The sequence below is a fragment of the Diadema antillarum genome, unplaced genomic scaffold (assembly GCF_040938485.1).
Source record: "Diadema antillarum isolate AM-2024a unplaced genomic scaffold, OU_Dant_1.0 scf00000142, whole genome shotgun sequence".
Taxonomy (NCBI): Eukaryota; Metazoa; Echinodermata; class Echinoidea; order Diadematoida; family Diadematidae; genus Diadema; species Diadema antillarum.
Genome location: NW_027271031.1, coordinates 1,064,530 through 1,208,708, shown reverse-complemented (window position 1 = coordinate 1,208,708; position 144,179 = coordinate 1,064,530). Strand labels below are relative to the sequence as shown.

At 39.0% G+C, this 144,179-nt stretch overlaps 2 protein-coding genes and 1 pseudogene across 8 annotated transcripts; 2 read left to right on the top strand and 1 right to left on the bottom strand.

Annotated features, from left to right (window-relative positions):
- Nucleotides 1-28,145: 28,145 nt before the first annotated feature.
- On the top strand, nt 28,146-69,471 carry LOC139721395 (nuclear receptor subfamily 4 group A member 2-like). 7 transcript variants are annotated; one of them, XM_071632711.1, is made up of 9 exons: nt 28,146-28,409; nt 33,174-33,954; nt 58,629-59,025; nt 60,080-61,206; nt 62,276-62,405; nt 62,818-62,981; nt 64,049-64,251; nt 64,657-64,835; nt 65,862-69,471. In XM_071632711.1, exons 3-9 carry the CDS (start codon nt 58,917-58,919, stop codon nt 66,116-66,118), a joined length of 2,169 nt encoding a protein of 722 aa, XP_071488812.1. In that variant the 5' UTR covers nt 28,146-28,409; nt 33,174-33,954; nt 58,629-58,916; the 3' UTR covers nt 66,119-69,471. The 7 variants fall into 7 exon arrangements, with proteins under 7 accessions (XP_071488812.1, XP_071488811.1, XP_071488810.1 ...); XM_071632710.1 differs by lacking the exon at nt 28,146-28,409 and adding an exon at nt 32,337-32,791; XM_071632709.1 differs by lacking the exon at nt 28,146-28,409 and adding an exon at nt 32,337-32,810.
- Nucleotides 69,472-81,847: 12,376 nt separating this feature from the next.
- Nucleotides 81,848-122,788, top strand: LOC139721392 (glycerol-3-phosphate dehydrogenase, mitochondrial-like). The gene is made up of 16 exons (XM_071632702.1): nt 81,848-81,896; nt 91,672-91,803; nt 92,612-92,783; nt 97,215-97,339; nt 99,394-99,491; nt 107,640-107,803; nt 109,634-109,795; nt 112,120-112,264; nt 112,609-112,802; nt 113,362-113,496; nt 114,572-114,750; nt 118,335-118,466; nt 119,274-119,432; nt 120,663-120,848; nt 121,311-121,409; nt 122,672-122,788. Exons 2-16 carry the CDS (start codon nt 91,690-91,692, stop codon nt 122,780-122,782), a joined length of 2,175 nt encoding a protein of 724 aa, XP_071488803.1. The 5' UTR covers nt 81,848-81,896; nt 91,672-91,689; the 3' UTR covers nt 122,783-122,788.
- Nucleotides 122,789-137,910: 15,122 nt separating this feature from the next.
- On the bottom strand, nt 137,911-142,735 carry LOC139721391 (dynein light chain 2, cytoplasmic pseudogene; annotated as a pseudogene).
- Nucleotides 142,736-144,179: the final 1,444 nt, after the last annotated feature.

Here is a 144,179-nt window from a genome sequence, read left to right as displayed (position 1 = left end):
TTTTTGTTTCGAAGCGAAAAACACATTTTAGAATGAGTTATCATTTTGAATCGACATTGATTTGTATTACGAGTATAACATGCTTTGCTGCTTATCACAGTATAATGATTTATATATATATATATATATAGAGAGAGAGAGAGTAGCAAAACATGTAAAAAAGCTCAACGTTTCTGCAATACGGCATAGCATCGTCTTGGTATAATTATGAGCATTGCTCATCTACTAGTATCAGTCAGAAGTTAAAAGTATGGTGAACGAGAAAAAAAAAGGACGATATTCATAAACAAGGTGATTTATATATTTCTGGAAAGCTTAATGCCATTATCATTTATACACATTTTCCACTTACAGATACCATTTGCACACCTTGGGGGCAGGGGACTAACACACTGTGTAAAGCACCTTGACAACGTTTACACTAAAGCTCGGGCCGCGTCGAGCCTGGCCCATGTTTGGTGTAACCGGTAACACGAGGCCGAGCGGCGTCCTAATTTAGGACCACTTCTGGAGGTAAAGTCTTAACTGCTGCGGCTATATAGGCCCAGAAATTCACGTTCAAACTTTTCTATCGGTATATCACAAACGCATCCGAATCTGAAATGAAGCGAGGATGATCAACCATCCCCATTAATGTATCCTTTGGCACTTTTAGGTGGAATAGTTTGAAGCTTTCCGAATTACCTGGCGTTTTTAAGTTTACGTTTACTGTTCTTTTTATCGCAGCGTATTTCCCTTTCACTATAAATGCTAGTTCAGTCCCTTCGAACTTTTGTATTGGTGTAAGCACAAACTTTCATCTTGTCGCTTCGAAGTTCAGAGCGAATCGTGCTAATCGTTTTGTTTACATGTAGCGCGCCACGACGGCGGTATCGAGAAAGTCCAACTTGGCCCTCTGCCCGTTTCTCCATGTAAACACATCGGCATTTTCTCCTGCGACAAGGATTGCTCCCATGGAATATCTGCACGCTTAGTCAAACATAAATTCTGCCCACATACGTAACCCTAAACCAAATCCTAATCTTCACATCAAATTAAAGGGGTGATAGAGTAATAGTTGAGACGAGGATTCAGCTTTAAACTTTCTTAGGTTTTCGAAGCTTATTTGATTAATATCGGTTTTGAAATGGCTTAGATGTCCAAAAGCAAAGTAAAACAAAAAGGTGGGTAGGTCCAACGGAATTCCAAAGTAATGTATGTTCTCTTAAAAATAGTGAAATTAGAAGCAACCACCTTGATATTATGATGTGGGCCTGCATTTGGATGGGAAAGTGTGATGATGACACCTCAACAGTTTCTCACTGACTCGCCTTCGCACTATTTTTCATTGAATTTCCTACAGAAAATTCTACGAAGATATTGACGGGTATTTCAAATACTGGTGTTGCAGTATCCTAGCAATGAATTTAAAGAGGGAAAGTGAGTGTATTTGCTATGTTATATGGATGAAAAACATCATTTTGTCATAATTGAATGCTGAAAGTGAAATGGTTTTGAGTTTATGACGTCATAATCCTATCACCTAATTTGCATCAGAATCTGCGGTTGAGGCAAATATCACAATTCCGTAAAAATACATGAAACTTTAAAACTCCATGCATATCATTCTCATTTGGACTTCAACCTGATGAAACTTCTATATTCCGATAAACTCTGTCTGACTTAACTTCAGTAATTTTAGTACTATCGAGCTGAAAGGGGTGCTGTAGCGTGGGTTTTCCCTTTTTGTACTCAAATATTCATACCTAATGCTTTCGTATTTTGATTTCTAGATAGGAAGTTCACATTTTGGTTTACCGTTGTCATCGCTGCATTTTACTTTAAACAATAGCACATATAAAGACATATAAGATATAAACAAGTCCGATATGAATTGTTTTGTTAAAAGTAGGGTATAATTATTCGGTGACGATTAGTCTTCCGAACTTTAACAAAAAAAAAAATGATGCTAGTATACACGGGAGCAGCACAAGTCAGATTTGTGAAAATCAGTTTTCGTCTTTTCCCTGCCTCCTGCGTCACCTTCAGTTTCAAATGTGACCTAATTATAGACGATTACAGCTCGTTATTCAGAACCCTCGGTTATTCATGTTATTCAGACATGTTGTTAATCCAAGGGTTCGTTATTCCGAGTGATGCTCTTTATTCCGAAGGTTCGTAAATCCGAAAATGAAATAAGATTCGTTACTACGAAGGTTCGTTATTCCGAAACAAACAAAAATAGCAAACAAGCACACAAGTGAAACGAAATATAGGGTTCGTTATTCCGAAGATGCGATTGTCCTAAAAAGAAATAAGGTACGTTGATTTGTTTATCAGAAAATAAAAAATAAAGTGAGCAACGATTTTTAACGATTATTCTCAAGGTTCGTCACTCCTGTCGTCTGCTGTACAGGACGTTCAATTGTCAAAAAAAAAAAAGAGAAAAAGAAAAAGAAAACTCTAAGTTAGGAGAGAAGTCCTGTGGCGGATGCGATGTTGTGAAGGGACCCTACACTGTCCCTAAAGAAGCGGCGCACGATGTCAGAACTGCTTTGTGATGTTACAATAATTATTCTTTTGTTCGAAATTATTTCATTTGACAAAGTGACGGTAAGAAGCAGAGCGCAATGTCAAAATTGCTTTGTGACGTCACAATTATTGTTTTGATAGAAATTGTTACATTTCACAGAAACACTGCGCAATGTAAAAACTGCTTTGTGGCGTCACAATTGTTTTGATAGAAATTGTTACGTTGCAAGTGATTGTAAAGAGTGCGTTACGCCAAAATTGCTTTGTGACTTCACAATTGTTTTGTTAGAAATTGTTGCATTTCACAGAGTGACGGTGCGGAGCAGTGCGCAATGGCAGAACTGCTTTGTGACGTCACAATTGTTTTGATAGCAATTGTTACATTTGGCAAAGTGACTGTAAAATTTTTACAGTGACGGTGCGCAATGTCAGAACTGCTTTGTGACATCACTATTGTTTTGATAGAAATATTGTTACATTTAATGATGTGACTGCAAGAAGCAGCGCGCAATGTCAGAACTCCTTTGTGACGTCACAATTGTTTTGCAAGAAGTTGTTACATTTCACAGAGTGACAATACGAAGCAGTGCGCAATGCCAGAACTGCTTTGTGACGTCACAATTGTAAAGTGACTGTAAGAAGCAGTGCGCAATGTCAGAAATTCTTTGTGATGTCACAATTGTTTTGTTAGATATTGTTACATTTCACAGAGTGACGGTACGAAGCAATGCGCAATGTCAAACTGCTTTGTGATGTCACAAAGCAGTGCGCAATGTCAAACTGCTTTGTGATGTCACAATTGTTTTGATGGAAATTGTTACATTTGACAAATGACTGTAAGAAGGAGTGCGTGATGTCATAATTGCTTTGTGACGTCACAATTGTTTTGTTAGAAATTGTTGCATTTCACTGCCTTATGTCAAAATTGCTTTGTGACGTCACAATTGTTTCGATAGAAATAATTGTTACATTTGATAAAGTGACTGTACGAAGCAGTGCGCAATTCGTCAAAATTGCTTTGTGACGTCACAATTGTTTTGTTAGAAATCGTTACATTTTACAAAGTGACTGTAAGAAGCATTGCACAATGTCAAAATTGCTTTGTGGCGTCACAATTGGTTTGTCAGAAATTGTTACATTTCGCAGAGTGACGGTACGACGCATGCGCGATGTAAGAATTGCTTTGTGATGCCGCAATTGTTTTGTATAAAATTGTTACATTTCACAGAGTGACAGTACAACGCTGCGCACAACTTCAGAATTGCTTAGTGCAAACATTCTGACAAAGCTGAAAATACATATAATCACGTGAAGCTCTTTCAACCAATGACTAGAGCATGATTGTTTTCTCCAAAATATGATGATAATTATATCTACAATAGTAATGATAGTAATATGAATAACGGTCTTCTTTATCCATGGTAGTGTAATAGCCTCTGCAGTGTTGCCACTGCTCTACCGGAGGGCCCTGCCATCATTATTACCCTAGCATTCGCAGGCACACATTTATGCACCTGGGTTAAGAGGGACATGGTCAGATGGTGGGTAAAAATCATCCTGTCCAAGGACGTGGGTAATTGATGGGATTCGAACTCGCAACCTGTAATTTAAAGTCAAGAGTCTTGTCACTATGCCACTATACGTAGTGTGCCTACTTGCTTTTCTTCATAGTACCCAATTTGCAACAAATTATTTCTTCAACGATGAAGTATCCGTGAAATGATAATTAAAAAGAAAATGAACAAAGTGAAAATTATATTTCATAATGATGACAAACTTGAAAAATACGATAATTCTGAATCTTAGTGCTGTAAGTCTGACCAGGAAATGATCAGGAGCCATAATCCGTTTGTTTATGGCATACCGGCATACGGTATAATGCAAACAGTGGCAGTCACATTCATCAATCAGTGCGCAATCAAGCCATAGTGCGATTTACACAGCAAACAATAGCTGATATGAGCATGCATGGTCCAAACACCAACTTGCAAGTTTGCTGTAGGGAACGCCGTAGAGATTTTGAAAACAGGACACCTCTTCAGTAAAATATATCTGAATGGGACACACGTACTACACCTATACACACGCACACATACACACACGCACACGCACACGCGCACACACACATTCACTTATCTAACTGCATGTTGCAAACCTACGAGTGAGCAGACAGGTCTCACCATAGCACATCATAGTCCATCCTGCTGTGTAGCTCTTTGAAGTCCTAGCTCTATTCCTATAGAATGACAAGATAGTAAAAATAGGCACCATGGATGGACGTATGGCACAACTCATGACTCCTCCATATCTTTGCAGTGCATTTACAAGCCTGCAATATATACCTCCTGCTGATGACAAGTATAGCTGTTAAAAAAGTGCATCCTTTAGAATCCGACGGTATTCCAGTGCTAAAGATCCATACAATTTTACAACACGGTAATAGCCACATAGCAGACTGGTCGCGGAATTTCGGTTTTCGCACACCACACCGCCTCGAGGTCTTAAGAAATACGATGACGCCGCAACGACGAAGTCGTATGAGAACATTTCTGAGGTAAAATGAGAACCCTCGAAGCTCTTGGGGTAGTGGACGCTTTTGGCGTAGTGGAAGTCTTGGGCAACTATACACCTCCAGAATTCGCCGAAGAAGAACCATGCACGGCGGAAAGCATGCTGATGGAGCTGCTGTTCTGTAGAATGAAGAGTATATAGAATACAAGACAAGCAAGTCATCTTCGGCAGCTTGGAGAGGCGCGTATTTTCGTGTGTCCCGTAACATCGAGGGATGGATTAGAAATGGTAGGAGCTGGACCCTGGTTTGAAGTGACACGTCTTTCTTTCTTTCTCTCTCCCTCTCGTTCTCACCTCCTTCAAAGTAGTAATAGCCTCCAGTTTTAATATAAACACTGTAATGTAGATCTCCTCTTGTAGTGTATGAAAATCCTGTACAAATCTAACACACACACACACACACACACACACACATCCAAACCCTAGGCCCAAGACTCGGCCTGTCTCTGTTGCCATAGCGATGCATTTGCGTCAATCGAAGAGGTACGATGAGGCCAGGGACGCTTTTTCGTTTATAGCTTCTTCCTTTTTCCCCTCTCCCTCGTACCCCGGGAAAGACTCCAAAGGATGCTATTAAGGGACGGGGCAGTTTAATTTAGACTGCATATATGTAGAAGGCTCTACATCCCATGTACATTAAAAAGCTGGTGCAATTATTTCATTGTATAGGGGAATGATGGTGTACTATATACCTTATTCGATACTCTTGAAAGGCACATGTACGCAAACGCACACACACACACAACATATAAATGAAATATACCTCGCTACAGCTATGTGACATTTTTGTCACATAGCTGTAGCGATAGCTACAGCAATATCGTTACAGCATTGTCGTTACCACATTTACAGTACACAATACCAGGAGAATTCAAACATAATTGCATAAAAAGTACAGAATCATTGACAGCTAAGTCTCTAAGACCTGAGCTTGTTTTTGTCTCATCCTTCTGGAACACGACATATCCGGAGTGTCTCCTTTTACGGTCTTGCTCGAAATCTCAGACTGTAGCACGACATGATAGCATCTTCCGAAAGTCTCTGCTGGCATCTAAGGTTCTTGCTGGAATGGTCCCACTAACGCTTGCAAATTGATCCCAGGTATCGATACGTATTTGGTAAGAACAGGTGAATCGAATGGCTCGTAAACACGTTCACAACGTCTAGAGGATAATGCAAAAACATACATTGCCAATCGAATGGGTCGTTACGTGATGGCCTAAGGGAGAGGGTTGGGGGAGGAACCCGTCACTTTACGGAACCTCGATGTCTATGCGACATGAAGTTATTAGATTAGTCCATGCTGCATCCGCTTGATCCTACACTCTCCATCTTCCACTCCTAGCTATGGCTTTGAACCATCTTAAGCACTTCAGAAGATCATTTGCCCATAGTTGCCTTCACTATTGAGCCTGGACGGCTCTAGCTACCAGTTTGAGAGGTAGGAAAGCGGACCACATCTTTACGTGAAGGGATGCCTCGTATAGACTTACTGAAGTCGAGGAATCAGTTTTTGGAGAGGAAGACTTTTACTCAAGCATGTCAAGTGAAAATCCTAGAGACCCTCGAGTCGTACCCAAGTATCTGGTGTTACCCACCCCCAGCCTTGTGGAGTCAGCTAACCAGGCGGGATCATGCTACTAGCTCGACATCCACGAGTCATACAGTTCACGAGTTCGACACTGAAAAAAAGTTCCATGAGTCACACAGTCCACGAGTCATGAGCTCGAAGCAAGGCAGAAAATACACCAGCTCGACACGAGACAAATAAGATCCATACGATCCACACTATAGGCAAATAAGGCCCACGAGCTCAATACTAGGCAAAAAGAGCCCACGAGACTGACACTGCGTACATTAAGCTCCGTGATGTAATATCGGTTTGGGGGGCCTTATTTGCCTAGTGTCAAGCTGGTGGACCGTATAGCTCGTGGGCCTATTTTACATGATATCGAGCTCATGGGCCTTGTGCACTTAGTGTCTAGATCGTGGGCTGAATGACTCATGGACTGTATAACTCGTGAGCTGTATAACTCGGGGCTGCATGTATGACTCGTGGATGCCGAGCTCGTGACGTGCACCCAGCAAGGCTACGTTGAATTCCAGTGCTGTAGGCTCTTGCAGCTAAACTGGAATCGTGTGGGAAGCCTCATATGGGTCTGACCTCCTAAAATACGGAGGCATAGAATGTTTGATGGCATAATTGTAGCAACAGCAGGTTCTTCTCGTTCTTAGACTGAGCGAAGAAATCCAAAGTTGGAGACATGTCTCATAATTACGCTAGTAAATTTGATGCTCTGCAGTGTGACTACAGCATAATGCTAACGATGATAATGACGATGATGACGATGATGATGATGACGATGATGATAATGATGATAATGATATGGATCATGTCGAGATACACTCTAGCTATGAAGAGTTCAATCCACGTGTTCTTATTCACAGAGGACAGCCTCACCAGCGTCAGCACTGCTCCTGCTGTGAGAGAGCAAGACGTTCATCATTCAGGTGGAGAAATTAACTTCACCGATCCCCAAACCTTGCAGGAATATCCATTTTGCACGCATTGCTTTAGAAGAGCACAGGCCCATCCATGCAAATTACCAATATTATAGTTGAAGTTATCTCTCTCTATATATACACACACACACGCACACTCACAAACAGACCCAGCCACAGCAAGCACACACACCCTTACACACAGACTATGTATATGTAGATTGGTAATGAGTTTGTCGTAAGACAAGTACATTAATTTGTTCTAATGATAATATATGTAATAATGATTACATGGTCTTCTTCATCCAGGGTGGCCTCTTCAGTGTTGCCATTGTTTTACCAGAGGACCCTATCATTAATGTTAGCCTAGCGTTACCAGGTACCCATTTGTGCGCCAGAGTCGAAAAGGATATGATGTGAAATCTTGTTCAAAGCCCTGATGGGATTCCAATTCGGAACCTTCAATTGGAAGTCAGCCAGAGCTTATATGCCACAGTGCTCCTGTTCCGTATCCATAGACCTAGATCGCTTGTATGTTCATTATTACACACTTTTATGTAACTGATATGGTAGACACGGACAGTGTATCATTGACTTTGGTATGACTCTTGAATAAGCGTGAGGGCAAAAATAGACTATGCCTACTCGTAAGCATGATATGTTTGAATACGTTCTGTAGTTTCCGTCACGCAAAAGGATTCCTTTTTTTTTCCTACGACAAGGGCGTTAACTTAGCTCAGTCGGTAGCGCATGCCTCACGATCCAAAGGACCCGGGTTCGATTCCCGAGTCCCATTGAGCGATGTTGTGTGTAATCATCTAGTAAGAGGCAAAACACTCTGTCCCTCGGATAGAACATAAAATGGAGGTCCTGTGTGTGAGAGAGTCACAACTCGTGCAAGTATACGATATCGCTTCATTTATTAATTGCAGAGAGCAGGGTGTTTAACCCAGTGAAGTGGTTCCGCCTCATATCCAACTGACCCCATGGAAGACCAGCTATTGCAGCTGATGAATATGGGCTATCCAGCCATCTTCTCAGATGGCAATGAAACAAAAACAAACGAGGAAACAAACAAACAAACACACACACAAACTTTTTGAAGCCATACGGGTGAGTCGTGCAAACACCAAAATATTGAAGCCTTATCATTGCTACTTCAAAGTTGTATCGAAAAAAATCAAGAATCTAACAAAGGTGTCTCACGTCCCTGATTGCGTTTCAGTTGTGAGGCTTCCATGAACATTATAAAAACATCAAGAGGGAAAAGCTTAGAGTTGATTTTCCTGGATACCAAATATCAGTAACCTGTATTTGCGTGTTTATTGATATTGTTTATCTTATCTTAAATTCTTTCAAAACTTTTATTTCGACATTCGCGATCACGAGAATTCTTTAACAGATGAAAAGCCTGCAGTTGTAGTCATGGCAACGTTAATATGACCTCGACTATGACCCACTGTAAATCTTCGTTCGTGGTGGGCATTCATGCACATTATTCAAATCTCCTTCCATTCAATCAGAGCAAGATCTTTCCGGAGGCTCGCTCAACATGGCAACAAACAGTAATGACAAAGTTAGCAGGAATCGTAGTATATGTATTGTACTGACAGCCACATAAACTGAACCAGCTGTTGCTATAGGTCCGCACGGATAGACGAACTATTAATACAACTACGAATGAATATTCATTTGAACACATTAAACTCAATGCAAATAATCTTCTCAAACTTCATCAATATCCTTTCAAAATAATTTGACTGTCTTGAGGTTCTCTCAAAACACAATGTTCGCCTTTATACCGACAATAAAACCGTTGTCAGCAAATCTATTCTTTTGACTTCCTAATTGAGTACCCTGCTTTTCTTTTTTTAAAGCAATTTCAAAATTTCATTCAAACACTGTTAAGGATAGTTGTCAGTCATTTTGCTAATAGTCAGTGCTAACATTGAACAGAATACTATTGGGTATCTCAGGTTGTATATCATCATCGCCACTTTTGTTAATATCAATATGATTATCATTATTATCATAAATATAGCCACTTTATGTTGCATTATCATTATCATTGTTACTGTCATTTGTTTATAGCAATTTTAAGAAAATATATCACAAGTCACTATCAATCAGCGTCCACTGCTTTGGAAGTTTAGTGAGATCATGATTAAAACGAAGAAGTTTAAGTTTCAAGTTTCAAGTTGTTTTATTTCATCTCCAACAAAATGATTATACAATGAAATGTTTGGATGTACAAACAATGTCACGAAATCAGTACAACAATGTTATGAACATAATAACATGTAACAAATATAAATGAATGCTATATGTATCTTCATGGTAAACTCTGAAACAAAGACTGTTGGAAATGGAGGGGACTGCTAAAAAGCAGAGCTTGTGATATTCAGTTCCCTCATAAAAAAGGAAAAAAATCACATTGTAAAACTAAGTTAGCTCTCCTCCTGGCAGAGTTCCTTTATACACTGTTATATGTGTCAGGTGAGCAACCAGAAGTGCGATAGGAGGCGTGTCTGGTGACTAGAGACAATAACCATGGCGACCATCACCAAGAAACGCTCCTCATTCTATAGTATACTCTCTTTGGTATATGACAGTGATTTCGAAACTCGCGATCTCATAACAGGGCTGCCCCTCCTTATTCAATCATAATCGAGCTATACCAGAAAAAAAATATCGATGCTGTCGTGTTTTTGTTTTTGATCTTACCGTATCAATGGATTCTCTAAACAAGTACAAATTCCATCCATTTTGCGCTGTTCTTTCTTATCTATATGAAGAATTGTTCTTACTGCTGTTGGGTGGATTAAGATACACCATAAGAGTCATCCTCTTCACCTCTTCAAAGATGGCTTCCTCTTGTGGTCGAAGATTTTGTGGCTATTGATCTAAGACGGACAAAAAAGAAGAAACAAATATTTGGGATGATTTTGAACCAACTATGGCTTCCGCGTGGTAACACCTTCACTTACGTCAAGAAGACGTACGTCAATGGGTAAATTAATTCGGGGAACCTAAATAATATGGCTTCCCAGTTGTGCATATAAGCGTGACGAAGCCGTATGGGAAACATTATATTCATGTATATCATTGGTTTTTCCTGCCCAGTTTCACCAGAAATGTATTCAAATTCACGAAATGCATGAAATTGGAAACTTTGTAAACTTTGTAAACTTTCTACAGTTCTCACTGTTAGTTTTCACTCTTCGAGTATACAATTTTGTTTAATATCGTTCCTTTTAAATTGCATTGTCATTCAATCTAGACAGGTGTTAAAGAGAAATTCATTCAATTCAACGACGCGAAGATGTCATACAATATTTCGCGCCGGCAGGATAGACGTTCAATTTCGTCTCAAATACCAATTTCTGTTTCATTATTTTATACAGGCACACACTTTTGCATTTTGAACGTTCGACTTCATTTCCCATAAATAAGTTCTGTAGATGTATTTGTAATTCTTACAGCATGGATTTCTTCAGGTCATATTCACCATTTTCACTGTTTTTTTTTATTATCATTATAGTTGCCGTTTCACTTTCGAGGTTTCATTATCAGAGTTTATTTTAAACATTTTTATAAATTTCTCGTTCTACTTAAGCTTTCCTCTCAGTTTCCTTTCATTCCCTAACAGTATAAGGTCACAAAACGGTTGTAACTCATAATTCTATGCAAGTCCACATCCATTTTCACACTTTAGGCTCCACCCCTGGGTAGATTTTGAACTCTCCCCTTGTCCACGTTATACGTCACCGCAATCGCCCCAGTCGGAGACCTCTGTTCTTTATAAGTCTTGCTGGTTATCAAATGTTTCGGCCAACCTAGATTGGTCCGTATTATTTTGATATATTCGTGTACTTTTCTCGAGCTGTCGCCATAATCGTGTATGAATTGTAATGATGTATGAAAGTGGAGTTACATACGAACTGTTACTTCCATGGCGGTTTCTCATAAAGAGTATATACACGGATATCTCCTAAACTTACAGAGCTGGCTTAGCTGAAGAGTGATACATGATTCAAATGAAACTTTGACAATTGAATTTAAAGTACATGATTACATAATTTAAAAGAATAAAAAAGATAAATATGATGTAAAAAAAAAGCTGTAGGAATTACACACACCTACGAAAGTTGTTCATGTTAATCGAATTCGAACGTTCAATTTGAGTGTGAAGGGGTGTGCCTGTATAGGTGACGTTGTAATTGGTGTAGCTATGTGGAAGGAAATTGAACATCTTTCCAGCTGGAGCGATATTGAAAGACTTTGCATCATTAAATCAAATGAATTCCTTCTTTAATCGAATGATCTGCAATTCAAAAGGAATGCTATAAAGCGAAATTGAATGATTAAGACGGATCACAAACACAAGTCATGTAGTATCACCAAATAAAAAGTTATTAATTATTGTTTGGTTGGTTTTTTAAAGTCAGTCGTTTTCAGCAATATTCTCTTTACGCAAGCCTTCCAGTGTCCAGCATGTTTATGATTTACCGAGCTTCCTTCAACACGAGAGCGTAAGTTGTTATTTCGATGAAGTTACCACTGGTATATGTATGGCTTCTGAAGTCATATGACGTTTCATTAAGAGCTACTGGGTCTTAATTAATCGCTTACCCACGGAAACTGCAATGCGAAGCTCAGTAGTAAATCGCATTTCTTGGACAGCTCACTTTATTCGAGGAGAGTCCACGCACTCAGACACCCTCACAAGAAAGACAAAGTGCTCAGGTTTGAACATTTGACATGAATGCAGTTACACTAAGTACGAGAGCGATCACATGAATCGCGCTGACACATACAGAGCGAATTTTAAAGGATGAGACCGTCAGAACGGACGTTAAAGGACAAGTTCACCTTCAGAAACATAAGGATTGAGAGAATGTAGCAATATTAGTAGAACACATCAGTGAAAGTTTGAGGAAAATTGGACAATCGATGCAAAAGTTATGAATTTTTAAAATTTTTGTGTTGGAACCGCTGGATGAGGAGACTACTAAGGCTGGTGATGTCATATGAGTACAACAATATAAAGAAAATGTAAAGAAAATTCAACATATTTTCACTTTTTTTCGCATAATAAAAGAGCACTTCACTTGCCTCTTTCTAAAGTCAATGGGAATAATATTACCCATAACATATGTCAGTAACGAGTCAAGGGAATGTGTACTTTTTTCAAAAGATGAAATTTTGTGAAATTCTCCTTATATTTTTCTTATGTTGTTGTACGCATGTTACATCATACACGGCAGTAGTCCTCTCATCCAGCGGTGACTGCGCAAAAACTTCAAAAATTCATAACTTTTGAACGGATTGTCCGATTCTCCTCAAACTTTCAATGATGTGTTCTACTAATATTGCTACATTCTCTCAATCCTTATGTTAATGAAGGTGAACTTGTCCTTTAATGTCTTCATTAGGTGATCTCGATTTCTTTTGATGATTTCTTGCCATTGCAATATAAATCTGAATTGTATGCTGGCCAATATGATAGGACGAAGCAATATCTGGCAACCATTGAGAAGCAGACAAGAATATTCGAGTTAAACTCAATTACATCATAAGTATTATGATATGTTCTTATTTATCTGTTGAAGTCTTTTTTGTGTGTTATCACTCCTGTTTCAGATGGTCCAGTGGGCATTGTCAGGTATAGAGCCTACCTATTTTTACACCTGGGTGGAGAGTTATGTTACTTCGAAGGTTCGTTAATCGGAAAAAAAAGAAATAAAGTTCTTCATTCTGATGATTCGTTAATCTTAAAATTGAATAAAATGTTCTTTTTTGAAGGTTATCTAAACCGAAAATGAAACAATGTACATAATTCAGAAGGTTCGTCATAGTCCTCAACTTCTTTTCATTTATCAATAACGAACCTTATTGTATTTGCGAACCTTATATTGTATTTAACGAACCTTAATATATTTACGGAATAACGAACCTTATTGTATTTACCAAAAAAAGAACCTTATTTTATTTACCAAAAAACGAACCTTGTTGTATTTACGGAATAACGAATCTTCGGAAAAAAAAGAACACCACCAGCGAGACACAGCGCACGTGGCGGGATTCGTATGGGAACCTGTTTGAAAGACAGGAGTCCGGTTGAGCAGGATCACACTGGCGAGAAAGCTTTAATCTTTAGGGAAGTAGGCCTACCAAACAACATAGAACGACACGTAACTGTTTGGTCCATCGTGAATATCAATGAGGTCAGTTAGGCAACTCAGCGTTTCATAAGTGCAACCAACCAAAGAATCGTTGTGATATTTGTTGTGCAAGTCCATTATCACCGTTGCATGTTAACTACGTAAGACTTTATCCCTTGCTCTGGGCCCCCAAGATCTCACTCAAACCAGCATTACTTGTGCTCTTTAACCATGTCAACACGCAACTGTTCTCCATTTCGCTTTCCTGCCTCCGGTTGCCATTTTTTGTCGCCCCCATCCCCCCCGCCTGTCTTTCGTTCTTCTACTTAACCTGCGTCTTTGCCCCCTCCTTTTTTTGCTCCATTTCTTCTCTATACATTTACTAAATCCCTTACTTTTTTCTGTGTTATTTCTCTTATTTTTTTAAACTTCTTTATTTTCCATTTTTTATATTTATCTATTTATTATAATTATTTTTTTACCGAAGAAGACATTAAGATTCTCCACGATTCTCTCTTCTTTGGACTGCTTTTAGCATAAGCCAAAGAGCAATTTACGTGAGCAAAGGAATCCCATTTTACATCCTGTTTACTAGACAGTTGTTTATTAACCATGTCAAATTACACTCCACACGACTTCTAAAATTTCAGACCAACAGCAAACAACACCAATAACACCAAAACAAGGAAAGTGACTGCTTAAGTGACGTCAGAAATCTATCTGTATGGCTTCTGACATGATAACAAAAATATAAAAGACGACTGTACGCTTTGCTTGAGAAGCCAAACAAAACACCAACAAGGATTCGTGCGGACACTTAACATGTGCTAACCTCGGGTTAATACGTCACGATTCACATTGGTTTAAATTGGTTTAAATTGAATATCATGTCTGGATTCAATACAATTGCCCGGTGTACAATGGCCTCCCGCTAATTTCGTGCTTAATCAAGGGCGTGAGTTATACATCCCCGACTCATCTTATCTTCTGAAGCAAGTGAACACAACAGTTCTCCATAGCGTTGATCTGGCCACGCTGATTGGAAGCTTCGCTGACCAATCAGCTGGCACGATACACCACTGGTCTAGCCAATCAGGGCATTACGGTTTTCCCTGCGTGCCATGTTACCCTCTTCTGTACACAGTAATACTTTCGAAACTACAAAGTTTATTGCTTAGAACATCTATGTTAAAGGGATAAATATAGTTATATATATACTTTCGAAACTACAAAGTTTATTGCTTAGAACAGCTATGTTAAAGGGATAAATATAGTTTTTGGTTGAGATGGGGAATCAGATTTTAACTTCATGCAAGATAATCAGAAACCTATTAAGTGGAAAATCAAAGAACATACAGTTTTAATTCTAAGAGCAATAAAAAGTTTATTTGATGAAAATCAGTTTTGAAATGGCTGGGATTTCCAAAGCAAAGTAAAACAAAGTGGTCCTAATAAAAGATGGGTCTCACTTTTTAGTAGGATCCTTTTTTTGTTGTTGTTGAAAACTATACTATCCCTTTGAGAGAAATTAACAAGCAAGTGGCGAAAACTAAATTGTTCTAAAGAATTTACTTGAAGCTGACGTAGGTGCCACATGATCAATATTTGATTAAAAAGAAAAAAAAACACACACATACATAACGATATACACTGGCACTGTCTATCATTATTTTGTATGTGTGCACAATAGTCATGATTTACAATGCTCGTACGTGACGTGAAGATTCTGTGTACGTGCGTTTGAGTGTTTCTGATTGTTTTATTTTTTTCACGTTCTTTCTCTGGCTAGTAACTCCTTTCTCTTTCTTTTTCTCTTTCCCTGAGAGAGAGAGACATCATTGACTTTTCAGTGAGTTCCTCCCACTATTCACCTTGTCCTAATCTCAACGAGTTAATTTAGATTGTTGGACCAACAACGCGAATGGCTTTGAACCAACAACACCAAAACATTCCTGACGTGAAATAAACGTCATTAGTCTGTCTGTATGGCTTCTTAAATCAACAACAACAACAACAACAAAGAAAGAAAAAAAAAACTCGAATGCCAAACACAAAACAAACAAGGACATGCAAACACTTATCACGTGCTAACTTCTCATTAACACTTCATGATCTACAGTGGTATTGTTTATTAAGTGGATATCACTGATGATCATCTGGATTTACTACAATGGCCTTTTGCCTTGTGGATAAAGCGGTATATGCAGCCGTGACTTTTTTTTTCTTCCAGCGTCTCCTAAAGCATGCAAACACACGTCCAGCTCTACGCAGAATTTATTTGACCTGCCAACGCTGATTGGATACTTCAGCGGCCAACCAGGGAGCGTGATACACGACTGGATTGGCCAATCAGAACATTGGAAATGGCAATATGGTTTCCTCTATACTTACCACGTACTTTTTACTGACCAGTTTGTATACACGCATGCTTTGAAACCCTCTGATCGTCTGTCGCACGCAACCAAGTTTCACTTAAAAACAAACAAAGAAACAAACTTTGGAAAAATGAACGAAAGTATTTTTTTCCTGATTTTTGATTGAATGCTTAACAATGTATCTGACAATCTTATGGACCCAACTCTTGTTACCCAAGAATATCCTTGAAGCGGTTTTGAAACGAAGGAAATTTCTATGTGAGTGACGCTGGGAGTGACGTCAGCAATCTGTCTGTATGGCTTCCGAAATTAACCAAAAAATAAGAGGAAAACAGGACTCTATACTTGACTCTTTTACTTGAGAAGCCAAACAAAAAACCAACAATTAGCGGTACACGAGAACATTACCACCCGCTAACCTCTCATTAACATGTAACGATTCACATTGGTATTGGTCTTAAAGTAGATATCACTAATGGTCATCTGGATTGACCACTACGACCTCCTGAATAATTTTGTGCATGAACCGGCACGAGGCCTAAATACCCATCAGAGTCCATGTCTTTTTCTCCCAGGCAAGAGAACACACCAGCTCTTCATAGAGTTCGGTCCGCCAAAGCTGATTGGGTACTTAATTGGCCAATCAGCCTCCAAGTAGAGACCTACCCGACTAGACTAGCCAATCAGAACATTGGAATTCGCAATGTGGTTTTCTCTGTTTGCCTCGTAGTTTCACTGACCAGTTTTTACGAACTTGCTTTTGAAACTCGATCAGATCGTACGTCTCGCGTTAACCAATTTCCGCTAAAGATAATCTATAGAGAAATAAACGGACTAGTGACGAAGATTTCAAAGTTATCTTGTCGTTATGGAACTCTTAGCAATCTATCTTACAATCTTAAAGAGAAACGTCTTGTTATTCAAGTGCATGATAGAAGCGGGCGCAGTTTTGTTATGACTGCCTCAAGAGTAACATATGAAAAATTACAACAGCAACAGCCACAACAACAACAAAACAACAACATCAGCAACAACAGCACCACCACCACCAACAACAACAACAAACGCACCTGACGATGTACAAAGTAAAATCAGCATAACATGCAGGACGTTTCCGTGTATACTATCTATCATATCTATATAAGTTCATGTATACAATATCATGTAACATGTTCATGCATGTGCTCCAATGTCTATGTACGTACGTTTGAGTGTTTTTGTGTTGTATTGTCTCATGTTTCTCACTGTTAACCTCCCATTTCTACCCCAGGTACCTAGTCTGCACATAATTATACTTATTGGCTTCCCTCTAAGTTCCTACGATCACTACTCCCCTTGACAAAATCTCCACACGCCTTCTAAATTTCGGACCAACAACGCATGCAAACTGCTTTGCAGCAATAACAACGACACATTACCTACGTGAATGACGTCAGCAATCTGTCTGTGGCTTCTCAAATCAACAACAACAACAACAAACAAATGAAAAGAAAATAAAGAGAAGCCAAACAAAAATCCAACAATTAAGGCTTCATGCGAACACTTATCACGCGCTAGCTCTCATTAAAACGACAAATCCTCATTAGTATTGTTTCAGTATAGACATCACTGCTGATCAGTTACTTCAATGGTCTCCGACTTAATTTCATGCATGAACCGCCATTGTGCATCTACGACTTTCATTCCCATCGTCTTTTGTAAAGCAAGTGAACACACCGGGACCCCGTTTCATAAAAGAATGTTTTATACACTATGATATAAGAACTCGTGCTGAAATGGCAATTGTCATAATGACAACAAGAATCAGCTTCATGATTGGCCGTTGTTCTCGAAAGTTGCCATTCTAACAAGAGCTGGGATCTTTCATAACATGTTTTATGAAATGAGAACCTGCTCTCCATGGAGTTTGGATTACTCAGTCTGATTGGATACTTCATTAGCCAATCAGGGGGCAATGTACACGTCTGGACCATCCAAACAGGACTACAAAAGTGGCATTATGGTTTCAGCTGCCTGCAGCCTCCTGCCTAGTAATGTTAACTGACCAGTATGTACTCACGTGCTTTCGAAACCTTTCGAAACTTTTACTCCAAAAGAAGATCTTTAGAAAAAAAATTAACGAAGACTTTAAATATTCTGTTGAATCATTAACAATCTATTTCAAAATTTTATCGAGAAAAATCTTGGTACCCAGGCAGGACTATACTTGAAATGGGCGTGGCAAGTATTGTGACGACTACGTCATGAATAAGATTTGAAAATAGGAACACCATCATACCACCACTAACAACCAATGCATTGTTCAAGCATGATGTGCTACTTATCATTTTTATCACGGCTCTACTTGTCCAAATGAAATCATTATGACAAAGTTTGAGGAAAACCCGACAATCCGTTCAAAAGTTATGAATCTTTAAAGTATCTGCGTAGTCACTACTGGATGAGAAGACTACTATAGTGTATGATGTCATATGCGTACAACCATATAAAGAAAATAAAAAGAGAATTTCACAAAACTTTTCTTTTTGAATTAAGTGAACATTTCTTCGACTTGTTACTGAAATATGTTAAGGGTAATATTATTCCCCCTGCCTTCTGAAAGAGAGAAGTCAAGTGTTCTTTTGTTATGCGAGAAAAGTGAGAATATGTTGAATTTTCTTTATTCTTTCTTTATATCGTTGTACTCATATGACATCACAAGCTATAGTAGTCTTCTCATCCAGCCTTGAGTGAGCAGAAACTTCAAAAATTCATAACTTTTAAATGGATTGTCCGATTTTCCTCAAACTCTCAATGATGTGCTCTACTAATATTGCTGCATTCACTCAACCCACATGTCTATGAAGGTGAACTTGTCCTTTAAGCTACAGGTGCATGCAGAAACCGTGACCAGTAAGCAGTTTGTTTGAGTGCGATAACAATGATATGTAATATTCTTATATACACATAATTCATAAAATTTCCTTTAAGAACTCAAATTAATATCTTAATGAGAACGTTGTTGCTTTGTCACAATGATATCATTTGTTCAAGTGGAAAAATAAAAACAACTGAAACTGATCACTGAAACTAAAACAATGATATAGTAGAACATAACGATCAAACTCACGTACACAATATAGGAGCACATGTATGAACAAAGAATTATGATAATGATAACTAAGATTCAAAATGCTTACTTTTGCATTATTTCGGGCTACTACATAACTTTTACCGGACCACCAAAATTTTAGAATTGAAGATTTAAGTGGCCCGAACGTGCCACCAGAAGAAAAGGTTAGTGTCGAGCCCTGGGCAATGTGATTTGTGATAAGAAAGTGATTCAGTATAAGCTATATTCCTGATTTGAGTGATATATCGCGAGAAGAACTATTGAGTAGTATTGAAGAGATGTATGGATAATAATGTTTGAAATAAACGCATACTTCAGCGTGACAGGGAGCTGCTTACGAGTATATTTATAAGTGAATATTGCGGTTTGCCATGTGTGTATATCTCTGATTTTAAAAGTTTTTAAGCCACGAAACAATAATTCAGTATGTGCTAAGAAACGAGAATCATCCAAAGAATAGTCTCACGACACGTTTCTGTATCAAGTGACAACAGAGAATCTATGTTGCTATCACCGTAGTTTCCCTCGTACATTTGGTGAAGTGAGATATCAATTATTATGAGTGCATTATGTTCTATCTATCTACCTCCTATTTCTCTCTCTTCCCTTTCTCCCAGGACCTATCCTTCACAACCTTGTTAGCTTCTGAGACTTTCTCCTACTTCTCACCTTGTCTTAATCTTCACACACAAACAAAATTTCAGACCAAAGTAAACGAAAACAACAACAAAACTTTAGAAATTGCTATGTGAATGACGTCAGCAAATATGTGTGGCTTCTGAAATCAAGAACATTTTATGTAAAAGCCGACTGGGGGCGTTACTTGAGAAGCCAAACAAAACCAACGTTGCTTCACATGCTAACCTCTCATTAACACGTTGATTCCCTTGTTTTTGTTTGTTTCTCGTGTAGATTTACGTCACTTTTATGTGGATTCACCACAGTGACACCCTTTCTATTTTTTTTTTCCTTGATTATTTGCAGGCATGACTTCTCTCCTATAGTAGCGTCTTTTAGAGCCAATGAACACACCACCTCTCCATGAAGCTTGGCTTGCAGCCGCTGATTGGATACTTCATTGACCAATCAGCCTGCAAGATACACGACTAGATCAGCTAATCAATAAAATGAAATTTACATTATGGTATACACTGAATGCCTGCATATCAAAGTAGATTTTACTGACCAGTCTGTACGCACATGTTTAGACCGTTTGTCCAGCGTGAACGAATTTTCACGTAAAAAAAGAAAGACTTTCGAGAAATTAACAGAGTTTTGAATTTTTGCTGAATGCTTCATCTCACAATCTTTATATAAAAAAAGTCTTGTTATCGAAGAATACACGTGAAAAGGGCGCACATTGTGAATAAGATTGAAAAAAAAAAACGCGAACAGCAATAACAAGAAGCGCCTACGACGATGTACACAGACATACAGACGAGATAGATGAATGGTGCTTCCGTGTATATATAGTATGTACAATCTTTGTGTGTACATAAATACTTTCTTCGTGCATGTGCTCCAATGTACGTGCGTTTGATATGTTTCTTATAGTCCATGGGCCAGGCCAGATATTGGTACCATCTGAGGTGGCAAAACCTTTTTGGTGTCAGGCTTAGTCATAGTAAATGAATTTTTAACCAATTTGGTCTCGTTGTTATATCCCTATACTTCTGAATCGAAACTAACCGCTATACAAAGAAGAGCACTGTCTTCTGTATGTTCCATAGAGCTGTAAAATGCAGCTCTATGGTATGTTCACAGGTGTTCTGTTGTAAACGCGGTGCGCTTAGTCTTTATTTAAGGCAGCGAAGGGAATATCCAAAGGTTATGGTGTCCACAGCGCTTAGTCTTTATTCTAGACGGCGAAGGGAATATCCAAAGCGTATGATACAGTGTGTATCCTTTTATCTAAAAACAACAACAACAAAAGCAATTCCTCGTGAATTTTACCGCATCTTTCAATTATTCATCATTTTCCGGCGAAAACGTTACGGTGAAAACGCTTATACCACACCAATGTCGCTTTATTTCCCTCCAACAATATAAGATAATGCAAAAACAATGTACCGGTACACTACGATACATTATAATGAATGATATTGTAAATGAACAGAGTGATTTTTGTTTAAATCTGATGTATTTGTTGATAGGGTAGTATAAAAACAGTATAGACAATCCCTTTTATGAGAAACTTTAGATATGATAACGGTACATTGGTCTAGATAAAGACTAAGCGCACCGCGTGACAGCTGTGGACATCATAACCCTTTGGATATTCCCTTCGCTACCTTGAATAAAGACTAAGCGCACCGCGTTTACAACAGAACACCTGTGGACATACAGAAGGCAGTGCTCTTCTTTGTATAGTGATTTAATTTCGATTCAGAAGTGTAGGGATATAAAAACGAGACCAAATTGGTTAAAAATTCATTTATTATGACTAAGCTACTCATTTGGAAATGCTATCATAGCTTGATAAGCATATCTATGCCCGACAAACAAACTGACACCAAAAAGGTTGTGCCACCTCAGATGGTACCAACAACCCATTTTTCCGGTCTTGGCCCATGGACTATTAGTTCTTCCTTGCCCATTTTCGATCTCAGTTTCTAGCTTCAGTTTGTGTTATTTATCCACTTGTGCAAACGAAATCATGAAAAAAAAAATCACCAACGTTCTCATCGGAATATTAACAAGAATACTTAAAGAGTATAGACTTAATGAAAGGAAATGTGATTTAATATGCGTATGAATACAAGAACATACAGGGATCGTGTAGTTTTGGTTGAGACCTAATTTCATGTTTCCAACATTTTTTTTTTTTTTTTTTTGCCCTGGTGAGATAATGAGAAACCTCTTATGAAATATGAAAGAGCATGTAATTCTATGAGGAATTCAACGTTTATTTGATGAAAATTGGTTTTGAAATGGCTGAGATATCCAAAAAAGAGCGATTCTAATAAAGTGTGGGACCAACACTTTATTACAATCGCTTTGTTTTACTTTGTTTTTGAATGTTTCAGTCATTCCAAACCCGATTTTCATCAAATAAACTTTAAATTCCTCTTAAAATGGTATGCTCTGTACTATATCATAAGTGTTTTCTTGGTATCTCGCAAAAAGTTAATAAGCCCAATTCTCATCTCCACCGATACTGTACCATCCCTTTAAGGTGCAGGGTGAGGAAACAGCCATCAGTAAACTTGACTTGGATAACTGACCCTGGGCAATGTGGGAGGACTATCCTTTAATTCTCTTTCTAGATAGTATAAGTACAGGTACATAGGTATACAATATTGGTACAGGTATGATTTGTGACATGAGAATGAATCAATAAGCTATATTGCTGATTTGAGTGATACATTGCGAGAAGAAATTTTTTATAAGACAAATATTGAAGAGAAGGACTGAGTGTCAGATCATCAGACAATGAGTTTCAAACGTCAGGTCTATGGTGTCCTACATTTTTCTCCCTGTGATAAGTCTAGGATTTTCTAACTGACAGTCACTTGCGTAACGTGTTGGATATAATTATAGATGGACACTCAAGTTTTAAATGAACGTATCTTTCAAAAAGTATTTTATACGTGAATATTGAGGCTTGCCATGTGTTTTTATTTGGGATTCTGAAGTCTTTAAGTCATAAAACAAGCATTCAGTGTGTGCTAAGAAATGAGAACCATGCAAAGATAAGTCTTAGGACAGTTTCTATAATGACAATATAAAATTAATTTTGCTAATACCGCAGTTTCCCCATACAATGGTACAGTAGGTGATATTAGGTTATAATTATCATGAGTGCATTATGTATCTGTAAACCTCCTATCCCCCTCTCTCTCCCGAGGTACTTATTCTATACAAACTTGTTTATCTTTTTAAACAGGCCCTCCCACTTCACCACGTCTTGTTTTAATCTCCACACGCGGAAATAAAATTTCGGATCAAAAACATAAAACAACAACAGAAACAAGAGAACAAAACAAAAACAGGGGAGAATGCTACGTGAATGACGTCAGCAATTTGTCTGCATGGTTTCTGAAATCAACAACATTTTATGTTTAAAAAAAAATGAAGAAAAACTGGACGCTTTGCCTAAGAAGCCAAACAAGAACCAACAAGGTTTCACGGGCTTACCTCTGATTAACACGTCACGAGTCACCCTGCTTTTTTTTTCTTGTTTATCACGTATAGATATCACTCACTATCATGTGGATTCACTACAATGACATCCCTCCTAATTTCTTGCCTGATTACCTAAAGGCATTACTTCTCTCCAATGTGTTCTAAGGCCAGTGAACACACCTTTCCGTGAAGTTTGGCTTGCAGCCGCTGATTGGATACCTCATTGACCAATCAGCACGAAAGATACACGCCTAGGCCAGCCAATCAGGACAATGAAATTGGAATTATGGTTTCCGCTGCTTGCCTACTAGGCCCCTATTTGACCTGATCAGTTTTGAAAACTTTTCAGACCGTCTGGTCCACGTCAACCAATTTTCACTTACACAGTTCGTGACGTCAGGTATATAGTGCGATATAAAGAAAATATAAAGAGAATACCACAAAATGTCCTTAAAAAAAAGAAAGGTGCACATTCCCTTGACTTGTTATCGGCGTAGGTAGAGGGTGTTACGGATATTTTTCCCTATCTGAAAGAGGTAAGTCCAGTGTTCTTTAAGTATACTAGAAAAGTGAAAATGTGTTTTTTTTTGTTTTCTTTGTATATCGTTCATATAAGACGTCACAATTTGTTGGAGTCTTCTTATCGAGCGATTGCTACGACAAAACTTAAACAAATAATAACTTTTGTCAGACTTTCCACAAACTTTGCTCATGAGTTCTACTAATATTGCTGCATTCCCATGTATATTTCAATTCTCCTTTAAACAATCTTTCGGGAAAGTAACGACGATTTTATATAATCTCAAATTTTTGTTGAATGTTCAACAATGTGTCCTATATTTTACCGAGAAAGTCTTCAATAAGGCTAAATACATTATCCATTGGGAACAGTACAACGCTTACAAATAATTCCGTCTGTCTCACAGTCGTTGGTCAACTAGGAATTGCTATTCTGTCAGAACGTGTAGAATGGCGATGAATGGAAGTGACTTTCAGGGAACATTACTTACAATAAATAGTTAAGATGGTTAACCCTTGGTTAAAAAGGCCAATCTATAATCTATATCAAAATAATGTGGATTAGTGAATCGGACCGCAGATCCTGGTTTAAGTCCACTAGCAGCTGCAATGGTTGTGCCCCAAAAGGCAAGGTACACTCGTCTACATTGTCCGGTCCGTTTGTGGGGACTTAAAACCATCATGGCTGGCTATCATACGCTGACCGAAAAAAAAAATGAAATTATATCTTTTTAACAAAAGAAAAATATACCCCCCCCCCAAAAAAAAAAAAAAAAAACAACAACAACAACAACAAAAAAACAACAACAACAACAACAACAACCCAAAACCGAACAAACATCAAAGATGTTTATGGAATAGATGATTTTAACCAATCGACCAAGATTTCGAAGATGTCATACCAATTAGAACGTAGAGAGAAAATGTTATGTGATTGCGCATGATACCGTTACTCCATCATTCAAATTCGTTTTTGGAGCGTTCTTTCTTGGGCCAACCGATCAAAATTCGCGACTGAAGGGAGAAATTTTTCATATCATATATCTTATGACTATGATTAACAAGTACAACATCTAAACAAGAGTTTAGATGCAAACGGCGATATATCTATTTCTAACAACTTGAGATATTTGAGATTGAAGCTGCTGAAAAGCAAATTGAATAATCAGAATATATTACGTGATAATTTTAACATCTTCAAAATATTTCTTGTTATGTAACGAGTGCAATCTTATCAAAATGCTTTGATTTTACTCTATTCAATGATGACCTTACTTAAAAAGAAATGAAAAATTGCATATATCTGTTCTTGCACTCAAATTCTTCAAGTGCATTTTATTTCATTTTGCTGCTTATAGGATACTCTGTATACATGTTTTTCGAGCAGTCATACTTGCAAAGATATCAATAAACTGTCAATTTGCATCTCTAAATTTCGAGGAATATCCATCAAGTTTGGAAAATTGAGATACAATGTAGCGAGATATACAGATATCTTTCGCATTACCGTTATAATTCCCGCGTTCAAACTCGTTCCGGAGCATTCACGTTTGCATTCGCATGACTGCGGGCTTTGTTATATCATGCATAATTGCCGTCACCAAGTATCTGCTTCGCTTTCATAATTTGTACCAGCCGCTCGGATGCGAATATATTTCTCGTTTTTCTTTTACTTGCCCACAGGTAAATATTTCTGTATATCGTATCAGCATAGTGTATTCTTCGATTTTTCATAATCTCCTTCTTATGTAACGCTTGAACTATCCGCGTGTCTCCTTGAGGATAACATGGCGCAAATGTGAATGATATCTGGATATGCATGTACCGATAGCGAACCGAACAGTGTTGCAATGGAGGAGGAATGGTGTGTCTATAGTCAAATCGCATACTTCTCAAGATGTCTTCAGAACAAAGGTCTTGTATCAGTCATAACTTCGTAGTGTAAACTTTGAATGACTAAAAATATGTTTCCACATCTGTAACTTTAATCATCCTGTTTTCAGTGGGTCAATGCGAATTAAATGAACTAATTACGAACTCGAATGCTCGCGTACAACTTAAAATGCTTAAGCAGACACTCTCCATAAATTCTACGACTTGGACGCTATTGGCGACTATTCAGTTTGAATGATATCAAGCTTAAATTCCTTGACAGAAACGAAAAACGAAGTGCCCAGCTTGAACATGTTGAAAACGCTATCTTATTCCTACCAATTTGAATGACCAAGATATCAATTTTACGAAAACTTACCAAAATGACAGCGAAAACCCCTTTGAGAATTTTGTCTTTTTAGACATATTGTCATATTCCATTCCAGTCTACTTGTATAAATCTTTGTAAGGAAAGTTGTGAGTTTATCAAAATGTTCTTTGATTTTCAAACATTTCCTCTAATCTAATGTTTATTTTCACATCTATCTTATGGCGGTGGTAAACACACGAACATACTATTCAAATGATACGAAAGTGAATGAAATGAATACGAATTCAAATACCACGAGCTAATTCCAAAGCCTGCAAAAGCTACTTTACAAGAATTTTCCGAATTTTGACTGCCATCGACAGAGTTGGCAACTGAAATGTAAATTGAATTCAACATTGAATGAATAGGCTCATGTTATAGGACTAAAAACTTTTGCGAATCTGAATGACTGTCTTATCAGTTCAACGTCATGACCACCAAAACATGTTTCTATCAGTCTATCTATCTATCTATCTATCTATCTATCTATCTATCTGTCTATCTATCTATCTAAATCAATAATTACGCAGTAGGCCTATAGTATATCTTATTAAGCAATAGAACCATCATCGTTCCCTTCCAAAGCTGATTGGCAAATGGACTAAGCTGTGATGTGGATTTTGACTGTACCACGTCTGAAATAGATTACACGAATGATGGAATATTAAAAGCGTTCACCTTGAAGCATACGAATAGAAGTGCCGAATATGGCAAGATCTAAAACAGTAAGTCATTGTGATCAGAAATTATTATACATACTACCACTAGAATTATAGATAAGCGGCGAGAATAAATCTTTATTTCTCTCTTCGGAATTGGTATCATATTCTATATCAGCAGTAGATCGGAAACTATCTTACAAAAATAACGATCATACTAATGGGTCGGAAGCGTGCAGATACCGGAATTCAGGATAGAAGAATATTTGTAAAGTTTAAAAATGGAGCAATATTTCAGAGATTATTCGTGGGACAGTTTATAGCACCGAAGCTGTAAAACGTTAGGACTATATTTGGAATGTTCTCACGGGCACACAACTTCGCAGCAGGTTTTGTCAAATCCTGTCGTCGAAATAAAATCTCCAACCACGAAAAATCCTTAAAATATCCTTTGCTATAGCAACGAGATATTTCTGTGGATCTAATCGGGCAGTGACGTTTGTACGCGCGTGTGCGCACGGGAAAAAGAAGGTAGGATATCCAACTCAAGACCAGCTGCATTTGGGTGGGGTACGATTGCTTTGCCTTTTTATCCTCTCTCTCCCTCTCTTTCTGTCTTTCTTTCTCTCTCTCTCTGCGTAGACCCTGGGAGTTTACTTTCGTTGATTCTTGTATGCCTATAGTTGCCCCAATGCTGTGTAGCCACAGAATCCGAGCTCGGGTGGATAAGCTATATCAGGCTCTTGCGCATACGGGCCCACGAGCGGCAGAGCTTGTAATCTTGCCTTCCCCCCATCAATTACAGCCCCTTCCTTAGTGCGTCAATGCGAACCGCTCCTCCATATTCAGCACACGCAGATGATTATAAAACGGGATATTCGTGATACATCATACCCCTCTGCTTCCATGGCGACCGTGTCCTCTTGGGAACACGTGAGAGCTTTCCCCCCTCGCTCGGGCAAATCTCTCACCGCAAGAGAGGGAGAGAAGCTCGATCTCGGCGAGTATCGGCGAAAGCCGGCCAGGCGCTTACGACTCATTAATATGTGAATGTAGTTTGTGGCAGCGCGTGCGTTAGCATGGGGCTTATCACCGCGAAACGGGCCGTCCGATATTAGATTTGCTGACGTCAGTTGATGACGCGTTAGGCCCTAGGATACGGTAATATCGGGGTGAGGCTATCAACTACTGACGTAGTCACTGACGCACACATGGTCGCTTCGACATCAGCATTTGTCGCAAGTAGAGTCTGGCTCACGTCAGTACGCCGCATCGCGGACAACGCTTACACCCGTTTACGACCGTCTCCCGTAACCGTACGTTTGCTCTATATCCGGTCAGCTATCTTTTTACGGGGGGTAGATATATATGAAAAATTATTCGTAAACAAGCTTTTTGTTAAAATAAAGCAATATCACAAAGGGTCGCGGCTAGATCCCGCCCCCTTTACGACGCTATAGTAACTTTTTGATGTTGCCACCATTTACTCTCCAAACCGGCACAATGGTAGGACAGGGTTGTATTCAACGTGGTTCACCTGCACTTAAACGTGTGCCTTCGCTGCCCATCGGCACCAAAGGACTTAAATCAGTCATCAGCTCCTCCCGAAGAAGACCACAATGTGAAAAGGTAAGCTGAAAAAACACCCATGTCCTTTCTCTCTCCTGCATGGTGAATGGCGATATCTGAGTGTTTGACTGGCTTTACCTAACTACGGGCTCTAGCGTCCATTCTCGATCTCTGTACAGGTTTTGGTGTTTGTGTGTTTGTGTGTGATATTGTTGTTGTTATCATTCTTGTTGTGCTGCTGGTGTATAGCAGGACACGTTTACGTGTATGTAGTGTGTTGTTTTTTTCACGGACGCTGTTGTTTACGCGACATGTGGTAGTAAGGCCACATGGCTTCCTTTGTGAAGCGCGAAACGATATCTAGCGATCGCGAGCCAGACAAAAGGGCGCGAAAAAAGACGACTCGAGCTTCATTCAAATGGTACACTGTCAGGCGTTGAACCAGGCAGCACTGGGGCGATATTTCCTCAATACAAGCGCGATGCCTTTAAAAACCACGGTCAACCCAGATGCAGATGTTAATACGTCGATATACCCAGCTGAATGTATTCGATTTTTCACCTCCCTCTTATTGTACGTAAGAATCCTCAGTTTTCCGAGATTGAAGCTCCATGGGAGAGCTTAACAATATGAATCCAATGAGGTTTGTGGGACCACGAGCAAGAGAAGTCTGAAGTTATGAATATTAAGAGAGAAGGATTAATGTAAACTATCATATCAGGCCAAAGTTGACATATCAAACAAGATCACAATGAAGATACGCATTGGAACAAGACGTACTAGGTGAGGTACCTCCTTGCTTGGGCGATGTATCTTCTAGCATGTTAATCTTACGCTTCGTAGTACTTAAACCTCACACATTCAAACGGACACGACAATTTGACACTGAAACAAGGAATGAGCATGACTGGTGAACTGTGTTTGTAAACTTTAACTCTCTGTAAAGGTTTAAAAAGCAGTATTGTCTCTAAAACCTATCATTTCTTGACACACCCTGGTTCCCTGTAAAGATTAACTGTGTTTCGTGAAGCTCTGAGTAACGGTTTCTCAGGAGAGGGTCGGCCGAACACAAATTTTTGTACTTTGGTAAAGGTACCATGGGCGGATTCGCTTAGATGGTATTTGCATCAACATTGCTGGAATACCAGCCCAGTGCTTTGAGAACATCCAGACATTTTTCTCCTTCTGCTCTCTCTCCCTCTCTCTCTTCTCTTTCGTTCTCTCTTTCTTTTTCCCTCTCTCGCTCTCCCGTGCATTTTTTATTTCTGACCATCTGTCGAGATGTTCGTGGTCAAAGGAGAAAGACAAACATTACGAGTGAGTGAGATGTTCAGACTTAAAAAAAGAAAGCATCGTAAAAACAGCAACAAAGAACACCAAGGGGTTGCAACATGACGTAGGATACGTTATCATAAAACACACACACACTCACACAAACAATGAAAACAGGGCATGCGATCCCGCTACTTCACTGCATTATACATCTTAAGAAGATAGCACGCCGCCCGTGCGGTCAGTGACGTCACGGCCATTGTCCGCGTGCCCTCCAAATTCAAGTAGAGACAATAGCCTCATTGATGCAACGTGTTATAACCTCAGATGTATATATTTTCTATGTTTCTCTATCGCTGTCTTCACATTCTTCTCTCTTTCTCTCTCTCTTTCTGTCTCATTTTTCCTTTCACAGCGGCACTCCTGCAAATGCTTGCACTGCAGTGAAATAGTGTGATTATCCATAGTTGTTGGGAGCTTGACGAGTTTACTTTACATTGTATCTTTATCTTGTTCCCGTATTGCATCACAGACGCCGCTGAGTCAGCGTCTAATCGTGTGTACCAAAGGTAAGGACCATCATGCGTAGGGTATACTATTACAATACCAACGCATCAAATGTCGATTGTGCCAGTCACTCATTAATCAAGCAAAGCCATGCTATACTCAAGCTCACGAACACAGACACTGGCACATGACTAATCAGTAACAGTTTGCAGTCATGCGATACAATCATTTCGTACAAATTTCACACATTTTACTTCACTGCGTTTTATAACAAAATAAAATGGAGATCTTTGAATTACTGGAATTGCGAGGCGCTGCACGATTAGACAAAAACAGAACGACTATCGGCATCGATGGCCTTCGCACGTTAGTGTGTAAACAAGCAGTATCAGTAGGCCTACATGATGACGCAAGACTGTGACGTCGTACATTTCGTCATGGGAACACATGTGGGGCTTCTTGCATCTCGGTTAGATCTTAGAAACAGATCTTCAACGCTCACTTGCGCCCAGCTTTCGTTGCATCAGACTGGGTAGATTTTATTTTTCTCATGTGGTACCGGAGAAGTTGTTGTACTGTAACTGGGGAAACAAACCATACAGCTAGCTATGTCAATATGATGTCGTGTTAAAATCCAACTTAATTCTATCAACAACACCAAGAAAAATCAAAATCACATTAGGTTAGTGATATGCCATCTTCATCGTCGACATAACTTAAGCTGACTTTGAGTTCTATTCTCCATGGGGCAGTATAGAATGTAATTATTATGGCGCAGATTTAGCATCATTTACATACAATATTCCACGATATTATGAGAAAGTCAAAAAGTTAAAGAGAGCAAACAAATGCAGTGTTGTCGATTCTTTAAGGCCGTCAAAAAGGCTGATTAGTTGAAAATGAGGTCATTATGTAAAAAAAAAAAAACGAGCGTCCAGAGAGTGCATCCATACGAGGGCAAGCATGTCAAAGTGAGAACCTACCACGATGACGTCTGTTGATAGGTTTCCTTTACTAGGTCGGAAGGGAAGACATACAACCGTGAAGTTGGGATGTCATTCCAAGCAATACTTACGACCTAGATCTTGAGTTTGGTCAGACTCATAAAGAGAACTTTAAAAGTCACTCCATCTGAGAGGGTGTGGTCTGTTCAAGAGAGAGAAGAGATTTTGGTATAAAGGAAAGCGGGACCTTTCCCAGGCGTTTCACAGTGGCCTAGGACTGCCATACTCGTAACATCATCCCGTAGGTCGGTGGTGTAGACGGCATCATTAACGTCGGCAACTTGCTCTCATACAAAGTCAGTGATATTCTGTTAGATGGCGATCTAGAGATGGGGTTAACGTTACATTTATTTTGTAATGGATCCACTTTCGTTCTCTCTTTTCTTCTTCTTCTTCTTCCTTCTTGGCGCGGTTTCGTAACATATCTGTCTATTTCACTCTAATGGTGATTAGTTGACCTTTTCTTGAGTCTCTGACATTTCGCCATTTTTATGTGGGAGCAAAGCTTTAATAGCTTATCTAAAGGCACTTTCGCTTGATCAAACAGACGAGGACCCAGAATGCCCTGGAGATTTTTTAGTCAATAGCCAAAGCTTGTAAAATGTGGTGTTTATTAATCTCGTATCGATTGTCTGATGAGAGTTGTTACAGTTCGGTTTAATGAACAGGGGCCAATGCAACGCCGATCGTCTGCGATTGAGGACTCGAGCACAATGCCGCATTGTACAGGGAGACATTTAGCGCGGCTCTCGTTTGAATTGTTAGCTCTTGCTCTTGCTGACACATTATCAACGTGGTCTAGCAGTCAGCGAGAGTTCACAGTATGTTGACATTCTGTCTAATGCCATGCACCGTTGTCTTCCACCTGCTAAATTCCTAAACGTCCCTGGCGGGAAGTTGCAATTAGACCGAGGTAAAGTGGGGAAGTCGTCATGGGGGAAAAAGTACGCTTAAAACAATTCGACAGAGACACAGGTCCACAGTGTCACTGATTGTAACTGAGAGGGAAGTCGGCTGATTGGCAACGTATCGGGAGGTGATGGGTACGAAAACACTGATGCTCTTTCGAAAATGTCACAAAAGATCGCACTGCTGGCTTCTGGCATTTACCCCGATCTCTACTCTTAGCAAACATTCCTCGCTGCGACGGCATTTTGGTGGTGACATTATAGACGCTATACCCAGCAGACTGGGACCCTGTCTTCGTGGAGTGGAAATGTCACGGTTAATGCATGTGGCCCCGTGTCATCGTTGGACTGGTATTAGCTGGAGGGAGAGGAGAAGGGGTTTGGGCGGCAGTCTGACGAGATAACCCCCTCTGCTCTAACCCTGGTGGCATTTTGGCGGAGCGTCGAGCAGCACTTTCAGATCGCGGCTTCGGGGCAAAGAAAATAGACAACTGCGTTGGTTTGGCCTGCCTCAGCCCTCAAAAGCAGACTTTTGGTGGATTCGGTCGAGAGGGATTTTTGGGGCCACGGAGAAGACATAAAGTACTTGCGGAGTGAAAACGGGCACAAGTTCGCCCGGTTTGTGTCGCCTTACATTCGCTGGAGCAGACAGACGCAAAAACGAAGCTTGCAGATGCTGTTGAGAACAATTTCATGCTAAGATGTGCTTTGGAATCGTGAAAATGCATTTTTGGGGGGTTGGAAGTGTGATGTAAGCAGACTGCCGAATTGTGAGTGTGCCAAACCACATGCGGATGGCAATCACGACATTCAGTGTGTTATGTTTGTGAGACCATCACAAACACGTGTCATACGTGCTGTAGAGAATGTGTGGTGATGTTGAAGGTGCTGGATCTTTTCAGAAACGTATTATTTGTATTATCGCCACATGATCACCTGATTTTTGTACATCAGATAAACCAAGTCAGCCTGAAGAATTGTCATCTTTCGTAAGGTTATTTATTTGTAATACTAACAACACCTATTTCTGTTCCCATTGCATGCACTAACAAAATCCATGCTGACGATACTGGTGTTCATTCAACATCTGCTATGAAACATGTTTTTCACCTGTACTGTTTCCTTTTTGACAGGTACACATGTGGAATATAATGACCCATATCGAAATGGAATACTTTGGAGCTTACGATGACCATGGATGACCTTTATTCAAAGGTGGTGCTGAACCAGAGTATGTTGAAAGCGGTGGAGGTTCCCGCATTTCTGTGAGCACAAATGTCTCGACGTGGTGCAAAGATAAGTGGGATGTGTGCTGGACTACAACTAAAAGGAGAAATACGTCAAGAAAAACCAGGATTTATGCAATTAAGCTCGGTTGGATGCACATTCTTCGCGGCTAATGAATGAACTTACACTGGATATGATGGATAATGGTGTTTGAGGAACAGATGATAACCCCTAACGTTAAGGATGAGACAACTGCATCAACTGTAAATAGCGCGACTGTGTTTGAACGTAAACATTGAGCACAGTGTCAGTTGAAGTGGCTTTCTGACTTCACACCCCTGGCTTAAAGAAATATGGAATATATATTGTATAGATCTATAGCCGCCTTTTCTCATATTCCTTTTCGCAAACCACAGTCATGGCCATGAAAGACACATTCAAGTATTTTCAAACCCTGGATGAGATGGAGAGGAAAAGAGAAAGAGGGTTTTTTCCCCCTTCATCATCTGTCGTTTGCCATGGTGGATAAATAAGACATACTGGAGCACACTGCCATGAATGAATGAAGCAATACGGAGTAGTCGTAGAATGACGTCATAAAAAAGACAGACTTGCTGTAAGCCAACCCAGGCACATGGCTTGCAACCCTGGGCGCGTGATGTGGGCGTTCCTCTAGCAGCGACTATGGTAAGCCACAATACAATCATTTTTTCCTTTTTTATACCTTTATCCTTTATTTCATCGTCTTCGCGCATGTCGTAACATTCACGTTGTATGCCATCACACCATGCTCTGATCTCATGTGTAATGCTGTAAGCTGCCATATTTGTGAATTACGTGCCAGTGTATCTTATAGTGGTCGCTTTCAATTTTTTTTCCTTGAGGGACTGAAGACGTAGAAATCAGTATTAGTATCAATCACATTCATTGTTAAAACTGCATGTTTCATCTGCACGTGTATGTGGATTGCGCACTATAGTTGCAGTTATGGCGTTTTCTTTTCTTCCTAATCAAAGGCATTAAAGGTCTTTTAAAAGAACCCATCTTAAAGTTCTGGTTGAGATAGGCTTCAGGTTTCCAGCTTTTTTGTGAGATAATGGGAAAACCTTTATAACACCTTTCATCACCTTTCATGAAATATGAAAGAGAATACAATTCTCAGGGGAATTCAAAATTTACTTGATAAAGATTGGTTTTGAAATGGCTGAGAAATCCAAAAAACAAAGAGGTCCTAATAAAAGGTGGGACTCACCTTTCATTAGAACTACTTTGATTTGCTTTGTGTTTGGATATCAGCCATTTCAGGGCCGATTTTTTTTTCCAATAAACTTTGAATTCTTCTTATAAAATTGTGTGCTTTTGATATTTCATAAGTGTTTTTTAATTGTCAAAGTAAAAATCTGAATCCCCCATCTCAACCAAAACTATACCATCCCTTTAATACTGCTCATAAAAATATTTAGGCACTCTGTCGGGGAAAGGGGATGAGAGATGTGCATCAACATGGTAAGTGGAGATTGTTATATAATAGCCACACCTAGCTAGCTGCTGAAGGATCTGGTAAACTTGAATGAAAACTTTCTGTGACATTTCAACATTGAATCAAATAAAAAAGCATACGGAGGAGAAAAGAGAGGTAGCAAAAGAGAGAAGATAGCTAGATAGATAAATAGATAGAAAGAGAGAGGGAGAGGGAGAGAGAGAGAGAGAGAGAACAGGCGCTTTTAGCAATTCTAGCTTTCAATTACTCGTAGACTGCATGAAACTTATCATTAGGGAAAAGAGATGTAAAAATATTGATTGAAACTGACCTTGAAAGTTCGAAGGTGTGCGATAATGGTGTTTCTTACTAAGTACCTATATACATACTGATTATGATATGATATAATTTAACATATATCTCTCCTTTTTTCAACTAATACTCCCAACAGCTCCGTCGGTGTTGTGTATATGTCAAGTGTTATGTGTAGGTTGAAGAATGTATATTTTGAAATTCGAGATCTACCTGTTGCTTCTGTATCGTATATTAAACATATTATATGTATATATATATTTATGTGCGTGTGTGTGTATGTATATAGGCCCCTATCCATATATAAGATTACATATCATACTTTGCTATGTTAAACCAATCACATGTAATTACAGTAAAAGCCAAGAACAAAATAAGCAAACGACCAAACAAACAAAAAAACCCAAACTATCTTGCTGGCATTACGGAAAGCACCCCAATTGTTATTTTCTCCCATTCTTTTTTCATTTTTGTCTTCTGCTCCCATACGCTAGTTGATAATAAAGGTAGTATCTCCAAAATAATGATGATGGAAAAATACATCTGTCACCAGAGTTTAGTGATTGGAAGGCAAGCTCTCGAATAAGGTTTCGAGGTGGGAGATATAAGCGGAGGAGGTACACCAGCTTCTGTGAAGACGATGGGTCTGAGGTCGGCGACATCGAAAATGATGCCGTTGATGAGTCAAACCTGCACACCTCTCTAATATCACCTTTTGTCCCTCCCACCCCAAAGTTTCATCACTATGACATTTAGAAGATAACAAAGGAGAAAATCTCTGTCCATATAATGACCGTTAAGGGGTTGGCGAATTACCAAAGTTTATGCACTCGAAGTAGAGTGATATGGCATTACAATTCTCGAGGTTTTTTCTTTCTTTTTTCTTTCTTTTCACATCAGTATGAATTCTCGCTCGAACCGCTAATGTCAGTAGACCAACTTTGTGTGTCATTGTCCCCAATATATGAATTGAAGAATAGAAATGTGAAGGTTCGTTCACAAAACCAGCAAATGGCGTCGAAGTTTCTACCTAGTTCTGCTCTTGTTTTCTTACTCGTCATTCTTTTCGAAGTCTCGTGGACATTATTTACGTAATATCGGCGTGTGTTTTGCGCAATCAGGGACCTGTTTTGATCCCTTTCAAATGTTTTCTCTGTTCATTCTGCTCAGGCACTTGTTCTAACATCGCGTCTCGCTTTATTTTCACTGTAGAAAACGCAACACTCTGGGAGGGAGCTAGTTAATCTATAAAATTGTAATCAGAGACCATTTCATTATTGAGTAATGCGAGTGCTTGTGCGTGTGTTTGCGTCCGCACCGCCAGATGCATACGTACGTATCGAATTAGCATAACAACGTCTACGTCACTGCCCCCAATCATGTCTTCGCGCGCTATTAATAGAGCGCTGCACACGACACACCGCTCTGGCTTGCCGCTGGCGAGAGCTATCATCAGCTCTCACCCATACGACGCACGGAGATGGGTTATGACGTCATGGAATCGATACACACGCAGAGCATTAAGAAGCGCGCTCGCCACGACGATGATAAGAATACATCACAGGGGCATGCAGATGGGTGGTGCACGCCAGCCGCTTCACTCGTCTTTGTTTAGAAGTTCAAAAATAGTAGAATAGAAAGATTATGAATAGAAGTACAGGGCTTCAGTAGAAATGATAGCTGATTCACCAAGCCCTGGTCCCCGGGCGTTCACGGCGAAGAGATATGATGCGTTCTAAATGCTTGCTGCCCTAGATAATGTCAATGTCACTGTTTTGCTATGCGCTATTACATAATTTGACTTTGTTGAATGATTCTGAGAATTTCTGTGTAATGTCTTCGTGCTCACTGGCACGGATTAAATAGGCAACATTTACGAAAAAATACCTGCTAACTTCTTACGTTATCTGATAATATTTAAAAAGAAGACCGAATCAAAATGAGATCTGATCTTGCCCTTAATAAGGTGAATGAGATCTTACGTAATCCCTTTAATCATGTTCCCAACTCTCCTATGTTTTGTTTTGTATTTCTGTCGGCGCTGAATAACTTATGAATTGCAGGATACATTTCGGTTGACTTGGAGCAATTCTAAATGTTTCTTCTGAGAGAATAGATAGACGAAAACGAATCAGTAAGTCACTGGTGATGATAAAATAAGTTACACAGCAGGTTGATTCACCAAGGTATGTGCCCAACCTCTGTGATATTCAAACACCCCCAAAATCAATAGAGCAGAAAGAGAGGAGAATAAATACAGAAGGTTAAGAAAGTGAGGGAGGGTTATCTTTTACAATTCAACAAAAGATTAGAGTTGTAACCAATTGACTACTCATGGTCACCAGTCGAATACTATATACTATATGACCCCCTCATCCACAGGGGGAGAAAACGTGGCTGATCTACACGTGTAACTGGCCGAACTGACGCCAAAATGCTTTTATGTACCGACGCAGCCGTTAAACAGGAGAGGTTTGATATCATACCTGCATGTAGGTCACTTACGACATCTCGTGCCAAGGCGTTTTGGCGCGCTCAGCCCGGCCTTCATTATGACATCGAATGGGCAAATTATCAGCTTGACATTTCGTAGGACCGCAGATACAAGGTCGTTTCTACAGGTAGTAAAAATACATAAATTTATGAAGAATGATGTTCGTAAACAGCTTTTATTCTGAGTTGGGAGAAGATGACCTCTCTCCCTTTCTTTCTTTCTCTCTCTATCTCTCTCTCTCTCGCTCCTTCTGACTTTTAGAGACCACATGCCGCGAAATATTCGCTCGCGCTCGATGCCACGAGTGCACGAGAGAATACAGAGTTTAAAAAGGGAGCGAAAGAACCAAACATTACATAAAGCAACAGATGTATAAAGCGCAAGAAATACTATCCATACCTCTCAGAGAATATATCATCGTCAGCACTGAAGTATTACGGGCGATGATAAGTCAATGTCAAAAACCCTTTCGTCATATATCTTCGGGATTACGTGGAACAAACAAACCTCGGCGAATCTGTCAAAGATAATCCCATGCAGTGTGAATCACATGCGAGGTCTTCTTTTTCTTTATTGAGCAACGCGCACGTCTGACTCACTGTCGCTGTATGAGTTCGTCTAAGGTGGCAAAGACCAGCTTGGGAAAGAATAATCACGGAATTACATTCAAGGAAAGACTTGGTTTTTGCTAATTAACCCTCGCGTAGGGGAAGCACGGTTTGTCTAGATACGGTGCCCGGAACCGCTCTGAACTTACAGCTTGACTGAACTCGCAGCTTTTGTTTAGGGAAGCTCAGTGAAAAATGATACACGGACAACAAGATGGCCCCCCATTTAGTACTGCCGCTCGGCTTAAATTGAACAGTTCCATCCGTTTCCAAAATTGGTGCCAGGTCCTACTATTTTAGGACCAGGCTAGCCCGCGGTTGCCACCAAAGTCAACCTGGACAGTTACGATGGGGGCGATAGGTGGGCTAAGTTTGGAACAAAGCGGAACCCTGAGGTCTCATCACGTGACTTCGAGCAGTCTCGTGACGTCATCAAACTGTGTGACTGAGTAATTCACTAGACTTGAGGAAGTTTTGATGCAGGCAGTCATGAACCCACTCTATCGGCCAATCAGATCACGGGAAGCCTAAAACTCCTCTCGTCTCGCAGCGATTAGACACGTAATGGAGGGCACTATTTTAAAACCTTGTTTTTCTTTCCTTACCCCTCTCTCTACTAACACAGGGTAGCTGGCTTTCCACTCGTTCCCCCCTTTCTCACCGGATAAGAGATAGGAGGGGGGAAATCGTTAGGGCGATGACGTACTGGGGACTTGTTCTGAACTACTTCGAGACTTACAAAAACTTCCAGTGGGCTATGCGCGTGATATGCCTACCTTCTCCTCACCCATCGTCTCTCTCCGGAACAACATCAGCTCATAGAGGCGGGGATATACCCGTATAAATTTAGCGGTGCTCCTTATTCAGGTGCTAGAATACTTCGGGATTTTTCTCTCGCCTAACGCCTCTTAAAAAATTGAGGCCAGTAATTTGATGGACCTGTTTTATGAGATTTTCCTGCGAGAATATTGTCATGTATTGTCATCGGGCGGATAATGTGTATCACGCGCAAGCGGAACTTCCGTACATGACTTATTTGGCGTGGTCGACAGCTCTAGATAATTATGATTGGTATGACTGGTCGCTCTTCGACGAGTCATATTACGTAACAGGTGGGCAATATTGTTTGTTTATTCTTACACAATGCATGTCAGGTATATGTTTATTCGCTTCTGCTATTTCTGCTTTAGTTGTGAATGTACACAAAGCTGAACTTTACACTTTAGCTGCATTATAATATAATGTTTACGATTTCTGTTTGGAATCTATCGCGAACCCTCACGAACACTTTTTTAACAATTTGTTATGATCTACTATCGCGCATGCATAGAGAAAGCATTTTCACTTCTACATACCTTTTGTTTTGCTTTCGACAATTAGATAATTGCCTTTTTCATTCAATTTATATAGTGCAATTGCTTGGCAACCCTTTTCTCACTTGATTCACTTTGATCATCTTGAATGTTAGCTTTTCGGCGTATAGTTAGCCAAGAGACTTCATACGTATTGATTCGTCCCACGTATAGAATCACACACTACCCTATTTCAACCTTCTTACTATATTCATTAGAAATTATATCAGAATACCATCTAAAAAGTTCTTGAAGCTGTTGATATACGCATATTTAATTGATCGATCTGTCCGAAAATTTCTATTCTTCTGCTGCTTCTAAAATTGGGCTGGCGAATGTGTTGGACAGAAAGAAACTATATTATACATCAAAGTGCAGAGGTGATTCATTTTGACGAAGTAAAATGTTTTAGCTTAAGATGGAACTCAAACTGCCTGCGTGAGGCACACAATCCTAGGCAGTTCACGATAAACGGAATGTTACAATAGGATCTACGTTTGATAATCATGATTTCCTATTCGTTCAAACAAAGATAATTATGACTCTTCCTTCATTTTCCCGGCATGTAATATAGAACAAGTATTATTTCTTTCCATTTTGATTATGATAGTAAAAGTTGAATGTATAGGTAGGGTGGGTCTATACATTGTTATTGTACTTTGCAAGGCAATTAGTTGGCAATAATTTTGTCGAGAGGAATATTGAGTACGTAATACAAACATTTGTTTTCCGTAACAGGTTATGTGTTCTGATATTTTTCATTTCATGCTTAAAACAAAGCATGAATTATAGACATTCATTCATGTTTAAGCGCTAAATGTTTACAGTCACTTGCAGATCAAAATTATGAAATGAGATTGTTATCATACGAGATTGTGTTTTCTGTTCCACATAGTTTTCTTTATTTTTTTATATTTTTGATTTGCATGAATCAGCAAGTAGAAGCCCCCTCCCAACAGATTCTTCCTCATTTTGAAATACACTCACCACACACTTATAAAAGACAGACACGTATACACACATGCTTTACGCAGGCACGCACGCACACACACGCACACACACACACACACACCTACACACAAGCTTGCGTCAGGTCTGTTCCCACCCTTTAAACATCAACTGCAGGGTATGCAGAGGGCAAGCGATGCACTGAGATTTACATTACACGACCCGTGGCGCCGCATAATGCATGCATAGGCCGCCACGATGTGGTATGAAAACACGCACGTTCTATGAGTTGTGTGTGCGTCTCAGGGTTCGGCATGTTGAACGAAAGGCAGCTGCCGTGGCCCATGTATATAATGTGTGTGTGTGTGTGTGTGCGTGTGTGTGCGTGTGTGTATGGCTGTGTGCGTGCTTGTGTGTGTGTGCTTTTGTGTGTGTGTGTGTCTGTATGTGCGTGCGTGTGCATTGTCTGTGCCTTATGTGCGTGTGTGTGTGACCTGCGTAATGCTTGAATGCCTGTGTGTTACATCCAATATACCACGTGCCACGTACTATCTCTCTGGCGGCTTTCTCTCTCTCTCTCTTTCTCTTACTCTATCTCTCCCTCTCTCTATCTCTTGATATCTCGCATTGTTATTCTATTGCTGGTCTTGAAATCTGCAGAAGATATGGAAGTACTGTGGTCATCTCGAACCTGTAATATTATGACAGACCACCCCGATTTCACTATAGATATAAGTTTCATGCAGTGAATTAATGTGATCTTGCCAATGGTAGAGTCGCAGAGAATAAAACACCAGTCGTTGATAAACTGACGAGAACAAGCATGCAAAATAGCGACCTTTTTTTTGCCACTGAACTTCAAAGTTGCTCTGAGTGATGATTACTATATATATGTAGGATTATAGCAGTATCAATTTTAGAATAGAAATGAAAATGAACATTGCAGTGAAATATATTTTCTGATGGATTATTTGGAGAACCAGGTCACCAGGATTATTGCTTTATATTTGTAGAAAGTCCGTTTGGGACGGCGAGACATCGGTTTTAGCGTCGCTAATCGCATGCTAATAAAATCCAGTCCGCATATAGCTCAGTCGACGTTGAATAATTACTCAAATTTCTGGTTGGTCGCAAGCAGACCGTGTGACGTCACACGGCTGTCGTTCAGAGCCGATCCCGTCTGCTTGCCGTGCACGGGAGAAGCAATTAGATCGGTGCGCGCTGATTGGCTGGCGGCGATATTAAGGAATGCATGACGACAATTCTCGCTCGCGATGACGTTGTTCGGGGCGCCTTTTGGGGGGTCTTCGTATTTTTCTCGTCAACCACAGCGATGAATTGCCTTCTATACATATACACAGCGATGTATTGATATAGGCCCGGAGTTGCAGGCCGCTAAGCTTGGGAGAAGCGTCGTTGATTGCGAGCCCGCGTTTTCTGCTACCACGGCTGGCTGCAAGTGAGCCCCGCACCTTTAGCACTGCGATACTCTACTCGTATCAGCCTGTGTTGTGTGGTCTGGAGGGATCCTCGTAGCCCAGCCGCGCGGCTTTTCAGGGAGGTGAATCCACGTCCCTGTTTGCTAGCAGTTTGGTGGGTGGGCTGGATCAGCACTTCCAAGCCCTGCTCTTCCATTGGCTACTCGATTGTCCTCAAAATTTCAAACCTTGGAAGCGGGCCATTTGCCGCTCGTATATGGCGAGTTCCATGCACGTGCTACTTCCAACGTCACAGCTGAGTTTTGGGACATTCTTGAGCGACGAGTCCGAGGAACAGTGGGCAACAGTGGACCGAACCGGCACGAGGCGTTCGGGTGAGATTATTAACCCTTCCGCGAATTCTATGTCAGGTTGTTACAAAATGGGCCCAAACTAATTTGTCCCGTTAATTAATTACACGTATTGCTTTTGGACGCTGCAAAATATTGTTGTGTCTGTTGTGTATCCTCGGGCATGTGAGTTTAAATGTCCACATCTGTTGAGCATCCAGTTACTGCTTGTTATCAAAATGTCTCAACAAAATCCTTATCCATGATCAAGTTTGTTCGTGTATTTTGTCTTATTTTCAGCTACTTTCTACCTGTGCTTTTTTTCCCTCCCCCTTGTGTGCTGGTGTTGCCTTGCTTAAAAAAAAACAGAGTGATGCTATAGCCAAAGCTGAACATTACCAGGGTCCTATGTTGTCAGCATTTAAGCAAAGAATGGGATCTGGCACCAATTTGCATGGAGTTCTCCCGAAGGTCAGAGGATCACTGCACTAGGAGCAATTCTCAGTTGATGGCTCTTAACCTGCCCCCATCCAAACTCTCCCCCGCGGAAGTCTTCCTGCGAGACAGGGGGTTCCTGGAGGGATGATCGACATTTGTTTACTCCCTGACGACGGCATGGCCAGATTAGACTTTCCAAATTTTTTAATATATGTCCACTTTGTGGCAATCTTTGCTAGTCCATGCACAGCACGAGCTTCAAAAGACACCGCGTACTCAATAAAAATGCGTCTACGGTAGAGAGAAGGAGAGAGGGAAAGTGCAGTCACAGCTGCGGACATATTTAGCTCCCCCTCCTATACATGCGGGGCAACCCGGTCAGTGCATTGCTCATAATGCGGTGGAGCGCCCGGCAGAATATTGTGCGCTGTAGGAGAAAGTGATTGTATGCCGCTCTCTACTCTGTGTACCGGGGCCCCGCTATGAGTGTGTATGTGTGTTGTGTGTGTGTGTTGTGTATGTATGTATGTGTGTTGTGAGTGTGTGCGTGTGTGTGTGTGTGTGTACACATGTGTGACGATGCATTCGCATGTGTATGCGTGCGGGTGGGAGTGTGTGCCAACGTGTGTTTGTGTGTGTTGATGTATATTGAAGATGATGTTTATCGGAGGCCAATATTATAGATGGAAGTGGGCTCCCTAAGATTGGATCTGGTAGCCGGGGATGTGTAGGCGGGTATTTTCTCGGCGAGCCTCAATATGAAGGAATGCTGCCTTTTCTAGGGCACTTGGGATGTGCAGACATTGAACGTGTGTAATGCTTCAACGATTACATCTTTTACTTCACTCTATATTAACGACGAACGTTTAAGCATGGAGCTACAAAGAGAATAGTTTAAGTGTAAGTCGTGTCAGAGTAATTCTAGGTCGTGTTTGTTTATACGACGGTATTGAATCAGATTCTATTACAGGAAAAATTATTGTCGAACTCTTCTACTGTGAATGCTACTTTAATCTTCATTTACTCATGCAGTTTGTTTAACTTTCAGTTTGGTAACGAAGCTGATGCAATGAGTGTATTTTCTACCTTTTACGTGCAAAATTTGCTTCTGTTCGAGTGAACTTTTATTTTTTTAGATAATTATTTTAATAGTGCGCAAACAAAGATTAGGAGTGACGGCGAAAATATTACTCTCATCACCTAATGCGAAGGAGCCTGTCTCGACTCTTGGCACATGGAGAAAACGATTTCTTACACAGGGAATAATCTCAGCCCCGGAGCTGCCGGTGATGGATAGGCCAATATTTGAGCACTTTAATCTCATGTCACGTGATCCCCAACCATCCCGTGCGCTGTTTAGAATCTATAGGAGGTAAAGGAGCGGGACGGCGCGCGCACGGGCGAGGATATATAAATCCGCGATGTTTTCATCGCCTGCGATGTGTCACATATATGAATCAACTGATATTTCCTTCGCAACTTTTTTTTTTCTGCTCAAGAATACTGTCATAGACGTGGAATATTGGCAGTGCTGATCGTTCGCAAGGGAAAGGAGATATAGGAGTGTGAGACGGGACCCTATCCTGGGACTGCCACCATAATGAGACGCCGTCGAGCGGGGGTTTAAGAGCGATGCATTAAGATCAGTAGGCAGCTGTTGTGACATATTTGTTTCTTTCATTGCCGGGTCGCGGGCTGCCACCCCAGCTCGTCAACACGTCTGCCGGCACTTGCCGGAACACAGCGTGATACACACGGTGATACCCAACTTTGGCAAACTGGAAGCAAGTATACATAATATCATCCAAATCTGAGATACAGACATTTCTTTTTATTGGGACGTAGCAAAACCGACTCAGATACCAGCTTTTGAAAAAGAAACACTGAAATCCCATTGCCCTGGAGCCTGTGGTTACGACAGAGAAATTTCGGCCGTTTTGTAGCAAGCAAGAAAACAAACAAACAAAAACAAAAACAAAAATCACCTGAATCACTTTCCTCCTTTTGACGAAGGAGGGCGGTTGCCTTCTAATCTCCAAACAGGAAAACTTAACTTTGCTGACGCTTGGCTTTATATTACCAGTTATACAGGTCAGGGTCTCGTAATATCAGTGCTGGCGTTCCAGAGCAAATCAAAACTTGGCATATCTCCCTCCTCAGAATCTCATTCGAAGTTAATTACTAGCACCAACAGTATGAAGTCGCTTTCCAGATTTGGCGAGACCAATATTTGCTCTCCCATGGCGCTCTTGTCTATTTCACTGTGAAATCTAACGCATGATTTAGCATGCTGAATCAAATTAGTCAGGATTGAGATTGGTACATGAAAAGTACTTTGGAGTCAGCGCGCAGGACGGCGGAATATCCGGACATCGCTTCGTAGGATTTCTTGCAATTTTTCTCCCAGACTCCATCTCGTCTGCAACTTGCAAATTCTCTCGCTACCCGCGATTATCATGAAAATGTACTTTGTACAATTATACCGATGCCAAGAGTGTGGTAATCCGGGGGAAACCGACCATTTGCGTTGAGATCAGTCGTTCAGGTTCCTCGTTAACGTACATCCACGCTCTGCCACGGCAATTACGAAGTATAAATGAAACTGGTTAGCTACGCCAGTCCTCAGCCCCCTCTCAGGCCGTAAACTTGGCGTCGACATGATGGGGAGCTGTCTTTAACCCCTACTTTTCAGTGTTATACTTTGAAATGACAATTGATACTCGAACGCTGCGAAGCATGGTTATGATATAGTTTTGTTTGAAAAAAAAAACAACAAGATGATACGCATGCGCACACACACCAACACGCAAAGATTCACGAGGTAATCGTGTTAGGAAAAAAAAATATATATATATATCCCCATCTGCCAAAAGTCTTTGCCTATTTGCTGGCATACACTTCCCGGAGATTCCCGCCGCTCACGAGGGTGCAGTGATTACGCATTTCGCGCAGAACATGATGCAATCTTTGATTAAGAATCTCCATATTTGTCTACTTTTTTTAAAAGAGAAAGCAATTACACAAAGCAACTAAAATCACAACTATTCGTTCACCCTGTACGAAGATGCAATCACCAGCCCAAAGAATGGGCTTGATGTGTCCCCACCCCCCCCCCCCCCAATTTGGGTGTGTCAGGCTGAAATAAATGAAGAGTTTAGTATTGATGTGATGCAAGAGTCTGTAAGCTGTCTAAGAGTAATATCGCCCGATGGGGTGAAGCATGGATCGAGTCACTCCTTTATAATTACCCCTCTCCGCTAAAGTATTTTTTTATCAACTCATCTACAAATTTGTTTGACGTCACAATCATTGCAAGAATCATTCATTATGATATCACTATAGGGAAAATAAGTCTATGTGTTGATCTGAACTTTTAAAAAGTATTATACCATTTTCGGCATCATTTAGTCACCAAACAAAAATGACGTCGATAATCAGCGCTTTTAAAACATCACTTCTTTGGTCATTATACCGCAACGAAGGATGCATGAAATCGCCCAGGTCAACTCAAAACGATGGGGAATGTGGGACAGTGAAAAGAGCAACCTGAAGATGGGGGGGGGGGGGCTGGAACTCCGCCAAACATTTGAATCTACTTTTACTTGAATTTAATAAAAGGCAAGGCATACTATACCACTACGGTATGCAATCCACACGCGTGATCTAGCCATGGCTGGATTTCAATTGCCATGTCGTGCAACCTTTAGTACCCTCTATTTGTCTTAGGTTCGCCGACATTCTTTGTGCATGGATGTATAGGAAGTATACTTTGATGACTTAATTGATTTGATTGGTGCACTCTGTGTGTGTGTGTGTGTGTGTGTGTGTGTGTGTGTGTGTGGTAGAGCCATCTTGCGACTTTGCAGTAATATAGATTGTATGTTCAAGCTCCCAACACGTGTAATGAATTCTTACCAATAATGTGAAGACAATACAGTCGGTGAAAATAACAAAGGAATCTGACGGTCGTCGTCGTCGTCGTTGTTGTTGTTAAAGGCATTGATACTCCCGATCTGTTATTTCGTCATTTTCTCCAAATCTATAGCTGAAAGAGAGTAGCCCACTATCTACAACATAATTAGACCGAAGCTGAAAAGCTTCATAATGTATGTCTCAACTACGCCAACGCCTAATCTTTTTCAGACTTCATGCGATTACCATTACCAGAGATAAACACAATCATATCATTTCAGGTAGTACGCATTCTTTTGGGAAGAGGTTTTTGTAGTTGTTGTTGTTTTTCTTTTCCCACGATATCACGTGGAGTTTCGCTTTATCATGCAAAAAAAACAACAAAACAAAACAGCAACTGGTTTGCATTTGTGTCAAATTATTGTAGCCCGAAAGTAATAGCTGACAGCAAAGGATCGAAAGTCATTCACAAGTTTATTTTCCAACTTATTTTCCCCCTCCTCCCCCTCTCATTTTCGACTCCTATTCCCCCCTCTTTCTTTGTAAGAATTACAACAGCGCAAAAAAAAAAAATGCCCCAGTAATCTGTGGTAGATATAAACTTCTTGATATGACGACCAGTGCTATAGAGCCCAACTTTTGTGTAAGCTGCCTATATCTCTCTATCTATCTCTCCCTCTCTATAATCTGTATATCTCGCTCTTCTATCTCCACTCCTTCTCTCTCTCTCTCTCTCTCTCTTTCTTTCTTTTTTCCCTCTGCATTCATTTTCTTAAAGCATGATATGAAGGCTAGAAATGCATGAAGTCGTAAACAAAAATGTTGTTGACGTTCTGTAAAATGCCGGCAAATCTTAAAGGTCGTCAGTATAGGGCTTCAAAATATTGCTAGACGCTTGCCGATTACGTCTTATTAGTTCAGTCAAAGTGCGAACTTAGCCTCCCTTCCCAAGTTAATAACAGATCCGCTGTGTATACGAATATGGCTTCTCCATATTATACTTCAAACGCTGCAGTCAGCCGTGCACATTCACGGTCTTTGCGAAACGCACGCGAGTTGGGATTGCCGCTTACGAGGGTAACAAAATGGATATGGATACTTTGATTTTATCATGTCCAAAATGTAAACATGCAGCTGGCTTTTTTGTGTGTTTGTTTTTGGTAATAAAAGGGCGCATTAGGAAAACCTACCTTTCGAACTTGGTACCCATGCGTTAGAGCTGCTATGGCTATATGTCATATTGTCAAACTTACGTTGACTTTGTTCTCAACCTCTCGGAAAATCAGTTGTACAATCATGTGATCACATCTAGATATCTAATTATCTAATTATTCAATTATCTAATTATTATTCTATTTTGTTTCTCTCATACTCCAGCTTGGTTGTTTCAGATGAAAACGAAATAAACATGAAAATGTAAAGTTGACTAAACAAAACAAATAGGTGAATGCATTCCGGCTGCCATGCGCTTGTCACGATTTTGGGGTTTAACGAACACGGGTTACGGAACATGTAATGAAGAAGTATAAAAGTATATATATAGATAAAAACATATGAATGATATAAACATATGTGTATAGGCAACTTTCTATCACAATGTTAGCTTATTCAACAATTTTTTGTCTCCACCGCAACCTCGAAGATGTCGACATTAACTCTTTGGATGTAACGCGCTGAAATCTATTATGAGTCGCAGCGGGATCTCCCATATCCTGCTCGGTACGGATCAAAGTCTATACGTATATATACGCCCTGTCTTTACACGCATATGTTATTACATCTTTATCACTCTCATCCCTTCAAAATCAAAATTCTCATCCTTCTATTCTGTAATATTACGAGTGGCACAGGCACCTTCTGTCGTAATGTTCTGTTATGTTCTGACGGGGACCATGCACCTTTAATAGCCGAACATCATTGAGGGAAGCGTGGTAATAGAAACGCTCTCAGAAAGTAATAGAATATGTTTCGAGGCATTAGGTCATAACTTTTGAACGGATCGTCCGATTTTCCACAAAATTCACCTGCATTTACTCAATTCACAAACATAGTTTGGTTTTATTCCCCTTTAGAGGTTAGAGATATGCCGTTATTCTCTTTTAGCATCTGGAAGACAACATATTGGTAAATATTTTGAGGGGGAAAAGAATACTAACCGTCAGTGGACATTCCCACGTCTTGTTTGTCTATTCATATGCAATGAAAAGAATTTAAGGTGATATTGCCACGCTGACAGAGCTAAGGTCACATGACAGTAGTCAAGAATCATTAGACATTGTAAGGCTTCGTGAAAGAAGAAGTTATCAAAGAAACGGTGTTTCACAAGTAGACAAGAGACCAAAATTACGAGACGCCTGTATGTTTACAAACATCGTATTCAGTATCTCAAGCTTCAATACTCATTTTCATGTACGATACTATACAGTAACATTAGTATTTTACCAACACAGTGCTGTAGCTGTATAGTATAAGGTGCCTTTACAAGCCCCCAAAATGTAAACAGTTGGATGGCATTTCACCATTTTCTCACACGACTCAGCTGAGTTCATCGTATGGCTTCATTGCTGTCTGTCTTGAGAGTTTCCCAGTCAAAACTGATGGCAAGAAGCCATAGTGTGTAACTGCAAGTTGTCAAAATCATTTTACCTGCAAGTATAGCATTTTCTGGTGCAAGTGCCAGCGGTGATACCCCGAACTGCATGGATAGATTCATTATGCAATATGAACATCAACTACATGTCATGCGCTCTATCTCAACTCTAAATCTAAATGATAGGATGAACATTCCGAGGTATTATAGAACATAACCCATTCCTTGTCTAAATGACTGTTGATGAACATCGAAATTTCGTTTAACCAGTTACTGAAGAAAAATGTAACTACTGAGACTGATTTTGGAAGGAGGAAGAACGCCAAATCCTTGTAATTACCTCGTCTTGTGAATCACTGGAAAAAAAACACAGACAAAGACAGAGTACCTGAAAGCCCTGGTCATCATGACAGTTGAAAGTACTTCTATAGCACGCATATCATTTTAGGTATAATACTGTCTCCACCTACCGTAGTTTACTCACTTTCCTGCATTTTCCATAGGGTGATACTGTACTATAATCGGTCCTGAAGTGCCGTTATGAACAAAGGTGTAGAATGCGTATGATTTTATGGCGCCATGTTGCTTCAGTTGCTGTCAAGTTTCCCAGACCTATGGGTATAACCACGCAGTAGCCTTATTTGCTTGTTTCGCGAGAGTGGAAACAAGTGGCAGCGATGGCAGACTTTACGTCTTTGATAACCTTTTGCACAACCTCTCACGTTAGTGCTAACAAAAGACCAATGGCACATACTCTTTTAGTCATACCTGAAGCCGTACAAATTTATGTGCGATCCTTCGTGTCAATCGTACACCCTCCCTCTTATTTATTCCTAATTAGCCTCTTCTCACATCGAGACATATCGTGGTCGATGTTTGTTGTGGTGAGCTTTGAGTATAAAAAGGGATTCTCCTCCTCAGATTTCCTCATTCTGGTGGAATCTTGCCGCCTGAACTGGGAAGGAAATCTCGACTTTCTTTTTCGTCTGTCTCACAAGCGATGTTTGGTTTCATGCATCACCCAGCCTGTGGCAGCAGTACCAGTGTGAACAAGTATGTTTGGCCGGTCATTGGTATGTTCCTTGGTAGCTTTTTTTGTACTAACTACCCTAAATATCGCTTGACTAGTGAAACGCCTCATTCTAGACATTTCTTTAGGCTGACCAGTGTGCAAGAGGTATCTGACTCACGGTCACTGCGAAATGCACTCCAACCAAACGCTTTCCTTTTTCATTTCTTTTTTTAAATTTTGCTATAGGAGGGAGAGATTTATACCGGAGCTCTCTACCATTCCCCCACTGTGTTATCTGGTGCCTCATGGTATACAGTGTACATAACTTTGGTTAGACGTTGACCTTTCTCTCTCTCTGCCGTACTTGTATGTAGCACTGATCCGATATCTTAGTCTTTCTAATGACGATTCTTTTTCTTAGTTAAATGTCCTGTTCAAAATGTTCAAGATGTCAAATTTGATGCATATGTATAGGTCTGTGTTACCAGAAAACATCCCACCATATAACATTTTTGTGAGAAAGCCTAAAATATTAGGAAATATCAGTATTTTTCTGAATAAAACGTAACTGTAGACGGTTTAGTCTGGAAACATTTTTATTGTAACTATTGTTCAATTTTGTATATTTAAGAATACTTAAACATCGATTTTACTGATTCAAATTTTTGCAATAGTTGTTTCTATCCCTAACTCACATTTTAGAACTATTTTAAAGCACTAATACTGGGCTTTTGTTTCATCTGCAAATGGCAAATTATGCCTTTAAAGCTGATACACAACTTTAAAAAAATCCCCATCAGATGGCATATGCAGAGTACGAATTGATTCATTTGTCAACAAATTGCATACCAATTATTATGATGTCTGAGTATTATAGATAACGCATGAAGCTCCGATGCCCACTATCGCACCTCGAATCTCATACGTTCAAGCTGTTTTTATCAGTTAGTAAATACTTCTGGCAAAAACGCAAAATAGGGTCATTGATGGCTAGGGTAAATGATATTGAGAGCAAAGAAAATAACGAACTACCATCAGTTATTGATAAGGATATACTTTTTGCATTCGATTTTACTGAATGCATGGTTTGCTCGTTTGTAAGCCCATCGTAGAATGTAGCTAGCTTCAGGCTCTGTGCAGGGGATGTTAATGATCGAATGTAGAAGGGATTTATCACATGGTTATCTAATCCGGACGGAATCCTTATCAGAATATAAAGTTAAGAACCTTTACTTTCCTAATGTAACAATTGAGGGGGTCGGTGCAATATAGTGCTAACCCACACAATAGTCATTTTGAGATAATCGCTGCTGAATGTTTGGAAAGTCCATACCTTGTACATTGATAAAACATGAATGCATGCATTTTTTACCATCTTATTGGTTGAATTCAAATATGATATTTTCACGGAGGTTAGAGTGAGGGATAATGATTATGAAAATGCATGTAACTCAATTTTAACAAAAATGTGGGTTAGCACTATGGATTGCACCGACCCCCTCACAAATCACTACGTGGTTTCGTGATTCGTTTGATTTTCCTTGTTTAGCCGGCTTGAGACAAGTATATTATCTTGCTTACTTGAATTTACTTTTGCTTTAGATTGATTAAAACGTGACAATGCCTTCATTTTCTAGCCGTCACAATTGAAATATATCACTCTTTACTTTGTGACATCATAAGAACTGTAAATTCCTTCGCTTGAAGTCACGAAACTTCTGGAAGTTTCGCATGAAGAACTGAAAGAGGGTACAAGTGCAGGCTTCATTCCTTACTGATTACGTCACGCAAAACATTAAGAGGAGAAAGTCTGTATTTACATTCTCGAAATGCCAAAATGTCATGCAAAACATAAAGGATATGGTTCACCCACGCCTTGGGTATCGTACGTTGTATAGCAAGCAAATGGCATAGGTGACCCAAGAAAACGTACATCGTAAATAGAACAAATCTAATGCCAATGTTATGTTGATATTCACTTATTCATTGTTGTTGTTGTCGTTCCTGGGAGTACATCTACTCGGAGATCGTGCATTACTTATCTTATTTTTTTTTAAATGCTATCAACTCTTCGTGTCCTTAATTCATAATGTTGGACATTGTCGTTTATGGGTACTACTGACATGTCAGGCAAGAATTCTTCTATAAAGTGGATGTGATATAGAAAATATGCCGCACCTACAGACTTTGATGTTTTCTATATTCTAGTAGTTTGTATAGCAACCGATTCTAAATCTAATTACATTACTTTTTTGATGGCTATGGAGTGTTATGAGCTTTTGAAATCCAAGTGCTTGATGTTTTTGGTTAAAGCTGGCTCCCATACACATACAGCTGGAGACAGTTTTCACATGACGCAGTACATACGTTTTTCTAAAATCCCCCTCCCCAATCTGCCATCCAAGTATCATTAGTTTCTTTGGTTGGGCAGTTGCACTTTGGCTGCAAATATGTAGATTCGCACCTGAAATAAACATAGTATAACCATTTGATCATACCGTAATGCTGCTAGTATGTGGCATCCCGATCTTGTGCTTTAAACCGTACAAATTTTCATCGAAACTAGTTTGTTTATAGGGACATTTCTTGTCAATCCTTTTTTTTTAATCTCTTTTCCTTTCCTTCTAATAGTAGTCCATATCATAGCAGTCTAACTTCTCATACAGAGGGAGAGGGAAAACTAAGCTTCGTGCTCATATTGTTATATCACCAACATTGTGAGCTGGATGCGTTTAGCAGCTGGTAATTGCAATTACATCTCGTGTCATACATAATATACACCGGAGCATCTACTACGGACTAGGGATGAGGGGGGAAAACACACAACAGTGCTACGTGGTCATTCCACGGAGCGGATCATCGCGCTGATAATGAGGTCGTCTCCTTTAACGTTGTCTGGTTTCACGGAGCAATTAATTATGTGGTATATCTATTTTTTTACACTGCAGAAGTGTAGAAGATATCACCGTGTTTACAAACACGCCACCATCGAATCTGGTCAACAAGTAATTTTGCAGTTGTTTTTTGTTTATTAGAGCGATTGGATTTTTATTCGGTGTATGTATGTTACCTGAAAGAGCATCTATGTCCATTCATGGATAAATAAGACAGACGTGAGTTTGTTTCTTTGTTAGCCCCAAGGGTTTGAACTTCTTTTATAATATTATAGTCTATACTGTTCCAAGGAGAGGGACTTTGTTTAAAGCACCAAAGGTTAGTCTACATTGTTGCTTTTTAATGACGACAGCACACAGTTATGGTTTGAAATACCCCTCAGAAATGTCATTAGTCTGGGCATTGTCTATCATGCATTGCGTAAATACCATGTGCATGATGAAGGCAAGGGAATTTGGTGTTCACGTTCGAATTTCTTAAGACTGGGTAAAGCGCATTATGTGGCGCACAACTACGGTTGTGTTATGTATACCTTTCGTTCCCGCGCTCGCGCTGATTTTATTTCTCCCTCTCTCTCTCCCCCTCTCATTGCCTTTCTCGCTTTTTTTCACGATCTCCGTAGAGCTGGCAGTGAGATATATTTAGCGCGGCTATTTGTGGAGACGCGCTGCAGCAGCGTCGATTCTGACGTCATACGAGGGTAACCCTCGAACCCTTGTGACGTCAACGCGAACGACTTACACGCGCAAGCCTATGCGATGCGTTGTCCCAGGTCCGCGCTAAGCTCGGCGTACACAGGCTCGCTGCTGATGTCATAACGGCGGCAGTCTACGTGAGGCAGCTTCAAAGCTCGGGGTTTATACTTTTGTAGAGGGACGGAGTTGCTGTCACTCTCGCCTATTCGGCCAGCCGGTAACATCTCGTACTTCAGTCCCTGTCCGTTTAGGATTGAGGAGGGAGTTCGAATGTGTCGGTTTACCAGCAAGAATTATTCATAATTTTCTGCCGCATCTGGCGTGATTAGTCCGTTTTCATTTGCATCCGCCGTGGTGTTTTGGAGATCTGCTTCTTCGAGTACCGTCCTTCGCGAGAAGTTCTTCCTCGAAAAAGTCCAGACGCCCTGGTTCAAGGTGTATATACCTTCTTTTTCCTCTATCTCGGATCCCAATCTGTTTACTTCCTGAGTATACAGGTAAGGAAGTGCTGTGTTATAGCAAGAAATTTCTCTCGTCTTTCAGAATTGTCCTGGTGGAAAATACTCTTGTTTGCCTGTGTGAGGACGACTGGTTTTTAATTCCAGAGGCTTGTAAATCATACTTGAATGTGAATTTCTTTGTGGAAATCCCTCTGTCTCATTATTTCTGGTGCGATATTAGTCTGGCATGTAAAAGGTGATGACCATTTTTCTCTTGTCTAGAGTTATTTACATGGATCAACGATTCAACTGTTTGTACTTCACAAAATCAAATAAGTACTCATTTTTATCTCAACTATAAATAATGATGTTCATTGCTATATGTCTGGTTAGGAAACGGGTTACATGTAATTTGTATGTCAAAGATGGTACTTTTCTCTTATGCAATGGCATATTTTACGAAACACTTTAACGTATTTCTTATGTTTTTAAGGTGTGGTCAAACACATCATGCTTATGTTTCAAAAGTGTTTAGATGAATATTGTTGTCTCACGTTGTGATAATTTCTCAACATTATTATATCTGGCAATGTTTAATGCCAGAATTGATTGATTATACCAAGTTAGTGTTCTGAATTTCGCGTCACAATATTCATTGACTAAAGGAATCACAACAACGTGTAAGCCACTTTGATCAATCTCTGTTGAAGGAAAATAGGATTTTTACGGCAATTTCGTAGACCGTTTCTTGGCTCAATTTCTATAGATGCTTAAGGAATTGGTGAGTCTAAGACCGAGCTCTCTGAAAACATACTAATTGTTCATCATAACACATTTCTTTGGTATTTGATATCTTATGCTGAGACTTTGGTCTACATGAAATATATGATTCACATCGTTATGTAGGTATACTGTCATAAAACCATGTTTATGCACATAAACTACAGGATAATGAATAGATACTAACATGAGTATTACAGGTACACTAAGATACGACAGAATATCAATTGCAAACATGTAAACATAACCATATGTGCTTTTTTTACACGCTGACACACACACACACACACACCCACACAAACCTACACACACTCATACACACAAACACACAAACACACACACATACACACATACACACGCATACACACATAGGCAAATGCATGAGAGGGAATTGGGGGATATCGCGTTGTACAACACCGTGTTAAAGTTGGTGTATAGGGCCCCCCATCCAAAGCTTGCTGCGCATACTTGGAATATTTCTCCCGGCTAATTGAACGTGGCGTGCGGTGGCCGTCGGCGCATAGGCTTGCTTTATTGGTAGGTCCGCCACACGGACACTGTTTACTATAATGCAATTAATCATTTACATGAGACACTGATGTGCCATGTATGCGATGATTTTTCATATTGCAGCGAAACTCGCTCCCCTGTCTGATCTCCGGCCATGTTGATCAGAACACCTACCCACTCTGTACATGTTCTTATATCCAATACTCGCGATGGTGATTGAGATCTTTCATGAATGAAACCTAATCTCACAGTGTATGCGTGTGTGTATACATGTGTAATGATATACGTTATGTGTCTGTTTGTAGTTGCGTTCAAGTATACGAATATTCATATTTACGAATCTGTCATGCAATTTGCAAACTACAGGGAATATGAGTTAAGAAAATACTGTTATTATGCAGCAAGCATGCGTCATCATTCAACTTATGTATGTTATGATGATGTACACTCTTTAAAGACATGAATCATAGCTTATATTCCAGTATCGCGTAGGAATTAATGTCTTCAACAGAACATAATTCATTAGTATTAAGACAACGTTTGTTCATAAATCGTTGCTTTTATTACTGCATATATATTGCGTATAGACCCGCGTTTACAACCGCGCTCTCCAAAGAGGAGAAACACGCCCAAAACATCACGTATGATATATGGGGAATGCTAATATTGTACGGACTTGGACTGAAGCTGAACTGCACTTGAACAATCTAATTATGAGCTTAGTCCCTCGCCCAGTCATATCGCAAAATGGTTCGGGGATTAAGCCTTGGTAGATAGGATTCCATCGAATTATTCCTGCAGATAATGGAGGGAGAAAAATAGAAAATAGTCTCTCTGATGGTGTGATATGTCGTAGAACATAGGAGAATGGAAAAGAGAGCAGCTAACTTAGTGTATGTGTTTTTTTTTTTTTATGCAGCCGGTTAAAGCAGGTCACTATAGATGCAAAGTTATGGATCGACGTTTATGAATATTCGTGCAAACACTTAACCCACCTTTATTTCCCCAAATCCTTTACCTGTTTAGGAACGCCATTAGATTAGCACACAACACGGGGTCGCACCGTGTTGGTTTGCGTAGGCAACAGTGTATGCATTGCATACATCATATTGGTCGCCCCTTCAATGTAAGCCCGTTTAGAGTGTTTGATCATTTTTCTTCACTTCATAAAAAAAAAGAGTGAAAAAAAAAAATCCGCTGGCGACCTGTGCATAAATATGTCCATCTCTTGTCCCAATGTGATTTGCCGCCCGAAATCTCGGCGATTTCAAGGGTTTGTCAAACGCAAGAGCCAACGCAACGTTTACATCCAACATCAACCCATCCATCATCGCGGGAGAGCGAGAGAGAACAAGAGGAGAAAGAGATATAATATATGAAAGAAAAGTGTGATAGAACCACAATTTGTATGTGTGTGTCTGTGTGTGTGAGTGAGAGAGAGAAATAATGAGAGAGAGGGATAGAGGGAAGTGTCGCCACTTGGAGCAAAGTTTATGAATGTGTGCACTCTTGCCAATTCACAACCCGATCTACCTACGCACTCTAAAGCTATGGATGTTGTTGAGAGAAAAAATATATATATTTCTCCTCTTTCATTCATGCCCAATTTCTTCTGGATGCCTCTATTATAATCGGGAGGTATCTATGGAAGACGCGCTGTTACAGGGCAGACATCTTCTTTTGGCGCGTAGTGAATTGGCGAGCGATTATGTGTTTCAGCTATCGCCTGATTGGGCTTATTGATCAGAATCATGAATGTATATTCCAAATTTGACATCCATATACGTCTGTGATACAATCCCAGTAACTGTATGGTCTGTACTATTTTTGCCGTGCGCCCTGTCATAGATACATGCATAAATGTGGCAAATAGAGCAAGCGCCGTCCACTGAACTGACGTGATGTCTGATTAAAATTGGATTTCGTATTTTGATCGGCGAAGAAGAAATAACATACACACCTGTGTCATAACAAAACGAATAAAAGACAATAGAGACTTGATATGTGCTGACGAGTTAGACTTGCGTCAGTCGTTTTGTTTTCAGCTCTCTCAATTACCGCTAAGAATACACGCCTGTGAATGAAAACACTTGAATAGCGTATAGCTGCTTTGTATGTCTCGCGTCAACTATAGCTCGCTGCGCCCACGTCACTACTGAATGCTAAATCAGTTTTTCGGATCTCGGCGCGTTTTTTCCTCTGCTATTTACGTCTTTCGAACGAACGCATTTAGCAGTCTCTTTCTACGAATGCACCTGATATAGCCACTTCTTCATTCATCTCTCGCTGCGTTTTCGTCGGCGTTGCAACAGCTCTCACCCTCTCTTCCCCCTCTCTCTCCATCTCCCTCTTTATCTTTTCTCTCTCCTCTATCTCTCTTCTACCATCTTGGCATAACCAGTCTGATTGTCTTCTCCACTGACTTGGAAACTAGATGCCAGTTCATTCCCAGTGCATCTATGGCAGGCCGCCTGGTAAAAGCCGCCGCGAACCATACTTTCCTATGAAAGTTTGTTGTGAATATTGGAGACTGCGAAGTTGTTTTGGGATTTCATGATTGCACAATAAAATAGTGCTGAAAGAACACTTCACAAAATAACGAAAAATGAAAAGACACTCTCAGAGAAAATCGAATGAACCTCGGAAAAAAAAAACATTTCACAAACTTCCATTGACCTGTTTTAGAAAGTCATTCTTTTTCTTGTCCTGTATTTTCATGAAAGTTGGAGAAATCAATTATTAGATTATCAAGATAATAATATGACTGGATGCTTCATTTGGATTGATCCATTGTATGGTATATCACACAGCCCTTGTAATCCGAATGGAATGCGCATTCCGAGAAAGGACTAAGCATTTAAATCTCGTTCTGTAAGGTTTCAAGTAATTTTTCAACGGAAAGGAAACATAAATAAATGATTTAAAATACATATTGATATTGCCACCTCTCTGATCACAATGATTGTCGCATGGGTTTTTTTTTTCTTTTTTTCTTTATGACTTGCCCGTTCAATTTCAGCTCATGACATTGTGTACTCCTTTTGAATAAAACGGGGTGGTCAGAGATTGAGTACGTGGACATGTGCTTTAATGTACACCCACCTCTGTGCATACAAACATCATGCAGGTTATTAACGGAACCAGACGTTCTCGAAGTGCATGCCGGGAACTTCACGCGGATTCGGTGCTTATAAAGATTGTCGTCTCAGCCCGCGCGGACGCCAAGTGATAGTCCCGCGCGCACCGAATCCCACCACTTCGGCTCAAATCGCCGCTGCAACTCAGAGGGCCAGCTGTGGCTCCGAGCACTACTCCGTCAGGGATTTCTTCTCGGCTTGCCCCTCAAACCCCCGATCCCCAAACGGCTTCACGCGGGGGCGCCATCAAGGGAACGTACGGTTACCCGAGATTGACCATGATGTTAGTGGGTGCACCCACCGCCTTTGGGGCCGGCTATCCCCATTCCACTGGCTACCAGTACCAGACGTACAACTTTGACTTCAGTGATTACGACGCCTACTCAGGTGCCTAACTTACTTCACCATCAGTACTCTCTGTTAGGTGTTTTACCAAACCTGTTTAGTGCTCCCTCCTTGGTCTTCACCAAATCAATGCTCCAAGTCCAGTAGTCCATTTTGAACACTATTGTCGGTTTCCGTACGTGTGTGCGTGTGTATGTGTGTGTGTGTATGTGTGTATGTTTGCAAGCCATAGGTGGTAATATACTGCGCTCCAATATCTCACCAAGGTGGCTATTCGTTTCATCACACTAGCAGTACACAATCACTTGCTCATCACTTTCCTCTTTTGTGCAATGGTTTCTTTTAATTCGCTGTTTTCATCCATGGATCATCTTTGCGCGGGGTGGATGGGGGGGGGGGGGTTAATGTCGTTTTTACGGGTGGAGAGGGGGTACATTTACGCTTACAATCAATTAGTGGCGTGGTCTTTTTGCGAAATTATCAAGATTCTATCAAGGGCTTCGATATGCCAGTTTGCAGTAGGGGTGAGTTTGGGACTTCTTGTAGTGATTAAGGTGGTTGCCCTCCCACGATCGTTCCCCCTTTCCCCATGCTTGTCAACTAATGTTCCCATGATTAAATATTGTGACCCAAGCCACGCTATAAACAAACAACAAAAACCCATCCTTTTCTTTACATCTTTAGCTCACGCTTTTGTTATGCTCTGTGAATGATTCGCATGCAGAATGTATAAGCTTCGCCTATAGTGGTCATGTTGTGCATGTTACTTGAAAAGTGTTTCAGTTTTTCTTTCATGATCTCTTTCTGTTTGTGCAAAGTAGTCTGTGTCTGAGAGAAAGAAGGGAAATAAGCAATGCCGTGCAGTTTTCACGACTCATTCATCCATTGTCGTTACGTTTTTGTATGCAGATGTCTTTGACTTGATATTAGGATTTCGGGCTTGAAACCCTTGTACAATGCACACATTGTAACTTCAAACAAGACATTGGTAAACCGATATAGCAATGTTATCATAAAATGTTTGATGGCAGCCGCTTTGTGATGTATATGTCATATTCACTTTTCTCATCAAAATTTTATTCTCTCTTTCTGTCAGGCTACGTTGAGCCGAACGCGGGTTCGTCCCAGTACAGTGTACTGGAAACCAAGTTGCTTGAGAGCCTCCCAAGTTCGCAGCAGCCAGAGGGCAGCCCTGTAAGTCCGCCAATCAGCGCCGACTCGACCCTTGCCTCGCAACAGCAGCAGCATCACCACCAGTCGCCGCCCCACCACCAGGCGACGCAGCCGCTACCTCCTCCACCGGTGCAGCACCCGCAGCCGCAGACCTCCCCTCCTCTGCCGCAGACCTCGCAGCAACAAGCACAGAGAGTTGCAGCAGCGGCGGCGGCAGCAGCGGCGCAGAACCACCAGCAGCACACCCCTCACCAGTCCCCACAGAGACAGTCCCCCGTTACCCCAATGCCGGCCAGTATGCCAACATATACCCCAAAGCAGGACGCATCATCACCGCCGTGTATTGTACAAACGCCTGAATCCTTTTCTCCAAACTACACCAGTACGCCCTCGTGCACTACCACCAGCAGCAGACTACCCAATTTCCAGGACTGTTTCGGGCCTCCAGGTTTGAGGCCCAGCTACGAAGACCCCTCGCCAGACTTTCCGCCATTCAGCTCTATGACTGAGTTTCTCCCCAGCGCGACGCAGACCGAATCGTACGACCGTGAGGCTTACCAGCTCCCAACAATCCCCTCCATGTCGGATCACATACCATACCAACACACCTACAGCCCAACTATATCTTGCCCTACGTCCGTCACCACATCCCACAGCACCTACTCTCCCGTAGCTCAGCCGAACGATTATTACGAGAGCCCTTTCCCCCACGATGTCTCTCCTATCCATGCCGTAGACTCGAGCGTCCCTCCCCACTTTGTGTGGGGTCACACACAGGACAGTCAACTTCCCACGTGTACGGAGTCGTCGATCCTGGAGGGCAAGCACCACCACTACCCAATGCCACCGAATCCGCCCATTGGGTCGCACCACACCATCATGGCAGTCGCGAGAAAGTCCAGTCCCATCATGTCCCTGTCGCCGGAAGGACCCATGATCACCCCGCCTAGGACGCCCTCACAAGAAGGGATGTGCGCGGTGTGCGGAGACAGCGCGGCGTGTCAACATTATGGCGTCCGAACGTGCGAGGGATGCAAGGGCTTCTTCAAGGTATGTTCCATCCTGTCTTGACTGAAAACACGCTATTACGAAAGTTTTTCTGACATAAATAAACCCATACATGACATCATGAATATGTTTGCAAATTTATTGGAAATCGTTGATTTAAATTGCATCCCTGGTAAATGTCAGGAGAATATTTAGAATATATGTGATAAGAAACATCAACAATGTTTCGAGATACAGGCTGCAATTGAAGGTGTCAGAAACCTGTAATTTATCGTCTGTAAACGCTGCTTGAACTCTCTTAATACGTGAGCAATTAGAGCGAACAGCCAAACAGGAGATCCCATAATATAGGATTATCCAGCAAACGGGGAGGAAGACTGGTATGTCGTCATTCTCTACCCGAAACACCCAAGAGCATGAATATATGGTCCTGTAGAGGAAATAACAAGTCTAGGAATCCCCAGCGGAGATTCGTAACGCTCCTTCGCGGTTTTTTCCACGACGTGTATCTGGTTACTGACGTCATGATTCGCGGCAGTGGCTCAATTGAACGGTTCCGGAGAGGCAAGTCGTGCCTGCCCTGGCACCGTGCCACCTTGGCAGGGCCGACCGTCTTCTGAGCCGACAGTTATGCCGCCGGGAGAGGGGATCGGAAGGGTAAGAACAGGAAGTGGCAATCTCGGCGCTCCTGACGGATGACACAACGTTGCCAGGGCAACAGAGCTACAGACCCAAACCAAAACACTCGCCCCGACGCTTCAGGACAGTGCTCAAGATTACAGCCACTAAATTTAGGATGTCAGTACGTTGACGTCCCAAGCAAATTCCAGATACGACATTTGTATACAATGTTTGGCTCTTTAGTTCTGGCTAATCTTAGACTCTTTGAACAGCCTGTCTCCGCTTGTACAGAAAATAATGTATAATTTGTCTGACACCAAAACCAGCCTAATATGGGGAAAAAAGGAAGAAGTGAGATGTATCACAAAACTTTGAAAGAAGTTTCAAGTTCTTTACGTTACATTTGAATATATATATGTATAGCCTTTTATAATATTCTAATGGGTTTTTTTTTTTGTCTGTGTGTGTATCTTTGCGTCCGTTCTTGCAGAGGACAGTACAGAAAAATGCCAAGTACGTGTGTCTGGCCAACAAGAATTGCACGGTCGACAAGAGGAGGCGAAATCGTTGCCAGTACTGTCGGTTTCAGAAATGTCTAGCGGTGGGCATGGTCAAAGAAGGTGAGTTACGTAGAACATTAAGGTGGTGAATACTCCACATTAATTTTGTCTCTCATCTTTCTCGTGGAAAGAGTTGGAAGTGTAATAACCTATCTGGACTTGAAACCAAGGTATCAGGCTGATATCGTGTTCTTTCGTATACAGGCATACAAGTATTTCAGCAGTTTTGGCTGCAACGATGAATTATAAAGAAGAAAGAAAGCAAAAACATGTAAAAAAAATGACCACCAACGAAACGTTTTGTCAATGTTATTTAGTCATAATATTCAGGTAACATTTTATATAGTTATGTTCCCGCGCTGTACTTGACATTAGCAAAATACTACTGAACAAGAATGAAAATACCTAAAAGACAAATGCCAGTGTCGTGCGAATGAAAGTCTTTGATTGTTCATTTCCTTTTGCCCAATAGTTGTTCGAACCGATAACCTGCGCGGGCGCCGGGGACGATTGCCAACGAAGCAGCGAAACGCGCAGGACCTCTCCCCACCATCACCGCCGGTCAGTCTCATCACTGCCCTGGTCAGAGCCCATGTGGATGCCTCACCAGCAAAGGCTAATCGAGATTACAGCTCGGTAAGTCTATTCACTTTTTTCTTCCTTACTTCGTAGCAGTAAGGGGGGGGGGGGCACTCTCAGTACCCACTACCCCAAAATTTCAAAATGTACTCCTCTTTGTATTCCATAGCCTCGTTTTAAGTCACGATGAGGTAAAAAGCTTTGAAGCCGTCTCTTTAATCGAACTATAATTACGACCACCGTGCAACAATTCTAATAATATCTGTATTTAGAGGTTTGACGTCATCGGGCGGCAAACATCATTGATGCCCCAAAATATGGTATTTGGCACAAGAAAATGTCATCCTGTTGAATGTCAAAAGTGCCATCGAGAGTACATGTTGTGCCGTGGGGAGAGACATGTTTACACACGAGCTAGTCGTGCTCCAAAGAGACACGCTTCCGTTCCAGCAGAAAGTATTCTTAGCATCATGAGGAATGTCCTCATGTGAACAAGTCACGTTCTGCCTTCCAAAGAAAAAAAAAAATCAGTGATGCTCACCGCCTCCCTCTGAGACTATCAAAGAACCATTAATATTTGAATAATTTTCATGTATGAGCGGCATTGCGGTCGCCTTGCCTAGACTGGGACCGGAAGAGAAAGAAAACACCATAGATGGGGCGGCCGAACAACCCTGTTACGTTCACTTCCAATTATTAAGCCGCGAGGCACCCTCACACGCACTGATGAAGTGATAAATCTCTTGCCTTGATGTGACGTCAATGTCCGCCGGTGTGACGTCAATCGTTTCACTTGGAGGGAGAGAGGAAACGAAAATAAACACAGATGCCGCATCGCTCCCTTGCCAAACGAGAGGGAGGGGGGGGGGGGGGGGCGAATTTGCCATGACGTCACACCGCAATCAATTTCGCTTGGCAAAGCCTCTGAAGGGAGGAACGGCTGCTCTCAGGAAAGTCGGCCAAGCGAATGACGAGCGGGTATCGAGACATTTTTGGGTCGTAGATAAAAGATTAATCAAGTGTTCCGTGTCCGCCGCACTTGGGACGTTGTGGAATTACACAAGCCTTCCTCTCCCGCCGCATCTCACCGAGCCTCTCCTCCCGTAAATCTCTCTCCTCCGCAGTTCCGACTACCGGGTGACGTCATTACACCGCCACCGGACAACGAGCAGCTGCAACTCTTCTACGACAACTTCTGCTCCTCGATTGACGTCATCAGGTCATGGGCGGAGCGTATACCCGGCTTCAGCGACCTATGCAAAGAGGATCAAGACTTGCTGTTTCAGTCGTCCTGTCTGGAGCTCTTCGTACTTAAGATGGCGTACAGGTAAATACGACTTAACGCTTCTCCGGTGCACACTTTGGGACTCAACTAAATTTATCAACAGCTTATCTGGAAAGCAATTATCAATGAAACATATTTTCAATTAAAGCATAGTTTTATGCAATGATTACTTATGCTGTTTTGCACCAACGAACCATTCAGAGTAACGTCGAATACTTAATTGATATTTATTGTCCCAATATTAGATTATTCTTCTTAACCCACTCGCTAACCAGCAGTCTTTATTTTTTTCAAACAGTCCTACTTGTACTAGGGAATTTTAAATTCTAATATTGTATTTTCTAGAGTATTGGTAGACAATGTTCAGTGCTCTTGTCATCAGTGGCGGCTTAAAAATGATCAACACTGACCTACTTGCCCCCTCCTTCTACAATCTATTTCGCACAGGCTGAATCCTGAAGACCCGTACGTCGTCTTCTGCAACGGCAACGTGCTACACAATCAGCAGTGCGAACGCGGATTCGGCGAGTGGCTAGATGACATCCGGGCATTTTCAAAAGTACTGTCGTCACTGGAGATCGACATCTCATCTTTCGCCTGCCTATCGTCACTTGTCCTTGTCACAGGTAAGAAGGTGGGGACAGAAGAGGGGCGGGGCAAAGGTCACTTTATCGAATATTTCCTTCCTCCTCCTTACTAAGGGCTGCTGCTGCTGCTGAAACAACAACAACAACAACAACAACAACAACAACAACAACAACAACAACAACCGCAACACGGCCTAACTGGTCCTAGGTGGTTGATATACCAAAGCCACATTTTCCACTAGAGAGTATCTTCTCTTTATTTCGGTGTAACCAGTATCGTGAGCTAAAGTCTAGTAAAACACCATAACCATCGCCATACCACCACCAACAGTAAAAACAAGCATCAGCTATTGTAAGCACATATTTCTCTTAGCTTTGTTGACAGTCCGATCTCTGAAGCCAACTGTCTGCTTACTGAATATCAAGGGGAAGCCATTTTCTTGAGCGAACAGTCTTGAAGAAGGGGATTCTTGTTTTCTTTTCTTGGAAGTTGGATCATGTCCACTGTTTGTCATCTCCGTCGCTTGATGATTGATAGAGTGACAGAAGTAGCTATAGCGAAGCCATGTACAGACTTCTCCCGAGAATAGAATTCGGAGACTTGTTCGGCATTCAGCTATTTTGCATTTTATGTGGCAAAACAACGTACATAGTTTGATTGCCATAACTGTTATGTTTTTGACGTTTCTGCCAGGGACTTATGTTTGTCAACGTAGAGAAAAAGAGAAAGAGTCTTACGAATGAGTGAAAGAGATAAAATTCGAACATGGAAGATTTCGGCTTGTTAACTGCAGATGATGCCGAAAACCCTTACAGAAATATTATTTTACTTATGGATTTTCCTTTTGAATTATTCATCGTGAGAACGACTAGGAAGTGTTGAATAAGCATGGTTTTTCGTGACTGGGGAGAGGGGTTCTGCGTTTTAATTGAAGTAAACTAATAGGTACGATTGTGTTTGAACTTTCAACAACATGTTTTTATTTTCCATAAGCAAAAAAAAAAAAAAGAAAAGTATCGCTTTACCTTCATCCGTCTGTTTTGGGTTTTTGATTGTTTCTTCAGAACGCCATGGCCTCAAGGAACCGGAGAAAGTCAGCCAGCTGCAAAACAGAATCATCAGCTGCCTGAATGACCACGTGACCTACAACACCAGTGCGCAGACGCGCGCCAACTTCCTCTCGCGTATGCTTATGCAGTTACCGGAACTCCGCGTCCTCAGCAAAAAGGGTCGCCAGCGGTTGTGCGCCCTCAAGGTTGAGGGAGCCGCACCCGTGCCGGGAACCATTGAGAAAACCTACGAGCCGAACTTGCCTTACTAAAACTTCGGGGTATCAAATGAGTGAAAACAGAGCACTTTATATATCGTATTAGATTACAAAATGATAGTGTTATTGCTTCTAAACACATGATTATACAAACCTGTGATTGTCACATGTCATTACTTTTTTTTCTAATCGAAATTGATACTTTTTTAAGTTTTTTCATTCAATATTGTTAAATTTTTAGTACCAACGTGGAAAAAAAATGGTGTCCTCAAATCATATAACCATAGATTGTCTGTTCTGATTGGCGAGGAACAACCAGGCTTTATGCAAATCGTTATAATATGCTAACTGCCATGCACAGTCTGGTGATCTCGTATCAGTGTTGTGTGTACCAATTCTTTTTTTTTTTCTGGTGTGTGTGTGTGAGATGGTGTGTCTGTGCGTGTGCAAACGTATATTTTGTGAAAAGGAGTATACAAAGTGTGTGTCTCGGCGTGTGCGTGTGTGTATAGTTTGGCGTCATACCGTAGTATTCTTTTTTTTCTCTTTTTTAATAGAAGTTTTCTCTGTTATTTCTGGATGAATGATGCAGCATTGCAATGAGTGGCTCTATTCTGAGTACACCGGATAATTAAACCTTATTGACAGGGAGAAAAAAAGAAATCGGGTATTCGCAATATGAAATTGAAGCGCGGATGAAAAGCAGATGGGCAGAAATGGTCACGAAATGTATTCAGGGCGCTAAAATCTCATGGAAAAATCTGAAACGTTTTCAGTGCAATCTTAAAGCGAATTATAGAAGTTGAAGAATTTCCGTACAGGTGAAAGGGTTTTGCGGCGTGTGACGTTGAGGGCGGCATATTGGAGAATACAGTATGCCCGACATGATTATTGGCACGAAAGCATTCCGTCTCCCGCGATTCGAACTAACAGCGGGGAGAAGAGCTGAAGTTTTGGATGTGATTGAAATTGAAATGCAGGTTACAAAGAGGTCTTTCAGAAAGGAATATAAGAGTTTATATGACAGTATAGTATTGTAGCACGTGGTGCATAGAATATATCAAAACGTCTAATATGGTGATTTTATATTAAAAAAGCATCGCTGCATTACAGTGCTAACTTAATTCGAGTAGAATGATACATTTTCTTATTGTCTATCGTAAAAATCGACAGTCAGCTTTTTTCTGAAACTGATAGTACATTGTCCTGGTCGACGTTAAGGCTCAGAAAAGTAGATAGCAGCTGATTCGTCTGCTTTGCTTACAGAGTTAAAATCACTTATAAGATTGATGACGAATGATCTTTTATTTTAAGTGTTGCCGATTTGCAGCTGTTTGTATTGTACACTTTATAGATCGCACGACAGGAAATGCGTCTTAAAATACTCTGAGCTGTTGGGTAAAAAAAGGAGAGATCCAGTAGTCCGTTATCATGTCTGCACGTTTTTTCTGCAAGAGATCTGATTATGTTGTATGTAGTTTTGTACATGTCGATTTTGTTGCTGATAAAAAAACGATGTGATTGACTAAGACTGACACCAAAGGATTTAAGTTTTTAGAAACATTTAGATGTGCCAGATATTTGAATAGTTCTTATAATTCATGTGATCACTGTATGATATTTGCAAGAGCATCTCTACCGGGAACCGAGTTGTACATATGGGAATACATGAGGTCATATAGACATACGGGACTGAGCTGTGAGAATGTAGATAATTTTATAGAAGGTATTCTCAGTAAAAATATTGCAGTACACACAAAAAACAACGTTCTTTATGCTACAAACACTGAAATGTGCGTATTATTATATCTATAAGAAATGGTACATTAATATACATTGTATACCTGAAAAAAAACTTTGTTACCGTTTTGTTTACGAAAAATCTTTGTTCACCGAAATCTGATAATGATAATTTTGACAAGAAAATTGTAAACATTGCACGAATATACAAATCTGAATTGTTGGCGGAAAAATACTGCCAAGCTTTTGTCATTAAATTCTTACTGGTTCTGTAGGATAGTGATTTTATACAATTTTGCTATGAAGAGAAAGAGAGAGAGAAAAAAGTTGCAGTCTTTTTACATTGTCGCTTAAGTGAACACGTATGGTGGATGTTACAAAAAATTATATAATCATGATACATTATTTAGATAAAAATTTGTATGAGTGTTTTGATAATTCGACTAGTTGTCAATTGTTTGTAAACACTTGGACGTGAGAATTTTCCCAGCGAAGGAAAAAAAATGGGTAAAAAAGACAAAGTCGTAAAAATGACACCTCTAACGGTTGGCATTCTTGCATGATTGAACATTCGCTGCTGGAATTAAAAAAAAAAAAAAAGAATGATACGTGATATCGTTTCGGCGTTTATACATTCTAGGTATAGATTCTAATCACTCTAGCCATCGTGTCTTTGCCACATACTATCATGTCTTACATTCATGTTTGCACGTGTTTATACCGGTAGAACCTGCATTTAGATTATATGATTGCGTAATACTGGTCATACTCGTCCTACGGCAGCTTTATCATTTTCTAAAGCTACTCTCATTCGTTTGAGAGTGAGCACAAACACACACACACAAAAAGAATACTGTGAAAACTGCCAAATTTGTATTCGCGTTGAAAAAGGTCACTCTGAAAACAGTTGAAGAAGAAGGAGAAGAAAAAGAAAAAAACAAAATCCGAACAGTGACATCGGTATATATTTTTGTATTATGGTGAATTTGTCCAAAAAATTTGCTGTGCAAATTTGCGCAAAATGTTGCACCTTCAATTTTCACACATCTTAGAACTGGGTAGCGTTTTGATGTGATTCTTTTTTTTTTCTTCTTTTTATCGACACTTGTTCTTTTTTTCTTCACGTTTTTGTTTGAGCAGTATAAATGCACAATGAAATACTGCATCACAGATTACACAATCGTCACTGGATGTCTGTGGTGAATCGAACAGCTAGATTATTTTGATGGTTAATTGTTGCGCTGGGGGAAAAATCTAAAGTGAATTATTTTCCTAAGTTTGACTTTGATATTTTTCTACACACTTTAAATGTTTCCGCTATGTGATCGTGTTCGATTTGTCAAATTGTGATAGTTGCTTCTCCTTTCGGAGACTATTTGTATGTTTATTACTAATTCTGAAAGTGAATCGTCATATGAAAAAAAAAATCTATAGTGCAATTGTCGACCCAGTTTTGTATTGAAAAATGTGTGCAAAAAGCACGATTATATGGAGTCTTATAGTTAAAAATGAAAAAAAAAAAGCAGAATGAATTTATTATTTTTCTACGTATTAGTGTGCCGGTATTGTGTACTTATAGCGTTCATTCAGGAACGGATATCACAGTTATATTTATTTATTGCTCATATTATAAACGCGGCAAGCCCCTTAATAATATAACTTTATGTTTTTTTTTCCCATTTTTTTTTGTTAATTGATCGCCCACAGTATTCTACTCTTCAAAACGTAAACAGAATGTACTTAAACAACACTGTCTGCCGGCTCCTCTCTCGTCGAAATGGGGATGCTTTGAGAAGTCGAGAATGCTGATGCTGTCTTCATAGATAATTATATAAATGTGTTTTAAATGTAACGAATACCTTGTCTGATAACTTAAAATCACTGAATGGAGGCAGGAATCAAGACGTGGTTTCTTTTACTTTGCTCGGTAGAGGACAATGTGTTTTATGCTAACCTTTTTTTCATTTGCGTGACTCATCACGACTCACGCTGTGGGCTTGTTGCTATGTTGATTGAAATACCTACAAGTACTGTTAGGCTAACGCTCTGAGTGTATATGTTCTTCAAAGTTTTATATGACGTTCTACGACGTAAACGCTAAATAAAAACGTCCACTGACACGAAAACACGGTTCCCGATTTGCCGCCATTTTGATTTGCATATACTCCATAAAGTGCCGAGAGAGATGAGATCTGGGCCCCATTTCACAAAAGATGTTAGGATACCAACTCTTGCTGGAATGGCAACTTCCAATAGAAACAGCCAATCAGGAAGCTGGATTCTTGTTGTTACTATGACAATTGTCATTCCAGCAAGAGTTGCTATCATATCAACTTTTTATGAAACGGGGCCTGCTGAGTGTGCATTGTTTGATGCTGCATTTTGTAGTGCAGGACTTATCAAAATCCCAGCAGCAGCATAATCATGCATATAAATACATAACATTATATATTTACTTACACACACACGCACACAGGCACACACACACACACATAAATATGTAATATATAGTATATAAAATATATGTTATACTATGATATATATATATATATATATATTACATATAATCATATATATATATATATATATATGTATATATGATATGCATATATGTGTTACATACAGTGAATGATAGGGCATATTATGACACCTATAAGATATCAATATGATTAATATACTAGTACTACATCGGTGTGAGTTTGTTAAGCGAGAGATAGATATATGGATAAATATAGATAAGCATGTAGTCGTTAGCATACTCGAGACAACTTAGGTTAACACACATATATATATATATGTATATATATATATATATGTATATATATATGTATGTATATATATATGTATATATATATGTATATATATATATATATATATATATATATATATATATATATATACTATATATATTGATATTGAATTGCCGAAGAGTTCAGTGAAATGAGTTGAAATGAAATCCCACATACGGAAATGATTTTCTTTTATGAGCCATATAGAAATTGATTTTCCCAGAGACTCACAATGGAGGAAAAAACAAAGATGAAAGAAAACAAATCTCTATGCCGCATTTTTCTGTTACTTTAGTGACGAATAAAAGGTTTTTTCGTTTACATTTATATGAAATGTAAGGCAATGCTGATTTGAAAATAAGAAAAGAAAAGAAACGAAATTACTATTTCCTTTTCTTATGGCGGAGAGTTTCGGCAGGCGGGGCCATAAAAGAGTGATGCGTTACTCGGTTTTAAATCATCGTCTCATCGTTGGATATATCAATTGTATTTCAGTTTCAGTTTGTTCTATTTCACCCCTCGTACAATAAGACATCATCACGATCATTATGACAAAATCAACAATTCATTTCATCAGAGTCTAAACAAGAGTACTCAAAAGAAATAGATACAATCATATAATATACGTATAATCATATTCTAACGTATCTCACTATGGGGGTGTTGCAAAAAAGTTGCAATGAATTGCAACTCCCCAATATCTATTGCAAATCCTGCAATCAATTGCAAGTTCCCTTCTTGCAATTGCAACTTGCAATTGATCGCAAGTTGCAATAGATCTATCTATTGCAAAGTTTGCAATAGATATTTGCAATTGATTGCAGCTCGACTTTCTTGCAACACCCCCTAAGACATACAGGACGTGGAGGAGACCGTGAATTGCCAATAAGCAATGCGCGTTGCTTGGATAACGGCTTCTATGCTATATGGTTTCTCACAATATTTTTCACTTATTTCTAGCTGAAGGAGCAAACCATGTATACACAGACAACTAACTTGAACACTAACAACTTATAAACAACTTGCATTTTTGATATAGTTTGACTGAGGAGGACAAACACAAGTCGAGCAAACAAGACAGAAACGAATTTCAAGGACAAAGAAGGGGATGCCTATAACAGATAGGAATAAGCTGAGGGAAGGAAATATCAAATGGCTTCTCTGAACGGTAACCCGCAAATGACTGTTTTTACATCAAGTGTCTGATGCAGGTCCACGTGACATTTTATCTAACTCTCTGTCCATAATATTGTCCGTCTGTACATTCGATCACCTTTTTTTTTTTTTTGGGGGGGGGGGAGGGGATTAAAATAATCCATGAATTTGATGACATTCACGCGCCATGCGAAATTTACAATTATACGGTTCCCTTGAACGGAGTCCCGAATTAGCAGTATCAGATGTCTCCATTCCTTTGATTTCAATGACGATTGCAAATTCACAGAATCTTTATCATAGTAAATTTTCTGTGTTTTCTTTAGCTACATTTGTTTGATCTTTTTTTTGTGTGTCTTGTTGTATTCATTTCCCCTCAGTCCTAATAGTCTAATTAATAGAAATAAGTGCCCCAAATATTCTTATATCTCATTTCATCTTGGGACCTACGAGTGAACAAGCTTGCTTTTAAGTATTAGGCCCCATGATTTCTCGTACTGTAAACATAGCCCCACATACTGTAGACAGATATGTGCCTTCTATATTGAGACAGACTGTAGTACATTCAGATGAAGTTTCACCTGATTTGTATTTTGTTATTTATGTATTTGATAATTGCATTTTTTCCGTACCGTTTTCATGAAAAATATGAACATAAATTGAAATTGAAAGTATATCAACAGTGATATCTGTACATACATGGAGTTCATATATGGAGTCCTTGACGGATCTTGAGGTGCCCTCATCTCCCAGAGTAATTCACAAAATTTTCAAGCTATGCTTCTCTTGTGAATATCTCTTTTCCATACACAGTAAAAAAAATAAAACTGTATTTTGCATACTTGTTTATTTATTGAAATACAAAGCTGATAATTTATCATAATTGTGTCCATGATTTGTTGAAGCTTGTGTGATTCAAAATTCCTTAAGATGATCTGTACTCGTGTAAGCGTTATGAGTATTACTTTGTATTAGTTTATATGGAAATAAAATCATTCAATTTGAATTTGAACACCAACTAAGGCAACAACTGTAATGATGATATTCTCAATAGTAATACCAATCGCAATGATAGTCATCGATAGTATTGGTAATCATCATCATCGTCACCATACTCATAATAATCGTAATAACAGCATTCCAGTAATCAAATCAATATCTTAAATGAAAGAAAAAAAAACACACACACACACACGCACACACATTCACACACATTCACACACACTCCATCCACAAAAGTATTACACCCTGGACAAGAGAAGAGCACCTTACAATGCCGTCATAAATACGGGTGCTACTCGTTATTCAGAAGGGTCGCTATTCCGAAGAACCCAAATTGACCCATTCAACATCGATGCCGAGCAGTAAAAATTGATTTGACACATTCTGAGTGATTTTTCAAGTTGATATGCTGCCATCAGAGTTCTTAGAAAGGAGTTCATGTTTAAGCTTACATTTTTGAATGTACAAAATTTATTGTTGTCAATTGGCAGGGTCTTTATAGAAATAAAAAAAAAATGTATATTCCTTTATTTTTCTAAGGAAAGACTCTGAAACTTCAAACAGCTCATGCACGATTATTTATTTCGTGGATCGAAGATCCTACATTCATAAGATAGAATTCATCAATCTTAAGAATATACATACTTCAAACAAAAAAATCGATAGGGGTGCTCGCGTAAATTACGAACATAAATGCATCTAAAAATTCTCTTTTGAGTAATCAATATTTGAAGAGCTTGCTTCCAAAAGGCGCTAAATCCATCATTTTTCAATAGATTTAGCGCCTTTTGGAAGTTCTTCATTTAATCAGTATAGTTCTTGGCAGAGTTTTCCAGTGAAGAGTATTTCATAATTCAAATAGCTTGGTATCATTCATAGAATACATTCTTGATGATATTTCAATCAGAAAATTGTTTTAATTTGTAATATAGGTAACTCCGTGCATTTCTTGAAACATTTTTATTGAACGAGTAAGGTGGATGACTTCCAGTGTGTCCCTCAATTTCGTTAGGTGTATTCTACTATCTATGGAAGCTTGATTAGATTCAATTTGACCATTCAAGTTATCTAAAGAGTAACTGAATAATGTGAGATGTTGTTGTTGTTGTTGTTGTTCTTGTTCTTGTCCATCCAAGGATAGTTAGTTAGCTTGAATCATAAATTGAATTAGCTCACTGTTGATAGTTTAAAGAAGTGTATTCCATTCGTTGTGAGAAAAAAAAAGATAGTGGAGTCGTCGATGAATAAAATGAAAAGTCAAAAGTTGGATTGAGCTGTAATGCTGTTAATGTAGCAACGAAAAAGGAGGGGTCCAGTCAGTGGCGTATCTAGGGGAAACGGCGCCCGGGGCAAGCGCGAAAATTGCGCCCCTAATTTCTGAAAAAGTGTTCAACCCCAACCCCATCCCGGTAGGGACTTTAAACAAAGTCTACATGATATGCTTTTTTCAAGCACTTAAAAGGGGTCTTTTGAGGGTGATTTAAATGTAGCGAATTTTGATAAATTTTGGCGAGCGAGCGCAGCGAGCGAGCCGAAAATTTGTGTATTTCAGCTTACAAAACATGGAATTCTAGCCATTTTTTGCTTACCAAATCTTACAATTCTAATCAAGATATAGTGACGGCCTTATAGATAACGATTTATACCAACAAACTGAGGGCTTTAAAAAAATACTCTAAATTAGTGCGCGCGAGTGAGCCGAAATTTGTATATTTCTGCGTCATCATCACGTTTTGTTCTTATCTCTCTTATATATATTGGCGAGCGAGCGCAGCGAGCGAGCCAAATATTTTTGTATTTTAGCTTACAAAACATGGAATTCTTGTCATTTTTTGCTTATTAAATCTTACAATTCTAATCAAGATATAGTGACGGCCTTACAGATAACAATTTATACCAACAAACTGAGGACTTAAAAAAAATACTCTAAATTAGTGCGCGCGAGTGAGCCGAAGTTTGTATATTTCTGCGTCATCATCACGTTTTGTTCTTATCTCTCTTTTTTTTAATAATAATATATATAAATTTTGGCGAGCGAGCGCAGCGAGCGAGCCGAAAATTTCTGTATTTCAGCTTACAAAACATGGAATTTTTTTCATTTTTTGCTTATTAAATCTTACAATTCTAATCAAGATATAGTGACGACCTTATAGATAACGATTTATACCAACAAACTGAAGCCGAAATTTGTATATTTCCGAGTCATCATTACGTTTTTTTCTTATCTTTTTTTGATTTTTTTTTGCGCCCCCCCCCCGTATGTTCGAAACCGTTGGCGTCCTCTTTTGATCCAATCGGCGATCGCCTTCAGAACGAAAGAAATTGCAGCCGCTGCTCAGTGAAACATTTTGCCTGCTAAATACTAAATGACATGTGTGAACACAATAGACATTGTCATTTTGTCCGCGTCGTCGCGTTTTGTTCTTATCTTCTTCTTCCTCTTTTTGATAAATTTTGGCGAGTGAGCGCAGCGAGCGAGCCGAAAATTTTTATACTTCAGCTTACTAAACATGGAACTCTTGTCATTTTTTGCTTATTGAATCTTACAATTCTAATCAAGATATAGTGACGGCCTTGTAGATAACGATTTATACCACCAAACTGAGGACTTGAAAAAATACTCTAAATTAGTACGAGCGAGTGAGCCGAAATTTGTATATTTCCGCGTCATCATTGCGTTTTGTTCTTATCTTGTTTGATTTGGGGTTTTTTTGCGCCCCCCCCCCCCGTATGTTCGAAACCGTTGGCGCCTTTTGATCCAATTGGCGATCGCTTCAGAACGAAAGAAATTGCAGCCGCTGCTCAGTGAAACGTTTTGCCTGCTAAATATTAAATGACATGTGTGAACACAATAGACATTGTCATTTTGTCATCATCATCAAGTTTTGTTCTTACCTTCTTTTTTATATATATTTGACGAGCGAGCGCAGCGAGCGCGCCGAAAATTTTTGTATTTCAGCTTACGGAACATGGAATTCTTGTGTGAACACAGTAAACATTGTCATTTTGTCCGCGTCATCATCATGTTTTGTTTTTATCTTGTTTGATTTGGTTTTCTGCCCCCCCCCCATCATTCTCCCTCCCCCCCCCCCTTCCGGGCGAGTTTTTTTTTTTCTTCTTCTTCTTCTTCTTCTTCGGGTTTTTTCTTCTTTTCTTCTCTTTTTTTTTTTTCGTTTTTTGCGCCCCCAAGGAGTGGCGCCCGGGGCACGTGCCCCCCTTGCCCCCCCCCCCCCACCTAGATACGCCACTGGGTCCAGTTAAAGGACCCTTGGGGTACACACACTCTCTCTCTTCTTTCTTTAAAACACAGCAACACTTGGGGCACACACGTCATGAAATGTGTTTAGAAGGAGATTCTATTCTAGTATTGGCCATATTATACTGCTGACTGCCTGACAAGTATCGTTTTAACCCCTCAAAGGCCAGCATGGGTTTATCATAAAGGTCCAGATTGTGAAGAAAGTTTTTTATGGTTACGAAGGTTTTTAAAACCTTGGAGGACTCCAGAAGAATACTTGCGGTGTGTTTATGGTTATCAATAGCAGCTGAATTCTTTCAATTGAATGTGATATTGGATACGAGGTTGAATATTTCTCACGAAAGCCAAATGAATGCGTTTCAAGAGGTATTTTGTATTTTGAAAAAGAATTATTTTGTCAAGTATCTTAAAGGAATGCAAATTTTCAAACGCTCCTATTTTTCCTTTTCCCCTGTCCATGTGTGCACATAATACTCCTATCGGTTCTATTTCTTCCTGTCCCAGAATATCACTGGGTGTGAAAATTGTGAAATTGTGTAGCTAGAAACCATAGACAGGGCTCGACACCAACGGTGGCCCGGTGGCCCGGGGCCACCAAAAATGAAAGTCGGGCCACCAAATTTCAAAAAAGGGCAAATTTGGTGGCCCGCCTCGGGCCACCAAAATTTTTTGAAAAGTATATCAATAAATTCATAACTTTTTTGCGCCGGAAATTAGCAGTTAAATTTGTTCAAAGGATGGATGAAAAGGACTGAATGAATGCCTAAGAGTGAATGTTGCAAGTTTGTTGAAGTTTATTTATGAGTAGATATGTCCAACTTCTAATTCTTATTATCATAAATCTTAAATATTTGACTCATTAAAAAAAGGACTTTTAATGTTTTTTATTGTTTTTTTTTTCGGGACACCAAAATTTTCTCTTGGGCCACCAAAAATTGGAAATTTAGGATTTTGGTGGCCCCATCGGGCCACCAAACAAAAAAAGTTAGTGTCGAGCCATGCCATAGAGTATAATACTGACACAGTATACAATGTATTATGCTCCAGGCTAGAAACAGAACAAAAAAATTGAAATGCTCATGCATTGCATGTCATAAGAGGGCGCTATTTCAGTTACCCCTAAACTAGACTGGTATTTCTAACTCGCCGAGTGCTGCAGTTGTACTGTGTGCAAAATAATACCTGAGTGTATTTCCTACTTTGTTCACTTGTTTGTTACCTTTATTTCCTTTTCTGTAATTTCTTACTCTTTATTTGTCCACACATGACATTAATGTAGTAGAATATGGTTTTAAGGCTTTTTTATTCGCACTTGTAACAATCAACAACTGATAGGGGCAACGTTAAACGCCCAAAAGTCAATTTAAAGAAAACATTTTACAGAAAGTAAAGTTAAGGTCACCGAATATGATCACTTTTCAACGTTGTCATCATAGAGATTGAAGTGAAAGTGCAGTGTTCTTGATACTGATAGTGATTATCACTATAATTCAAATGCTTCGCACTCACAAACATAGCTGGACTCTAGCCCTCCCCCATTTATTTGTTTATTTATTTGTTTATTCATTTAATTATTTATTTATCATTCATTTATCTATTTGTTTATTTATCATTTATTTATTTATTTTTCATTTATTATTCTTATAGGGAGATAACTTCTTGGAAGACAAAGTGTGCTTCAAACGATACGATGAGTTTGATCGAAAAACGGGTTAAGCGCCTTTTTAAGATGTTTAAAAGTAAGTCCATTGTCAGCTAGATCAAAGAAAAACCTTTCCAGAGAAACCTCTTTCCCCTTGTCCCTCGGATAGGATATAAAATGAAGATCCTGTGTGTGAGAGAGTCACAGCTCATGCACGTAAAAGATCCCGCTTCATTCATTCATCGCAAAGAGCAGGGTGTTTAACCAGGTGAATTTAATAATCCCGCTTTCAAATCCCATGGACCCCATGGAAGACCAGCTATATAGCACCTGAATATGGGATATCAAGCCATCTTCTCAGATTGAAATGAAACAAACAAACAAACTAACTAACTAACAAACAAACTAACTAACTAACTAACTAACTAACTGACTGACTAACTAACTAGTTAACAAATAAACGAACAAAAAACCCTCACTTATTCAAGTTTCTCAAATGAACATAAATTGAGTCAACTTTTTTTGCATAATTCTTCATAACAATATAGATGTAGTTGAGTGCTCCACGTCCTACAAGCTTTGCCTTTTAAATTAGTGGATCACTCTATTCGATCACCACATTTAAATTTCTTACCTTTGTAACAATTGCCGCTACAATATGATTCGTACAATATGTTCAATGTTTTGTCCTTTCAAGTTGTTAGCAATTGAATTGACAAAATACTTTGTATTTTGAATCCATTTCTTTTTATTGATGAAATGAAGAAAAAAAATCAATTTAACTGAAGCCCGTCAAAGATAATTACGCGAATGTCAAGACACTGTTTTTCCTTCAGGCCAGAACAATGTTAAGTAATTTCCCTTATCTTCGCTATAATTCTCCTGAAACAAAACTAGACTGGAAAAGACAGTGATAAGAAGTGTAAAAACGAAACTCGTAAACTCAAACCCGAACTATTATACGTTCATCGTTTCTCTTCATAAATTTCTTTCTCTAGCCAGACATTGTTTCCGGTGAGTTGATAAAGTAAGCTTTTATGCTGTATAAGTTTGCTCTGTCAAAATGTCCAGTGACTTTCTTTCTTCTCAATGCCACTGATCTCTTAATTTCTCTCCTTTCTTTATACCCCCTTTTAATTTTGTAAAGACGCCACCCCCCTTTACGGAAATCCTGGATCCACCCTGCCTTTACAACCATGACGCTGAAATGAAACCCTGCAGTACTATATGTAAAAGCTTTCCTTGACCATACAAGGAGACAATAATCCATTCCAACATGGAACTTTCATTCAGGAATCTAGGAACGTCTCGAAAAGAGGCTATACTTATACTTTTTTGGTTCGATATGACCTGTCAGAGGTAGAAAATGTCACTACATGTATTCAAAAGAACTTAACGGTATAGGTCACACTGTGGTGTGAGAATTAAAACCTTCAAGTGTCCGTGTGGCAGAGGTACAGTTTTCGTCAGCAGTATAGGCCTACAAATGGCAAAATTAAGGTAAACTACGTCAGAGGTGAAGAGGTCAGAAGTAAAAGCGTTGTATCAGAAACATAAATGAATGAATGAATGAATGAATAAATAAATAAAGAGATGAATACATACATACATGCATACATACATACATAATACACAAATGCATAAATAGATAAATAACTGAATGAATGAATGAATGAATGAATGAATGAATGAATGAATAAATAAATAAATAAATAAATAAATAAATAAATAAATAAATAAATAAATAAATAAATTGATTAATTAATAAATAAATGAATAAATAAAACATGTTAGATTTCAAAGAGATAAGCAGAGGTAAACGTGTCAGATATGCGAAATGTGACATAATGATAGAGCTGTACAAGGAATGTAACTTATCAACCTTTCAGGTATACGTTGCTCAAGTATAGGTATAAAGACGTGTTAACGAAAACATCTCTATAAATATGATAATCAGGTGATTAAAAAAATAAAATTCATATGCGATGATGCCGTCTAGATCAGAGTCAATATTTTCGCGTGTCTTTAATTTCGCGAATAGCAGCTGACTCGTGAAATTCGCGAAGATAAAAACCGCGCGAAATATTCGGCGTAAAAAACGTCGATAAAACAAGACCACTGCACATTCGCTCACGCACAAACATAATTACATGCACACACACATAGTAGACACACGCACACACGATATTAATTATGTAATCATAATTATGGTTAGGCCAATATCTGTGTGCGTTCGATCGTGTGTGTGAGTGTGTGTGTGTGTGTGTGTGTGTGTGTGTGTGTGTACGTATATGTGTGTGTGCATATGTATACAATGCGCCATGCATGCTTCGATCTATAAAACCCAAAGGAAAATAAAGATATGGGGGGGGGGGGGTATTGCTGTTTTAGTAAATGCCAATAGGCCTATTTCTGTTACACGACATGGCATGAGGTTGTCATACGACTTGCACAGACGAATCACTTCGTTGATTCGTGATCACACATCGATTCTCTCGGTCACGTCTCGCCTGGCGAGTACCAATAAAAAAAAAATCAAGAGACGATAGGAACTAGCAAGTGTGGCCATGTTGTGACAGTTTGAAAAATTCACATGGTCGAAACCACAGTTTTAGGAGATTCCACAACGGACATGCTCACCTCACAATGCAACTCTCATGTGTCTTTGAGTCACAAGGCCTTAATTTTTGTCGCGAACTTTAATTATGACGTCATTAATCCCCTGCAAACACTCCCTTCATAACGCAGAGTATTGATTCGTGCGCTGTTTTTCCGTATTACAGATTTGAAATAAATTACTATTACGTATCTTGTGATAGATGTTCTAATCAGTCCTTAAAGTTTGAAATGAAAAAAGAGGTTTGTTCAATTGATGGCAACAGAGTATAGTACCAAAGTGTGATGTTAGAACCTCTCATCGCCGTGGAATCTAAGTTCCAAGCACCCACACCTGGTTCTAACCACAACTATAACCAAAGACCGTGACATCATCACTTTAATACTATCATAACTCGATTTAAACATTACAATTGATATTGAGTATAGGATGACTTTATGATAACGGTAACATAGTTGAAATGATGAATATGATGATGCTGAAAAAGATAATAGGAAGAAAGTTGTAGCGATGTAATCATAATAGTGATGGTGATGATAACGGTGTAATATATAGTCGACAATCCTCACCTGGTTCCAACCACGGCCATGACAAAAGACTGTGACAATTATCATTTCGGTAGTCTGTATAAGAATTATTGCTAATTTGATTTAAACATTACAACTGATAATGAGTACAACACTACTATACCGGTAACTCAGCTGAAATGAAGAATATGATGATGCTGAAAATGATAACGGGAAGAAAATTATAATGATGGCAAATATGATGAAATAATGATATACTATGATAATAATCCTCACCTGATTCATATGGCTATAACAAAAGACTGTGACACCATAAATTCAGTATTATTCTAAATAAGATTTTTTCAAAATTCCATTTTACATTACAATTGAGTATAATGATTATTATAACATTAAGATAGATGAAAAGATGAAGATAATGATGTCGGTATTGATAAAGGAAGAAAATTATAATGATGGTAAATATGATGATGATTATGATGATAATGATGATGATAATATTGATATTAATAATAATAATTACAATTATTATTATTATTATTATTATTATTATTATAATTATTATAATTATTATTACTACTACTACTATGTACTACTATAATTATTATTATAACAATAATGAGGTAGGTCTAATGATGAATAATGATGATTATAATCAGAAAAGTTGCAAAAATTAATTAACTACATTCAGATAATGAAAGTAATGAACATTATGACATAAGTAACTATAAAAAGAAGAAGATTTAAAAAGAAGAATAGTTAATTTGCCGGTACTATGTTAGTGATCATCGATAACAAATTAAGCGAATTTTCCGATATAATGTCTAGAGCACAGACTAAGTTTATCAAATGTATATCACGTTTTAAAAGGTGTGCCTTCCCGTGGCCCATGCACAGTGTGGACGGTGGACCGTAAAAAACAGAAAAACACAGCCTACTGAGCTGATCATTCGCTTACGTCGTGAGTGGCGCTGGACCACTGCAGCTGCACGGTGCCGCGGTTGGTCGGTCGGCCGCGCCGGTGATGAAATAAGACAGCTGATGAGAGTGATGGCCGCCGGTCTCGCCCATACCAGGCCAAATGTATTTTCGACGAACATCGTAAGTAAATGTGTAGAAACTAGGTTCTTAAAACACGTATGACATGGGTTTTATAACATTTGCTTCTTTTTTCCGTTCTGATCATAATGTTCTATCAAATACGTTGTGTTTAGTATAGCATGTACTTGACAAATCTGCAAATTTAGGTGCTGCTGCTGCTGCCAAACACCGGGTTGCGTTGGGTTCGACCGCTCCAGCCAGGCGATTACTATACGTTAGTATGGTCCATCCATGGCATGGACTCAATATTCTGCCATTCTGGGGCACCTTTTGTATTTGAATACGGAATGATGCAACGCATACGTCTTTGTTCCTCACAGTCGTTATCCTTATATCTGTTAAGTGTTAGTAAATGAGTGTAGGCATTATCTAGAGGATGCGTAAATGGAGATATTCTGTTAATCTCGAGTTGCAGTTCTAGATCATGTTCACATGCCATGCATTTTGCCACTCTGCACTCTGACCACAATACAGTGCGAGACGCGGAAGTTAATGAACGGGACTGTGAAGGGTACCGCCTTGATAGTGTTGCAACACAAGCCTACAAGGTTGTTAGAGTAGTTCACGGTCTCAGCAGAAGGCTGAACAATGAACTTACTGAACTTACTGAACTTACTGAAGGGCCGCATCCGTCTTGGTAGTGTACCAATGTAGTGCGGCTAGGGTGAGGAGGGCTTTTCGCCCTTAGTAACCCATTGATAATCTTAATTCTGTTTTGAAGCTGTTTATTGATGTTGCGTGGACTGCTGCTGGGGGGAGATTGTTCCAGTCTTGAATTACCCTTTGACTGAACGTATATTTCCTGGCGTCAACTCTCATGTGTTGCTTCTGGATTTTGAGTTGGTGTCCTCTTGTGCTCTGGTGTGTTGCTAGTTGGAAGATCTCTGTTGGGTTGATTCTATCAATCTTGTTGAATATTCTGTAGGTTTGGATTAACTCTGCTCTTTTGTGTCTATCTTCTAGTGTAGTGAGGTGGAGTTTCTGGAGTCTTTCTTCGTACGGAAGGTGTCTTATGCTTGGGATGAGTTTGGTGGTTCTTCTCTGCACTCCTTCCAACAGTTTGATGTCTTTTTTTAGATGTGGTCTCCACACTTGGATACAGTAGTCAAGATGGGGCCTGATCAGTGACTTGTACAGTTGCATGATTATTTCAGAACTTCTGTATTTGAAGGAGCGTTTGACCATGCCAAGCGTTTGGTTTGCTTTCTTGGTTGCTTCTGCACATTGTTTTGCAACTTTTAGGTCATCTCTTATCCAAACCCCCAGGTCCTTTTCTTCTGTTACACTGTTCAGTGTTTTTCCATTGATTTGGTACTCTTGTTGGGGATTGTTATGACCAATATGCATTACAGAACACTTGTCGACATTGAACATCATTTTCCATGTGTCTGACCACTCAGTAAGTTTGTCTAAGTATTCTTGTAGCCGTTGTCTATCCTGATCTTTTGCAACTGAGTTGGAGAGCTTGGTATCGTCCGCAAACTTACTAACTGTACAGGTGGTCCCATCCTCCAAGTCATTCATGTAGACTATGAAACACAGGGGGCCCAGGACTGAACCCTGGACAACAGAGCTGTGTACTGCACTTTCTTCTGACTTTGCTCCCTGTATGACAACTCTCTGAGGGGTAAGTCCAAGATAAGGTCCCCTCAGAAGGCAAAATTTCATCTTTGCTCAATATTGACATGTTTGGTGTCATTTTGAAGCTTATGAGTTGAAGTTTTGATTTCCATGAAGGAAAAAATGATATTATGTAAATTTACACAAATTTCAAGGGCTTCATTTGCATAAATGTGAAATACAGCGTTACGTATGGGACATTTATAAAAATTCATATTTATTCAAAGGAAAGCAAATGATATTTGATTAATATGTGGACACAAGAAGTTCATCAAGTAGTTTAACTTGGTATGAAAATTTAGAGATTATGCAAATGATTATGCAAATTAGCTCGTGTCCTATCATGAGATGTCCCATACGTAACAAATTGAGGTCATTTTTTTAGGTTTTCTCTGAAATTTCAAAAGTTATTTGAATGCCCTTTTGGAAAGTTCTAATTTATTGTTTAGAGAAGTTAAATACCATAGAAAGAAGCAAAAATAGTAAAAGAAATATTTTTTATTAGGGAATTAAATAATGTTACGTATGGGACAAATGTGTTACGTATGGGACATCCTCATACATATTGCATGTGAATGCATGTACACGGAGGGTCTCTCAGTACACAAATGGTCAATCATCCTGAAGAAAGCATCCCAACTTTGCAGCTATTTTTGAGTTATAGACACTTGAAACAATACATGTACTTGACTGAACAAATTTCAGAAAGGGGGAGGGGGAGATGGCAAAATACACAATGAAAATCAGCATTAAAGGGATGATATAGTTTTTGTAGAAATGCGGATTCAGTTTTCAACATTTTACAAGATGATTGGAAACCAATTATATGAATTACATGTATTAAAGAGCAAACAAATCTCAGAGTAGAGGAATTCAAAGTTTATTTGATGGAGATCCAATTTGAAATGGCTGAGATATCAAAAAACAAACAAATACAAAGTAAAATGAAGTGGTCCTAATAATAAATGTGACCCACCTTTTGTTAGGACACCACGTTTCAGAATATCTCAGCCATTTCAAAACAGATTTTTGTCATGTTAACTTTGAATTCCTCTTAGAATTGTATGCTATTTAAATATTTCATAAAAGAAGTGCTAATTATCTTGTAAAAGTTGAAATCAGAATTCCCATCTGAACCAAAACTATACAGTCCCTTTAGGATAGAGACCTCTGATTTAAAGGGTACTGAAACCGTATGTTATACACAAGCAGATTGAAAAATTGCAGTTCAACTACTAGTATATTGGGTAATGTTCACCACTCAATGTAGAGCTCCAGCTACGTTGTAGCTGCATTGTATAACACACGTATGTGATGATAATGAAGATGTTACTTCAAATTAGTGTTTTTTGTATCATTTTCTTTTATTGCAAGTGATAAACAAATTGTCCTCATTCAGTTTTCAGTAGTAGCCACGACAAAAATCATGGGTATATACTCATACTGAGATATGACTCGAATCAATGACCTGATTACTAGACAGACATCATCTACACGATTACTAGGGTTCCACGCAGCAGGTATTGCATCTTTAGTAAAATTAATATTTCTTGTGTCAAGTTGTTTTTTATTGAAACTGAATGGTAAACTGTCCTTTATCAATGGAAGTAAACACTTTACTATTCAATTTTTAGTAGTGACTATCCTGATAAAAATACAGGGCATACATACATGTACTCAGGTTGGTCATAAAAATATAGAATATGATTAAAGATTATGATTGTAAATATTTGGGGGATATTGTTCCCTTGACAATCTGGATCAGTATTTGAGTAATTTCAACTGATTCTACCCCAATAATTATGCACAAATTTGTTTATTGGTATTTTGCAAAATTATTTTGCAAAATACCCATAAACATGGTTCTCCACACACTAAACGAATGGGGGACAAAGGGCATGCATACTCAGGTTGGTCATAAAAATATGAAAATATGATTGAATATGATTATGATGATAAATATTTGGGGAATATTGTTTACTTGACAATCTGGATCAGTATTTGAGTAGTTTCAACTGATTTTACTTCAATAATTATGCAAAATACCCATAAACATGGTTCTCCCCACACTAAACGAATGGGGGACAAAGTGTCCCATACGTAACTGTCCCATACGTAACACGTCATGTCTGTCTTTAATCAGAACCTGTAATTAGAGCTTTTTGCCTCATGACATGAAACTTACCTCTCATAATCTTGAGTGTTGTGGCTTTCATCACAGTGAGTTACAAGTTGTAGAATAAAATACTTTCAGAGAGTTTTGAAGTTGAAAAAAATGTTCAAAATAACAAAATTTTTCTGGTCCCATACGTAACGGCACATATTTTCTCTTCTAGAATATAATTGTGAAAGTCATTTTTCTCAATTTTTTACATGATTATACTTCTCCTAGATATCAATCACCATGAAAAATTTCAATTAGATCAAAGGCCATTAACACTATTTTTCAGGTCATAAAAGTCTCTGAATGTCCCATACGTAACGCGCGCGTTATCTTGGACTTGCCCTGAGATCTATTTGCTAGCCATGTTTGGATCCATGCCAGTACTTGTCCTCCTATTCCATGTGCACTTAGTTTCTCTATTAGCCTCTTGTGAGGGACTTTATCAAATGCCTTGGCTAGGTCAAGATAGATGACATCAGTTGGCAAATCGTCAGCTGCATGTTTAGTTAACATTTCCATGTGTAGAATCAAGTTAGTTGCACATGACCTTCCTTTCAGAAAACCATGCTGTGTGTCCTTGATGAGTTGGTATTTCTCAAGGTGGTCACTAATGCGGTCACGGATAATCTTTTCAATGGTTTTACATACAACAGATGTCAGGCTGATGGGGCGGTAATTTCCAGCCTCTGATCTATCTCCCTTTTTGAAAATCGGGGTTACATTTGCAGTTCTCCAGATTTCCGGGATACAACTTTCCTTCAGAGATGAATTGAATATCAGGGCAAGTGGCTTGGAGAGTTCTGTTGCTAATTCTCTCAACAATTTTGGTGCTATGTCGTCTGGACCGGCCGCTTTCGAGGGATCCAGCTCTTGCAGGTATTTTTCTACATCTTCTGGCGTCACCGTAATCTCTGTAAGCTGGAGTTTATCTTCGTACTGGAAAGCAATTTTTACAGGTGGTGGGTCGCCAGTCTCTTCTGTAAATACTGAAGTAAAGAACTTGTTGAGTTCGTCTGCTGTTTCTTTCCCTGGTGGTATGATGTCACCATTTTCATACTTCAGTGGACCAACAGTGTCTTTGACTTTCCTTTTTGATCTCATGTATGAATAGAAACTCTTGGGGTTTTGCTTTATGTCATCGGCGATCTTTTTCTCAAAGTTGAACTTTGCTTCCCCTATTTTCTTCTTGGCTACTTTTTCACAGGACTTGTAGTACTGGTGGTCCTTCTTGCTTCCAGATACTTTGTACTTTGTCCATGCTTTCCTCTTTTTTCGGATTGCTTTCATTGTAGCTCGGGTCATCCACTTGGCTTTGGTTCGGTTTGTTTTCCTTTTCATAGGGACATACTTTTCAACTAGGTTGTTCAGTTCGTCATGTAGTTTAGTCCATGCTTGCTTGGTATTGTAGCCTGTGAATTCTTCCTCCCACTTTATACTGTTCAGTCTGTTTCTCATAGCGCTATAGTCACCTTTGTTGTAGTTTCTAGTATAAGACATTGCTTCCAGTTGTACACTACAGATCATGTTAAACTCTATAATTCTGTGGTCACTGCTGCCTAATTTGTCCATGACCTGCAGGTCTTCAATCATACTAGGCTCTGACGTCAACACTAGGTCCAATATGGAGTCTCCCCTTGTTGGTGTGGTGACATGTTGTGTCCATAGATTTTCTTGAACAATTTCGAGAAATTGCTCTCCTTCTTTCGTCGTCCGGAGCAGTTCCCAGTCGACTTCTCTGAAGTTGAAATCTCCCATCACAACTGTTTCTTGTTTTCCCGCTTTTTCAAGATCTCGGTACATTTTCGCAACATCTTCATGTGAAACAGACGGGGTTTTATACACTACACCAATCAGCAGTTTGTCTCTGGTTCTCACAGATTGGTTTTTGTCACTGTTGTTTGCACTGTCCGTCCGGGTTTGGCTAATGTCATTGTTGGTGTTCCTTATCGTCTCTCTCTCGATGTCACATAACTCCACCCAGACAGATTCATGGAATTCAAAGTCCTGTCTTTGTATCACATCAATGCTCTCTTTAACATATAATGCAGCTCCTCCACATCTGACTGTTTTACTTTTCCTGTCTGCCCGGAAAATGTTGTAACCTGGCAATTGTATCTCAGCATTGCTAATTTCACTGTCCAGCCAGGTTTCAACGATGCCTATCAGGTCTGGGTTTTCATTCTGTACTCTGCACTCCAATTCCTCAAACTTATTTACAATGCTTCTTGCATTAGTAAATAAACACTTCAATTTTGTCTGTCTTGGAAGCTTACATTCTCCATATTTGGGTGATAATTGGTCAGCGCTTTTTGGTGATTTTCCAAAGTTCTGGTACACAACTTCCTTTGTTCTGGTTTTGGGTACTGCCGGATGGCTTTCTGCAGTATCTCCTAAGTGGTATTCTACTTGGGACTCCAATGTTTTGTCAGCACTGTGATAACTTTTCGCCTTGACTTCATAACTGACTTTTTTATGCTTTGTTCTGAATTCAGGAGCTGTTGGGTAGCTTTCCTCAATAACTCCTTTATAACATTCCGCTCTAGACTCCGTGGTCCCGTCTGCACAGTGATGACTTTTCACCTGAGCTTCTTGACTAACTTCTTTGTGATTTTTTTTCCTTTTGTTGAGTTCGAATACTGTAGGGTGACTTTCCTTGATCTGGTGCTCAACTTGAAACCCTGAAGTCCTGTCTGCACGGTGATGGCTTTTCACCTCAGTTTCTTGACAAACTTCTTTATTCCTCATTCGAGGTTCAGGTATCGTGAGGTGACTTTCCTCAACGGCTCCTCTCTGGTGCTCAGCTTGAAATTCTGAAGTCTTTTCTGCACGGTGATGGTTTTTCACCTCAGTTTCTTGACAAACTTCTTTATTCCTTATTCGAGGTTCAGGTATTGTGAGGTGACTTTTCTCAATAGCTCCTCTCTGGTGCTCAGCTTGAAATTCTGAAGTCTTTTCTGCACGGTGATGGCTTTTCACCTGAGTTTTTTGACAGACTTTTTTACTTCTTGCTCTGAATTCAGATACTGTGGGGTATAATTCCTCAATATTTCCTTTTTGGTACTCATCTCTGAATTCCATGGTCTTGTCTGCATAGTGATGTCTTTTCACCTGTGCTTCTCGACTAATTTCTTCATGGTTTTTACTGAGTCCGGGTGCTGTTGGGTGGCTTTCCTCAATAGCTACTAACTGATACTCATCTTGAGGTTCGTAACATTCCTGAGTTTTGCCTGCACAGTGATGATTTTTCACCTGGGCTTTTTGGTCGGCTTCTCTTGATTTCAGATGTTTGCTGTTGGTGCTACAATGTAGTTCTATTTACAGTGCACTGTTCTGAATTGGTTACAAACTGCGTCCTTCGCCTGGCGGGTTGAGAGTGGGGTTGTACATCACAATTTTCCCTCTCACTATTTTCAAGTTTTTTTCTCCTTTTTTTCTTCTTCTTTTCAGTTCATCACGTAGTTCACTATCTCTTTGCCTTTGCTGGTATGTCATGTCTGGACGGATGTATACATTTCCATACGTAGCCTGGATGCATTGCTGAGAATTTTCTTTTTCGCAGACTTTGTTTTCAATTGCACTTTCACAAGATTCCCTTTCTGAGTGAGTAGCTTGTCTATGGTAACAACCTCACTTGGCTCAACTTGCAACTTAGTCTGGAATAAGTCACGTACTGCCTTCTGAACTACCCTTTGTGTGCTGCTTGGTGTGGCTTCAGGCAGGTTACTAATGACTAGGTTCAACTGCCTTTTGTCCTGTTCGATAGCTTCTTTCACAATCTTGTTTAGTTCATCACTCTCTACAGGAGACTCTGATCTTGCCTTGTCTAGTTTGGAGATTTGATTTTTCACTGTTCTCATCTCATTCTCTAGTTTGTCTTGCCTTCGTCTGAGGTCAATCATCTCTCCTAACATGGCTTTAGCATATTTCCTGCAGATCTTACAGTGCCATGGAATATCACTTGATCCCTGTGTGCCATACCTGGCAATGATAGCAAACAGTTCTTCTGTGAGGCCCCCACATGTTTGGTGGTAATAGGTTTTGCATATATCACACTGTACTACAGCCGAGTCATCAATCATTTTGTCACAGATACCACATTTTTCAGCCTCAATATTGGAGTGTTTTGTGCCACTTTCACACTTTGGGTCTTGAAAATAACCACTTTGGTATTTCTGTAGACTAGTTTTCTGCTTGATAAAGGTGTACTTAAGCGGTGTACGCTTTTCAGAACTCGTTTCACTTTCCGGTTCACTCGAACTTGCCTCATCGTTCATGTCTATGGCGTCCGCCATCTTGGGTTCCACAATGGTCACGTACAGAAAAAGTAAGTCATCAAAATATAAAAATGGGTTACATATTTCATCCTCTACCCTAGCCAAACATTGCACTACAGTCTTAAGATACACTTGGTACTTGCGGTAGCTTGATATTTTCCGTTTTCAGGCAGATGTAATCAGATTGGAAAATTGGTGTCAGGAGACCGGTCACAGTGCGTCCATCATCGCCAACAGCGCCCTCTAATTCCAATGGTACACTTTGTGAGATGTGTTGTTTACACACACACACACAAAAAAACAACAACTAAGAAAACAAACCGGTGTAGTTTATACTGGTATGCATGTCAGTTAACCAAAAAGGGTGTGTACAGTTCTGGTTGAGGTGAGGATTTAGCTTTTAACGTTTTGCGAGATACTCTGAAACCACTCTATGAAAAGTATGAGATGTCAAAGAGCATGCAATTGTAAGGGGTATAAAAAGTTTGATGAAAATCGGTTTTGAAATGGCTGAGATATCCAAAAACAAAGTGAAACAAAGAGATCCTAATATTAGTAATTAAAGGCGTGGCCTGTCGCCTTTTATTATCACTTTTTTTTTATGTTACTGTACTCCGCCACTTGCAAACCAATTTTCATCAAATAAACATTAAATCCTTCCTATGCTCTTTCGTATTTCATAAGAGGTTTCTCATTATCTCACTTAGGAATGTTCAAAACATGAATCCCCACCTCAACCAGTACTGTGCAGACCCTACAAAATAGAAAGCTGTGTGTAACAATGAGTGATTATTAATCCTATAGACTCTAACCGTTGCATCTGAAGTATCACTGCACTGGAGTAATCAACCCAGTTTGTGGCAGGGTGCCTAATTCTGGCAGGGGCACTTTCATTCATCAATAAAACAGCTAATACTAGTAATGAACATCATGCTTAGTCCCACAGTAGAACACAAGCAGGAGATACAAGTGTTGAGGGAAGTTACACCTAGCACTTGATTGCCCCTTTTCATCAATGAATGAAATGGCCCTTGCTGCAAATAGAAATAGGCACCCTGTACAAAGCCTGCTGCTAACGGGATACCATATTTTACTGTACACTGTAGTGGTACTGTATCAATTGCAGTGGTTGACAGTAGCTAGTTGTAGTAGTGTAGACGTCTTGGTAAAAAAGAGAAGTTTCAGCATGTACCGGTATCTAGAATTTATGGAGCAAGTAAAATCTAGTCTAGCACACAGTCACAGATGTAACCGGGTCAATTTTACACACTCTGTTTCCGTGTTTCTCTCTGCTGGATATGAACTAGGCCTAAGCTGGAATTAATTTTTTGACCTTTTGGATGGAATATGACAACTCTCTTACCTTCCACTATCTATGAACAAATTGAACTGGGGTTGAATACAATACAACATGTTGGAGCAAGAAAGTGATAATCTCAAAATCGGTCAACTCTCCAGGCCACATTTTTCCTAAACCCAAAAATGCCTGATGATGGGGCGATCTACTTAACAAAGCAAAGTCATGTTGTGCACAGTACCTTATCGTTCCGCAAATGGAAAGTTTATTGGAACTTGTACGACACTTTGGGATTTTAAGGTACAACATGTACCGGTACCTACTTTACAGTTCAGAAACATTCCTGCAGGGCTATTCAAGGGTGTCCTGTTTCTATTCTTATTCTGATCTCTTCCTCTTTATTTTGTTCCTCCTCGACAGTGGGTTTAGGGAGTAAGCATGGTGCTTAGCCATCGGTTGAAGCGGCTCTTGGTAGGGGGTGCCCTTCTAGGGGCCGGAGCAGTCACTGCAGGCTATATTGTCTCCCGCAGCAATCAGAAGAAATTGGCCCAGGTAAGGACTTACTCTGTCAGTTGAGATACATTTGAAGAGTTTGAATACAAAACAAGTTAACTCCGTTCATGTTAATTTGAGATGTCTGTGATTAATGCTGCTGGACTTACTTTAAAATGTTTAAAGATTGCGCTTAACCCATTTCTCAATTAAACTCTTACTGGAAAAGTGAATGTTTTCGTGCTTGGCCAGGTAAGATGAATTTTGCGTGTACTTGATTCCGCAGTATCAAGACATAAGTGGTGGTATATTTAGCAAGCAAAAATGTTGTGTGCTTTTATTTTTGCGTTACTTTCTGATCATGAAAATGTTCACTTTAGCAATGATTTTAGCTTGTGAAAAGACATCTTGAGCCAAACTTCTTGGCTTATGTTTGCAGCTAGAAATTTACTAAGAATTTTCAAAAAGTTGTCCACTTCTTGTAACTATACTAGACTGTAGTTATGTTTTTATTTACTTTTTTTTTTAGAACAAACTGTAGGTAAAGGGCTTCATGATATTTGCAGTTCACATAGCAACTATATTCCTAATGCTTCATAATTTTTTATGTTGATGTTTATATTTTATATCCGTTGCAGACATGTCAGTTACTTTTAATATACACACTTGACGACATGAATGTGAATATAATGCATAATTTGTACTTTATATGTTGTGTATTTTCTCTTTTTGTTTGTATGGTTTTTATGAAGTATTGAATAAATAAATCCAAATCCAATCCAATGCTGCATCTGTATGTCTAAAGCAGACCTAAGAGAAGTTTGTGACACATTTATTTCATTTTTTTTTTCAAATCTGTGACTGACAGAATCGTCAAGCCCAAGTGGTGGCAGCGGAGCTGCGCAATGTCCACTACATCTCCTCCCTCCCGACGAGGGAACAGCAAGTGCAGTCACTACAGAGCACTCACGAGTACGACGTCCTGGTGATAGGGGGCGGGGCCACGGGGTGTGGAGTAGCCCTTGATGCCGTCAGTAGAGGTGAGTGACTTGATGTGGAATAAAGAGTCTGCACAGACATTATTACCTCCGCCAAGGAAAGAGGGGGTTAAGTGATCATCGCCATCGGTTTGTCTAGTTGCAAAATCACTCAAAAAGTTGTGAACGGATTTGAGTGAAACTTTCAGGAAAAATTGATGACACAAGGAACAGATGATTCAATTTTGATTAGTGATCCGGGAATTTTTATGGATTTTCGATCTTTTTTTTCTGATAGCGTCAATGAACTTTGGAGCTCAAGCTTGGCGTATTTAAGGTCTGCATACTTGCTCTAAAGCTTGTGCTTGTGCGAGGCGCTGTGTAGCTGGAAGCAGATGACGTAAACAAAACGCTTCTTTATTGGGAAATTGGGCAATTTTCAGCGTGCATGAATAATTAATGGGTGGAAATAAGCTGTGTGGCGGAGGTCTGCGCTCTACGAGTGCTTTATTCTCTGCTTGTAGTGGTGTAGATATTCATCTTAGCAATGGCCCTAGTGAACGTTTACTCTCTGTCAAGTAGCGAAAATGTAGAAAGGGCTCCTCCTAACCACTTGTCAGTCCTTTTTACAGCTTCACTCTATTGTTTTTTAATGTATTATATGAAGAGTTCGGTTTCAAAAGGTACTACATCCATAATTTCAAGTTCTGAGAAAAACGCGATTTTTTTATTACCAGTATCATATTTAGCAAGCTCAGACTGGAATGATATTTCCCCCTATTATACTGCTAGATGATACAACACTAAAACCACTCTCTAAGAAAATCCAGGTCCATTCATTTATTTTTTATGAATTAAACATTTTTATATTTTTGTGGATGTAGTACCTTTTGCAACCGAAAGTGGATGTAGTACCTTTTGAAACCGAACTTTCACATGCCAGAGATACGCGAGTGTATATTTCATGTGATGTTATGACATGTTTCGCAGATTTATTTTTTTCAGCAACGGTGTTGATGGGGATGGGATACGAGGTCAGTAGGGCCTAGGTAATTGACAATGCCCTGCCCTATTTACAATCAAGAATAACAAACCAATGTGCATTGCTAATGCCCCACTTCTCCCTTGCTGACTAATATTTTGAATGAATGACTGTCTTTGGTCATAAGCATGTGGGGGGGGGATCCATTATGAGTGAACGGTTATCGATGGGGAGGGGTCACAATATCTCACCAGGTGATTTCTCTTTTCCGTTTTCTCCTTTTATTTTTCTCTCACGAGCTTTATCTCAAGATTTCTTATCTTTTTTCTCTTTGTATTATTTTTTTGGCCATTTTTCTCCCTGTGAATTCTCCCTTCACGTGTCTCAAGAATACTGTATTCCTTAATTTTTCTTTATTTTTTTTCAATGTAACTTGGTGGAAAAGCAGCATCTGAATGTGCTGAATTTTCTCAACGGTGTAATTAAATTCATTACATGAATTTCATTCTTGTATGTTCTTTATCAGGTAAGATAAATCTGATAATCTAATAGCTGATAGAAATCAAGACCTTCGATGAGTAATATGACCACCTATACTAAACGCACATTTGGTATTACTTTTGTGACATTGTATAAGTAAAAGGTGTCATTCACAAAAATGAATATAAATCTAGTGTTCAAAGCTGTATGTCACTATGTACTTTCAAGCCCTGGGGCCTGGTACTTGACATCATGCACGTATAGAATTGCACAGCATACCCACAGGTAAAGCACTGTTTGTAGGGATGTCAGAATTTCATGCCATTGTATACATCTAACAAAGTAACTTTGCTTTCAGACTAGTTGTCAAACACTTATTAGCTGTTAAGCAATTTATGTAAGAAATAGACCATACCTACAAAGTGTCTGTACTTTATTCTGGGGACAATTAATGGCTCAAACTCAACACCCTAGCAGTAACGCACGGTACCAGTAACTAACAGTAGATGCAGTATGTGGGACTACATGAGAGTCACGTAATTTCTCCAGATTCTCCTTTGCTCTTGTCGACTGCCTTTAATTCACGATCCTTCTCCTGGGATGGTTTGTTTTGTCAATGAGTTCTCCTTAATTTTCCTGCATTGCTTGATAGAAATGTGATGAGTTTTTCAAGATATTGGTCAGATTTGCGGGGTGATTTTAACAGAAAGCCAAAAAGCCAAAAGCCAACTTATTTTGTTTACGGATTAAGTCAGTAGACAATGGTAGAGGGTCAAGCCAATGCTGCTCTCTGATTGGTCAATTTCCCGATGATGTCATTGGAGTGGATGTAGTACCTTTTGCAACCCTACTAAAATGGATGTAGTACCTTTTGCAACCGAACTGATTTTTAAATGTAATTTTTTAATACTTTCTGGTTGGAAGTTCAGCTTTTCGTTAATATAGGTGTAAAGAGGTCCTAAAAATGAGTACATCAAGACCAAAAAGTGGATTTTGATGGAAAATGGATGTAGTACCTTTTGCAACTGAGCTCTTCATATCTAGTATGCATTTTCTCCTAAGAATTGTAAAAAGTTCAGTTTTTACTGAAATTTGATTATCAGCATTGTTAGTATGTGCAATCTATCCCTTTATTCAAAACAGAATATGATCATGTCTCCCAGATTTGGTTTTGTTTGCTTGTTTATTTTTTACTTTGTTTTTGTTTGTTTTTTATTGGGGGGGGGGGGTTGTTACTGTGCATGAGTATGCTTTTTTGATCTGCAGAAGTTGACAGTCTTGCCTTTTGTAGAACCATTTTATGGGAATAATTACATGTGCTTTGTGCATCAATGCCTCAGCCATGTAGTTGTATTGTGTGCAAAAGTATTACACTTTCCAGATGTCACTCCTCGTGTAATGTTAAAGGCACATGGTCCCGGTGGTTTAGTCGAATGCGTACGCGGGCGCATGGCGCAAGTTTCCTATGGAGACCTACGCTATCGACTCCTCTTTAGCGCTTACGCTATGACCCATTTCCCCGAGTCCGAAGAAGTCCCATCCACTGTAGTCAGTGGTCCGTTCACAGTTTGGCTCATGAGTCGGCTGAGGGGGATGATAGCTTTAGTAAACTTCTTTTGTTATGTCATACTAAGAAGCACATATGCACGCACCCTGGCATTACTATCGACTGCGTGATGCGCAGAGAAGACAACGAAGGCAACGTTAACCTAGCAACACCTACGTCACAAACGTGCTTTACTCTTGATGACAGCTCAACTTCGGCAATCTTTGTATCAGTGCTAATGGTGATCGGCAGTATCATCAACAGCGCCCTCTACACTACCAGGACTATGCGCCTTTAAGAGCCTTCCTTTACATTTAGGTTCTGGCCATGTAGTAATATGAACAGCATTGGATTTGTTTTTGCTTGCCTGGCCCTTCGTTAAACCATTTACAAAATTGCAGCCCTCCTGTTAAAATATTGACTGTCTTGGCCTGAAATGGTACTGCAGGTGCTTCTCTTTAAATATTTCTCCTTTTCTTTCATTTGTAATCTTTTTTTGTGGGACAGCCAATTTTCCAGATGTGATAGCTTGACAATCAAATTTGGAAACAAGAGCAAATTAACCATAGATTTAGCATTCCTTTGATGGACGTGTGTGTGTCTATATGTGTGTACTTTTTGCATGTTGATTTGATTGTAATCAGTACAAGCATTCTATTCCTCCTTATATTTTTTTATATTCTTCATTTAGATACCATGAGAAATTTCCATGGCTAAGAAGGCCCTATTATAAAACATATTATTCTTGATAACATTGAAATTCAAGGGTTTAAGAAGATGTGTGCTTTGCACGAAGGAGCGAATAGTCGTGTTTGTTGTTCAGATGTACAGCCACATTTTAAAATATCACTGGCCTTGTGGCATAAATATGTAAATTATTTTTCCCTGACTTAAAAAATAGAGGTCTTGTGTTTCAAGCTTTTGTGATTTCCACAAGACTACGATAAAAAGAAGTCACCTTGCATTCAACAGCAGCACAACCTTTGTCAAAACAAGAACATAATACCCCCATGCTTGAAGGAGTCATTCAGGGTTTCTTGTGCACAAATGTAGAGCAAGCAACAATCTAAAGCAAGAACCAACTATTACAAGTGAATTTTTGTTTTCACAATCATGTTATCTTATCATATGTATGAGGGCGCTTCAAGAATGAAAGTTGTGAACTACGATCAAGATTATTTTACATGATCTTTGATTTCAAAATACTCCAAAACAACTCAATATTCTGGCAAATCATGTCAGCTAGAGCAGCCAGACCAGCCAGACAGATGATTGCAAATCAATCTTATTGTAATCAATCAATTTTAATCATCCACAGATTTTTGTTCATCTCGAAACCCCTTTTACATTGACACACGCTAACAAAAGCAAAACTGTGTCATAATTCACATTCTTGTCATTGAATCTCAAGTGTTACAAAGTTCAGCCCCCCCCCCCCAAAAAAAAAAAAATTATTATGTCTGCTTTTCTTTTTTTTTCTGTGAAGGTCTGAAGACGGCACTGGTAGAGAAGTATGACATCTCAAGCGGAACGAGCAGCCGGAGCACCAAGCTCATTCACGGTGGAGTGCGTTATCTCCAGAAGGCTATTCTAGGACTTGACTATGATCAGGTGAGCCTTGACAATAATTGCAACAATGAAGGCCTTGTCTTTGTGTTCTGTTGTGTGACGATACATGACAAGCTCAGAATGTATGTCTCTACTTTTTGTGTAGTCACATTTGGTATTCTATGACTTTAGATTAAATAAGATATATTTCAAGTGTACATAAAATATGTCTGCTTATCTGTCAGGCTGTGTGTTTCTGTACATGTATGTATACATGTTTGTATGTATGATGTATGTATGTATGTATGTATGTATGTTTGTTTGTATGTATGTATGTATGTATGCATGTATGTATGTATGTATGTTTGTTTGTATGTATGTATGTATGTATGTATGCATGTATGTATGTATGTATGTATGTATGTAATGTGTATGTATCGTAGTGTGTATGTATGTATGTAATGTGCAGAGACTCCAACCCCAAGCACCTTCTGATCTGGAGATTCTCCCTCCTGAAACCCCTAGCAAACGGGAGACTCCAAGTTGATGTGTGCGAAGCGCGAAGTTCCCAGGGTTCTAGATGCTCTCTGGTGCTATCTAAGGCTTATTTTTTCAACATACAATAGCAATTTAAAGTAAGAAATCCTTTCCAACGGGAGACACAGAGCGAGGGCGGGAGATATTAAATCTCAAGCGGGAGAACGGGAGATTTTGCAAAAATGGGTTTTCGGCGGGAGATCTCCCGTCGAAAATGGGAGAGTTGGAGTCTCTGAATGTGTATGTATCGTAGTGTGTATGTATGTATGTATGTATGTGTGTGCATACAGTATGTTTATGTGAGTGTGTCTATAATATGTATGTGTGCATGTATGTGTACATATTTCTGCTTTTCATGTAATAATATTCAGGTATTGATTGTTGCGTGTTGTCATCTTGACTTGTGTACTCGTAAAGTCTTGTCTTGATTGCTCGATGTTCCTGGAAATGAAATGGAAAGATGAAACAAAGAAATGAATGAATGAATGAATGACTAAAATAATAAGTAAGTGACTGAATGAATAGATCAGTGATTATAGACAGATGAAAAAAGAAACAAATGTTATGTTCAGTGTAATGCAAAATGATACGTTTACATTATGTTTTGTTTCTTTGGCTAAAGTCAGTGACTTAGTTCTGTGAATCCATGGTGGTATCAATACAGCTTTACCCGTAGCCATGTTGCTTCATTGATCTAATGTTCATTCTATTTCTACCGGTACTCCTCCTATCAGTAATCAAATGTTGTCACACACTGATTCCATTTCATGTGCTCTCTAATGAATACCCCTAGGGCACACACACTCCCACTTGTACCAGGGTAGCACCACTGATGAAAGCCTATGATTCGACCTGTTCAAAATGTGCAAACAAAATTGTTAAGATACTTTCCCAGGTTTTAAAATTCATGCTAGCCAAAAGAAGTATGAAATATGCGAAAATTAATGTACGCAAAAATCTCTGCGTTTACAGTATGTCAGAGTTGGTTACATCTAAAGTTACTGTATCTTAAACTCCTTTGTTAATTGGAAACTAAGGGGTCCTGTACAAATTCTGTTTAGACTTCACATTCTGAGGTGGAACAGGTTAAGGCACTGAAATACAATGGCCCGAATTCATGAAGGTGGTACAATTGAAACCATGGTTTAAACCATGGACAAAGACCGTAGTTTTGTATGGGGCGCCAAGTGGGGCATGGCCTATTTCGGTACGAAATCAGTCATTTCGTTTAGAAATGATAACATTACGTCAACGAAATGATCATTTTGTTAACGAAATGGTCATTTCATCAACAAAATTACTGAATTTGTAATGAAATAGGCCATGCGACACTTGGCGCCTCATACAAAAGTACGGTCTTTGTCCATGGTTTAAACAGTGGTTTCAATTGTACCACCTTCATGAATTTGGGCCAAAGAGTCTTTTGTGCATGTGTGTCTGTTTTCTGTCTGTCTGTGTCCTTGTGTCTGTTTGTGTCTTTGTATACCTATAGATGTAACCAAGTAATTTTGCTTGCATCCTGTATGCACATCTGCCTGTATGAAGTTGAAACCATTTTCCACACCCCTCTTGCTTTGCAGTACAAGTTGGTGAAGGAGGCGTTACACGAAAGAGCCAATCTCCTGGACATTGCACCGCATTTATCCTACCCACTGCCCATCATGCTGCCTGTATACAAGTGAGTTTATTTCATATTTCTGCATCTGTCATCTTCATTACCATAGTACTGTTAAAGGTCCTGTTTACCTTTGGGAGCAGTGATTTAAAAAATGTTTAAGATGTCACTTTTGATGCATATGTGTAGGTCAGTTGTATCACAAAACATCCTACCATATAAAATGTTTGCAGTAAAGGTTTAAATGTAAGGAGATATCACTATTTTTCTCATTAAACCATAACTGTAGACGGTTTAGTCTGGAAACATTTTTATTATAACTATTGTTCACATTTTGTACATTTAACAATACTTAACATTGATTATACTGGTTCAGATTTTTGCATTGGTTGTTTCTATCCCTAACTCACATTTTAGAACTATTTTGAAGCACTAATGCTGGTTTTATTTTTTCATCTGCAAATGATAAATTATGCCTTTAAACAGCATTGATACTATTGTACAGTCAAACCTGTCTTTGCGACCACTTGTCTATAGAGTCCACTAAAAGATCCCCCGCATGAAATTGCTGCCTTGTAGACACTTTATATAGCGGTTACCTGCCTAACGCGGCCAGCGGGCACTTACAGTGCACTCCCGTTACAACGAACACGATTGTAACGAAATTTCGTTATAACAAAGTAAATCTTCTGGTCCCAAAATTATCACCATTAAAGTCTATGGTACAATATTCGCTTTTATAAAATGGGTTCAAGAATGTAGCCAATAGGAAGCGCTGAAATGAGTCACATGTGCTTTGGTTTAATACTCCGTCCCATTGCACTGCGTGTTAAATCCTATTGCCGATCGTCTGTGCGCGCGGCGGCTCCTTTGATTTGCATGCATACGCGCTGTCAATCCTGTAAACAACTTCTAGTTCGGACTGCCGGCCGGCCTTTCTTTCTTCCCTTGTGCATGCATAACATGTGTGGCGTACGTATCATACGTACAGTGTACAGTAGACCAAGCGTTGTGGGACCGGACGCGTACATGGAGTCACTTTGAAGGGCAAATCCAACAATTTAGCAGGTTAATTCTCACGCCGTTTTCAGAGTATGTTGTCTAGTAGGCCTATATGAGGAGTCTATATCAAGTCTTTAAGGTAAAGGGTGCATATTCTATGTAAAATAAGTAAGTTTTCATGCGGGAACTTAAGTGTCCGGAAACCCAACCCCCCATAACTTATACTGTATGTGCGGGATTTCCGAGTGCGACGTGCGTAAATGTTTGGGACGAACATCTTCGGACGTCTTGACCCACAAAAGTACGTGAAAAACGCTGAAAAATGCAGTTAGTTTTCGAATTTTTGACCCATTTTATAAAACAAATGATGCACAGGATTATTTCGTGGCATTAGTGGAGGCGTAGCTCACTCTCGAGTATTTACAATGTAGTGCAACATGCACTCGGCTTCGCCTCGTGCATGTTTCACAATTGTAAATACCCTCGAGTGCACTATACGCCTACACTAACGCACTCTATCCTGTGCATCATTTGTATAAAAAACGAACACGGTTACAGCGAAATTTCCATTATGACGAAGTCTTTTCCGAGCGCCACAGACAAAGAAAAACAAAAGAAATGTGCTCCGTTATAACGAAATGCGAATTGCTTTCGAAAATACGTAGCGGAACAAGCATTTATAGCGTCTCTGCATAGGTGCACGCTTCACACCACCGTGTGTTTGCTCCTTGTGTCACGCACAGTTTCTGAGGGGAACTTGCGTTTATTATTGTAATACAGTTATCCCATCACATTTCACATAGCTTTCCAGTGTATGATGAGTATTCAGCAAACACGTACGTGGTTCCTTGTTTTCGTTATGTATTGTATTTGTTCGGTTATAACGAAATTTCGTTATAACGAAAGAAAACTGCTGGTCCCGAGCATTTCGTTATAATGGGAGTGCACTGTATTTTGCATCCTGTGGTGAATATATAATTGCGTGTAGCAGCCACAAAAATTTAGCTGAACCGTTTAATCAGCCATGAATACGTTGGCGTTTTCGTTCATTGTGTGAATTCTACCAAGTCCTAGCTTAGTTACAATCACACAGACATGATTGACAAATGCAGCTCTTCACCATGAAAAGCCATCTTACCACTAACTTGATTACATAGATCCAGGCTTCAGTAATGTAATGCTGCCCTGAATACATGCTACAAAGGCAAAGACAGCTCCTAATGACATCTTAGAATTTTACCAAAATGCTGACTAATTCGTGATTGAAATCCCTTTAAATAAGGACAGTAGGATGCTTGTCTGGGTATTGCTTGTTGTTTACATCAGCTTTGCATATTATCGATCCCCTTGAACTCGCTGATAAACCAATTCATGCAAAACCAGTATGAACCAGTTTTTCCAGGCTCAAAATGTTACAGAAGCAGGCTAAAAGAAAATTTAAAATGAAATAAAGTTTACCAAAAACACCCAAAAAAACATCTCCATATTATAGCTGCTCATACAAACATATTTGCTTGTCTTTTTTTTTTCTTTTTAAAGAATAACATGCTGTATTCTATGCTATTATACAATGCAAGTGTTGAAATTGAAAATGGCTACCGACCAGTCTGTCTATAGTGGCCACTTTTGTCATTTCCCTTTGGTGGCCACTATAGACAGTACATATATACAATTGTAGAAATAGGAACAGTAATGATACAAGTATAATATCGATTGATTAATTCTTATAAAAAGTAAACTATGATGATAATGATACTGCTTCTACTACTACTACTACTACTACTACTACTACTACTACTTCTACTACTACTACTTCTGATACTGATACTACTACTACTACTACTGATAATAATAATAATGATAATGTGATAATTGTAATAGTGATGATAATGGTGGTGGTGATAATCATGATAGTGATAATGATAATGATTAGAAGAAGGAGAAAAAGAAGAAAAGAAAAAGAAAAAGAAGAGAGAATGGTAGTGATGATAATGGTGATAATGGTAATGAGCTGTATGAAATGGATGTCAAATCACTTGATCACTTGAGAGGACTCAGATTTGTCTGTCCTGTGAAAGCTTGCTCAGTAGTGGGGGGGGGGGATGTGTCTGAACAAAAACACAAAAACATGCACACACACACACACATACAATGTACACTCATACACACTTGCTCTCACAAAAGCATATCATGACAGGGCAGCCATGGGCAGTCAGGGGGCCACATGGTTTGAGGTCAAGAACTAATGGTTTAAACACATGCCATGTGAATAGTGTAGTATGTCAAGGCCAAGTGCTGTGGCATTCAACAATTTACTGCCTTTTGATGGTCTCCCAATAGGACAATTTTATAAGACATTTCCATATTTCTTAGAGTATGTTTGTGAATCCACCCTTCCAGGGGCCTATTCCATAAAACATTTAAAAAAAAACCACTCTTGTAAGGACTGAAAACTTGGTTTAGTTTAATTCTGAAAGAGAGAAAGAGAGAGAGAGAAAGAAAATTCTGTTAAATAGTATCAGGAGCTTTCATCTGATAGTAATCATTTATTGCTGCTGGAATGATTGTGAATAACGAGATACTGTATACGCCATATATTTCGCGAGTCTAAATTTTTGGAATCGGGACTTCATGACAATTTCGCGAGTGGTTAAATTCGCGATCTTGGGGTCCTGTACTTAATGGAGAAATGTGTACGCATACGTCACATTCATATCGGCATCAGAGTCAATATTTTCGCGTGTTTTTAATTTCACGAATAGCAGCTGACTTGTGAAATTCGCGAAAATAAAAACCTCACGAAATATTCGCCGTATACAGTACTGTGGGATACAATCATGTGTTTGAATGAGCCATGTATCTCAAATGCGTGATTGTAAACAGTAAGCTTTTTTTTTAAATTTAACTTCATGGGTGCATAAGGTCAAGGGTTACAAGTTCAAGGATTCAATTGTGTGAATTTCACAGTGCGGTAGATACATGTACATTTGTATAAGGATCTTTCTTGATCAGCTATGTCAATTTCGCAAATAAATTGTTGTTTTGTAGACTATTTGCATACTATAGTAGTGCTACACTTCTAAGAATCATTATCCCTGATTATTTCATATTTAAAAACTTCTGTTGGCCACTTTCTTAATCTCTGGGGTCTGAATTTGTGAAAGTTGTTTAGATTTAGACTATGGTTTAAATGCAATTTCTTCTGTGTAAGTATGCGTGATAGATTGTATGAAACAAATGCACTTTGATGCATGTCAAAGGTCCTATTTCACACTTATTTTCATAGTCCATGGACTAAATGTAAACCATGGTCTAAATTCAAACCATGATATAAATTCAAACCACCTACACGAATTTGGGCCTAAATGAGTTTGTATCCCAAGTGACTGCTGACAGCATCCCTTCATAAATTGCCGCTCTTCCTGGTTTTATATCAAGCAGCTTCCCGGCTGGCAGACCAAGCCAATATACTGTAGGACAGTCGTATGCATGCTGCAATGTCAATTCTTGTTTGTTTGTTTTTTTATTTGTGTTTTTGTTTTGTTGTTGTTTTTTCATTTTTTTTTTTTCCTTTTACCTGATAAAAATGTGAAGATAATATCATGGAAAAAGAAGTGAAGAAAACAATGAACTCTGTGATACTCTTCATGTAGCAGTGATTCCAAAACCCTTCTTCCCATGAGACAAACTGAAGATGAGAAACATATGACCCCCCCCCAAAAAAAAAAAAAAAAACAACAACAACAACTTAGACAAACCTGCACAACATTTGTGTCATCAAGTACATGAGTCTGAACCTCTCCTTCCTACACCTTCGACCCCTTCCTCAATTTGCCTCAGACCTGTCAGGTAATTGCGTGAATGAGCTCAGCTAACGTAGTGCTTAAAATATTACAGTTTACTGTAAAACACAATATTTTCGCGGCATGAAGTTTTCATGAATTGGAGCCGTCGGCCTTTTTCGCGGCGTGAAATTTTCGTGCGTTGCCTCTAAACATTCAATGCATGTAGTGTAGACAAGAACTTTTGCGTGCATTAATTTAGCGACTCGTGGCTCGCGAAATTCACGAAATTACAATGTACAATGTATGCGAACATTCTTCAATTTACAGTAATTGTCAAAGTGATATGAGACATGCACCCGTTGTACAGTTTGCAGTGAAGTAGCCATGGCCAGCTGTGCAGCGCTTTGCCCGAGCAGAGCATGCTCTTATAGTGCGTATAAACCTCTGGTTCATTGACCTTATACATTGTATGCCAAAAGATGAAAAATCCTTTAAAAATCCATAGAATAAGAAATTCCCGGCTCACTACCAAAATTTTATCATCTGTTCCTTGTGTCATTATTGACTTTTCCTGCAAGTTTCATCCAAATCCATTCACAACTTTTTGAGTTATTTTGCAATTTACCAGACAAACCAATGCTGATGATTATTTTACCTCCTTCCTTGGCGGAGGTTATATTTAGATTTAGGTAAATGGTGGTTAAGGAAGCTGGCTATTTGTGTGGTTTTTCATCCTCAGATTAATTTTTAGGCAAAATGTACTCGTTCAAGACTTTCACTGGCTTGCTCCTGTGACATCTAGGCTTGTGTAGAATAGAATTACATTGTAAGCTGACTAGAGGGCTGTTCTTTACCTGTGTCTCAAGAGCGCTTCCTGTATTATGGGCAGATGGCATATGTATTAGCTGAACGATGTATATACTACAAAATTGTACATGTGCTTGCCATTTTTGTGAGCTGGCTGGGTTTTCCCTTCTTGCAATCTACTTTTCTTCATGCAATCTTTATTAAGTGTGCAACAGGCAGTCTAGACAGTTGCAGGAAATGATCTTTAAATCTGTTTTGTGTTTTAAGAGCTGGTTGGCCCAGGAACCCCCATGTCATTGTACAGGCTGTCCAAAGTCCCTGGCGGAGGAAGGTTTAAAGGGATGATATAGTATTTGTGGAGATGAGGATTGAGCTTTTGACTTTTTGTGAGATACCGGCACTAAGAAACCATGTATGAAATATTACAGAGCATACCATTCTAAGAGGAATTCAAAGGTTATTTGATGAAAATTGGTTTTGAAATGGCTGAGATATTTATTAAAAAAACACAAAGTAAAGCAAAGTGCTTGTGTCTAATGAAAGGTGGCTGAGGTTCCACTTTTTATTGGAAGCTCAGCCATTTGACAACCAATTTTCATCAAATAAACATTTGAATTCCTCTTGGAATTACGTGCCCTGTCATATTTTATAAGAAGTTTCTCATTATCTCTCACACACACACACATACACACACACACACACACACACACACACACACACACACACACACACACACACACACATTAAGAATGTGAAGCCAAGTCTTAACCAAAACTATACCATGCCTTTAAACTCATGCACCAATGTTGCACCATTCTCGACAGCAAACCTATACTTGCAGTACTGACATGACAGCGATCAATATTCACATATACCTCAGTTATGTGACGTTCATTTCAGTTTATTTCAACATTACAGCATCATTCACTCAGTTTTACTATCCAAAGGTAAACATGACGATCATTATGGGGTGCCCATTAAAGAAAAAAAAATCCCCCAAACTAAAATACAAAACTACACGGCAGCTGGCACCGAGATATTAAATGTGACTTCAAATTTTATGTGAACAGTAAGTAAAGATATTAAGAAGCGTGAGCGGGCTCTTGCAAAAGATAAGGAATTCAGGTGCTTTCTACAGAATTGTGACATGACATTTACTCTGTTGACAATTGCTGCGGTCTTATTTTCTCCAAGGACTTACAATTGTAGGGTTTGGGTTAGGATTGTGATAGGGTTTTAGGTTTAGTTTGATATGAGGATTAGGATGAGGGTCAGGGTTATGTCTGGATAGTTTATGGTTGGCTTATCTTGCAGATATTTCATGGGAGCAGTTGTCGCAGGAGCAAATGTCATGGAGCCCTACAAAATATGCAGATGAAATTGTTTCTAAATGGCTTTTAGGATGTTGAGATAGTTTTGAAAGTGTAATAAAGGAATCATAATATTTTTGTACTCTCTGAGGTAATTATCATCACAGTGAGAAATGTATCAAAATATATGAAGCAATTAAGTATCTATATAGGAAAATTTGTCCGTAAAACTGACATGGTGCAGTAATATATCCCATACCATTGTGTGAGCCTGTGTAGGTCTGATACATTGTACTTCAAACAATTTGTTTTAACTAGTGATTAGAACTCTTGATTCAGGATAAAATGTGTGATTTTTGTCATTCCAGCATTGTTAATTCCTCTTTTCATTCCATAATTGAAAGGTCTTTCCTAAAGTAACCGGAGGAATATGATTATGAAATTTTCATTTGAATTGTATTTTCAGCAATTTAAGCACACATTTATCATGTGATTTTGAATTGATTGTCAAGAAAGTTAATGTATGTTTATAAGCAAGCAGCCATTAGGATGATGGGCTTCAGTCCCCTTGGAAGGACTTGGGCTGTGAGGATAGAGTGCCTTGCCTCGGGACACAATTACTGCTGTCAGGGGGACTTGAACCAGAGACCTCATGATTGAGTGTCCATGGTCAAATCCACAGAACCACAATAGTTCCTCTACAGTGTACATGTATTGATTTAAAGTGCCCTTAAACATTATGCTGGAAAACGCCATTAAAACATGGTCAGTGGAACACCAGTTTCATCTAATAAGTGGTGCATGTACCTCATTTTGAACGTACCTATTAAAGCAGAGACCACCCAAATACAGTACTGGGAAATCTTGACCACAGACTTCACCTTGTAAAGTATTAAAGTAGTTTCTCATTGTAAGCAAGCTTGTTAGTCTAGCGGGGTTCCCCTGTACTGTACATTGTAATTTTTAGAATATCAGCATGAGTCCATGGCTTGGTATACGACTTAACATGAAATTTGATTGCTTTAAATGGAAGTGATTGTGTGAAAGCATTGCTATATTTGAATGAGCCATTTTTACATTGCTTCTTTTGCATGAAAACCCCCCAAAAAAACTTACCTATGAACATTACAAATCGATGGATAACCTACCTGTATACTGGTAGACCATCTAACATTATCAATGAGATCCTTTCTATAACAGAGTGAGTATATCAACAGTGTCTGAAAGTTTTGGTTTTAATGCAATAGATATTTTGAATCTTGCTCATTCCTCTCTGTTTTGTGATTTGTTTTGTTTTTTCCTTTCAGACTATGGCAGCTCCCATACTACTGGGCGGGTATCAAGATGTACGACCTCGTCGCAGGTCGGCAGAACCTACGCGCCAGCTACTACCTTTCCAAGGAGCGCGCACTGGAGCGCTTTCCGATGCTGAAGAGGGACAAGCTAGTCGGGGCCATAGTCTACTATGATGGTGAGTCGGTGACGGTGATGGTCAATAATTATTCAATATTGGATATTGAATGGGATACCAGTGAATATTGCATGAACCGAAGATGACTACAATATATTTGCTTATACGAGTGCAATATTCCCTGGTAGTCCATTAAATGAAGCCATCCAATATTATTATTATCATCGACGTGTAATCATTATATAGAGAAGGCAAAGTCTAAAAGTAGGTCCTACAGTGTAGTTATAAATTAGAATTTGAAGTAGACTCTGCACTTCAGAGAAAAAAAAAATGACTTGCACTGCGAAGCGAGAGTTTGAACACTTGTAGCAAATTAAAGTTTGTGCACTTTGAAGCATTTGCGCTCTCTCCAAGTGTTTGCATAGCATATGAGACAAAATACATTGTATCATTGCACGGCCATAAGAAATCATGGGGCATTAATACACTAATGTGTTTCTCTAAATATGCTTTGATATTGCACACAATGAAAATGAAGTGGACAAATCATTATGTTTTTAAAGTGCAACTGAAATGCTTTTTACCTGTACATTGTAGATGATATTTTTGAGCAATCAGAACTCATTCACGAGCCTTCATATTTGTGAGGAAGTGCAAAGGGCGTTTGGATCGGAGTGTTTTGTATCAGAGTAGCATTTTGTTAAAATTTAACCCAGTTTGCATGAGTAATTACGATAAGTATATTAAAAGGTGTTAGAGTGCTTGCAAATGTGTGCGAATTTGTGATAGGTCTAATGACTATTCTCATTCGCTTTGCAGTGAGTGAAAGTGTGTTCGACAGGACTGGCAGTAATCATTGAGCGTGACCATACCATGAGCGCTGTGCCGTATTTTGCCATAATGACTTGCTATTGTCGGGCTTAGTGAACCCATCTTCCTTTATAGAGACTAGGAGTGTTCAAGCAACTCTCCTTTGAAAATCAGTGAGAGAGAGAGAGAGAGAGAGAGAGAGAGTGAGTGTGTGTGTGTGTGTGTGTGTGTGTGTGTGTGTGTGTGTGTGAGGGGGAAAGAGAGAGAAAGTGTATGGGAGCATTGTCTGAAATATTGATGAGCCAACTGAAGCTTGAATGAACTGTCTATGGGATATTGCGTACCACTGGTTTTATTTTGCCATGACGCTAGCTGGTGTGCCATGTATAATTAATCAGATTCTTTTCTTGTCACAAGAAACAAGCAAATGGCTGAAGTTTCCCATAAGAATGAGGATAGAGTAAAAGAAAGAGCCAAAAGAAATGATTTTCATTTTTCCTCATTACACAACAGAATGATGTTTTAAGCTTGAATTGCCAACATTTTGCTCCAATGTCACATACAGTTTTCATTCAAAAATTTGATGGAAACAGTGTTTTTTTTTTAAATAAGTAAATCTTATATATAAGCCAATGAAGCACTTTTCTGCAAAGGAGAATTCACATTATTTTATGTCAAATCATATAATAAAAAATGCAGAAAATGTAAAATGTATAAGGTTTATTGCACAATGCACATTACACAATGAGTTGAAGTCTACTGAAAAGAATGGTCACTGAAACATGAAGCTCTGCTATCTTCTTGAATTGAAATAACTACAGGAAATCTATTGGCAAAGTTATCGTCATGGAATGTGAAAAAAACAAAATCCATTAATTGTCCCAGATCCAACATCCTTCGGTCTTAACCCATTGAGGACGAGTCCCGTCGAGTATAATCGAGCAAGTGTCCATGGGAAATGTGTGTTGTAGCAAACTCAGCCCGTTCTCAATGGATTCATTGGAAGGCAAGGTGATTTTGATGTGTAGCATCCCAAAATGCATGTGTGAATATCAACGTCTTCTATCTTCTGATCCCTAGGCCAGCACAACGACGCCAGGATGAACATGGCGATAGCCCTAACAGCGGCGCGCATGGGCGCCACCATTGCCAACCACACTGAAGTGCTCGACCTCATCAAATTTAACAACGAGAAAGGGGAGGAGGAGGTGCGCGGGGCCAGGTTACGAGACAGGGTCACAGGTCAGTCATCCTCACTTATTTATTTGTTTGTTTGTTTGTCTGCTTGTTTTTATGCCTCCGCCACGAAGTGGTGCCGGAGGCATTATGTTTTCGGGTTGTCCGTCTGTCCGTCCTTCCGTCCGTCCGTCCGTAATGAATTTTGTGGACAAGGTAACTATCAAAACCTGTTGAGGTATCCTAATGAAACTTGGCATGTGTGTGTATTAGGGGGTGAAGTTGTACCTATCAACTTTTGGGTGCACATGCTGAAGGTCAAAGGTCAAAAGGTCAAGGTCAAATACATAAAATTTCACTATTTCCACCATATCTATTGAATGCCTGAAGATATTTTCTTGAAACTTAATGTATACATGCATTACCCAATTAAGATTCTCTGGTGATAGTTTGGGTCATGAGGTCAAAGGTCAAAGGTCAAAAGGTCAGGGTCAAATACAGAAAATTTCACTATTTTCACCATATCTATTGAATGCCTGAAGATATTGTCTTGAAACTTAGTGCATACATGTATTACTCAATTAAGATTCTCTGGTGAAAGTTTGGGTCGTGAGGTCAAAGGTCAAAGGTCAAAAGGTCAAGTAAAAATATTAAAACTTCTTTTTTTTCTCCGTACCTTGGAAAATTGTTCAGGGTATCTTCATGGAACATAGTATATACATGTACTGACTGGAAGTGATTATCTAGAGAATGTAGGGTTCATGGGGTCAAAGGTCAGGGTCAAAGGTCAAGTGCAACACTTCAAACTTTTACTATTTCCCTCATATTTATGCAATGCCAGCAGGGTTATTTTTTTTACACTTGGTGTATGCATGTGTAACCTAATAGAAATTCTCTGGAAAGTTTTTTTTTTTTCTTCTTTTTTTGCCTCAAAGGTCAAAAGGACAAAGGTCAAGTGAAAGTGCAGAACTAACTTTTTCCTCCATATCTCGGAAGTGGCTCAAGTTCTCTTGAAACTTAGTACATATTATGCATGTTCTACCTGAAAGTGATTATCTTATGGATTTTAGGGTCAAGGGCCAGATGAAAATGGTAACAATTTACTATTTAATTCAGAAATTGCACTTTTTCTCCACACCTGTACCTTGAAAATTACTCAATGCCTAAATGTATGAATGGGTCAAAGTCAAGTTAAAGTCCTTAAATCCCTAGATACATAATCTCCTATTCATCCAATTAAACCTAGGTCAAGGAAGGTGAACATTCAACACATTTGTGACAAACTTGTCATTTCAATATTTTGCCAATTTTGTGAAAATGTAATCACACATTGTCCACATGTACTATCTACACCTATTAGGAAAATCATGCATTATGGCGGAGGCATACCAGTCGCCAAAGCCACATTTCTAGTTGTATGTTGGTATTTATTTTATGTGTGTGTGAGAGAGAAAGTGTATATAATTTGTGCATACAAATGTGTGTGCATGTGCATGTATGTACATATTTATTTACTATGTATAAGTATAGATATTTTATAATTATAGACAATGCATGTGTTTGTATGTATGTACCATAAAACAAGAAGCATTCGCGTCATGTAACTTTTACAAATGGGAGCCAACAGAGTTTTTCTTGCATTTAACTCAGGCGAATCTTGGCTCCTTGCAAAATTCATTAAAATTTTTGGTTTTACAATATGTATGTATGTATGTTTGTATGTATGTATAGTATAAAGTACATAAAATTTCAGAAATCAAATATTACCTAAAAAGGTACTCTGACAGCTTTGCAATTTGAGAATATGTACATTGTATACAATGTATGAATGCTTTTGTATTTAAGTGCACTTGGATGTATGCATGTATACTTGCTTTCTTCATTAATGAATCTATTTATGTTATGTTACGTGATACTGTAAAAGTGGATATTTTCGTGCGATTAATTTTTCACGCTTGGCTGTGTAAAAAGACTTTCGCGTGATTTTAATTCCGCATGAAAATTTCCACTTTTACAGTAATAGTTTGATCTTGCAATCCATAACTCTGCACCACAAAAATTAGTATGCTATATATGCATGCTACAAGTGGCCACTGTACTATCATTATTAATATTAATATTATATTATATTATTTAATATTAAATTATATTATATTGTATTATATCATATTATGTTATATTATATTATATTATATTATATTATATTATATTATATTATATTATATTATATTATATTATATTATATTATATTATATTATATTTTATTATATTATATTATATTGTATTATATTATATTATTATTATGATAATTATTATTATTATTGTCATCATCATCATCTTCATCATCATCAATATAAGGTACTATATTCCCTTTTAACCATCTTTACTAGGCAAAGAGTACAGCGTCCTGGCCAAGAGTGTAATCAATGCCACTGGGCCCTTCACTGACAGCATCCGACAAATGGCTGACCCAAGCTGCCCAAAAATCTGCCAGCCGAGTTCAGGGGTTCACATAGTACTCCCAGACTACTACAGGTGAGTAAAGATGGATGTTGTTTCTTTTAACGTGTGTGGTTATTTTCTCATGGTTTTAAGAAATACGACATATAAGACATATGACATAATAAATAACAAAAATTTTGTCAAATGATGAGGGTGAGATTTTGAAGTTAATGTTGCTATTGTTTCAGCTTTTGATCTCTAAATACTCCAAAAAACTCATTATCCAGGCAAATCCTGTCAGCCAGAAAAAAAAATTCTTGGTAGACTTTTTTGATATATATTTGCAAGCAAATTCTGAATACTGGAGTTATTTTGAGCCCTTCTGAGAATTACGTTTTACCTCGTGTCTATTATAATTATCCCCTCTTTCTCTATAGCCCGGAGGCAATGGGTCTCCTTGACCCGTCCACCAGCGACGGACGGATCATCTTCTTCCTGCCATGGGAGAACTTCACTCTGGCCGGCACGACTGACCGACCCTGCGAGATTTCCCACAGCCCCTCGCCCTCGGAGGCGGACATCCAGTTCATCCTGCGTGAGATTAAGGACTACCTCAGTAAAGATGTCACAGGTACGCTTGAATGATTGCCATGCATGACTTGTGTGCGTTGGTGATTATTAACTGCACAGTTATTTGGGTAGTTATATTGTGGTCATAGTGGTTGTTGCAGTGGTAGTGGTTGTAATGGTAAAAGCAGTAGAAATAGTTGTAACAATAGCAATGTTAGAAACAGTAGTTGTAATAGTAGTAGTAGTAGTGGAAGTAGTAGTCTTCGTTGGTAGTAGTAACAGTAGCAGTTGTAGCAGTTGTAGAAGATTAAGAAGTAGTAGAAGTAGTAGAAGTAGTCATAGTCTAAGACATTGTAGTAGACTTGATAGTACTAATGTGATATATATTGCATGTTCATAGTTTAGATAATATGGAAATAAAATTGAATATGAGTGGAAAAACAGCTTGCACTCTTTGTTGCTTCTCGAAACAGTATTTTGCACTGAAAAATGTGGAGACAATTGTGTGCCAGTCCATCTGTGGATGATAGTGAGATCATGAGAGGTGCTGGCCAAATAACCCGGGTTGGACTTTTCACGACGAATTTACAGGTGTGTCTTTTTTTTTTTGATCTGCACAGTGAGACGAGGCGATGTCATGGCAGCGTGGAGTGGCATCCGGCCACTGGTCACCAACCCGAACTCGACCAACACTGAGTCAATATCAAGGAACCATGTCATCGACGTGTCACCGAACAAGATGGTCACAATTGCAGGTATATTGATAGGGAAATTCAAAATGTTGTTCAGTTTTTTCACTGTGACAAGATTTAAATGGATTTTATCTGTGCAAATGTGCAAGTGATTCTTGGAAAGTGCTGGTCATTGTGGTCTGTTGTTCTTTGCAGCTGTCAATTTCTATTGCAAATAGTATGTAATGCAAATAAGGGCCTAGTCCCACTGGCATTTAGGAAGATTGTTTAGGAATTGCGCATAAAATTAGTTTATATTTACTAAACGTCTGCAACCAAAATTTGTGCAGCTCAAAAATCCTGGCAACAGAAATACGTGCCCTTGCGGATAATTGCGGATGTGTGCAGATGTTGGCTGACTCATACAAGCATGTTTCACGAATATTATAGATGTTTAGCGAATATAATCAAATTTGTGTGCAATGCATATGCAAATCTTCCTAAATGCCAGTGGGACTGGGGCCGAAGAAGATCAAAATGAAAGGGGGACTGTAGTTATGTGTAGATGTGTATCTCGTGTTGCAGTATTTGCTCTGATGTGCTGTTTAACCTATGAATGTGTCATTTTATGCCACCTTGATCCGATCACCAAATATTCCATTTGCTATTCTTATGGCTCTGTTACCTATTGTAAGTACATTGAAACTTGTGGCAGGTTCTACCTTCCTAACCACCAGGGGCATAATACCACTTTCTGAAACACTATGTGGTATTGTATCCAGCCACTATTACGTTTCTGCTTTCTCTGGAGTAACCGTTCATGAGTCAGGGGGGAAAAGAACTGTTGCAAATAAAGTCTAAATTCTTTAGCTGTGTAGGTACTTGCATAGAGGTCAGTGATAAAGGCTGTACACAATTTGTTACGGGGATTCTGGAAATAGTAATCCGAGCCGGGCCAGCTTTTCCACTCCATGATATCCTCATGCTACGGAGTCTCTACGTGCAGTAGTGGGACTTGAATCCTAGACCTTTTTACTGAATGCAGAGTAGGCAAACCACTTGACCTTTACGCCTCTGTATATAAGGTAGTGGTCTATGGCTGTCCATTTTTCTGCACGATGTATTCAGTTCCATCCATGCACTCATTTTATCATGACAGGTGGAAAGTGGACAACGTACAGGAGTATGGCTATCGATGCAGTGGACGCTGCCATCGAGGCGTGCGGGCTGGAGCCGAGGAACGGGTCACTGACCGAGGGACTGCTCCTAGAGGGGGCCCACGGCTGGACCCCTACCATGTTCATCCGCCTCATCCAGGACTTTGGTCTGGAGAATGAGGTAAGGGTCGCTGTTTTTCCCCTTATGTTAATGACATGTGCATACTAATTGGGCCATAACACCCCCTAAGACAAATGTGGTATCAAAATGTGCGCAAGACTTCAGGGGAAAATGAAGCGAGAATCCGAAATTCCCAGCGGTCGCGATGCAATCGCCAAAAGTATGGGGGGGGGGGCAGGCCCCCCCCCCCCCCCCCCCCCCCAGTGCAGTTAGGGTTAAAAGAGTATGAAATGGAAATATGTATGTGAATTGAGGGATGCCGCAATATTAGTAGAACACATCAGTGGAGTTTGATGAAAGCAGCGTTTTATCCCGTTGAAGATGGGCTGATTTTGCTACAGCACGCATTTCCCTTAGACACCTGCATGGGTATACTCGGGACTAGTATTCAACGGAGTATAGAAGATACACATTTTTATAAAGAAAGTTCAACATATTTACACTTTTATAGCATAATGAAAGAGCACTTGACATACCTCTTTCAGAAAGCAGGGGACTGATATCCTTTAATAACAACTGTCAGTTTAATTTTATGGAACATTTAAAGAAAAAAAAAATAGATTTAGTGGAATTCTCTTGATGATTTCTTTATGTTACTCTACATGTGTGACATCACAAACTGGAACAGTCTTCTCATTCAGCAGTGATTGTACGGAAATCTAAAGTGCCATAGATATAAAAAGATGGACCGATTTTCCTCAAACTTCACTGATTCTGTTAATATTGCTGCATTCACTCAATCCGCATGCATATTTGGGTTTCATTCCCTTTGATTACAGAACGAGTGATTATATTCAATTGCGGAATCACTGATTCCACCACTTGAGTTAAAGGAACAGCAACAAAAGATGCCACATTCCACATCAGTAAACCGATAAGTACTTATCAAAACCTAAGTGCTAATCAAAGCCTAAGCACTAGGGTAAAAAGTCTGTTCAAAAGAGTGGTGTGTTTGTGAATCATTTAGACAATCTGGAGCCTGTTGCATAAAACTTTTTATCTGAGAAAATTCAGATATTTATAAACTGAGTTTTTTCCTGTGTTGCAAAATCAATGGCACATTTATTCTAACTTGAGTTTTCAGTTCTTACCAAGAGATTTTCTTGATTAAAAAGGGTTCAAATCTCAAGGAAAAGATTCCACGCAAACAAGTAGGCCTATGCATGACCCAGTCTGTATTTTTTGCATAGTGTCCATAATGCCATTCCAGCAGTTTCGTATGCAATGCATCAAATAGGGCATTGAGTCAGTTTATGCAACATGCCCTACTTTCTTTCTCTCTCTCTCTCTCTCTCTCTCTCTCTCTCTGCCCTTCAAAAGAGAGCAGGACAAAACAACAATAACCACAACACAGATGCCACACTGGTGTACTGTCATGCTTTTAAGCCAGTCGGGGTGTGTCTGTCGCCTTTGAAAATTACTAGACCGCGTCTTTCTAAAGTGACTGTTTTGTAAGCTGCTACAAGTACCTGTGTTGGTGCCACACATTCCCTAGTGGTTTGATGGAATGTCGTGCTATTTTTTTTTCTAAGGAAATCAAGCCAGACTGATACAATAAAAGCCAGTGAGGTTGGATAGCATAGTGTGTGTCTGTGTGTGTGTGTGGGAGGGGGGGGGGGGGGGGGGTGGTCGGCAGCAGAGTAAGTAAGAAAGAGAGTGAGAAGAAAGAGAGAAAGGTTAAAAAAACAACAACAAACAAACCTTGAGAGAAGCTGACCTCCCTGTGGAGTGGCTTCAGTATTCATGGCTTTGTCTGCTTGTGACTGAAGCCAGCCATTGAGTACATGGTATCAGTTTTTGACTTGGCCTTGAAATCTAGCAAGGGAACATGTGAACATACCTACATACATACATACACGCTCACACACATACGCACAAGTGTTTTGATTTTTCACTATACGTATATTCTGATACTGTAAATGCTCATACAGTGCACCTCTTTTGTCCTAAAGAATATCAGAAGTTTGGGGTGCACCTTATAAACGAATGCAAGTACCTGAAGTCGTGTTGTTGTTGTTCTTTTTTTCTGCCCGATGTCCAAAGTCGGGTGCACCTTATACATGAGTGTTTACAATGATTTAAAAAAGAACTATGGTCATTATGTGCGTTTCTAGCATTTATTGTATCCCTGACAACAAATGCTCAAATGCTCATGGCAGAAAAAAAAACAAAGAAAGATGACAGTAAAACAAAACAGAATGTGTCCCTTTTCAAAACAGAAACATGGCCTCTGTGGAATTGAAATAATACATGCACCATTATTACATTCATGACCACTCTCAGTAATAGATTTTGATTATAACTGTTCACATTATGGTAGGAAAATGCCTCAAATCTGTATGCTAGTGAAACACTTTTAGTGCACTCTAGGCAGTTTATACCAAGTACACTTATAAACAGACGATACTCAATGTATCACAGAAGTGTTCTAACTGAAAAGAGATCAATGATAGTTTTAATGAGTAAATGGCTATGCTATAGATTTTGATAAAAAGCAGGGTGCTCAGATTGATTGATTTTATTTTATTTCCACAAAATTAAAATATGTACATCACTTCTTATTGAATAATTCAAAGAAATTATCACAAAAGTACATGAAACTGCGGCTGGATGGCCCTCATGGCAGAGCTGTTCTACCAAGGGGTCCAGATCCTGCACAAGGGACACATACTTGATGATTGATTATTTTTAGTGTTATGTGTTTTTGTTGGGTATTATTCCTTCTTTCTTTTTTTCAAGAAAGAACATATTATGTGACCCTGCATCACAAGACCAACAAAAAGTCGCCAGACATGGATTTTTAGTTAAGAGCAGATTCTGAAAGAGCAGACTTTGAGCTTTAAAATGATGTATATCTCAATTCAATTGGACTCTCCTAACTAACCTATCTAAATAGTGGAAAGAAAGCACACACTCCGGAAAAGTGTGAACTGAGAAAAGAGGCTCTGAAGTACAGGGTCTATTCATGCGCTTAATCTCTCCCAAGCTGTGCTAGCTGTGCGATGAATGGGACAAAAAACAAGATGTAAACCACTGAAGCAACAACAATGAAGGGATTATCAGATTAAGCTGAAATTGAGTATGCTTTATTAACACATTCTGTCTATGGTTAATGCCAACTTTCAAAGCAATAGCATCATCTTTTTGAAAGTAAATAGAGTTGAAAATGAAGAGTGTATACAAGTTTTATAAGAAATCAGAAGGGGACTTTATAAAGACACACCTAATCACACTATTCTACAAAAAGTGTTTAAGAAAAACTGCTAAAAACACAATTTCCCATTCGTTTTATGATCCCAAACTTTAGCATAGTGTTGAAGAAGACTCCCTCTTTCAGAATATATAAAAAAAACTCAAGATTAGCTAGGCTGACCCATTTCACATATTTTCAGTCCTCGCACAAAAACAGTGCGTGCGACTTTTTGTTGGTTTTGTGATGCATGGTCACATATAACTCTGCATCAAAGGGATATGTATACCCAGACTTGACAAATGTTTCTTTCTCTATTTTTTTTTTCATTGTGATAGCAAATTGTTGTTTCCAGTTTACAATTACTCAATGTACTTTGAAATTGCGTGTTCAGGTTGCCCAACATCTGGCCAACACATACGGAGACAAGGCGGTAGAGGTAGCACGGATGGCAAGCTTGACCGGCAAGCGGTGGCCAGTAGTGGGCAAGCGACTGGTAGAAGACTTTCCCTACATTGAAGCCGAGGTACAGGGTTCAATTTGATTCAAGTCAATTCAATTCAATTCCATTCAAATTTTATTTTTTCCAAAATTACAGAAATTCCTTCAAATACAAGAATTATTGGAAGTCAGTGGAATAAAAAATATATAAATGTACACTTAAAAGTGGAAGAAGAAAAATAAGCATGTGCATAACCCATATTCTTCTATGTTAACAAAATTACTATGCTGGTGGAAAAGGAGGGGTCCAATGGAAGCCTGCAAAATATCCCTGTGCATAGTAAATTTGTGAAGAGACAAAAGAATTCAATGGTTTCGCTGAGGAGCCTCTTTGAACAAATCATTTGAGTACGAGTTTGTGCTAAATGTTTGTGATGCTAAAAGTTAATTGCTTGTTCTTGATTTTTGTTTTGTTTCTGTGGTAGAACAGGGATCTATAATGCTTGTTTATGAGAATAAGTCATATCAAATGGGTCTTTAAGTTTTATGTTAGATATCAAGTGCAATTGTTCATTCCGAACATATTGTGGAATTATCAGATGGAATCAGAAATGTTTAATTTGCAGTATATGGGACAGAGATAGACCAAAGAGAGAGCTAGATGGATAGATGAAGAGAAAGAGATAGTGAAAGTGTGCGAGAAAGGGAGAAAGTTTGAGAAATGATGTAGACGATAATGAAAAGTTAAACTTGTTAATGAGCAGTGGGCAAGGAATTCTGACGTTTCCACTTTCAGTAGCTGTATCCAACTGCCTATGATATGTCTTGCTGATTCTATCAAAGCATATTCCTTATCCCATTCCCGAAAAAACAACAACAACAACAAAAATAGGTCATCTATGCTGTCAAAGAGTATGCGTGCAAAGCGGTGGACGTGCTGGCCCGCCGGACACGCTTGGCCTTCCTCAACGTCCAGGCGGCGGAAGAGGCGCTGCCGAGAGTCGTGGAGATCATGGCCAAAGAGCTCAACTGGAGCAAGATGAAACAGGAGGTAAGACGGCGCAGAATGAGATATGTACTGCGAAAAACTGTTATTTTCACCTACAGATATTTTTGCGAATGAGGAGGTCATAAACTTTTTCACGAAAATTAAACCATTGCAAGAACAGCAGCTTTTGCAGTATACATCAGATGGGGCGGGTGGGCCGGAGGTAAATGGATATTGTGTTAGAAGAAGATTTGCTGCATGTTAATCCAGAGGTCTGTAGCACATTATCCCCAGGTACTTGGCTTAGGTTGATACATTTTATACAAGTGGTCTTGACAAAGTCTTGTGATATAACCATGTAGGCCCTGTTTTTGTTTTTTGTTTTTACTTTTTTGAGAGGTGTTAGTCTCTGAAAACACATGTACATATAGTCATCATTGGGTAGAATTTATTACATTTAAGCGCTACATTTGTATGCAGGTGCATAGAAAGTGAGATTCATGTTTGAACCAGCAAAGTATCCGAATAGTAAATTGAAAGAGACGTGTTAAAGACATGTTCCATTCTAGTGTAAAGTTTAGGATGATTCCATTGTTGCCTTTATTTGTTTTCTACACTTGTGGTTGTAGGACACTTCATATCCCTATGTAATTTAAAATGGAAGTCAGCATAAAGTTATTGAAGTCACTTCAAAACTGCTAGGTTCAAGTACTGTACGTGCTGAATAGTGCATTGTGCCACAGTTGCTGACTTTGTTCTAGGATGTTTCATGCTTGTTTGGGTGAGTCTTTATAGCAGACACCATTTTCAGCAGCAGCAGCAGCATTATCGTTGCAGTTATCATTATCACTATTGGTATCATTGAAGTCATCATTGTTGCTGGTATCATTGTAATCGTTATCATTGTTATTATGGTCATCTATGTTTTTATCCATATCATTGTCATTGTCATCATCATCATCATTTCCTTTCATTACAATTGCCATCAATGTTATTCCTCGTCACATCAATCATTGTCTTCATCATCAGCATCATTATCATTATCATTTTCCTGTTATTGTAGTCGGCGTCAATTTTAATTTTTGCCACATTAATCACCGTCTTCATCATCATCATCATTGTCGTCGTCATCATCATCATCATCATCATCATCATCATTAACATCAAGCATCATAGTCATCATCAAAATCATCATTAGCTTCATTATCATCATCGTCATCACTTGATTTGATTAAGGGATCATCCCATCGAACCTGTCCTTACCCCAATGCATGTCTTTTTCTCTCCCACAAGATGGAACTCGCGGATGGTCGACGCTTTCTCAACCAGGAGATGGGGTACAACTGCCGCACCTCGCTCATGACTGTGCCTATCAACTTCACGGACCACGAGCGGGAGAAGTACACCCAACGCTTCCAGACGCTGGACAAGCAGAAAAAGGGCTACATCACCCCCAACGACCTGCGACAGTTCTTGGAGGTGGGTTGGTCTTCCTGACATAGTTACCTGTCTTTTCCCTCAATCTTGATTTTCAAAACATTTGCAGCAGCTTCAGATACTTTGTTGTCAATCGTGGCCACTTGTCGTATTCATTTATGGTAATTGTGAATATGTTGTGTGACTTCTTGTTAGATATTCAAATGATTATTTTGTCATGTGTTGTTTTATTTTTTTTAATTTCTATTCTGGAAATATTGCTTAACCCATTGAAGGCTAATCCCGAGTATACTTGAGCAGGTGTCTATGGGAAATGTGTGTTGTAGTGAAATCAGCCCATGCTCAGTGGGTTAAGATACAATGCTGTCACTATGTCTACTTGTCTACTCTTCTACCTGTCATAAAAGTTTGTGGTGATAAAATTGCGGTGACACATTGTTATGAATAGATGACTATCAAACATCAAGCATTGTAAAGTGCTATGTTACCTGTGTTATGCTGCAGAGTGTTGGCGATGACTTGACGGAGGATCAGCTACGCAGCATGATGAACGAGGTCGACTGCAACAAAAATGGCAGAGTGGAGCTCACTGAATTTCTCCAAGTAAGTTGTTTCCTCTTGAAATGTGTAGGATGTGATACTCTTTAATATACAACCTCATCCTCTTCCATGTGGTGACATATTATTATCACCTTGCACTTGCCCTTGCCTAAGCACTATTTCCAAACATCAAAATTGCAACTTCGAGCGCCCTGGGCTCAAGTGAGCTATTGCATGAACATTTTTATTACCTCCGCCAAATAAGGAGGTTATGTTTTTTGTCGCTGTTGGTTTGTTTGTGTGTAAAATAACTCAGAAAATTGTGTACAGATTTAAATGAAACTTACAGGAAAAGTTGATGACATAAGGAACAGATGACTAAATTTTGGTAGTGATCCGAGAATTTTTATGAATTTTTTTGTCTTTTGGCAGATAGGGTCAATGAACTTGGAGTTCAAGATGCGCGTATTTGAGGTTGGCATACGCGCACTAAAGTGCGTGCTCTGCTTGGGCAAGGCGCCATGCAGCTGGAAGCTGATGACGTATATAAAAAGCTTCTTTATTGGGAAATGGGGCGATTTTTCTGCATACACATGTATGAGTAGAAATTAGCTGCTTGGCGGAGGTCTGTGCTGTCTGAGCGCTTTTCTAGTTCTTAAATATTTTACTGTTGTTTCTCATGCTGTTCCTGCACAATTGACATCATGTGAGAATAAACACGGGTGAACCATCAAAACGAACCTTAAAGGGACTGTACAGTACTGGTTGAGGTGGGGATTATGTTTTGAACATTCCTGAGTAAGAAAATGAAAAACCTCATATGAAATATGAAAGAGCATGTAATTTTAAGAAAGATTCAATGTTTATTTGATGAAAATTGGATTTTAAATGGCTGAGATATCCAAAAAAGTGATAATAATAAAAGGCGACATGCTGCGCCTTTTATTATGATCTCTGTGTTTCACCTTGTTTTTGGATATCTCAGCCATTTCTAAACCGATTTTCATCAAATAAACTTTTGATACCCCTTAGAATTGCATGCTCTTTGACATCTCATAGAGTGGTTTCTGAATATCTCACAAAACGTTAAAAGTTAAATCCTCACCTCGACCAGAACTGTACACAACCTCTAAGAGTTTCTTGAAAAATCAATCTATTACTGTAAAACATGAACAGATATTCACGTACTAGGGGACATATATTTGTGTCAATACTGTTTAACGGTTGTATTTGCGGGTAACCATGATCGTGATAATATAAAATTTGAAGATGTTTGAAGTGAAATACCCTTGTTGAAAATTTTCTTGCCACTCTTTTCCCCGCAGCTCATGAGTGCAATAAAAACCGGAGCCATGGCCAACATCCGCCTCGAGCTGGCGCTGAGCAAGTGGGAGCGCAAGCACATCCCGACGTACCGCAGTGGAGGTGGAGTATAAAACAAACAAACAAACAAATACTCAAACAAGCACCGAGGTCGCTTGACTCTGTGTGTGTGTGGTACCTGTCCATTTCCCGATTTGACGTGGCCGCATGGGTTGCCCCCTGGAGTGTCTGCATCATCCAAGTACCCGACATCTGGGTCTCTACCCATCTCTAACCCGCACCATATAACACCAATGTTTATCAAAGTACCCACAGTGTAATGTTGTGGGAGAGTAGGACGGTGAACTAATGTATCAAAATGATTATAGTATAGACATCTCCGCCTACCCCTCTGCCATCAGTCTGGATTACGTATCAACTAACTACTCAGGTAACCTGTTCCTACTAGGTGCATCTCAAGGCTTAGAATCCGAGGCAAATGATATCAGTTCTTGATATTCTGGGCAATCTATCAGGCTTTCTAATTCTGTTAAAAACTACCTTAGTTATATTATCAAACGGTTTGCGTAGAATTTGAATACCAGTGTGCTGGAAAAACTAGACTATTAGACAGTCTGTGCTTAGCTTTGCTAACTGCAAACTTGTCATAGTGTAATGCACACATACACACAAGCACACACATGCTCTCCCTCTCTCTCTGCCTCTTCTATCTCTCTGTCTTTTTGTCTGTCTTTTTCTCTTTCATTCTACCTATCTCTTTATGTACATGTGATATATATATATATTCATATATCTCTCACATTCTTCTCTTTAACCTCATCTACCATTGTTTATATTCAACCCCTTTTCACTTTCTGTTTCATAATCCTTTCATAAAAGTGTGTGTGTGTGTGTGTGTGTAAAAACTTAGTGCATTCACTTTCAAAACTCAAATCGAAATTTTTACTCGTGCCAATTGCTGTCGTGATGTATCTGTGTTGAGTACTCTGTTTCTGTCTGTGTAGAGTTGAAAAAAAAAGCATATGCTTATAGAAAACCATAAGGAAACTGCTGAGCAGTGTCAAAAGACGGTTGTAACAGATAAAGGGCAACTAATTCCAGATATGAAGCTAAGTCTGTGGTAACTCTCATAAAGTGTGCCAGACATGTAGTGTAACATAAATTTGACATGGGTGAGCACTATGGTGTAATTAGGTGTAAAGCAAAGTTCAGAGGTGTACACTCCATCTGTGTAAATGTCTCTTTGTAATGTGTATCAGACAACATGTGGTGTCAAGTGCAGATTTCTTGAAAGCAACTAGAAAACTTTGCTTTTAATGACAGAAAGATATGATAATTTTTATTATTCTTTTATGTTAATGCGGGGAGCGATAAACAAATGGAAGATGAGCAGAATTTAGGCTTTCACTTTGTACACTTCTTGCCACTCGGTCTGCAGTACCCTTGCATGGTGTCCAAAGACTTCTCAGGTTTTGTGTTTGTGAAGATGCATAAGGGGTTAACACCCCACTCCACTCTACCCCGACCCCAGTTACAATGGCCTTGGAGTGAAATGTTCTTTCTCGACATCATGACGTTGACTCATAATGTAAATCTTCATCCCCCTTGTGTTCGGAAATATTTCTTGCCCACTGCAGGCATGTGGACTGATTACTACATATCCTTTGAGTTTGGTCCCATAATTGTAAGGCCTTCGCAGAGAAAGTATGGCACTGTATGTACTGATATTTCCAATAGAAACATTTGTTGCTAGTGGCAGTTGATTGGACACATTCAGGAATTGTTAATTTTGCGCTCTCGAGTCTTCTCATTATCAAATGTTAAGAAGAAAGTGTGACTTTGCAAGCAAACTGTTTTGTTGGAACGTAGCTTGAAATGAGATAAATCTCTCAGGGGAAAGTACATTGTACTAATATTATGGCATAGGGACTCTACTACTAGTAGTACTGGTAGTCACTTGATATTACAACACTAGTGTGCTGGCCTGGGACTAGGACATTGTGTGCAGAGGAAATTACTTTTGTTTTCATTATTGTCAATATTTTTGCCTGTTGGTATTCTTGCGATCGAGACCCTATTTGTGGTCGATAGCCTATTTGTGAAAATCACAAAAATGACAGCACCGTGAAAATTTCGGCGCATGTAGTATGTCCCAGAGGTTTCTTGCCCACTGTCGGCTCACAGAATGATTACGATTCTATGGCTAGGGTCTCCTGCTTTTGTGATGTCAGTGGATCTTTGTGTATCAAGAGGGTTCCATTTTAGCCACTTCTCCATGTTTTGTTTTTTGTCCAGAGCTTCGTGAGTAAGCTGTTCCTTACAAGAACCAGTTTTGTCAAGTATTTTAATCCTATAATTAATCCTAATTATTGCATCTCAGAGTCTACGGGTTAACGTTACTCAGTCACCACAGGGGGCGGGTTTGCAGTGCGCTCAAGTCTGGAGTTGGCTATTTGAGACGAGTTGTGATACCGTCGTATCGAGTTTATATGCAATGGTAGTTTGGAGGCTTAGGCTGCTACTAGCTGCAAGTATTGCTGAAGAAGGAAAAACGCAAAAAAGAAAAAAAAAGAAAAAAAAATGTGCCAATAAGATCATATGTTTAGGAACAGGAATTCCTCTTGTAAGTATGTACAGTCATTACTTGAATGACCTCGAGGGAAAGGTATGTGCAAATCTATTTCCTAGAATAGAAGGGAAAGGAGAACATTGGATGGAATGGAAGTATTTGCAGACATGTGTAAATTTCATAGCAACATGAATGTTGGACTCTGTCCAAGTTTTCATGCAATGTAGTGTAAATAGTTGTGATGTAGCAAACTTAGTACTTGTAAGCAAGAGTAGATTAAAGGATTTAGCAACAAAGTGCTCAGGAGGTGGGGGTGGGGATGGGGAAACTATAGAATCCTACCTAAATCAGCAATTATGAGAATTGTTTTTGTTGTGTTTTTTTTTTCTGGCTTTAAGTCTTAGATTCCATGTGATTAGAAACTTATTCAATCTCTTTCATTCTAGTTCCTTTGATCATTTCACATTCACGAGAACCAAAATAAAAGAATCTCCGGTTTTAACATTAAGATTGTGTCATATAATCGTCCGTTAATATTAATGGAACTACCTCTAAGGCCTTGAATGCAACCAAACATATGGAGCAGAAAATTCCTTGGAAACTTGATATAATGTCAGGAAGTTGTGGAGACCTTCCTGTAAGTAAAGGTATGGCAAAATGGCATCAGAACGGTCCTCAGTGATTTTGCTATCATAAATTTGTGATAAACCATTGCACGACTTTCAAAGATATAGCTCATTCCATGAACTTGTAGTCATATCCTTGATTGAAATGACATGCACATTTGTTTCCTCGAAGTTACATTTTGTCTGATGCAAACACGGACTTGATTACCATAATCTGCTATTACTGGGACAGGGGCCAAAGTTAGGACAGTTGACATGGTGAGTTTGGAAGTTGATATGAGTGAGTGGACTAACAGTGAGTCGACATTCATTCAGAGACTTTCCTTTTTTCAACTGTTCAACTGCATGCAAAGTGCTTTTCACGTGAAGATTTTATTTTGTATGGTCCAGGACTTGTGTATATGATGAAACCTGTCCCCATAGCAACCCATCTGTGGCAGTCATGGGTTTTGTTTGTCTGCTGAAAACTCCCTCAGAAAGGATTAATGTGATGATGACTCTGCTATGTATAGCCACTTGTCCATAGTATCCCCCTGTCTATAAGGGCTATCCTGTCTTATTTCCCTTTAAAGGTTGCTGAGAACAGGTTTTTAACCATATTTAGTCATTAGGAGCAAACTCTGGAAGAAGTTTTAAAGAGATTAGCTAGCCCACTCTGAACAAGGTTTTTTCTTTTTGTTTGTTTTTGTTTTTGTTTTATTTTGTTTTTTAAATACAATTGATGAATGTAGAAGAGCATGCCATACAGAATGAATTTAAGTACTGAATGTAACCTTGAAAATGACAGGGAAAATTGTTCAAAACATTCTTATCTATTTTCTTGGAATGTGTAATAGCATGTTTTAATCTTTTATTAGGTGTTTGCCTTCCAAATATATTATTGGCAATTGAATTTGTGTGTATCTGAGATGCTCATTTGATTTTAATTGGAATGCAATATCAAATGATTTGTGTGTAACATTAGACTTGGAACTTTGTGTAATGGGCACATCAAACCTGTGCTGTGGTTGGTTGTAAATTTTGTCAGGCCTATCTGATATAACTCATAAGGTATACATGTATCTTTCAATCATATTGCCTTGTTATTATGCTTATCTATTTTTCATTCACCACAACAGTCGAAACATGTTAGTTATGGCACGTTTCTATCTCCGTAAGGAAGTTACGAGGCTTCTTTGATGTAGCAAGGGATATACATACATATTCAAAGAAATTTGTAGATAAGCCAAGGTGCAACCTACTAAGTATTTGCAAAATATAAGGAAATATGATATTGTGCAGGTATAGTGATGACATTGCTCGTCTCAGAATCTGGGGGAAAAGCTGTACTAGACTCAGATGAGTGACTTAATGCCATGACACTCAAAACAATTGTAAAACTGACAGTGATTGGCAGTGTTGTAGGCGCAAATATCATTTAGTATCACTAGTACAGGAATGAGTCAGTCAGCAGTTGCCTTTTGTTTGATAACGGATCTACAGTGTATTAGTATTTCGAGTGCCATACTTCATTCAACACCGCACTCTTGTTTGTTGCAGAACTGAAAATAATATTGACCATTTGATGAGGTGTAATATATTTCTGCATTTTGACAAAGACCTGTAGAACTTAAAGAACAAGTCTTTTTTTTTTCAACGTTTCTTCATACTGACGAATAAGAATATGTCATACATATGTCAAAGTGCTAAAAGTAGTGATAAAATAAGAATGTAACTTCAGTAGAACTTTGCTGTTTGCCAGTATGAAATAACATCTCATGCCAAAATCGTAAAAAGTAGGTACTAATTTGCGTATATATACCAAATTGAATAACTAAATGTCACAAACTTCTTGGCGTTGTTTATCCCTGTTTTTTTAAAAATGTGTGTATTCAGTTTCGAATGCAAATAAATGGTTATATCCTCTGCCTGTTCAAGACCTATGCTATATATTAACTACCATATCCATTATGCATCATGCGGTGTCGGTTTACTATGCATCATATCACAACTTGTAAGAATACGTCACTAATTTATTTTTTGTGTAACATGATACTCAGTATATTTCTCACTTCCGAGAGTAAGACATTTTCATAATGTATTCAAATGTATGTACTCTGTGCTTTTGGAAAATGCTCAGATATATGTTATACATGTGATATTCCTAATTTTTGTGATTGTCATTCTTTTGGATGGCAGACACATTCTTTTCAGCCATCAATATTATTGTAGACATTATCTTTTCTCACTTCGATGACTCAGAATATAGAATTCAAATCTGTGTTAAGATCACAGACATGTTTTCTTTGTAAGTTTTGATATTTATATTTCCTTGCTTTTTTTTTTAAAGATAACATATGGAAACTAATTTGTCCAGAGTTTGAATACATTATGAAAATGTTCTTGTATATGGAAACCTGTATAGTTTACCCAGTCTTTGTAAAGCCGTAGTTTCTTTGTAACATGTAAAAGTAAATAATATGGTTGTGTAGTGATAGGCTAGCACTGAAATAGAGCCGAAACAAATATTGTCTTTCTAGCCCAGCATAGAGAAGAATCTGAATGCTGTTTTTTTTTCTTCAATTTATGAATGTATCATTTTCACTGTGTTAAATTTGCAATGTGAAGACACCCACTGAAGGAGCAGAAGAGCATTTGACTCAAAGTCAATGGAGCTAAAAGTTCCATTCCTCACCATATTCATGTTGGCTTTAATGAATAGAGTACAATCCAGCAAACCAAAGTGTCAAAAAAAAAGAAAAAAAAGAGAGAAAAGTTTCATCAAAATTGGATGTAAATGAAGAAAGTTATGGAATTCTGGAGTTTCACATGTCTTCATGAAACAGTTGGGATGTTTGGGGCAACTGTGTATGCAAATTAGATGAGGTAGTGATGATGTCATGACCTCACAAGTCTCTCATTGGTCAGCACCATCGATGATACACGCTGGATATAGCAACAGCGCCCTCATCATGAAGCCAGCGATAGTATCTTAAATGTATCTAGAGGTACATTGTACTCCCCCAAAAATAGAGTGTTCCATTCACATGCGTGTAATTGAGTATATTTAGCACTTTAGATTCTCAGAAAGTATAATTATGGCATCTAGAGTTTAGTTTGAGGGAATGAAAACGTAGTCTTTTTTTTTTTTTTTTTTAGCTATTTACTCTCATTTTCAAAACGAATGGGAGTAGTTTCAGCTACTCCCGCTGGCGTCAACATCGTGCATGCAGCAATGTACAGCGTGCTATATCCAGTGTGTACATATCAAAGATCTAAACACGGGTGTTCTATCATTTACTATTATTGTGACAAAAATTTAAACAGAAAACTTTTTTTTATCCTTTGCCTCAATTTTTTTTTTTGAATACATATATTTCAATAATTTGGCACAGATGAATGTACAGGGAAAGGGAATCATCTGATGAAAGTATGCTATTTATGATTTTTTTAAAAATGCACAAATCAGTTGGAAAATTATTAATTTATGACTGTCAACTGGATCAATTACCGGTCATTTCTGTGGTTGCTAGCATGTGAAACTCGTAAAGATTCCCCTTTTGTTACTGTAAGCCCAGTTTTGATGAAAACAAATTCTACCATTTGTTTTGTATGAGTGTGCTCTGTTTATCAAAGACAACTTGAAAATGAGGCTGGAATTGCACTTTAATAGACAAGTTCACCTTCATAAACATGTGGATTGAGTGAATGCTGCAATATTAGTATAACCCATCAGTGAGAGTTTGACGAAAATCAGACAATCCGCTCAAAAGTTATGAATTTTCGAAGTTTCTACTCAGTCACTGCTGGATGAGAAGACTACTACAACTTGTGATGTCACGGGTCATGTGTAGAACAATATAAAGAAAATATAAAGAATATTCAACATATTTTCACTTTTTCCACATAATAAAAGAACACTTGACTTGCTTCTTTCAGAAGGCAGGGGGAATAATATTACCCTTAACATACGTCAGTGACAAGTCAAGGAAATGTGCACTTAAAAAAAAAATTGTGAAATTCTCTTTATATTTTCCTTATAATGTTCTACACATGTGACATTGTAAACTATAGTAGTCTTCTCATCCAGCAGTGACTGTGCAGAAACTTCAAAAATTCATAACTTTTGAACAGAATGTCCAATTTTCCTCAAACTTTCACTGATGTGTTCTACTAATATTGCTGCATTCACTCAATCCACATGTATATGAAGGTGGATTTGTCCTATTTATTGACCTCTTGTTCCTCAAATTGATGATTTTTACGTTTGACCGTGAGTCAGTAACGCACAAAATGCTTATCAATATGCATGTCTGTCGATATATTGATATTGTGCTGATTTCCTTTTTTTATAACATATACAATGTGTGTATATATAATCATATACAAAATGTTTCTTATCTCAATACATGTGCACCATTGCATTGTGACTATTGCATTGAGAATGTAAACCTTTTTCTTGTGTGTCATTATTTAAGTTGAAGTGTGCACCATGCTATGAAACATCTACTGGCGTGAAGTAATGAAACCTATTGCCAACAAAGTGATGTGTATGAATTTAATTGGAAAAAAAAAAAGAATTATAAAATGGAAAAAAAAATAAATAAAATGAGATGTGAACTATCAAGAGGAATTGAAGTTTGGGTATTTTTTGTAGACAAGATAATTTGATTCAGAGAATCGCATGAAAGTGTACTTCAGAGGAGTGCTCGGGAAGTATTTTGAAAAGAAATTACCAGATTCGCTTTTATTGCATGCATTAAAAATTTATTTGGGCCTCCGTTCCACAGGTGACCAGAATGTAACTTGCATATAGTTTTCTGGCTTTTTTAATTCCGCTAGGTATAAGTCCAATAATGATGTTGTTTGGCGAAATGGATATGAATGAATGGGAAAAATGTTCTTTTGTGTAGATAGGGTTAAAGGTCAATATTGTCGGTCTCGGTGGTCTAGGTCTATGAGCTCTATGAAAACGTAAAATTAATGATCGCGTGAGAAGTAAAGGTATCCTAGTCTTTGAGCCATAGTCGAATTGCTCAAGTTTACATGGCGGTGAAGGATAATTAAGTGAAAGATTTTTTTTTTTTTTTTTTTTGGGGGGGGGGGGGCTTAACGTTTTGAGATTTGAAATGCAGAAAGAAAGATACACCAAAGATCCGTTGACTTGGTGACATTATTTTGACTGAATATTTAAAATTCTGCGGGGTTGGGGCTTATCAAAAACAGGATTTACATCATCAATCAACGCGAAAGAGCGAGCGCAAGTTTTCTAACTCCTTGAAAGTACATTTCGTAGTCAATTTATCTGCATTCGTCAGGATGAGACTCATCCAGTTTAAAGTTACTCCACGACAGGCTTTCTGAAAGGCACTGATTAATGACAAAATCGGTGAAACTGACTTTTGCGCCCAGCGCATATACAACTAATTAACGTGTTTGTTTCATATTTATGCATTAACATTAAAAGATTACTTTGTTCTACACCTATTTCTTGCGTTCGATTTCTGTACACTTTACCCCCGTCCTCTTGATTTAAAATGCATTTCTACTTTTCTTTTACTGTCATCGTCGTCGACGTCGTTGTCATCTTTATTATCATCCATTTTCTTTTGATTATTTTTTGTGTGCTTTCAGGAGGAGCATAGAAGTTTGATTGACCTCGGCAGCATCGAGATCAGAATTCTGTCCGCGTTAAATGCGTGGACATCAGTAGCAGCAGGCTACGTTGAAGACGTTGGATTGAATCTATTACCCTAGAACTTCGCATCTCGCACAAAGCAACCTCTGAAGTTTGGTGTTTCCGCCGATAGCTTTGATGTCGTAGTATGATTGCGTAATCTTTGTTGGTCGTCTTTGTTTCAAGAATGTTGCAGAGCTTGCGAGTCTCTCTAAAATTCGCAGGAGACTCTCCCCAAAGAACAGAAAAAACCCTACCTCTTTCCGTCACGACAAACTGAAAATTAGAAAAGGCTCCCTAGTTTTAGGGATGTCAGGATTGCTCCTCGATTGCAACTGATTTTGGTGTCTGAATGTTGGCAGCCCCAATGTTGCTTGTTCATCACTGGATATGAAAGTAGTATCATGCAGGCAGTATCATTGTGTGATGCACCATGCTATCAAATGCTTAATTTCATCTCCAGGACTATAGTTCAACCAGAGAGTTTCAACACTGAGTAATAACGGCAGTGTACATATAGCGGTATATAGTGCTTGACCCGATATACTGCATTAACTCATGTTCACACGGAACAGAACACACTGTAACTGTACTAATGCCGTGAGATGTTGACGTATGTACACAAACAACCGGACACATTACACACATTTACCTTAATTCTCATGGCAGAGTCCAGCTGAATGGATCCATAGAGTTCAATACTGGTAACCATGGCAATAGCATTGACTTAGATTACCACAGTTGTATAACAAAGTAGAGAGCAGCGCATTGCATTGCCAGGAAACGTGTGGTGTGCGCTTGCAAGTATTATTGAAAATTGTAATTATCACTGTAGTACATTTTTTTTTAGCAGTTCCATGTTTCACATAGGCCTACATTATGCCGGCCAGGTCCTTTGTCAGATGACGGTTTCGTTGAATTCCTTTCAGCGTGCTTTTGGTCATAACTATATTTTTCGTTATATAATTGTATGAACACATATACGGGTAAAAGTTATGCCATTCTCTTTGTAGTCTAAACCTTGTTCGAAAATTTTATAGATTAATGACTACATGAGAAAAGAAAGACCAGACACATGTATGAATATGAGTGTAGGCATACTTGTATACTTTAGGCCTACATGCACCTATTCACACACACTCAGGCACGCACACACATTTACTCTATGTATAATACACGCGCACACGCAAATGGCTCATGGATGACATTATTTGCTACTGCGACAACCCATTGCTCTAATGAAATATCTGCACGCTAAGCCAAACATACTGAGCAGATGTATTCTTCCTACAAACAACCCTAGCACTAATCTTAATCCTCACATCAAGCTAAACCTAAGACCCTATCACAAACCTATAACCCTAACCCTTTAACCCTAAGCCCTTGGAGAAAATAAAACTGTCGCAGGAGCAAATGTGTCACCAATGACAGTACGTCTGTCTCCTCTCAGGATCAACATTGAAAGACCATGCACAGAATAGACCACTTCCACAAACTCAGGAAAGAAAAAAAAAACTTTGTTATTAGTTTGATTGTTATTGTTATTGTAATTATTATTATTATTATTGTTATTATTATTATTATTATTATTATTATTATTATTATTATTATTATTATTATTATTATTATCATTATTATTATATTGTCCTTCATTTTGTTATGACCATCACTATAGTGATATTTATAGATAAGCAGAGCAGTTTAACCTTCCAAACTTAGCGAGAAACTTTTCGCCCAATCTTCTTCATGAGGCGTTTGACTGCACACGATTAAGTCACCTTGCACTGTGCACCGTTATGTAGTGTCACTTTAATCACAGCGCATATTTATATCGTAACCAAGCACATGGAAATTATAATAACACGTGATTTTTATTTGTCCGAATATTGAAGCGAAACTCTTCTTGATCTACGTCAAGTCTTGCTTTATGTATGTCGATGAAAAGAATAGAATCAAACATACTGAACTGTCAATGTTATCTAAATGTGAAATAAAAGTAGGAAATATCAAAAAAAAAGAAGAAAAAAAAAGAAGAGTACAATAGTTCCACAAAATAGTGGTCATCAGTCAGAGCTTGCCATCTTCACTGCAACTGTACTAACATTGCATATTTCACTACAATAAACCTCATTCAAACTTGTAACCAAAGTGGGATGGGTTGTTATAGGGGGGAAGACGTTTCTGAACATGACAATAGAGCTGGTATTCGTCCTTCAAGTTCAAACATTACGTAGTTGGTACTACTGCGCCCTTTTGCTTCACCTTATTTTTTTTTTTTTTGGGGGGGGGGGAGGAGTGTTGTGGGTTGTTTTGTCTCCTTGTGTACAGAAGGAAATAGTAACGTCACGTACGAAACTCGTTTACTTGTAAACGCTTGGTATCAATGAGGCTACGCTTATAGGCTGACGGCACAGTGTAGAGAACGGATATGTGCTTGGATGAAACTTTTATAGGCTTTTGATACCGTGTAAAAAAGAAAAACATAATATCAACATTACCTTGTCGGTAGGAAAAGGCGGTTCACATCCTGACGCTACACTCGTGATAGGTTGATGCATCATGCATGTGTGAACACACGATTTGCAAGCTGTTATATAAATTTGAATGCGATACATGTCTCAAATTAAGTGTTGATATCGCTCGTAGTTTGCACATGATTGTATATCACTGAATTAACGATTAATCATCCTTTTCCTATGATGACTTGTTTTCTTTCACTGTCGTGATCTATCAGTATCACGTACCAAAAAGTAATAAGTTGTTCTCTCGTTTTCATTTTTTCCGTGCTTGTTTTGGATATTTTAAATATAAGTGTTTTACGTCTTTTGTTCGTGACTATGATGTTCAGGTCTTTTTGCATTTTGAACATAGTTCAAAATGTAATATAAATCGTTACAGGGTATTCATGTTACTGTGTGATTCATTTGTAGTTTTTCATGTAAGCGGCTTTTCGCGTGGAGATTATATAGTTATGGAGTGGGGTGTTATTAATTTGATAAATCTATAATATATACATGCTTTAGTAAGACTTTCTTATCGTTGAGAACCACGGTGTCGCATACTGTGTGTATATAATGCTTGCGTATCACTGATTGCAATGTATGTCACTACACTGTATCCACGTTGATACACTGTGGGAAATCCCGATCACAACCAGATACAATACCAGTATAGTGAAGCGAGTGTGCATTTTTCTTGTACTTGCCTGAATAACAATTAATTTTGTCGCGAACATGGCACGTTGACTGCACATCATTTTGACGTTATGTGAAATAAAACCATTTCAGTGCTCTTCTATATTGATATCATGTATGTTCCCTATATACGGACACGTGGACAAGGGTAATGATTAATTTTCGTTGTATGCATGAATGTGGTTTTAATATCAGAGCACGTATACGCTGCCCCGAAGTGGATAAATAGGACAGAAACTATTCAATGTGACAGAAACAGGTTCTTTATGTCGGCTAACCAATATTTATGCCAGAAATACCCCACGAAAAGGCGAAGGAACTCTGTTTATTTGTTTGTTTGTGGACTTTTTGACTATTGGACTTATTGGGAGACTTTTGGTTAATTAATGTATGAGTGCCTACAATGTAGTCAGGTGTAGAAATTCGTTGAACGTACTGCAAATGACAAATGAAATATTTTATAGGCCCTACTTCACATATTAAGTGCCACCTAGTAATAAACGATGATGATATTCGTTAAAAATGAGTTGTTGGGATGTAGTAGGATGCGCTGGTGTAAAACCCCTTTACAGACTGTTTAAGACTAAGGTCAAAGAGCAGAGCGAATTGTATCTACAGACCGTTTCCTGTCTTTATAAAATGATAATAATTTTGTACGTGTATTCAAAATCAACATCTTACTCTGTATGCCTATTTCGCGTTAATGACGTAATAATATTCTTGTACTTACACTTTCAAGCGAGTGAATTTACCTCTACCACTACACTGCGAATAACGTGGTCTCTTTTCTTTTTAAGTTCTTGTTTATGCATTTCATATGTACTGTTTCATGTCACTTTCTAATCCATTAGGAACGACGTTATGAGTGAAGTAACCACTGTCCATACTTGCAGTAATGCGAGTGTAACAAATAATAGAGAGGGAAACGTTAATTGATTCTCATTATCATGACCATTCTGCTTTGGATAGTAGAAGCCTACAGGTGTATACATGATTGTAATGAAAAGTGTCAGCCATCTCGCATTCGTTTGTATTCCTATGCCTTGGCGTGGTCACACTCCAAATTATGGAGAAAATAAACAGCAAGGTATAAAAATCCGTGTGATCATAATAGTTATTCATACATCGTATAGTGTAAAATCATAGTTTTGACTGTGAGCCACATTATTTGTCTAAGGATTGTTTTCCAACGAAAAATAAAATCAAGAATCAAACTATAGTTCAGCAGCAGTTTAGCTTTACTTGTGAACTACATGCACGTGAACAATAACTGGACGCATAGCCCCTTCACCTCCCTGGCCCCTTCGACTAGTACAGCTGGACATGCATAAGAATTTTGCATAAAATAGATGTCTATACGCCGGGAGAAGATACTGTAACACCTTACTGCGTTCTTCTAATCCTAATGGAGCTTTGACAAAATTTCATCAGTGGAATTACTTTTTAACTTAGTCAGTCTTTGCTACATGCGTTCTTAGGACAAGAGTCGTGTGAAATATGTGTGTTCTTGCTTGCAAACGTATCAGTCATGTGCGGAAGATGTCTACGATTTAATGTCAATGCTGGACGCAACGTCAGCCGGGTCGGAATTATCACTTTTACGACAGTGCTGTCGTTTGCCAATTTCTATCAAATCTTCACTCATCAATTATTGTATTTATTTCGCTTTGGGATGGCACGTTTTCGTACAATGTTGTCTTGTATTTCTCTTGTTGATGACGTGATAAAACACTGTTATGACGTGCAAATGATATGTTGTATGATTATTGTACATGTATGCATGTGTCGATGTTTTTTCCTCCCTCTGCACCAGAACACATCAAGCAGCGTCGAGGTCCCACCTGGGAGCATTGAGATACGGTGCGGTAGGGGGCGCTTCACGACGGGACGTTGAAGTAGACCGTCGTTTTCCACTGACTACTTTTTTTTCTTTTTTTTATACTCATTCTTGAAGTTATCCATGAGGGTGTTTGATTTTAATCTGTGAATACATAAATACTCTATGTGCATGTTCAAAAATTAATTTTACAGGTTTGTTTTGACTTTGAGGTTATGTAGTCCAGTGCAATGTATAGACCTACTTCTTTTTTTAGAATTGAATTGGTGGAAAAAGAAAAAGTGTTTATTAACGATAAAGCAGAGCAGAGCACTATTGTAGAATCACTAACTAGTGTATACATGTATGCACAATGCACCATGAGTCTTAATCATACATATCATTACAGCCATACCCATGTGCACTTTACATGCATGTTTTAGTCAACGCCTTTGAAGACTGAATTTTCTGAACACATTTTTGCTAATTACTGTAGTTCTCTGATAGTGGCATACAATGCTCTACGTACGGGTATCTTTGGATCGTTTTATAGTCATTAAAAGGAGTTGTACATTACGGAGTACTAAGTAACTGACGTCATTGTAGTGCTTCTTCAGTCTTATTGAGTACAGGTTACAGTATGGTGAATGTTTCGAGTCGTGTGGATTGTATTATGAGAACATTTGACAAGTTAACTTACGTCTTTCCCATCGCTGCATTTCTCTCTCACTGGAAGAACTAAAGGTCACACCAAACTTTTTTTTTTGTTTTTACCATGTACAATATATTATAGTACACGTAGTATGCTTAAAACATATACCTATGTACATTAAAGGTAAACTGTGTACTGTTGAATATAATATACGTACATACGATGCATGATAACTCCACTTCTACATAAAAACACGCAATTACTCATGAAGGAGAAAGAGGACTACCGAAAATTTGGCCTTTAAAACATTTTTATTTTTTCTTTAAAAAAGAATCACATACACACGAAGCTGACACCAGAGGCTATTACCAATAGGCGTTGTACAAAATACACTATTCATAATCGTTATCACCTCCACTACGAGACATTTTTACATAAAACGTAACGACACTGAACACGTTCCTCTCGCAATGTAAATAAGTGAGTTTTGCCTGATACCATCCGTGAGTGTGTGAAAATAATACACGTATTGTTACTGATTGTCGTTCATTTTTGCACACTTGGAAAGCGAAGTAATACGCGCCTTCACATTATTTATGCATTCATGTTCAGCTAAATTCTGATTAGAACAGAGAAAAGGAGTTTTCTATATAGGCCTAGGCAATATCACTGCATTAAAGAAGTTTTTGTTTGTTTGTTTGTTTGTTTTACACCATACATGCCTAAAACATTTGTATGTGAGAACATCACGTCAGTGTGTCGGAGAGTAAAGCTGGATATATCGGTACACACATCAAGGAATACTGGGCACATAATGTACAGTGAATTTAGCATTTACAACTTGCAACGGACGTGGAAGCGTGCGCGTGAAGTGGCGCCCTTTCGTAAAGTGGGTGTGGCACTTGGGAAGAGAATTTCGTTGCTACATTGCATGGACTGAAATGACTCGCATGGTAACTCCAAATAGTGTTTTATTAGATTTTTTTTCCATCAAAATCTTGCGACATATGTAGCTTTATCGGAAAAATTCAAAGTATTTTACACACAGAGCACCAATTCGATTGATAAAGGCTCTATGAAGAACAGTATGTAAAAGGTATGCATAATTATGTATCTCTATATCTTTATTTTCTTATTCACCACGATGTAGAAACCCCTTACAAAATACAATCATAAACTTTATCCATGTCGTGTGGGTAGAGTATACGTTCACAACTAGCTGGCAGATGGGTGTGGAATACAAATTACATGTGTACAGTGTGTCTGCACTGAGCTGTGGCCGAAGGTACATGTGTATAGGAATACTGAATGATGTCAATGCATAATGAAGTCACTTCGCAGATCTAGGGACCGATATACAGTAATCTCATGTGGTCTTCCATTAAGCTACACTAGCAAAAGGTGCAGCGAACTACAAAGTTGTACAAGTGTACTGCAAAAGCCTTTCTGTCGTCTTCTTCCACAGCAGCATCTCAGCACGTGACCAAATCAGCTATGGCCGAGATCAGCAGACAACGTGGCCACGGAAGCCACAAATGCCACGGTCCCATGCGCAGCAGATAAAGTAGTTAAGGTTTGACTTTTCGGACGATTTTACGTAAGAACCGCGGTCGGTGCAGGACTAATATTTATAGAGTCTTTTAACCAAAGTGTCTAAAGAGTTGGTTATCATTATGGTGTTTGGCAGGACTGGGGCAAGCAAGCCTCCAGCGAAACTTATCACATCAATTTTATCCAGACTTGAAGAGGAGGACGGCGACCTGTCCAAGGTAGAAGTAGATGAAGTGCTTCGTTTCGTGTGTGACGTAGCTGCCGAAGTTCCTACCCACAATGCAGTGCCAGGTCGGGTTGTACTTCTTGTCGAACTCCTTCTTGATGTAGGCGGCGATGTCCTTCTCGATGTTGAACTTGTCCATGGCCTGAGTGGCGCACTCAACGGCGTCCTGCTGCATGTCCTCCGACATGTCGGCGTTCTTGATTACGGCCTTGCGTTCAGACATGGTGGCTGGTCTTTAATATCTGCAAAAGATAATTAAAAATGAGACCGAACGAAGAACGTAATTAGGTATGTGTCATGGGCTTAGAATTATTATCCACACAGTCCAATTAAGGGTGAAGTGTGACAGATATAGTACTGCAGTGGCGGAACCAGAGAGGAGCCCACCGGGCGCGCCCCCTCTTTATTTATTTATTTTTTTAAACAAAAGAAACAAAAAGAAACAAATGGGGGTGGGGGCGCCTCCCTTTAATTTTGTAAAGGCGTCTCCCATTTACGGAATTCCTGGATTTGCCCCTGGTACTGTATATTATCGCAGCGGTCAAATCAAACACCATTGTATAATTTGTAACTTAGAAACATATTCTAGACCATGCTTCATTTTAATACGACATAATACATGTCCTGGAATGATTCTTTCCACCCCCTCTCTCTTTGCAATATATAAAGGCAAATTCTTTAATAAAATAATAATTACTTAATACTTGTGGAGCCATTTTTTCTAATAGGACAGAAACCTTGAAAACATTAAATTTCTTTTGAGAACTCCCCTTTTCATCCATCTTCCTCATCTCTTTCCTATAAGTTCTGTTCTGATTTTTTTTTTCGCTATTTGAAATATCCCACATATTATAATTTCACGTTTAATCTTTATAATAAAATGACATGAAATAAGGTGGTGCACAATATCGGATTAATGATTTCTAAAACAAAAAGTTTCGCTTGAACAGGAATAAACCATAAAGGGAAATAAATATGCATGGGAAAAGTTGTGGGGAAAAAAGAACGATGCGAGTGGGGCTAATGTGTCACTACACCTGATGGGATGGGATTATAGTCGCGGCTACGCCTCTTGTCAGGGAATACACTAGTTTAGTAACCTTTGTCGCTAAGTAAACGAACTGCACGTTGACCGAAGTGAACAGTTTCTTTTGAGCCCATATTCTGAGTAAACATTGTGGATAAAACGAGACCAACCTAAGAACACTTATCTAGTTTGCCGTTCCCAAAGAAGAAAGACAAACTGGGCGTTGCTTAGATCGACGGAATGTGGTGATTACAAAATCTGAGCGCGACTAGAAATGGAAATGGGGGTGGCATGGTGATGAATATGTCCACATGCAATATCATTCTGTTTTTGATATTAAATTTTGCTTCATGTTGTTTCCTCAAGATTATCATTCGAAATGCTCAGGGTTTGTTACTTGAAGCTGTGTTTGGTATGGCGATCTGCGTCTAAAAACGGGAAATGCTCGCGAGGATAGAATAATAATTATGATCTATAGGCCATTTATATTCGATATTAGTTCCATTTATTTTAATCTCCTCTTGTCTATAAAAACGTGAAGTGCTCATGAGGATAGAATACAATCTTAATTAGCATTACATTCATAATTAGTCCCGTTTATCTATTCTCCATTTGAAACGACTTGTTATTCTTGCTAATGATTATGCCGTCTTCTGTAGTATAGGAAAGCAGGGAATTAAATCACAATAATATGCACGAACGAGCGATATAAGTTTATGCAATGTAGAGAGGGACAGGGAGAGAGAGAGGGATAGATTAGAGAGAGAGGAGAGACAAATAAGATAGCCAAAAGAGGCGGTTAAACATAGAAAGGAAGGGAAATATTACGGCACAAAATAGCATGACAGAAGTGACATAAAAAGATATTAAAGGTCCTGTTTACCTTTGGGAGCAGTGATTTAAAGCAATGTTCAAGATATCACATTTGATGCATATGTAGGTCTGTTGTATCACAAAATATCCTACCATATAACATTGCTGCAATAAAGCGTAAAAATAAAAGGAGATATCAGTATTTAACTCATTAAACCGTAATGTAGACGGTTTAGTCTGGAAGCATTGTTATTATAACTATTGTTCACATTTTGTGTGTTTCACAATACCTTAACATCGAATATACCAGGGAGGTGCGTCTCAACTCCCTGAATATACGGATTCAAATTGTTACAGTGGTTGTTTCTATCCCTAACCCACATTTTAGAACTATTTTAAAGCACTAATGCTGGGTTTTTCTTTCTTCTGCAAATGGTATTATCATAAGTCCTTTATATAAATATAACAATACAAAAATGTCATGTATTTACAACATTAATGAAAGACTCAAGAGCTAGATGAGAGGACGAACTGAGACGGGTCAGAGAAAAGAAAGGAAAGGAAATACATAGTCAAGAAATGCGACCAGGAGAGACAGTCTGAGATCGAGCAAAGAAGTAGATCGAGGGAGAGAAGAAGAAAATAGAGAGACAATTATTGTGTAACAGATAAATACTGTATATCTAATAATGGGAGATATTGAAGACGCGAGGAGGTCATGTGAAGGTCCGCGTCCGTTTAATATGCGCAGTCTCTAACGTTGGTGACAGTGGTTACTAAGCTAAAGTCATCAAAATAATAACCTGTATGATAATATGTTATAATTAGGGCACGCCGCAAGGCTTACCTGCCTGCACAAGCTATCAGTGGCGACGCAAGAAAGAAACTGCAGGAGGTATATGCACCATGAAAAAAAAAAATGGTGCGTGCAGCTGTAACCTGCATTACATTAGTGTAGCGAATACATGTATAACACTCCATACGGCTGACTCATTCGACGTCCGCGGGGCGGCGATACACGTGCGACGCCCAACGGTTGGCACTTTGCGTTGCTTCGAAAAATACACATTTAACACAAGAAAATCAAGAAACCTTTCTTTATTATACACTGTACTCGCAATACATGCGGACTAAAATCGACTTGCACCTCCTCGCGTCGTATGCGATGTAAAAATTGGGAGGCAAGTCAGTTCAAAATCCATTCATATAAACATCGTCAGATCGATAATTCTTAACAAGTACGAGCTGCGATTTAGCGCATTCACGCATATCAAATTGGTATCACGGGAAGTAACACAGTGTACAATGTGTGTCGCAAATTCATATCTGGGGTATTGTGCTTGTACTGGGCGCGAAACGCGCAATCGTTGGGTTTCTCTTTAGCCTTTAAAAAAAACAGAAGAAGACTCATTTGTGTGTGTGTGTTTGGGGGATGATATACAGAAAGCGAGATAATTATTGTTCTCGTCTGCGGAATTATATAATGGTGTCGCAAACCAGGGTGAGCAAACGATTCACCAAATCGTTGACTGTACCATATCATTTGTGCATGCGAGAGCAGACTTCAGTCAAAATGTGCGCGAGGCGCGGAAGCCAGGGGGAGAGAAATAGATGTACATAAATATATTCGCCCAAGATGTGTGAATATATCCTATATGTTTCAATGTCTTGGTAGGAGGGAAACCGGTTTCTTATACAGTAAGAAGAAAATATCACTCAAACTCACCAGTGGCAGTACTGTGAAATGCAAGAGGAAACTGGCAGGTGGATGGCAGAACCAAACTCGACGTTCCTGTTCGTTCTCAGTGGATGAGATTCTAAGCTGAAATTCTCAGTGCGGAGGGGATCTGAAATCGACCGAATTGAATGCGGGGCCTGTGATTTGTGATTGTGTGCAAGGATCTCCAAAAAGCCCTTTACAGCTTCGCGCTCCAGACTAAACCCACTGATTGATGCGATTGGATACGTGCCGACACGCTCAAATCCGACTCCTTAGCAACCGCTCCAACAAGACTGCTGCGAAAACGTCGCGCCATTGGTGGAATCGCTAGAACTGCCGTAGCTTGTAACAGTAGCTTGTAAGCAAACCCACATAATTCGCCTTGCGTCGTCTTGTGATCCGCTACCTGTCGATCTGAACAAGTGGTATGTTGTTCTCCGACGGAAAATATTGTCTTCTCCCCCCCCCCCCCCGTCCTTCCCGTCTCTCTCGTAGCTTGAGGGGGGGGGGGGGTGGGGGAGGGAGCTAGAGGGGGTCGTTTTCTCACAGGATATAATGTTTCTCTCTTCTAATCAAAGATGTAGATGAGAAAGCTTGCTGATTTTTTGAAGCTCATGCATAAATGAATTTTACACTCTGTGATAATGATACTATAGTATAGTAGTTTGGAAAATTGATGAGAGAGGATGTACTTTTTCCCTATATCGATCCAGGCAACAAAATAATCTGACATAAATTTGTACAAACCATTGTTTCATTCAGTGGAAACACATAACCAACACATGACATGCATGCACACATCTACACAGACAGACATACAGACAGACAGACAGACAAACACACACACACACACACACACACACACGTACACACATGGATGCACAACTTTAAACAAAAGATTACTGAGTAAGTAAATTAATATCTAAAGTACACTGTATGCCTATATACCTGTAATTTGTAAATGTGAAAGACCCGCTATTCATCCCCCCCCCCCCCCTTGTCATCCCCAAGCTATGACTGCCATTTGTTGTTTTGTGCCTTGGTCCAAAGTTCATTTCAGACAATAATGCCGTGGGGACCTTTATCCATGATAAAATTCTTCTTACTGCTTCAAAGGGACACACATATTCTTTCCGTCCTTTTCCATTTCATTCTCTCACTCAGTCTCAGCTCGTTTCTTAGCATCCCGCTAAGTTTCTCCTTTGTTTCTATCCTTGTTCTTATTACAAAATGTATATATTTCCTTAGAAGGCTATACTATAGTACCCTACACTATAATTTTAACATCATCATCGCTTTTGCTATAGATAACATATAATTATTGTTATCATCAAAACTTTCCACACTTCGCTCAGACTCTTTGCTTTTTATATGGTTGATAATTTCTCTACATCGTGGATATCCCCATAGTCCCTATATAGCAGTCAAGCCATTATATGTTACAAGACATTCATAAATGGGTTACGACTTTTTCCGATGTTTATCGCTCCTTTAATACCCAGGACAAACCTGCAATATCAGTGACAAAATTCCAAACGTCTCCTCCTCTCCACCTCCCCCCCCCCCCCAAAAAAAAAAAAGTGAGCAGGCAGGGAGAGAGAGAGAGGGAGAGAGTATAATGGAGATCGATCTTTTTTTATAAACAGAATCTAGTGATCAT

Bases quoted from the DNA above. Each gene is read 5' to 3' on its own strand.
- LOC139721395 (XM_071632706.1), top strand. From the start codon at position 42,157: ATGGCGAGTTCCATGCACGTGCTACTTCCAACGTCACAGCTGAGTTTT. The intron at 42,275-60,079 runs GTGAGATTATTA...TCTTTCTGTCAG, and splicing joins AACCGGCACGAGGCGTTCGG to GCTACGTTGAGCCGAACGCG. The intron at 64,252-64,656 runs GTAAATACGACT...TATTTCGCACAG, and splicing joins GTACTTAAGATGGCGTACAG to GCTGAATCCTGAAGACCCGT.
- LOC139721392 (XM_071632702.1), top strand. From the start codon at position 91,690: ATGGTGCTTAGCCATCGGTTGAAGCGGCTCTTGGTAGGGGGTGCCCTT. The intron at 109,796-112,119 runs GTCAGTCATCCT...CATCTTTACTAG, and splicing joins GTTACGAGACAGGGTCACAG to GCAAAGAGTACAGCGTCCTG. The intron at 112,803-113,361 runs GTACGCTTGAAT...TGATCTGCACAG, and splicing joins CCTCAGTAAAGATGTCACAG to TGAGACGAGGCGATGTCATG.